We start from the raw sequence: 132,567 nt of genomic DNA, 5'->3' as shown, positions 1-132,567 counted from the left end.
AATACACATACTTCTGTTATAGCAACCATTATTAAGTTCTCGAAGAACTTTCACCATATATATGGGATAGAGTCATATCTTGATGAAATTAAAAATTGCCAGTCATAGTACACGCTTCTAGGGTACGATTCCCAGTGGATCCACCATACATCTGTTGATAAAATGCACGGGTGAACTTTACAAATGTGTATGTCTGATTGTGAGGTGTGTATGTGGGGAATACAATTACCAGCTGAGGGGGGAGGGGGGAGGGGAGGGGGAGGGAATTCAAATGTATTTGTGTATGGGGAAAGGAGGGGCCCCTGGTATATCAGAAGAATTGGAAAAAAAATATATAGGCCTTGGCGTATGTATTTAAGCATCATACAGTATATGTCTGTGATTGCGAAGTGTTTGGTGCAGAACTGTTGGGAATTCCAGGTCGATGATGAGTGAGAGGGTATCAGGATAATTCAATTTTTCTGAGGTGGTGGGTGGGGGGGGGGTACAAGTTTGCAGACTTTCCACTGAGTTGCTCTAAATATAATCTTTTATATAGATTATTGTGATTCTGAATTCAGTGAGTTATATTCAAAATATTTATTATAAATTTTATTATTTTTTTATCAATCTATTCATTTCTTTCTTGTATTTATTCATTTATTATTTATTATTTTTCTATTTTTAAAAATATTTTTCATGTTTTATTAATTTTATTATTATTATGTTGTTTTATTATTATTATTTTTTTTTTGGGGGGGGGTGTGTGAGTGTTTCCATAATTGTATTCATGGAAGCATGGATAGGACTGGTGTAAGGAAACACAAGAGTTAGGATGAAGGAGTGATGGAGATGATGAAATAGATAATAAATATTCAGGTAAGAAGGAAAAAATAAAGAGTGTAGTATTAAAAGAAAGAAAGAGAGAGAGAGGAATACTCGCAAAGACAGAAATGTCATTAATATTTTCATCACCTGTAGAAAGTTTCATGTCACTGTGGAAATGTTTCTTTCTGTTCCCCTCCTAAGTCACAAGACCCAATTCCATAAGCAACAACAAAAAATAAAAAAGTGAAGGAGGATATTATATAAGGGCTAGATGATGAAAAACTTTCGCAACATCACTAAATAAAACCCCCATGCATGCTACTGCTCTTCAGTCAGCCGTTACCCCGTCCCGCTTCCTTGAACCCCTCCCTCTTCCTCCGGGGGGCGAGTTCACCCTCGAACCGTGACATTAGAGGAACATTTTTAGCCGGCTTCTTCCCCCATTCGCCGGTGAATCATTTCCCCCTTGCGAGCCCATTGGTCTGATTGGCAATTACACAAAGTTGGTTGAATTTCGGTGGGCGATGTGCGCTGAAGAAATTTACCTTTCACCTATTGATGCAGACCCGGGGAGTGTTCCATGAAACAACTATAGTCAGTGATATTGATTTGCTCTGAGCCAATCAGATGCAGGGATTCGGTAGCTTGTAACAATAATTGAAGATCACTCCTTGCTCGTGAAAAATGCTCCCTAGGTTTTTTATGATGGTTTTGAAGTCAACCCATGAAAACATGAAAGTTATGAGAAACAAGTGATTCTATTTGTATCTTTTTTTATTTGCGGTGCCATCACAGATTTGGAGTTTTTTTCTTCAATTGATTATTAGCGTTTTCTATCATTCATTTCCCCCTCATTTTACACTTATTTGTGGTCATATCATGTCCATGGTCATATTCACCAAGGTAATGATTGTCTACTTTATTGTTCAAAAAGTTCACTGTTGTACTAATTATTCCTGGGGGGGGGTAGACAAAAAGAAAAATGCCCACATACCCCTGGGTCGTGTGGTCCAGTGGTTAGATCATTGGACTCATTATAATCGCAAGGTTGTGAGTTCGAATCCCAACTCTGCCATTGTCTCCACTTTGATAAAAGGCCCAAGAGTGATATCTGTCGTCTATTATGTCAGCCACTATAGGTGGTTTCAAACCGCCTCGATCACAAGAATCCCCGTTAAATTATGAGAACTTTTTAAGGCTAAAAAATACCCGTTAATTATTCCTGCATTCACACCGCCCCGAAACACATCCTTCGGGATAAGTTCCCGAAGTTACGAGCATGCGCAGTGTGGTCTGATAAGCAGACAAGGCGGGAGATTCAAAATCACTAGCCCAGCAGCCACCCACGCTGCCGTGCCCAACGACACGCTGGGATAAAAGTTCCCGTAATTTGCTTTCACATCGCCAAAATACCTGCGACCTTGGAAAAATCCCCACGAAAGTTCTCGTAATTTCGCCAAGTACCTACTATTTAGCGGGTATTTTCTTTCGGGGAAATTACGCGTAGTTTGCTTTCACATTACCAAAATACCTGGTATTTTCTGATTGGGGTAAATTTCCCGATCAGAGAATACCTGGAACTGGCGAACTTCGAGGCGGTCTGAAACCACCTTATGACTGATTAACCTAGATGTAAAATGTTTCCAAGGTAATTGATTATATACCAGCTTGGCGTTTACCAGCAGAAAATGCTGTCCTGCCGAGTTCCTACGGGAGTTACCACAAACAGAAACAAACCGAAGCATACACATAAAAAAGAGAAATCTATGATTAATAATAAGGCTACCCAATAAATGAAATAAAACAAATGAATAAATAGTCTTAATATTCTATTATGGATATTACAGTAGCTGAGAATGAGATCAATGGTTGCTTGCTTTACCTTTGCACAAATACAAGTCTATGGACTTTTTAATAAACATTAACCTTTTATAGATATCCTTCTTTTTAGGGGGCAGTGAGGGGTCATTCATCTTTCAATCAAATATTTTTAATGCCTTTTGATCATCTCTCAATTAGACTAGCCCCTTTGAAACATTCTTGCTCTATCATCATTGATCAATGCATTGGTAGATGTCTTTTTATGCTTCTTGTATAAAACAAAGTATTTTGATGGGTCGGTGCAAAGAGTAAGTAAAATCATCCAGCATTGAACTCGGGTAACCTGGCCAAATTACCGACCAGACAATCTAGAAACTCATATAAACAGATTGCCTGTGATAGTAATGGGCCAGGGGCAGTTGAAATTAAATTAGCAAAGGACCATTGGGAATTTATAGTTATGAATAGTAGTTGTCATATTTAGCTTTAATACGGCATAGGCTGTTGAGAGTCGTAAGGTCATAAGTTCCTGAAATTTTGAAATGAATGAAAATCCATCTAGAACTCAAGAATGGTGTATGACCAGGAAAAGGGTGAGAAAGAAATGTTGGGAAGAGAGGATGATATGTTTTTTTTTTTGGGGGGGGGGGTGGGGGAGCAGAGGGGAGGGGGTGGGGGAAGAGGTGGGAGGTAGATGGTGTAGGGGCAAAGAGAGGGGGTTGAAGGATGGGAGGGGGAGAGCTCCCACGGTGGGGAGTGGAATTGGATAGTGGGCAGGGGAGTGAGTAGAGGTGTGTAGGGAAAGGAAAAGTATTAAGGTAGGTTCAGTCATATAAGAGAGGATAGGGGAGGTGGGAAGGGTGGGGGAGGGCAAAGGGAGATGGGAGGTTGAGTGGGGAGGGGAGGAGGTATAGGAGTGGAGGGAAATAAAAATATAAAAGTAAGTTATTTCCTAAGGTCATATGGGAGGGTAGGACTATCCCGCCATTAAAAAAGAGAGAGAGAAAAAAATGATTAAAATATTGAGATAGAGAAATGATGAAAATGGGAATAGTCCCTCCCCCCTCCCACTGCCCTTTATTGAGTCTTCTATGGAAAGCTAATGGAGGAGTACTTATGGTTTATGAAACGAAGGGTCTGTGTTGAACTAGTCTGCTGGCACAGACCCTGAAACTTTGATTAACAAGTGGGTCTTCGTACAAGACTAGCACAGAGTGAGACCACTGAAGGTGTCACGTGTAAAACATTCCCCATAGTCAATAGACTTGCGTGTTAAATTGGCACTTGAGAAGAAAAATTCATTAAAAAATTAATTAGAGGATCGAATGTTTACTACCTTTGGATAGGATATATATGACATCTGACATTCCATATCTGACCAGAGAAGGGTATCGTTGCCAGCTCATTTTAAAAATAAATCGCCATTTATGAAGATAACTATGATGGGATCAAATTCATCAACTAAACAGTAAAATATCCCAAATTCATCCGCCAGTCAAAAAATAGTTCCAAATCATTGATATATCTTCCCAATTTGGGCAAAGGAAGTTCAGTAGTTACCATTTCTAGAATCAGTGTAAGATTTTGAATCATATTCATACACTTTCGTCAATCAGCAATATCAAATCGAAAAAATTTGAATGGGTTGGTTGGCACGAATATCTTTAGCTTTCCTGATGTAATTAGGCTCGTGGCACCTGAATTGAAGCGTTGACCTACTAGGTCCATGATTGAAGTGAAGGGCTTGTACAGCAGACTCATCTTGAACAGAATGGGAAGCTAATAAATTGTTGCTGTAAATGTGAGGAAAAGAGAGGATGAAGGGGAGGGGATGCAGAGCATAAAATATGTATATATGTGTGGGTTTTGTATGAGTGGGGAGCCCTATATTTTTCTGTTCACTGCGGCTAATAAACAGTCTCAAGATAGTAGTACGGCATCATGAAACATTTAGAGATCTAAGGAGGATATTTGTAGTGAGAGGTTCAAAACCACAGTCATTATCATTAAAATAAGTACTCAGAATTCAAACAGCAACTTCTGTCTGTGCTATATAGTCTTTGCACTAAGACCCACCTGCTGATCAAAGTTTCATTCAGGTTCAGTGCATGCAAACTTCATTTATGCAGTATATTTAGGCCTATCCAAAACTCAGATATCTTCTGTTACATGTATTTAAACTTCTATTATCATTGTCATAAATCATGTGCAGTTTATCATTGAATGCACATGTATTTCTGTGAAATAGTAATTAAATATAAAGTCACATAAAAAATATGATTCATGAATGTAGGTAGTAGGCTTATATAGTTCTAACAAATTCTTTTGACCAGAGCACCTTCCTTTGCCCTGTAATGTAAAAGATAATTTAGTTGTAAAATTGAATGTAACTGGCATTCTATGGCAAAGCTTGATCAAATATAAAATCTGTATTAAGAAAATGTAATATTGCATATATAAATACAATACTACTTTACTTTGCCATTTTTGATGGTACCGTATGAGTGTATGCCTCTGTTTAAGTGCCAAAAAACACAACATCATGCAGTAATGGACTTTTGTGGCAGCTATTGAATCAATACACTGTAATTTGGGATCCCATTTGACCTGAAATGGATTTCAGATCAATAAGAAATCTGTTTTGTTATGTACAAATGAGGGGTTTAGCTGTAGCCTTGGAATGTGTTTGAGAAAGTTCAGAGCGGAGTTCACTGATTATTGCTCTTCCTGCAAAGTGAGAGAAACTGTTTGTAGGTACATGTATGTCCATCATATAATCTGATCTGCATACATGTCTGTCTGCCTATTTGTCTGTGTCTGTCCATCTTTCTGTATCGTTATGAACCATATTTTCTCTTCTCTTCATTATCTCTCTTCCTCTCTCCCTCTCTTCTCATGCATCCCCTTTTATGTCCATCCTTCTCATCTTCTTCACGTTCTCCCTTCTAGACGGGCCCAATTCGATAACAAGCATGATAGTTTCAAAATGGCAATAAGTTAAAGATAAATTCCAGTTTTGTTAACGATCTCAAAATGACTTTTTACAGAATGTAATATAATGACCACCCAAGTGTCTGTTTGTATGAATGAAAAATATGGGCCAAAGGATTCTGGGAGAAACTGTGTAATTGCTGAGAAATAAGCAAAATAAGCGCGGATTCGGTCACCTCTGTCTGGTCTTTATTCCAGCAATAATAATACACTGTCCCACGTGTGCCTATCTGTGTTGGTGATCTTCAGTGTGAACGTTTTTCAGCGTAGATTTCAAGATTTCACAAAGTTCAGTTTATGTAACTGTACCAGATCTTCATCCTCGATGATATACTGACAATTACGCCTGGTTTTACAGACTTTCTCATGAAATCAGTGTTTACTGCAACTACTGGAATTTCTCTTTAAGGTAAGAGCCGTATAGTTTGTTGTTCACTACAAAGAAAAACAAGAAAATAGAGAAAGTATCATTATTTGCCTTCTTTCTTCTCCAGCCCATCTTTCTTTTGTGTGTGTCTTACTCAGTGTTGCCCTCTTTGGAATCTCTCTCCCTCTAAATGCTGATTTCTCTCCCATCCACTCTCTCTGCCCCTTCATTCATCCTACCACGCTAATAGCCAGAAGACCGCGGTAGCGTATTGATTATCCTCGGCCTCTGTTTTCACAAACAGAGCACATGTTTTTGCTTGTTGGGCGAAACTTGTCCCGAAGAGCCTATTGCAAAAAAGGACTATTCATTTTGTCATGCCCATTGTTGCAAGAAATTCAATTGGCAGAGTTCCCCTGCTGAATGATGTCCCTCTGACCAGCCGTGAGATGTAATTTGGCAATGCGAGAAGCGCAAGTGGGTTCATTTTCTGCCTGACGGAAGATGCATTCCTTGTTTCTAAATCTCTTATGCATGTTCAGGGATCTTATTGGCATCTGTTCAAGGTATTATGGTCAAGTGGCCTTTCATTGAGGATGTGCTTGTGAAAGGATGAAGGTTCAACACATTTTTAAAGGTTTTGTCTGTCAAGAGTGCACCAAACATCCTGATCATCCACTGATTGCCTGTCTTACAAAATGTGAGCTACCGTACGCGGCAAGTATACCGTATACTACCGAAATTGTTTTAGGCTTATTTGATATTCATTACCTTTGGCTTTGAAGTGCAGTGTGTAGAGTAGGTGGTGAAGTCTCTTTATCTGTTATAAAGCGATCCTACATTGCATTATGGGAAGGTTTTTATTGGCCTTGAGAAGAAGGTGAGGGGGTAATGAAGTGGACCATGATGAACATAAAAGGCAGCGTCCCTTTCTGGATCAGCACAGAACCTTTCATCTGTTTTGGCACAATTGGGTTCTTGTGTAGTGTGTCTTGAGACCGCTGAGGTGATGGATTTATGCACTTGACCGACCAGGAGAAAGAGAGCGAGACAGGAGAAAAGGAAGAGAGAGAGAGAGAGAGAGAGAGAGGTAGAGAGACAGACAGAGAGGGTGAGGGTGAGGGGAAGACCTTTAAGATGTGATAGTAGAAATAAAACAAAGATTGTGATGCACAAAATCTTTGTTTTTATAACTGCTTGTTTTAATCAGAGGTTACCTGCCATGACTGAAAGACACCATATAAATAGCAAGCACCTTTGCATAAGAATTTTAAGTATGTTCAGATCTACCTTAGATTTCATTAGCCTTTTATACACACACTGCATAGTCTGCTACGACACGATTTTCATTCAATGCTTTATAGTCCAAGAAGTAATATTTTAATTTTGAAGTAATACTCAAAATACTAAAATCAGCAGTATTTGCTGCTGCATGTTTGTGTTCAGAGTAAATTTGCTTCAAGTCACCGGAAATGAGGACATCATTACAATGTGGAATTGAATTTGCCTTTGTTCTCATAAAATACCCATTGCCATCTGGAATTTGAATGTCTGTATCCATACCACTATTGAGAACTTTGATTGTTAACATTTTATGACAGTAGGAATGTTTAAATCACATGTTATTACAGTATCTTTTGAAATCAGTATGCGGCATGTGGAAAGACCATTTTCAAACCTAAATTGTGCCAGGAATGAAATTTTCTTTAATTTATATCAACAAAATATAATAGGAAATATTGACTTTTTGACATCACGGGGGGTTGGGTGTCATTAGCATTTGTAACCGGGACGTGCATATAATTGTTTTGTAAGATTAAGCAAAACTTTTGAAAATGTCATGAGTTTCTTGTTTAAACAAGAAAACTCATGATTTTGATGGAATTTCCGCGTTTGATTTTGATCCTTCCAGTTCGATTAATTTTTGTTGGGATGGACCTTTCAAAGAAATACATGAAAATTTTTTGTTTTCTAGATTTGCTCTTTATTTGAATGTTAACTTTCTTGTACATATACGAGCTCTTCCTTCAATAAATGCCTCACCATGACATATACTGCAATTGATATTACAGCAATATTTTCAACTGTATTTTCACCACAAAGAACAATTTAAATACTGCCATTGAATATCCCCCCTCCGAGTAATCCTGAACATACTTGGCTGAAAAGCCACTCGTAGACATCCACCCTTTTCATTTGGGAAATTAAGTTGTCATCCTTTATCTATGTCCTATCTTAACAAGCCACTTATCAACATTCTGATCACTGAACGGTCAAAACACTTATGCCAAGTCTTTCTTGAAGCATGTCATGTTATGGTGGCAATGATGGAGTCAAGGCAGTGAAGGAACCAGGATTTTGGAATAGAGGGGTTGCAAATAACAAACTTGAAAATAAACTGGTGCAAGTAACCCTTTCCTTAAATCTATTTGAGCTGTAATGATCGTTGGAAAATTCTGTATTCTGGGACCGATTGCACGAAAGGGTCTTTACAAGGACCGTCTTTGTGTCGCCAATCTTTTATGATGCGCCATGTGAAACTCATTTTAAATAAATCATCTGCAAACATATTTCATTCGTCCGCTAAAATAAACAAAATAATGTGTTTATAAAAAGATGTGATATATCATGAAATTGTATAAAATTTGATTTAAAAGCAAGCTAACGAATCTTATTCTTTATCATAAATTTAAAAAACACCCCGCTTATAGCATATGATAAAAGATGGGTGACACGAAAGACTGTCCTTGGAAAGACCCTTTCGTGCAATCGGCCCCTGGATCCACCATGGTTTTGGCACATCAATCATTGTTTTTGCATCTTTACTGGGAATGTATATTTTGTGTGCAGGAATGAAACAAATTTTCATGATTTTCACTGACTATTGTTATAAGCTACCCAAATCCTAGCATCCGATTGGCTTAAAGCAAATTTGACCATGAAAATCACTGATGATTTGAATTTTATGAAACTCTCCCCTGCTCTCTGAATCCTGTAGATTGAAAGTCAGTCTATATTGTGGTCAGGGAACAATCAATTTTTATTGAAGTAGCATTTATTATATCAGTTCAAAATCATACATACAATAGTATATTAACAAAACACTGTTCACAAAGTCAAATAAATAATTATTCATAATACAAAAAAGAATTGTACATACAAAAAATACAGAATATAACATTCAAGTCATCAAGAACACAATAGATATAACAACAAAAGAATTTATAGCGACGCAATTGGAACTGAATGAGTAAACGAAGTAAAAAAAGCCCTCCCATCCCAACTGCCCCCACATCCCATTCAAGCCCATGAAGCGCGGCCTGATTCCCTCCCCTCAACCCTAGCTAACCTCCATTTCAGTCTACATTCTGAGCCACAAGCATGATCTAACTTGTGCAACTTAATCTTCACTCCAAATGCAAAAGAGCCACCCCGTCCCCCAAACACACCCCTCCCAGAGGATAAGAGATCGAAATTGGATCGAATGTTTCAATCGATTAAGATTGAATTCTAAATATAAAGTAATTGAAAATTTCAATCGTACTTTGGATTTGTTCCTGATCGCAATCTATTTCAATCCAAGGAATTTAGAGAGTAGTTATTTTTTGTGAAAACCGAGGCTGATGTGAACAGGGCCATTTTGCATCAGTTACTTTGAGTGCATGTGTGAACCGAGTTTGAATAGGTTACCCCCTTTTATGCTCCATGAATCATCCTTCAATTGGCTCCAAATTACTCTTAATGAGCACTAAATTCATAAATTCCTTGTTCCATGGACAATTGCCAGCGTTTTCATTAGGACTTAACCTTCGTGTTTATAAAGCAAAATCCTCACAGCTTGTAGACATTTTCCCTCAATCTCTTTTTATGGATGAAATCTCGGTGCTTAATTCCCATAAATCTATGAAATGACAATTATGGTTTTGGTTATTTTGGAAGCAGTGAGTGCGATGAATTTTTATGGAGAGGATTACATCATTTGAGAGGTTTGAGGTACATTAGGGATGTGTTTGTTTAAAGGTATGGAAATGTAGAGAAAGTAAAACAAAAATGAGTCAAAAGAAAATGGTGGGGGGGGGGGGGGAAGTGAAGACTGTAAGGAAGTATAGAGGATAGGCCTACATGTAATGTAATGATGTACTCAAATTTGAATAGACACATCAAAGGGGCACCTACTCTACTATTGAAAATTATTAAACACAATATTAATTTTTACCAGAATTTGAGGTCCATTTTATAAATGCATTTATATAAATACAACAGCGATGACTTTGCAGTTATGACAGTTACCATGGTAACATAGCTCTTACCATGGTAACATAGCTCAGGAACCAATCCTTATCAAGATTTCTGTAAGTTACAATAAAAATGACAAAGTTACAATCATCATCAGTCTTCATGAAACTGTCCCCAGGTCAAGAAAAGAATTTGAAATGTGGTAAAACCTTGTTACTGTCTTGCCTCTTACGGAATTCAGATGCAAATGAAAGAAAAAATGTAACACCCTAATAATTTATGTATCAAATCAATTTATGTGTACATTCCAGAAAGCTCTGTTAAAGGTCAAGTCCACCTCAGAAAAATGTTGATTTGAATCAATAGAGAAAAATCAGACAAGCACAATGTTGAAGATTTCATCAAAATCGGATGAAAAATAAGAAAGTTATGACATTTCAAAGTTTCGCTTATTTTTAACAAAATAGTTATATGAACGAGCCAGTTACATCCAAATGAGAGAGTTGATGATGTCACTCACTATTTCTTTTGTTTTTTATTGTTTGAATTATACAATATTTCAATTTTTACGAATTTGACGATTAGGACCTCCTTGCCTGAAGCACAAAATGTTAAAATAATGGAATTCCACGTGTTCAGGGAGGAATGAAACTTCATTTCACATGACAATGACGAGAAAATCAAAATATTTCATATTTCAAACAATAATAAACAAAAGAAATAGTGAGTGAATGACATCATCGACTCTCTCATTTGGATGTAGCTGGCTCGTTCATATAACTGTTTTTGTGAAATGAAGCGAAATTTTGAAATGTCATAACTTTCTTATTTTACATCCGATTTTGATGAAATTTTCAGTGTTATGCTTGTTGAATTTTTCTCTTTTTATTCAAATCAAGTTTTTGTTGGGGTGGACTTGTCCTTTAATAGCTGCAAGGTATAGAGTTAGTTGCACGTTCCCTGGAAAATTGTACATTTCTGTTTTGGGCTTAGGGTAGAGACTGTTGTTATTGAGATGTAACTGGGCAGGGCTAAGAATAAAAACAGATCCCCCTCTAGATTGATTGGGGTAATCCCTGATGAAAGATGTGTCTCCAAACATGTGTGAAGTTCATCCCACAAGAGCATACAGGATGGGGATTGAGGGAGAGAGGAGATGTGGGAAGAAAAGGTGGTGGGAGAGGTAGGGGGTTAGGGGATGATAGGGGGAGATATGAGAAGGGGGATAGTAAGAGAGGGGGCAGTTTAGGGGGAGGGGGGAGGAGAAGTGAGAATGGAGGACAGTAAGAGAGGGGGCAGTTGAATAGGAGGGGGAGGAGAAGTAAGAATGGAGGATAGTAGGAGAGGGGGCAGTTGAGGGGGAGGAGGGTATTGTGGAAGGAGAAATGGGATGGAAAGATAGTCATTATAGTAGTAGCGGCGCAGTGAATGGTGGGGATGGTGAAGGAGAGGAGAGGGAAAATGATGGGGGGGGGGATAGGAAGGGAAGGTCATTGTAGAGGAAGCAGTGGGGGGGGGGGAGAGGAAAGGGGGCAATGGGGGAACAAGAAGAGGAGGTAGAAGATCGAGGGGGAGGGGACAATGTGGGAGGAGAAAATCAATGGGAAGATAGGAGTAGAGGGAAAATGCTGGGTGGGGTGGTGCAGGAGTAGAGAGGGAACGATGGTTGGAGGATGGAAAGTTGAAGGAATGGGGAAGTGAGGGGGCAGTGGGGGGATGAGGGAGGAGAAATGAGAAGTGGAGATAGAAGGGGGATGTGAAAGGAAGCTAATAGGAGAGAGAGAGTAGTGGAAGGGGGTGGGGAGGAGAAATGGCAAGGGGGATAGTGGTGTCTAGGGGTTGAGGGAAAGAAGACAATTTAAATGGAAAATGAGGGATGAAGGGCTGGGGGGGGGGTAAGGTGGAGGCGGGGTGGGCTGGAATAAGAGCAGGGGGTGACTTCGCCCTCATCATAGCCAAAATAGCCCATAAAATTCCCCAAATGGAGAAATAGGGTGCTTTGGAACAACCGCTCTGTCTAGAGATGACCCAGATGGTGCCACAAAAAATGTTCCATAAATAATAATTTAGATATTGCACTTACATCAAAATGGCTTGCTATGTATGCAAACATAGCTCAGCCCTTGAAGTGAACAAAATCAAACAAAGAATTCAGCATTTCTGAAAATATAGTCCCTGAAAATACCAATTCTTTGGCTACCCTGGGAAGGAAAGTAAAAGAAAGCAGAGATAAAGAGAGAGCGAGAGAGAGATGGTCTGAGTCGTAGATACGAATTGAAAGGGAAACAAGGTTAGGAGAGGTAGAAAATGGAAAGCACACGAGATTTGAAGTCAAACAACACCTGCTATTCTGATGGGGAAAAAAGCCTCTGAAAGAGTCCGATGACAGTTGTTAATATTTCCTCATTAATAACTTATACCGAGGATTTAGGGTAGAATTAGGGGCAAGCTATCGCACCCGTGCACGCACCCTGTATTACTCAACTATTATTTCATCAAGCAACTGTTTTTTTAGGGGGAAACATTGTACCTCGTTGGAATGTTCAGGTGACACGGTTGTTTTTTTTAAAGATATTTTGATTGAAAACACAGTTGCATTAATTTGATTTGACATATATTAAGATTGTTATTCAAATATGGAAAGAGAATCTCCTGATTTTCAAGTGATTCTGCTGAAATGGCTGTCACCATTGGTACAATAGGTGACCGCTTGTTTTAACTGTAATGGCAAGTTCAATCAGGTTTGTAAGAAACTATCACACAGCCCCTCTTTGGCAGAAATCTGTTTTTACAGTGCGCTGAATTAAGACGACCTGTATTTTATTAGGTCAAACCATCTAAGAGTATGACCCACAAAGTATGAAAAAAAAACAACGAAATTTTGCAGTAGTGATGTCGGGAATGTTGCACAAAGATTAGCCAGCAATCGCTAAATGGACTGACCAATCATAATCAATGTTACATGCGCATTTGACTCAAAATACTGACCAGGAACCAGTCAGAAGTGTTTTGTCATATTTGCTATTCATCGCAAAGTTTTGTGTTACTGGCCCTGATCAGGAAATCTGCATTGTGTTTTGTATATGTAGAAAAACACATTACTGTGAAATATTCCATGAAGCAGAATTGTTAATGGCGGCTCATATTCTGAAGTCTGAACGGTTTAATAATTCAAACTTTGATCAAATTTAGGCCTTAGCTATGGATAGCCAACTGCGACAAAAGTCCTAAACAGTTCAAGTTAATTTCACCATCTCATTCGACAATCGATCAATCATAATTGTCAGGAAATAATAACTGAAACTGTTTTCTTCACCATGAATGCATGAGAAAAGAGCAAAGTAAACATAAAAATATAAATAGTGTAAACAAACCTTTGAAATTGCAGCTTCCCATAATTTTAGCATAGAGTTAGACCATGGTCTAAGTTAAACCAGACTTCAGTTTGCAGTGAGTTTTAACTGGTTTGTCTACGTACTTTGAACCAATCAGATGTAAGGATTTCATTAGTCATAAAAATATTCAGTGATTATTGCTGCTTGTTAGTTTTATGTTGTTTACTCCCCTGATACCATGAACTATATGTTCTGCATTGAAGAATGTCTGTATTCAGTCCTTCGTTGGCTTTAAAAAAATATTTGTGTGAACTTGCCCATTTTCTGTACACAAACTCCTGAATATTGGTGACTTTTGGTGTCGATGTCTGTGTTCCAACCTTCCTCGGCCTAATCTTTGTGCGAACTCACCCATTTTCTGTACACAAACTCCTACCCTAAATATTGATGTTGACGTTTTTGTTCCAACTTTCCTTGGCTATTAAAAATTTTGTGTGAACTCCCCCCATATTTTGTGCGGAAAAGTACCCAACTCCTTGAAAAAAATGTTTGCGGAAGTGAGGAGCTCAGCAAAGAGGTGTGAAGATGCTCCAGGAGCTGGGTGTGGATTAACTTGTTGATTGGGTCATAGGATTAAATGGGGTTGCCTCTTATCCCCAAAGTTACAGATTATCATATTTTCTCTCATTCTCGGGTGAAATGAAAATATGATTTTTCAAACAGAAATATCTAATCCAGTAATCAGGTAGTAAAACCCGGAGGAAATTTTCAGTGTGATGTATTCTGATTATGTGGGATATCTTTTGGTATATTGTGTTACGGATGTTGTTTCCCAAACATAGGGGATGATTATTATGATGAAAGAAGTGGGGAGAGGAAGCAAGTGGGTGTATTTTAGGGTGGATCAAGTGAATGAAAGTCAAGGTTAATTTGAAAGTGAGGAAAAAACAGGATTTCAAAGAGATTTAACGAGAATATGAAGTAGTGAGAATACTGTTTTAAACAAAACATCATCTATGACAAGAATGTGTTTTGGAACTTGTGTGCAGATAACTCTGCCTCTGTTGATTCCTTTTTGAGTACGGAAATCTCTTCAACTTTGAAGAAATTTTTATTACAGAAGCTTTGGAAGCCTGTATAATTTGGCCTGAAAAACTTTAACTTGCATGTATTTTACTCAAAGAAGGTTGACTTATAATGCATGTTTGGCTGTATTTCAAAAGTGCTATTAAATAGGAATGAGCAATCAAGCATTCAATGAAAACAACACATTCATGTTGTTTGTAATAGAGGTAAAAGACTTTTCCACACCCCACACACACATTTGCCCCCCCCCCCTCTGCTATTTAATATTTCTCATATTCCTTTTTACCATCCCTTCTTTTACGAATGATTTCATATTGAATATTTACCATAAATTGCTTTAACCAAGTTTCTGCCTCGTAATTCTAATCTTCCTCTTTCCAATTTTCTCAAACTCAAGCGCTCCTTCCAGCAACGGACGTATTAAACCAGATTCTTTGAAATATTTCTGTGAATCATGGACTGAAACAATAGGTTGTGAATTTTAGCTCCAGACAAGGAGGTAGACAGATATTTCATTATCCAATTGTATTTTCTTTTTCTACCAGACTCTACAAGAAGGACACTCAGTGTTCGTCACATGATGTGGCCAGGGCTCTGTAACACAAAGGTTTGCAATCAATCGCTAAATACCAATGACCAATCAACTTCATCCTTGCATGCACACTCTGTTTATAATACTGATCGTGAACCAATCAGAGCGGTTCTTTCATATATTCAATTCATCGCAAACCTTTTTATTACAGAGCCCTGGTGTGGATCTAGGGTGAGCGAAGGTAGCATATACCCCCCTTCCCCATTTTCTTGACTTGGAGAATTCTTTTTATAAGGAAAGTGATTCTGAAATGAGCGGTGATCTTTGGACTCCTTTTCTTGTTATTGCTTGTCTACAAATCTTTGTATTCATTTCATTTCTATAATTTTATTTGTATTGGAAAACAATCATGAAAAATCACAATATTTACGAGTAATTGTTGTGCAATTAGAGTACATAATCATGGACACAAAGATGAAAAATGTATTCTATTTTTGGCTAATAGGAAGGTAATGAAATAAAAAAAAATAATGAGTTAGCATAAAAAGATGCATAAATCAACAAGGAAGGAAGGTTTATGAGTCAATCAAGAGGATTATAGGATAAGAGGAATTGATAAACACAATATTAAATGTTCATGTTGTGTCAATCCAAATTTACAAAAATAAGCAATAAAAGTCATCAAGTAATCATTGCAAACAAGGAATTTCAGGACAAAAAAAATCAAGAAATCCTGTCACTGGCAATTTATCAGTGGTTGTTGTGTTCATAAGAACTTTTTGAGAAAACAAAGTGCATTTTTTATGATGTTGTTGATGATAATCATTGGCGACGTGGGTTTTCAGTCGTCTGCTCTCTACATGTAGTGTTTAAAGATAAATTCTAGTTTTGGTAAACGATCTCAAAATGACTTTTTACAGAATCTAATATGATGACCACACAAGTGTCTGTTTGTATGAATAAAAAATATGTGCCAAAGGATTCTGGGAGAAATTGTGTAATTGCTGAGAAATAAGCAAAATAAGCGCGGATTCGGTCACTTCCGTCGGGTCTTTATTCCAGCAATAATAATACACTGTCCCACGTGTGCCTATCTGTGTTGGTGATCTTCAGTGTGAACGTTTTTCAGCGTTGATTTCAAGATTTCACAAAGTTCAGTTTATGTAAATGTACCAGATCTAGATCTTCTACATGTATGATATTCTGACAATTAAGCCTGGTTTTACAGACTTTCTCATGAAATCAGCGTTTACTGCAACTACTGGAATTTCTCTTTAACATAATGAAATGAAACCAAAACTTGGTATTCGAAAGATCTGCGCCACATTGTGCTATAAATACTTAGCAAGGAAATGTATGGTTGTTCATAAGCCTGGTTTCAGTGGAGAGGAGAACATCAATGAGAACTTTCACATGATGCATACATTATGTGGAGTATATTGTAAAGATTCTACACTCATTATACATGTATGATGTACATGGTGGTAATATAAGGAAGCCATTCTTAAACAACAAAACCTGTTTAAACGCTGTTTAAAATTTTATACAATGCCATTTACTATATGAACCTTGTAGTATTTCAGCAGTAACGTTTAAGCTACCATGCTTTATTTATGGAAAATTGAATATTAAAAGTGAGACTTTGTTGTTTAAGATAAATGCTTGTTTAAAGTGCTTAACAAACTACTGTAAGAGTCATACGGTGAACAGAGTTTTTGCACGAATGTGTGGTTTTATGGGCGCGCTTGCACTGACCAGGCCCATGCAGGGTCTCCCTCTCACGTCACTGTACTGATGCAGCAAAATCAAAATTAAGATATCTGTATGGCTGAAGATGAAGGGCCTTTTCACACGTGAATCTTGAATCATCAAATGATGATTGCTATTGTAATCGTGACTGTGATTAGCGTTTGTGATTCTAATCATGTTGTATTTTGGTTTTACACGTGCTAAATATTCGTCATTAGCCTTATTTTTCAATGGAATCATCATTCAGTTCACAATTTTTTTTTCACCGTGTGAAAGGACGGGTAGATGTCATGTGACAAATCATATTGGATGGCTCAGAATGGAATACCAGAAATATTCCAAGAGTTTGAACATTATTGGAATATTGATCTCATATTCAACGGTAATTTTTGAAAAGGAGCCTATGGGATATCTGTCGGATTTCGATACCTTTTAGGGATACGCTGTGATACTGCACGGGCAATTGGTACAGACCAAAGTAGGCATTTTTAATGTATCGCTAAAACAATATAGATGATTATATTGGATATTACATAATGCAGATGAATGCGGCATGGAAAACAATACGAAACAGAAAAATAAATAGGAAAACACACAATGAAAACAATGTTCCAGAAGGTTTTCCATAATTAAAACTAATAAATAAATTTTATACAAGTGTTTCACTGTATGAACCTATATTTGTTTAAATTACCATGCTGAATTTATTGAGCATTAAATGTTAACAAATCAAACTTTGTTGATTAAGAGTTCAAATATTTTTAGTTTTTTTTTATTTTAAACTATTTACATAACTACTGTAAAGTCTATATAGTAAACAGCATAGTATGAAAAATCAAAGAGCATTTTACTGTGCACATCAAGGTAATTTTGTTAATTATTATTATTTCATTTTGGGATATTTGTTGACCCTACATACATGAGCAGGATGTGGAAGTGCTATGGGAAGCACATTTGGGTTGAATTACCATTACATTTTCATGATCACCTGCACATATGTGTACCGTCGAAGGTGTCACCGCTTCGGTGCAACCGGACTTCCTTTTCAAGCAGAGATAGTAGTAGTTAATAATAGCTATCAGAGAAAAGTAAAAGAAAGGTCAAAGTCATTTACAGTAAAATTTGAAACACTTCATAATAGTTTATATTAAAGGATAAGTCCACCCCAACCAAAAATGATTTGAATAAAAGGAGAAAAGTCAACAAATTTAACACTGAAAATTTCTTAAAAATTTGCTGTAAAAAAAGTTTCACTTAAGTTCACAAAACAGATAAAATGCACATCCTGGTCGATATGTAAATGAGGGGACTAATGACATCCACTCCCAATTTCTTATGTTTTTCATTATATGAAATGTGAAATATTTCAATTTCGACTCATTGCCACATGAATCAAAGTTTTATTCCTCCATGAACATATGGTATTACAATTATTTTAACATTTTATGGTTCAATCAAGTTGGTCCTTTTTGTTATATATGTGAAAATAGGTGGTTTCAGACCGCCTCGAAGTTCGCCAGTTCCAGGTATTCTCTGATCGGGAAATTTACCCCGATCAGAAAATACCAGGTATTTTGGTAATGTGAAAGCAAACTACGCGTAATATCCCCGAAAGAAAATACCCGCTAAATAGTAGGTACTTGGTGAAATTACGAGAACTTTCGTGGGGATTTTTCCAAGGTCACAGGTATTTTGGCGATGTGAAAGCAAATTACGGGAACTTTTAGCCCAGCGTGTCGTTGGGCGCGGCGGCGTGGGTGGCTGCTGGGCTAGTGATTTTGAATCTCGCGCCTTGCCTGCTTATCAGACCATACTGCGCATGCTCGTAACTTCGGGAACTTATCCCGAAGGATGTGTTTCGAGGCGGTGTGAATGCAGGAATAATGAACGGGTATTTTTTAGCCTTAAAAAGTTCTCGTAATTTAACGGGGATTCTTGTGATCGAGGCGGTTTGAAACCGCCTAATGAAATATTGTATAATTGAAACCATAAAAAAAGGAATATTGAATGAGGGACATTGTTTTCTCTCTCATTTGCCTATCACTGAGTTGTGCATACTGTTTGCAAAAAATTAAGCAAAACTAAAAAATGTCTTAACTTTCTCATTTTAAATCCAAATTGATGACATTTTCAGTGTACATGTAAATTCATGTTGGATTTTTCTCCTTTTTTAAGTTTACTTTTTGTTGGGGTGGACTTGCCCTTTAAAGGAAGGAAACCCTCAAAATGCAAGCCAACTAAATTGAAGGTTTAAAAGATAGTGGATGGACCCCCCCTTGAAACATAATTATGTTGCCATTGGGCAAGAGTGAGAAAGAAGAAAAGAAATAAAATGATTTAAAGAGATACATAGAGATAGGGAGAATGAAATGGAGAGAGAAAGATAGAGACAGAAAGTCAAAGGTAGAGAAAAACAGAGAGAAAAAAAAGACAACAGGGTGGATATTGGTTATCTAAGTTAGATGTGGCCATACTGAAACTTTGATTTTATCCAAAGAGTAATGCTGCCCTCTCTTGTTTATATCCAGTACAGTGACAAAAGTAAAACTCTAAGTAGAGCTTGTTGTTGGAGTTCATACATGTATTTCCACTCTTTAACTCATTGAGTGCTTCGTGCACGCTACGTATCCTACTATAACATGCCACACTCGTGCTCGCACGCCCACTATTGATTGCTTTGTGCTTGCATTGTTTCCTACCCTCGCCTGCTTCGTGCATGACTGCGCACATTCGGAATTACAATCATTGTTACGCCGTTTTGCATTGTATTGCGCATCGCATGCACACCGTAATTAGCACTATTGTGTGAGGTGCGAACTCTGCTTTCTGACAGATCAACTTACTCACGCGGTTTACATTCGACTTTTTCGAGTATTTCTAAATTTTTAAAAAGATATGGCTCCGCCTCTGAGAGGGAAGAGACCTAGGTTTTTTGATCCATACAAAACACTCCACAAAATGGAACTACTTGATACAACTCATATTTTAGCGGTGAAGATAATAACCAATCCATATAATGAGGACACCATTATAAGGAGTATGAAATTTCCTACAACTTTACTACACAATATTTTGTGGATAAACTAATCGTTAGAGAGTTACAAGCAATTGTAATCATGACTATTGAAAGGAGTGAATACGACTTGCGATCCCAAAATCAATGTGGCACAGGGGGGTTTTGTGGCTGGCACAGGGGATTAGCATCGGATTAGCACTGTGGCATTGGGTAGGTAGTGTGCGTGGCATGTTAAGAGTTAATATTCATCATCTTCAGGAACTGTGTACGCACAAGAAATCAGTTGTATAAGATAACAATATTTTTATGTTATTAAATGTAGGACTTGATTGATGCGTCAATAATTTTTTTTAACCCCTTCAAACTTGAAGAATGATATGAACAACTTGCAAATGCAATCGTATTTGATAACTTAATTACCCCCCACCCTTGAATTCATTATCCCAAGATTACCAATCATCATTGTACGTTATTATACATGTTTGCGATACATATTTTTAACTAATAACCAGTGTTTTTCCCTCTTATTTTGTTTCTTGCTGTAACACAGCATTTGGAGTTTTGATGATCAGTATGTGATCCCATTGAAGTGAGTTGATTTGCCTGCCGAGCATGATTGAAATTTGTTTGTTTACTGGGGCCCTGGTTTCATAAAGAGTTTCAGCTACGGTGACTTTGCCATTATAGCAACTACCATGGTAACAGAGTTCAGCAGCCAATCACAATCAAGGTCTCTGTGGTAGTTACGATAGTGGCAAGGTAACCGTAGTTGGTAAGTTTTTATGAAAGTGGTTCCCTGGTCTAAATGCATGACCCCCCACCCGCCCCCGATTGCCTCTTGCCTTTATTGTCAATTTCAAGCTGGAGGAATGTTCATAGAGAAGATGACCAGAATAACGGGGGGGGGGGGGGGGGGGGGGTTATTTAGGGTGCGTTCATACTTTAGGCTTTTTTGCAAATCCTCTATATTTTTTCCTGCTTCAAACTTTTCCTGTGTATGTATTGCTATTATCTATAGATCATGTAATACTCCTGCATACAATAATTTGGCATCTTTACACCTTGTTCAAATACGGTGAGGTCGGCAATTTTGTTCACACTGCTCAGATAAATCGCTTTACTCTAAATGTGATAATGCATTAATTGCTTCAAGTCTCTAAGTTGTGTGGGCAGAGCCCCTGACATCACAATGACTTTGGCATGAAACCATGGTGCAACTTTGCAGAATTTCTTTTTTTTTTCTTCAATATTCGGTTTGAACAACAGCTTATGTGTAGGCCAATATTTTCTTTTTTTAATGGGGGAAGGGGGGAGGGTATGCCTTCATTGCCTATTTGCACAAAATAGATGCCGAGTTTTGTTGCTAGTGGTTGCCTAGCTGTATCGGAACAGGGTTTTACTGTGATGCTGTACATGTATGTAACCGAAAGTACCCTTTCGCTCTCCAGTTATTGCATCGTGGATATGTTTGAATGTCAATGATATAGATAGCATGCCCCCGTCATAAAAGAAATATTGATTGTGTAAATAAGTTGTGAGATGCATGCTTTTAAATACGAGACATGTCATTGAACTCAGAAAGTTTAAATAGAAGTATACATCATCGTGTCGGTGCAAGAATGCCCTTAACGTACACCACACATTCGCTCATCGCATGCATGCAAAACAGCCCTTGGCTCCACGCATAAGTGCATCGCTTGTTGGTGTTTCTATGTTTTGCTAAGTGCGGTGATTGGATCAATCATAACTCTTTGTAAGACGGGGTCCTGATAAAACTCCTTGTTGCAAGAAGCACAATAGCAGTCAGTTGCAAATTTGTGATTAAGATATATCATTTATCTTGTACCCCTTTCATAAACCCAATTATGCGGCTAATAGCAGCATAATTTGGTCGTAAAATTGGAGGAGGACCAGAGTTATCCGCATTATTTTGATGCTGCTATTATCCGCATAATAACAGCATCGGGACAGGATTTTGAGTATATGAACGCATTTCCAAATAATGCGGATAATTGCCATGGTGCGGTCACAAGGTCACCCTTTTCCAACACAACCGCATCGGAGGGGGCGTGTCCAGTTGTCATGACGATTATCCGCCTTTTTCAGGACGGGCGCTCGTAAAAATAATGCGGCTTATTTTCGGAGTTTGTGAATGCAATTTTTATTGAATTATCCGCATTACTCTTAGGCTGGGTTTATGAAAAGGGTATTGGAAACACAAATAGGTTTGCAATTGATTATAAATGTTTCTGCAATGCCCCATTAGATCGTGCCCAAGAGCACCATGAAAGCAATCCACTGGTCAAACTTCGGAGTGGAAGTCATCAATAGGTGGTTTCAGACCGCCTCGAAGTTCGTCAGTTCCAGGTATTCTCTGATCGGGAAATTTACCCCGATCAGAAAATAACCAGGTATTTTGGTAATGTGAAAGCAAACTACGCGTAATTTCCCCGAAAGAAAATACCCGCTAAATAGTAGGTATTTGGCGAAAATTACGAGAACTTTCGCGGGGATTTTTCCAAGGTCGCAGGTATTTTGGGGATGTGAAAGCAAATTACGGGAACTTTAAGCCCACTGTGTCGTTGGGCGCGGCGCCTTGGGTGGCTGCTGGGCTAGTGATTTTGAATCTTGCGCCTTGCCTGCTTATCAGACCATACTGCGCATGCTCGTAACTTCAGGAACTTATCCCGAAGGGTATGTTTCAGGGCGGTGTGAATGCAGGAATAATTAATGGGTATTTTTCAGCCTAAAAAAGTTCTCGTAATTTAACAGTGATTCTTGTGATCGAGGCGGTTTGAAACCACCTAATTTGATTGCTTCACAATACGGTGTGCCATCTATCTGTTTCAGAGAACAGGCCACATTCCTACATGTACCTTCGACGACGTCGACATCACTCGCAGACTCTGGCTGCGCACAATGCTTTATGTGCTTGTAAATGTGAATAATAATGATAATATAGGGTATTTATATTGCGCACATATCCACCTTATTAGGTGCTCAAGGCGCTCCTATATTACCCGGCTAAGCTAGGCGTTCATAGCGCACACAGCTTTTTAAGGAATTACTTCCTACCGGTACCCATTTACCTCACCTGGGTTGAGTGCAGCACACTGTGGATAAGTTTCTTGCTGAAGGAAATTACGCCATGGCTGGGATTCGAACCCACGACCCTCTGTTTCAAAGTCCGAAGACTAATCCACTGGGCCACAACTAGTGCTGTTGTTGATAGGCCTCATATCGACATTGATATCGACATGCGAAGGATTTTCAATGTTTCCGACATGCACGCACCCACATCGACATGCAAACATAAAATAAAAAGGGGTCTTGCCTAAAGTCACGAGTATAAAGCTTAGCTGAAAAGTTGGAAGCTTTTATCCACAGTAAGTGGCGCGATTAAAAGGTTTATTCAGCTATAAAGCGGCACATTAAATGAAAAAAGAATACCTGCGAGCTGCGCGGCAGCAGAAATACGTCAGTGCCTGAGTGTGGGCCGGCCTGCCCGATCGAGCTGCCCCTCGACGATCGCTCTAGATCGTAGCGTAGCGTAGTAGCATTCACCGTACCCATCCATATGTACCCATCGCTATTCACCGTGCTTGATAATACGTTGCTCCTCAATGCATTACTTTTCACATAAACGTTTTTGTCAAAGTTGTGACCGCCGCAATTGAGCGCTTAATTCAAATCACGAAGTCACAGAAAACTTCCCTTCCTTCGTTTGGAGATCGTTGCACGGATCGCCGCGGAAGTGATACTGAAATTATCGGTCGATTTTCATTATTTTTTACTGTCAATTTGAGGAGCTTGCGTTTGCAGCACATGTGTACCAGCGTATAATACGCAATGATCACTATTGTAATTGGTGATTCTCAAATTGGCTCTGAGTGTTATTGCGCAATGCTTTCGAGACCGGATCGTGGTACAAAACTTGATTCTCCAGAAAAAGATGTGGATTAAATCGGTGATTTTGAAAGTGAATTCACTCTAGCTTAGTGAAAATATGTTTTCCCGAACTGAGCCTGTATTATATACATGTAGATCTAGTGTGGGGATATCACTCGTGTCAAGGTGAATACGTTTGATTGAGAGTGTTATGTTCCACGATCCACGATCGAATGATTTTTTTTGTTAGGGAGCCTAGGCTAAATTACGGTCCCTTTTTCATGTCGACATTGTCGATGTCGGGATTAATTTTTAAGCGACATGTCGACATGGATTTTTGTTCCCGACAACAGCACTAGCCACAACGCTCCACTTTGATGCTTCAGAAACAAAAACCATGCGCCAAATAGCGGAGGAAAGAAATTCACGGAAAGCGGTCTAATTTTCTTTTCAAAAAGGTGGCGAATTTCTCCCCCACCTCTTGGACCCTGGTAATTAGCATAATTTAACGCATGCCAGCTGAGCTACATCGGCCAGCACAGCATAATCGTATCTGCCGCATGCACTATAGCGTGTGCAAGAGGACGTCAACTTTTTCCCATGAGGCATTGCGAATTTCGGCCTGTTAGCTGCAACCGCTAGGTGGAGCATCGTATTGTGATTCCACCCAAATGGCCAGCTAAGTTTGGTTTTTGGCTCCAACCTTCAGACCACAATCTTGATGGAGAAGGGGAAGTTTTGCTGATATTCCTCTCATATAATCTTGACTTCATGCCAGAAGGGAAATTTCCAGGCATAACAAATTGATCACCACTATCCGGGGTGTAAATTTGGCCACTTCAGGTTTGGTGGTGCCTGCCCCTACAGAAATTTAAGTGTGCCGCTTGCTAGTAACTAGCATGCGACTAGCAGGGCGCTCACTTAATAAGCGAGTGCATGCTAGAGAACAGTCCCTGCTTGCTAAAAGATGGCTTAACTATTACTCTGCACGCATATTACACGCTTATTAAGCTAGCCGCATGCTAGTTACTAGCATGCCGCAAGCTTGCGCAAGCTTGAAAATTTCTGTAGGGGTGTATCTTCAGAATATTTTCTCTAAGTTTAACCCTCCTGTAAAAAAGTTCTGTGGATACCTATTCTATCTTGAGAAAAAGGACGCCTCAATTAAACAAATAAAAGATCAATAACACTAGGTAGTACATGTACTTGGGTTGAGTGCAGCGGAGTGTGGGTAATTTTTTTGCTGAAGGAAAGCACACCATGTTTTGGATTTGAACCCAAGTCCCTCTGAATGAAAGAGGAGAGTCGTAACCACAAGACCACAACACCATGGATGCCCATTCATATGGTGCAGCACATGCAAATTCCAGATTTGTTTAAAGCTTATGTATAGTTTTGGTAAATCCACCAAAATGCACCTATCACTATTCCAATTCATTGCTAGCTAATATGAATGGATATGCCCTATAACAGTTATGATGTGGAGGATATGAAATGAAAATGTGTTTTACAGGATAAATTTTGCGATTTTACATGGAAGTTTAACTTGATCGGGTCACCCGATCAAATTAAAATATCTGTGTGTTTTTGTCTTTCAATTAAATCCTATTCCAAATCATGGAATGGGCTGAAACTTTCAAGATATGTTCTTTGTCTGTAACTTTTGGATAACTAATCACTAAATTTATGAGATAAGTGCTTGAATGCCCATTTTTTAATTTAAAACAAGCATCGCCGAGAGAGGGCGCTATATATCCAAGATTTGAATATTTGAAATTTTCTCAGAGAAGTGCAGTTGGAAAAATATCTAACGGTCTCTACGCTTCAGTAAGACGGTCATATTAGATAATATTCGATTATCAATCACATTATTGACCCTTTACCAAAGCTATACACAGGCTTTAAGTTACAGGACAATCTATGATAGGACTTGATATCTTGTTCTAATTGCATTAGAAATCTATCTTTATTAGTTAAAAAAAACAGAATTGACTTGAGATTTATTTTTCAACAAAACAACTGTCGAGGTGCCTTTTTATCACACATACATTTCACTTTTTACGTTGTACAGTAAAGCTTTGAAGCATACATGTACCATTGCATCTTTCATTTAGAAAAGCCCATTTTTAAACAAAGTCAATTATGGTCATTTCCACTTCATATAAAATAAGAAAAGGTGCTATATTCATATGGTAGAGGATATTTTTAAGCATTTCCCGAAAGAGACAGGTCAAATAGCTGGCCAAATCTATTTTTAGCACCTTACTCGCTGTGAACTTAGCTTCAGACTTGGACAGTGGATGCTTGCCAGTTCTCGGTGCTTGCCATTGCCAAAATCATATAATCTCTTGTTTATGAAAGTAGGATTTTTTAACGATTATGGTTTGTTTTTTCCCTCCTGAAAATGAAACATGCCAGATCCGGCCATAGTTATGGTTTCCATTCTGTTTGTACTGTAATTATTCAATTTACAGAGTATTTATTAGAATTAGGGGCTCTGGAGGAGGAGGGGGGGGGGGGGGGGGGTGTCCCTAGTATGCATGTTTGAATGCTAATTCCATGAAGGATTTTTACACTATATATTTTTTTTAAACGTCGACTTTGCATTTTGATCTCCAGTGTGTAAATGTAGGTCATTTATTACCTTCACTAATGGAAGTAGACTTCCAAACCTCTCAAACCGAGTTTCTTCTGTTTTTTTTTGTTCAAACAACAATTTCACTCCTGCAATACAATTTATGGGCATTTTGCGCATTGAGGTACAAATATGTTGTGGGGTTATATTTTAATTCTATATTAAAGGTGTAGTGAAAATGAATTACATGTATGCCTTATGAAGTTCTGTAATATATATTTTTTTCACTGGTGTGAGGTGATGTAATATAGAGGTTGTGTGCTTAAAATTTAAATTTTAGTTTACTTCGTTCCCCATAAACTTTCAATTACTGGTATTTGAGCATTAATAAGCAAAATTCTTACCTAAAATTTGGAAAAGGGAATGTTTTCTGGTGACTCTCTTTTCTAAAGTTGACCCAAGATCTTCCATAAACAATATTCAAGGACATTTAGAAAAAAATATACTGCATACTGTATGTACAGCAGAATAATGGGTCGTTGGGTATTCAAGTAGCCCTTGAAATGAAAGAAATAATCCATGATATTAAGTAATCATCCAAATATTGCAAAAACTACCCCCCCCAAAAAAAAATGACATCTTTCCCTACCATAATTACAGGGCATAGAATGCATGGATTGAATGGTTTGAAACATTTCAGTTATAGATTTGGGAATGAAATCCGAAATCAGTTGCATTTTATTTTGCACCACCCTCTTTTAATGAGATTGTCTTCAGTAGATGTGAATTCAGAGTTGATTTGAAATAAATGAAGACAAGTATGTTCCTTGTGAAAACACCTACAAAGAATTCTCTTGGTGGTTCTCTCGGAAAACTAAAGGTTACTTTAAACTTAAAGGGGAATCCAGCCTCGGCCATAAAAGTTGTGTTGGGAAGGAGAAAAATAAATTAAACAGAATGGTGAAAGTTTGAAAGAAATCGGACAAGCAATAAGGAAGTTATAGCTGCTTTAAAATTGAGATCACTAATACTATGTAGATTTCAAATTGGCAACTGAGTAAGTAACTTATGACAAGGAGCAAGGACAACTTTCCCATAGGCCATGTACTTTATTATCAGGGATTTGTGGTTTTCTCATTAGTACCCATTCCCCTGGGGCAGTAATCTAAATATAACCCAAGGAGTATATTGTTTTATGTCCTCATGAAAGAAAAGTATAATTTGAAATAAAAATTTTGGGAAAAATGACATTTTAGCCATAATATGTATTGGAGTACATGGAAGAGTAGTCCTTGCCTTACATCACTATCACATCTCATATGCGGCCGATTTGAAGTCTCCATGGGTATAGTGATTTCCAATATTTACAACTTTTAAAATTTCATAACTTTCTTGTTGTTTGTCCAATATTGTTAAACTTTCACCAATGAACTTGTCTGATTTTTCTTTTCCTCATAAAAACAAGTTTTCATTTGGGTTGGATTCCCCTTTAAGATTTATTTTACACTTAAAAGTAATTGATTCAGGAAGTATGATTGCAAAGGCCTACACTTCCACGTTAGTTGCAATTTATTTTTCAGGTTTATCATGTTGCAATGTGTTTTTCGGATTTTTCATGAACGTTCGCATTTTGTTAGTATGAACGCAAGTCTGAAAAAGAGAAAAAAATCTGTTTATCGTGAAAAAGATGATCCGTCATCAATTAAATCCGTCTGGGTAGTAATCCCCTCAAATCGCTATCTCCCTACACATTATCCACCGAATAGCTTTGAAGTAATACGTTAACCCACCGACACAAAATTCTCCATGTGGGACACACAGTCCCATGTAATGTTTAGTGACATTGCAAGTGTATGGGTTAATCGGCAGTTCTTGCACCTGTTCATGAATGAAACCACTGAATGTAATAGAGATGCATTTTCAGTCAAACAGATTACAAATTTATTAGATCCCTGGATCCTTAATCCTTCAGCTCTCACAGTAATAATCATGTAAGATAAATAGCATGTTCTGTTGTGTGTCAGATCTTACTGGGTTAATAATTGAAGACGATTCCACCTGTTGCATGTGTAAAAATCAAAGTAGTCTGGCCTGCTGAATCGGTTGAATATGGTTACTGAATTTCAGGGGCCATTCTTAACCCTTTGACTCTTCTAATGACAAAAGTACTTATCACATCTTATGGCTTTGATGATAATGGCTGGATTCATATACACGTAGCGCTTTTTGCCAGGGGATACAAAGTGCTGTTAAAACTGTTACCCCATCTGTATATTACCTCAAGCTATACCATTTTATCAGCAGCGCTTTAATAGTGCATTCGAGGAAGTAATCCTGTCAGGTACCCATTTACCTCACCTGGGTTGAGTGCAGCATAATATGGATCAGTCATTTTCTTGCTCAAGGAAAGTATGCCGTGGCTGGGCCTCGACATAAATGCATACAAGAACAATCAATCAACATTGATTGCCAAATCATTGTTCAGATTATGACATTTGTATTTGTTACAAACCCTCAGTTTCAGCACCTTTCATGGAGTAATTTGGAGGCAACTAGTCGTACAAATTACCACTGGAGGTGACCAATCTGGGCCCTGTTTACACAAAGCTTTGTGTTTAATAAGCAATATGAAAGAACACTTCTGATTGGTTCCTGGTTCTTATTTTGAACAAACGGTGCATGTTTCATTTAAGCGATTGCTCGCATATTTTTGTGTTGCAGAGCCCCGAAATAGCTTGTAGCGAGCACTCTGTATAAAAAAGGAGAGAAGAATGACAAAATACTGAAAGGCTAGGAAGGATTGAGCATGATTTGGGTCAGCATCCAATGACTTAAATCTAGCTGTACCTGCACCTGTTTCATGTATGAAATTCAGTCGTCTGACTTCCAGAATCAAAAGACTATGTGATTACATAGCAGAGACTCTACACCTGCTGGATGGGCATACAGCACACACAACCCAGACAAGCCATTTTTCTTTTTTTTTAAATGTTAATATATCTGACCAGACAGTATGCATTATATCTTTCCCTGCTTTTGACCTAAATTTGTCATCTTCTTGCATGCTGTTGCACAGATATGAGAAAAGCAACATCATTTTGGGGATTCACCCAAATTTACGCTCTACACTGTAAAAAGTCAACACTGTTTTTAAGCATGTTCACTCTAAGAACTATTGTTTAAACTTTTTAAACTTTTGTTAACAAATTTTCGGCATTACTCCTATTTGTTTAAGATCAGTATGCTCGATCTGTAATGAAAATCATAAGATCAGTATGCTTGATCTGTAATGAAAAGCATAAGTCAGAAAAAATTGGAACCAGTGGGATTTGAACCTGCCATCTGCTGCTTTCCGGGCAGCGACTCAACCACCAGGCTATTCTGGTTCATGGCTAAGCCACGATGAACTGGAATTCAAATTCCTATCTAACTTTTTAAACTTTCTAAATGAGTTGTTTTTACAGTGTACACCAATGATATGTGAATGGGAGGATGAGGATGATGATTCCCAGCATTTATATATTACACCATCTTTTTGTTTATTAATAATAAGTCCAAAGTTGTTTAATTCAGTGAATCAGTTTTTTATGAAAATATCATTCACTGTTAGTGGTCCAAAATAGTGATCAATAAAATGCATGAAAATACGTCTTAAGATGAATATCAAACCATGAGTTTTGAGCCGGATGAGTTTGCCAATCATGCGATATAAAGATTTTTTAAATGTAGAAAATCAATTGGGTTCTACAGATTTGCCATTTTCTGATCAGGTTTTTTGAGTTTTGTTGTACATGTAGTTTTCAACTGAAGAGGCATTTTTCTGTCTCATTCAATTATTTTGAGAAGATTTTAAAAATAATACAAATTTGAATAAATTGTTTGGACTTGTGCAAGTTGTCCTTGGATTTTTTTCATATAGAACACTGGCTATTGCTTCTACTGCATCCACAGGTGCTGAAAATCAATGTTCCTTGAAAAGGCTAACATTAGGATCTACTTAATCCCAGCTTTATAGCAATCTGATAATCCCATGAAAACAATTTCTATAGAGTCTATGCACATTGGCCTAATCCATCTATTGTCTTCATTATTCCCCATGTTGGCAGTTAGAAAAGGCCATTGAATAAAATGCTTTGATGTTTAAATCAAAGAGCTATTACAGAGCTCTATGTTTGGATAGACTACTGATTTAAAACACTCTTTTATGAAGATGCATTATGTTATATAGTATAGACCATGCACATTTTTTCTTGATCGGTTGTGGTGAGCATATCAGTTCTCTCACAGGTAAGAATTTTTTTCTGAATTATCTAATTAATTTTTTGATAATGAAAGGCAATTTGATAATGATTTGATAGTGTGCAGAGCCTTGTACTTCTACCTAAGTTTATAAACATATCATTTTCTTCAAGAGTTTGAAGAACCTACATGTAGTCTATTGTGTTTTTTTATGTTGAAGCATGCCGATCCCTTTCTATGAGCAGCCTTAGTTTTAGGCTTTGTGGTATATTTAGCTTTGTTTCAGGTTTTTTTCCAATTGTGGATTGCATATGGACTATTAAAAACTGCACAGGATTTTTTTTCAGAAACTGAATTCAAAAGGTAATATACTTTTTCATGCATTAAGTGTTTTTTGCTTTAAGTTCTGAAATGAATTTATCATGTATTCATTTCATTCATTTATCATGCCTATTTCATTTCCAAGAATTGAAAAAACATTTCTATTGCTTTTAAATGTTATTTTGTTTTGTAGAAAATGTTTGCCACTTTTAGTTTTAATTGATCATATAACAATGTACAATTTTATTTTTTTCTGCCCTTGTGCACATTTTCTTTGTCTCTTTAAATTGTTTGAGTATTTTTTTTTACAGTAAAAACCTACATGTGTCTTTGATGTTTGAACAATCATTCAAGCCTTATAGTATTTTTAATTAATTTGGCCATAAGAACATACAAAAAATTGTACAATGTAAAGGGTACAACATACAATACAAGGAGCTGCGATTAGCCAATTTCAAAAAGGGGGTTGTGAATTACCCTACAATATCTCACACATATTAACCAAATAAAGAGATGCGTAATACGCCCACCTCTCAACGCCCATCTTGTTGACCTTACGAGGTAGCCAATAAGCTAGTTCCTTGTTTCAAAAATGGACCCAAAACTAGAATGACGTTATTTGTTTTTCTGTGGAAGGGCAGAACTTGGGAATCAGGAAAGCGGCATAGCTTGCAGTCAATGACAAATATTTCCTGTGGTTCATTGAAATGGTTTGGTCACAGTATCACAGAGTGTAGTGATTGATCGCTCAGTTGAGTTGTACGACTAATTGCACATCATTATTAATGCAATCAATTATAAAAGAGACTTGTGATCAATTGCAAAGTTTTGTGTATTATAGGACCTTAGGTAATAGTTTTACAAGTGATATGTGATACCAGGTTTAGATTTTACAATATTCACTTGCTGTCAACCTTTCGTACCAAGTTGATCAGTTCAAATGGTCGGGGTTGGTGAGTGTTGTTCTTGCAATTTTCTTTTTATTAATTGTCTTTCTCATAAAATATTTTGCCATATAATTATCTTCATCAATATTTAGGATGATATTTTTGTCATTATTGGAGCGTAGCATTTCACTTGAACATTGTTCTCCCTATGAAGTCTTTCCCATATTAAAAAGCAACCTTACCAAAAGTCTGGATTTTTTTGTCATATTGGGCCAGCGTAGCAATTCATTCAAGTACATGGCCTTTGTCTCAACTTAAATGCTGTTCTTCCTTCCTGCAAGAATTATTGGCTTTTAATTTTTATAGATTTAGTGTGTAAAGTGAAAACCCTGTGCATGTGAGTCGATGAACAGCATTAAGAGATGCTGATGATTTTGAAGTCTTCTACAGTTCTACCTTTCCAAATTCCAGGCTGATTTTTGGGTCATATTTTCAATGTAGCATTCCACACATTTATCCTTTTCTCCAGATTACTGGCCCAAGTGTACACTCTTTGTGTCGATGGAGATGAGCAGCACTGGGAGAAGCTGGTCGACGAGGTCGTGAGGATATCCGTCATCTGCGAGCAGGAGTCGCCGAAGTGCATCTATCGGGTGACGGCGGGTGATACAGACCTCCAGGGTATCATCGAGGCTTACATAATCATACCAGGTTAGAAGATATAAAATACTACTACTAATGATAATGATAATAATAGTAATAATGGCATAGTTACCCAGTTAGGTGCTTCAGTTCTATAAACTGTTCTTCCAGCGAGCCCTGCTATTTTTAGTAGGCTACATGTAGCCTGGCTTTAAGTTTTGCTGTCTACTGTAGGGCTCAAGAATTCAAGGAGTTTCTTCCTAACGAATACCCATTCACCGCACCTGTGTTGAGTGCGTCACAACATGGGTAAATTTTTTGTTGAAGAAAAATACAACATGGCTTGGTTTAAACCCACATCCCTGAAATAAAATATGGATGATATCATTAGATTGGATTAGGGTTTGGGTTGCACATGATCAGTTTGGCTGTTTAGAATAATAGCAGTGATTGTAGATTTTTTACATTAATGTTTAGGTATGAGTTCAGGGGATACATGTATCTTTCTTTAATACCAGTTGTTGCCAGAGCTGATATCATGAAGTAAAATTGGATGTGCACGGTTTTGTGTTAAACTGATGGATACTGCTGTAACCTCTAGGTGTTTCCCAAATCTCTGAGGAATTACAAAATTGTTCTCTTCACAAAAAAGTTGAAGATGTTGCTTTTCTAATTATTATTGTTTGTATCCCTCAAAATACTTACATGTAAGTTCCACATGGTAGGCATCCCTGCTCATTCCATTTAAACTCCATGTATGTGTGGGGGGAGAGATTTACATATACCCCCTGTATGTAAATTAAAAATACTAAATTTACTATTGGGCCTATCAATTCACAAATAGAAATCTCTCAGGTAAAAATAATAGATGAATAAAGTACACATTATATGCCTAACATGTCTTCAGTATTAACAAGAACAGCTTTCCCTTTTCTTTTGATACGCTTGTCTCTCCCTGCAACGCAACGTGTGAACGGAGTGTCGACACCATGCCAGACAGATCATGGCAGTGGTAGCTTGGTTCTGTTCACACCTCAACACCTGTAGATATATCTGTAACATCTTTCTCTCTCTAGGCGGTTTCAGACCGCCTCGAAGTTCGCCAGTTCCTGGTATTCTCTGATCGGGAAATTTACCCCGATCAGAAAATACCAGGTATTTTGGTAATGTGAAAGCAAACTACGCGTAATTTCCCCGAAAGAAAATACCCGCTAAATAGTAGGTACTTGGCGAAATTACGAGAACTTTCGTGGGGATTTTTCCAAGGTCGCAGGTATTTTGGCAATGTGAAAGCAAATTACGGGAACTTTTAGCCCAGCGTGTCGTTGGGCGCGGCGGCGTGGGTGGCTGCTGGGCTAGTGATTTTGAATCTCCCGCCTTGCCTGCTTATCAGACCACACTGCGCATGCTCGTAACTTCGGGAACTTATCCCGAAGGATGTGTTTCGGGGCGGTGTGAATGCAGGAATAATTAACGGGTATTTTTTAGCCTTAAAAAGTTCTCGTAATTTAACGGGGATTCTTGTGATCGAGGCGGTTTGAAACCACCTTCTATTGCTCTTGGCCCTGCTAACCAAATTGTTTTCCCAACCACAACATAAGTCATTGGACATCTGGGGGGTGTTTCACAAAGAATTAAGTACGACTTAGGTCGCACTTAAATGTCGACGCGTACATGATATGCAACGCGCAATCTTATTGATCAATACGCAGTAGTGCACGTCCTCTTGGCATGATCTAACCAATGCTGTCATGCCTTTTATACTGCGCGTAACTAGGCATTTAAGTGCGACTCTAAGTCATACTTAAATCTTTGTGAAACACCCCCCCTGGGCTTTGAAATGATTTCATCAATCATGCAGACCGTCAGCATCATACATTATGTGGTGGTTTATTTCATTTGGTCTACTGCCAACTCGTCCAATTGCCAACTTGTCTACTGTCATTTGGTCTACCATCAGTTTGTCCAGTATCCACATGATCTACATTCAATTGCCATATCGTCTGATAACCATTAGTTGGTCCAATAGCTATTTAGTACCATTTAGTCTAATTGGGCAAAATGAATGAAAATGAATGAAATTAAGAGGTGATCTGTCAGATACAGACTACCCAACAATACAAGCAAACTTTCAACCAAGTTAGCTCCATGTTTCAACCAATGTACATGTATTTCGTGGAAATAGCCCCTTCCCCCCTCCCCTTCCCTTTTGAGCCTGTTGTCTGATGAGGATCGCAATGTGTGTATCCTAATTACATGTAGAGAATAACTGTTAATGGTCAAGGAGACATCTTAATTATAGCAAATAATTGATTGTTTCTGTCCAATTTAGGTATGTTTGCTTTGCTCATAGTGCAAAACCCATTCTTTCTCCTTTTCTTTTGTTGGACATTTTCTGGATATGTTTTTATTCCCGTTGCTTGAATGGTCATCATGATTTCAATAAAATAAATTGAACTTGATTGCCTGTCTTCATTTAGGCTATCCGTTCATACTTTCAATCACATTGTTCATTCGTTCGTTCGTTCTTTTGCTTGTTTGTTCGTTCGTTCATTCATTCATTCTACGGATGTGCCTCTATCGATCCATTCATATATATCAAACTTATTTCATCTATCCATTCATTCTTTCTTTGTCATTCTTGCATCCATCCACCATCTTCATTTATCCCCTTGCTTACATTTTCTCCAATTCTGTCATATTTTGATAATACATGTAGAACACCTTATTTTCAAAATCCAAATTATTAACAATAAAACATTTTAACAACTTTCAAGTGTATGAACATTACGATTATCAGCACTTATTTCAGGTATAATTATACAGTGTAGCCTATGGTCATTTTCAAACGTGAGTGACACGACAATCGGAGAGGTTTAAGGGCTCATATCTTCAAACTTAAAGGTTATGAATCAATCATGACTACTATATTATATACGATGTAGGACTGGCATGGGCCACTACAAGTTTGATTTGAATTCAACAATTCGTTTAGTAGATATGATTAAAAAACGGTGCGTGAGTGACACGACAAATTTTGGACATGGGTTTCTGACCACTAACACATATGGTTGGATTCGTGCCCAAGTAGTTGTCATGGTGTACTGTGAGTACCAGTAAATGGACATAAATAGTGTACCTATCTAACACATATAGTCAAAATCAATCAAACCTTCTCTATGGAAAATGGTACCCTCCTATATACCGTGAGTGACACGACATCCAAAACGTGAGTGACACGACAAGTGCAAAAGTACAACATTTATCTCAACATTGAAAGTATTTTTTGCATGATGTAGAAGAGTAAAATACCATTAACCAAAAAACAATCTTAATTACATAATAACTGCTTTCTTTTAAGTTCATAATATGTCATCCTGATGTTTTATTCTTGGTTTATGGTCATATTTGCCCATCAACTCACATTCCCTATACCATACCACATTGTCACACTAGGGCTTCTACCACTCTCCTCTTTAGAGGAGGAGGGGGCACTTGAAGGAGGTGTTATGAGGTCTTGGCATTGACATCAACTCAAACATTCTTTTTGTGGCCTGATATCATTCAAAACTTTAACTCTTTCTCCCTATCTGTATATGAAAGTTTTATACAGGTTTATACAATTCAGCATCCACAACGGATGGAATAATTTTTCCTTGTAAGAAAGGTATTCTCAATAGTCACTCACATCATCTGGCATGGTCTGGTAGCCAATGATGTCATGTATGACTCCCTTTTCTTGAAATATTGGATTACAATATTATTCTCCTTTAATATTTTTATAGGCATTGTCCAAATAGGACATGGCAGTTTAAATGTCTTTTTTGGTACCAAACCACAATCACGTTGCTGCACACTTCTGATGGACTATCAGCAAATCGCCTTGAGAAAATTGGAAATTCAACTCAACAAGCATAGGTTTTCTCCTGAACACTGCTTGTATGTGGACCCTCCCAAGTCAGTACATGTAGGCACTGTACCAAAATTCAGAGCTATGCTTTTTGCTGGAATTTGTAAGCGCCTTTTCATTGCTAATTATTTGATCATATACCATACCATGGGAATCCAGGGAAAGCCACAAGGTGAAAGACGCAGTTTGTACCTGATTCTTGCAGTCTGCTACTATTACATAACAACTACAAGTCATTAGCTTTTCCTTTTCTAAGCCCTTGGATGTCACACTAAAATCCAATTCAGCATCCCAACCAGGCTCCCTTTATACCTCAATAGCTTTTTCCCCTGGTCCAGCTCTGTTCTTATCAGGGTTCCCCCCACCAAAGAAAAAAAAATTATCTACTGGTACATGGCAACCCATCCAAAGTTGCTGAAATCAAAATGCGGTCTCGGTTGGGACTTGTTGGGACCTACATGAACATGCATCATTTTGTTGTAATGAATATGTGTAAATGCAAATCTGCTCTGAACACACATCGGCCCACTTACGGTAGTTTGCTGTTCAGACCCTACATGTAGTTAATCACTAGCGGTATGAATGGTGGCCGAACAAATAATGATTTTGAACTTGGCATGTAGCTGCTTCAAGCAATATCCAAAATGTTTGTTTTCTTGCAAATTTGTTTATTTCATGTCCTGGAATACAAGCTTTATGGCAAATGAAAAGGTTGATTTAATCAATCAGAAGGAAAAGAAAAGTATTTTCTTTTCCGAATTTGAAAAAATGTTTGGTGTTCATGGTGATCTCTTATATCTCATGTACACTACTTTACCACTAAAATTTCTGCAAATTTCAAAAAAGGATCCGTGACTTTTCTAGCTGAGTATTGTCAAAGAAATAACATTACTCAAAAGAAAGGTGAACTTTCTGTTTATTTCTGTCAATGGAGACATAGAATGTTTGAGTAATACCTAGGTATGACTTGAACCATCACCAACCCTTTATGCATTGTAAATATGTCCATTGCTTAAGTATAGTGGTTTTTCTCTTGATACATTCATAATTTTGTGTTGACTGATTATGTTGTTATATTCTTAATCACAGTACATTCACCAAAATATGAATTAGGATCTGAGTCTTCACACCAATGGAAAATTGTCAGGATTTTTTAAACCAAGGCAACCATGGAGAGGAGAGAAAATAGATGAACTCAATGTCAAATTCAATATTTCCATAAAAAGGAGTAAAATTAGGAAAATGGAGGAAATTATTAGCCTAAAATAGGCCTAAATGATGTCAGGAACAACATTTTGACTGTATCCTTGGTGAAACGCTTCAAAAATTACTTGATGTCCTTTTTTATACACAATATAATACCGTGAGTGACACGACATTTCGTGAGTGACACGACATTGTGAGTGACACGACACAACTTTGACAGTTAATTTTAGCTTTACCTTAACATATTGGACCAAGTTACTTTATATACAATAAGGTACAGATAAACTGTATTTGCTCCAGTACTGGGACAAATTAATTTTCAGAATACACAGCTCTAGAAAACTTTTTGCATTTAAAACGTGAGTGACACGACAACCAGTTTTGAAAACTTCGAAACCCAATTTTTTTCAGAAAAACACTTCACAGAATATTTTTTTGCTTTTTATGAGTTAGATACAATACACAGCTTGTATCTTGCCAACAAATGTGCTTCTAATACAAATTTTATATTGTGATAGGCAATATGTGAATTTTAATGCAAAAATCAACATTTTGTAACATTTAATTTCCCTTGCATTAAATTCACTGTATCTCAAGACATAATTAATAATTTTATGTAAATGAAATGGAAAAATATACTTTAAGATGTCTAGTTTCAAAAAACATTGAAGCCTAATGATTTCTAGCAAGTTTTAATTTTCACCCCCATGTCCACTTTTGTTTGAAAATGACCCTATGTGATTAAACTTCGTTGAATTAAGCTCCAATAGGTAAACATCACGAGCTATATGAACTTATCTTTAGTGAGCTATAGAAGGAATCTGGAATTTAGAGGGGTGTCTATTTAGTATTTTTGAAAGGAAAAGGACTTGATTGCCACAATCAGGACAAGGTTACAGGTTACACATTTGGAACAAGGCCAGACTTGAGAGGAAACCTGTGTGTAGTTGAATGAATCCTCTAGAGTGTGTCTTTAAAGGTGAAAGACAGTAGTTGCAGCAAACAATTATTTCATGAAAAAGTCTTCTAAATCAAGGTTAATTGTCAAAATATCATCATACATCTAGATCCGGTACGTTAATGTAACCTTATCTATGTAGAATCATGAAATCTTAGCTCAAAATCGAGAAAAGCATATCAACGTTTGATGGAATTCCGCGCTTATTTGGTTAATTTCTCAGCAATGACGTATTTTCTTCCAGAGTTATGTGGCACATATTTTTTTTTAGACATACAAATAATTTGGTGGTAATTTAATTGGATTCTGTCGTTACCACGACTGGTATTTATCTTTTTAGTGTTATCAGGAAATGCAATCCATTGTGAACAGGGGATACATGTAGCTGCTGCAGAAAGAAATGACAATTTACTCTCTATTCATGCATAATGTAGGCTACTTCTTTGTAATGGGACCATCAAAATGGTTCCATGACATTTACTCCGGCGACAATTGCTGCTCTGCTATAAATTCCACACACAAAACCTTCAACCCTGGATTTAACACTATGTACCAGGTGCGTAGCCAGGGGGGGCGGTGGGGGCGGTCGCCCCCCCCCCAAACTCCTACAAAAAGAAAAAAGAAGGGAAAAAAGAGAGGAGAAAAGGAAAAGGGAAGGGAGGAAAGGGAAAAAAGGTAGCTTTGTTTTTTTTTTCTTTTTATTTATTTTTTCTCAAAAGAGAAACTCCTTCACTCTTCTTGATCTAAATTTATATATGAATTTTGCTTCCGCGCTGCGCGCGGTTAAATGACAATATTGAAGTTCGCCATTGTTTCCCCCACCTTTTCTCTAACCCTGTTTTTCCACCTCAGCTATGTGCTTCTTGCCAGTTAGAGTTAAAATTGTATACATTAGGGCATGAATTTGAGTAAGGTTAGGCCGAAGTAAATACATGTATATGAAGTTATTTTTTTTTCAATTGATCGCGCAACTTCTGGTCTGGTCGGCTCCGAGCGGGTAAAATCTTTATATCAGTTTCTGCCGTCACCTCCATAAAGTCAACTTCTCCCGCTTTTCAGCTCATTACTAAACAATCATAATTTTGGAGCAATTAGGTTCCTAATATAAAAAGAGGAAGGTATGAAATTCGTGTCGTATTGAATAAAAAAGTACAATATTTTTTATCAAATTGTATTAAACTTCATGTCATTTCCCTGTATACATTTATCTCCTGTCCTGTTTTGTGCCCTCAGTTTGAAATTTTGAATGACACTTAAGTTTCTTTATATTCAAAATGAAGCGCTTCAGGATAAGTCAAAGAAATTAGGCATCCTTTTTTTATATAGAAAGATAATTTCAATAAATCACAGAAGTTTCAACTTTTTGCGCACTATTTTCCTTGTAATTAAGTTCAATAATCTTAGAAAATCAATTGAATTAGAGCCGATTGGGTATTAGAGATATTTAGAGACATTTGATGAAACGTCCGCCCTTTGAAATTTCAGAGTTTCATTGCTCTGCGCGGGGAGGAATATCTTCCTCTACACTTCTCCTCTGTTTTGCGAGTTAAAAATATGCACTGTTGCTAAATTGGTTGTAATCAAATCTGATCTTTCCAAGGAAAGTATTCAATATATCTTTGAGAATACCCTTTTCTCGGGACCCTTTTTATGGCAAGAAAAATTGATAAAACGCTTTAGCTTCCGCGCTTCGCGCGGAGTTATTATCATTTTAATTTCCTCCATTGTATACCTCTTTTGTGCGTTCACAATCACTTTTGAAAACAAGGTTCAAAATCGCAATATAGTCAACCGAATTGGAGGTACTAGAGACAAGAGAAACGGCTCCTTTTCATTTCAATTTATGAAATACTAAAAGCTTCGCGCTTCGCGCGGGAGGGGGAAACTCCCCCTCCCTGCACCCACCCCCTAGGGAGCGCGCTTTGCGCACTCTGTAAGTGTTAGCACGCTTTGCGTGCATTTACCGCCCCCTCCAAAATGAAATCCTGGCTACGCGGTTGCTATGTACACTATCATAAACCTAACACTAAACCAAACATAACACCATATTGCAACCCCTGATTCTATATCCAGGGCTCGACACTAGCGGCGGTCCGACGGTCCCAGACCGGTAAAAATCGCTGTCGGGCCAGTAGATTTTCAGAAATAGGAAGATTTACTGGTCCGACATGACCAGTAAAAAATATCATTGTCGGGCCAGTAATTTTTCAAAATAGCAAGATTTAAGGGTCCGACATGACCAGTAATAAAAAACCATTGTTGGGCCAATAACTTTTCCAGAAATGGTCAAATTCACAGCAAACCATATCCCCCCGTTAAATTCTGCCATTCACACACAGAATACTCACAGAATGAATCACACGCAAGTGTTACTAGAGTACCATACAGCATGCATAGTGTACATGTTATCAGCCACACAAACCACATGGTAAATTCTCTACTGGCCGCACGAACGAAGCCTGGCTAAACTCTGGCAGAAATCTCTCACAGAACTGTCAAAATTCACGGTTCATACTCATGAAAGGCTCTTATAATGTCCATATTTCCTAAAAATTGGAGTAACTGTCATTTGTAAGCAGTAAAAGGAGAAATTTTCACTTCTGTTTTGGTTCAAACAGATCGGGTTTCGGGTGATATCGTCTGAATACATAATAGCCCCACATATGCATTTATGTGTGTGTTGATACACTTGGTATCTGACTTTCTTTCGTAGCTATTTTAATTGAGCCAAAAAGAAACTGATAAATTATTTATGATGATAGTTTTAGCTTTCTTCCTCTGTTTTCTTCCTATCTTTCTTTGTTTGTTCCCTCGATTTTTTTGTTACTGTCTTTCTTTGTTAATTTCCCTTTTTTTTCTTTAATTCATTCTTTCTTTCAATCCTTTTCTAAAATATTTTCTTTATTTCTTTTTTCTCTTTCTTTCTTTCTGATATTTTCTTTCTTTAGTTCGAGTCCATCCATCCTATATTCATCTCTTCTCTTCTTCCTTTCTTTCCTTCCTTCTTTTAACCCCTTTCTTTCCTTCATTCTTTGTACTTTCTTTGTTTCTTTCTTCCATCCATCATTTATTTACCCTTTCTTGTTTTTTATTTTTTTCTCAGCCCTTTCTTTCTTATATTCATTCCTTCCTTTCTTTTATCTATCTTGTTCTTTCCTTTTTCCCTTTGTTAATTCTATCCTTTTACCTTTTCTTTTTTTTTATAATTGCTTGCTTCTTTCCTTCCCTTCCTTCCTTTATTTCTTTCCTTCTATCTATCATTTTACCTTTCCTTTATTTCTTCCTTAATTCCTTTCTTCCTTCTTTCAATCCTTCCTTCCTTCTTTCAATCCTTCCTTCCTTCTTTCAATCATTCCTTCCTTCTTTCAATCCTTCCTTCCTTCCTTTCTTTCTTTCTTTCTTTCTTTTGTCCGTCTTTCCATCTCCCCTTTTAACCTTTCTTTTTTATTGCTTCTTTCTTTCCTTTACTACTTTCTGGATTTGTTCTTTCTTTCTGTATTGCTTGCTTCATTTCTTTCCTTCATTTCTTTCCTTCATTTCTTTTTTTCTTTTCTTTCTTTCTTATATTTGTTCCTTCTTTATTCCTTCCTTTCCTTCTTTAGTTCTTTTTTTCTTCCTTCACATCTATCCTTTCTTTACCTTTTTTTATTCCTTTCTTTTATTCTTTCTCTTCCTTCCTTCCTTCCTTCTTTCCTTCCTTCCTTTCTTTCTTCGTTTCGGTCTTGCTTTCTTTTTGTTCTTCATTTCCTTCCTTCCTTTCTTTCTTTCTTTCTTTCTTTCTTTCTTTCTTTTGTCCGTCTTTCCATCTCTCCTTTTAACCTTTCCTTTTTATTGCTTCTTCTTTCTTTCCTTTACTACTTTCTGGATTTGTTCTTTCTTTCTGTATTGCTTGCTTCATTTCTTTTTTTCTTTTCTTTCTTTCTTATATTTGTTCCTTCTTTATTCCTTCCTTCCTTTCCTTCTTTAGTTCTTTCTTTTTTTTCTTCCTTCACATCTATCCTTTCTTTACCTTTTTTTTATTCCTTTCTTTTATTCTTTCTTTTCCTTCCTTCCTTCCTTCCTTCCTTCCTTTCTTTCTTCGTTTCGGTCTTGCTTTCTTTTTGTTCTTCATTTCCTTCATTTTTTTTGGGGGGGGGATCGCAAGGCTAGAAAAATAAACTTGACCCTTTTTTAATGTTTTCTTTATTTTTTGGGACCAGTAGATTTTAGGTTCGGACCAGTAAAAATTTGAAAAACTGGGTATCTACTGGTCCGACATGAATAGGTTGGACCAGTAGAAAAAATGGGTTAGTGTGTATCTTAGACACAAAAAAGCCCGGAGCAGTTTATCGTTGGAGCAAATGTCGTGTCACCATCAAAATAGACAGCCTACATGTATGCTGGAGGACATGTATTTTGGGTATTTTTATTTTTTTTGTGCAATCTTTTTCTGTCAAATAGATTTGATTCAATGAGAAAACTGCTCGCCATACAGTGTTTGTACATGTACTTCAGTTTAATATGCTGGCTAAAATGCCCAGGTAGGTGTTTCATATTAAGCTGTTTGTACATGTAAGTTACATGTAAGAGCGACTTTGAGAACGACTGGTGATCACTTCTTTTAGTAAATGGTATACACCAAAATGTTCATTGGCGATGGTTAGCACGTAAATAGAAAGTTTTACTAGTTGTTCTTAAAGTCACTCGAACAGCTTTATGAAACACCCCAAATGTAATGTAACAACCCCTTTAATGGTTAACAAAGGCCTAATTGTCTCAAAGTAGCAGTACTAGCATAGAAAAGGGAAACTTTATCATTATTTTTGCTTTAACCATATTAAATGAGAAATGGTTGAAACTCACTAGGGATAATTCACCCCCTTAAAAGATTTATAGTATGGTAATCTGCAGGTATAGGCCTAAAAAAACCTGTGCATTCGCTGCCAAACACAGGCAAAAAGTTTGCAATTTCGTTTATTTCCCTTGGTCTTTCTGCGTATTGTTATTTCACTTTTAATTGTGATCCAATTACATTTTTTAAGCTTTACATTCTTAAGTAATATCCCAGGGTTGTTTTCTTTCCTTTTCTGGGAATTTTTACTTGAAAGTCACAACTTTTCCTCTACACATGTGTGTCTTCCGGTACTAGTACATCACAGCTTTTGGAAACCTGTTGTGGCTTTAAAGGAGAATGAAACCTTTGGAACAAGATAGCTTGTGTGAAAACAGAAAAAGAAAAGTAACAGATCAACGAAAGTTTGACAAAAATCAGACAAATAATGAGAAATTTAAAAGCATTTGAATATTGCGATCACTAATGCTATGGAGATCCTAAAATTGGCAATGTGACAAAGATGTGTGATGTCACTTGTGAACAACTCTCCCCATTTACTTTATTATATATTTCAGTTAAATGCCTCTTATCACATCTATCGGTAGATAATATGTTCTTTCTAAAGGAGGGCATGTAATACAGATTTTTAAAGAATACATCATGGATAAAGAGTTTGTATCACCATCAGAAAAAGCAAATAGAGTCATTTTGAGGGTATTTTATAATCCATCAAAGGGAAAGTTGTTCACATGTGACATCACACATCCTTGTCGCATTGCCAATGGGAGGATCTCCATATCATAATAGTGATTGCAATATTCCAATGCTCATAACTTTCTCATTGTTTATCCAATTTTTCTCAAACTTTCTTTGTTCTTATTCTTTTATTTTTCTGTTTCGACACAAGCCTACTTGTTTCAAAGTTTTCATTCCCCTTTAAACTTTTACATTCCCCTTTAAACTTTTACAAGCTACATTTCTGTTGTAAGTGATGTAAGGAATTTTTTTTTCCTTCTACAGTTTTGTGTCAATAAACAAGAATACCATACTAGGTGGTTTTAAACAGCCTCGATCATAAGAATCCCCGTTAAATTACAATATTTTTTTTAGGCTAAAAAATACCCATTATACCTGCATTCACACCGCCCCGAAACATACCCTTCGTGATAAGTTCCTGAAGTTATGAGCATGCACAGTATGGTCTGATAAGCAGGCAAAGCGCGAGATCCAAAATCACTATACTAGCCCAGCAGCCACCCACTGCGCCCGTGCCCAACGACACGCTGGGGTAAAAGTTTCCGTAAATTGCTTTCACATTGCCAAAATACCTGCGGCCTTGGAAAAATCCCCGCGAAAGTTCTTGTGATTTCGCCAAGTACCTACTATCTAGCGGGTATTTTCTTTCGGGAAAATTACGCGTAGTTTGCTTTCACATTACCAAAATACCCGGTATTTTCTGATCGGGGTAAATTTCCCGATCAGAGAATACCTGGAACTGCCAGACTTCGAGGCGGTCTGACACCACCTACAGTCAAACTTTCTATAATTATGACCTTTCTCGGTCATAAGTTTTGTTTTCAATTTAATTACAGTCCCACATTAAATAGGGGGACGAATAACTTTTACACACCATTTGGAATACTTGTCTGAGTTCTTGAAAGTGCTATGACAAGAAATATTGCAGATGTCTTGTGGAAGTATATTCCATTCCTCGACACCCAATGGAAGGTACATAAACGTTAAGAGGAAATTGCCCGGCAGTGGCATTTCTCTGTCCATTACCCGAGAACAAGGCGCATGCCTGAGATATCCTGACCTAGTAATCACATATTCCATAATTAGAATGATCGGAAGTGGCTGGTTTGTGAGTGACAGTCCTCCGCCCGGTGACGGGCAAAATACAGGAAAACTTTACGCATCCCGCCGTTTCCAACTCCCATTGACGCACATATTACTCGGTGTCTGCCAAAACATTGCCTTGCCAAATAAAGAATTTCACAAGATTAAAGGTAAATGCTAGTTTTGGTAACGATATCAAAGTGAGTACAGAATCCAATGAAATAACCCCCAAAGTGTCTGTATAAATAAAACGTATGTGCCAAAGGATTCTGGAAGAAATTGTGTAATTGCTTAGAAATCAGCAAATAAGCACAGGATTCAGGTAGAGCGTCGGCCTGACGCTATAAGCAATAATTATACATTGTCCCACGTGCGCTTATCTGTGTTGGGGATCTTCGGCGTGAACATTTTTCAGCGTAGATTTCAAGATTCACAAAGTTCAGTTAATGTAATTGTACCAGATCTAGATCCTCGATGATATACTGCCAATTAAGCCTTGTTTACAGACTTTCTCATGAAATCAGTGTTTACTGCAACTACTAGAATTTCTCTTTAAAGAGAAAAGTTGATCTAGGTAGATGCAAAGTTCAACAAAGTTGTAAGGTCTGAAGGTTTGCATAGTGAAAAATATAGATTGTAGTGGTTATCGGTACACCATGTAATTTTGTGGGCATTTTTTTTTCCTGAAAAGGACCACTCAAGCTTAACGTTTATAACAAGCGTGTTTTTGCCATTGTCAAGAGAATGTTGTTTTTCATGTTTTTTTTGTACTGTCAGTTATAAATAATATTTCTCCTTACAATCATGTCCCACTATCCTCTGGTACAAGCTGAAATGGTTAGGAGCTTTAATTGATAGCTTCTGTCTCCAGATTCTTCATCAACAAAAAAAAAATTGCATTTTGCTGTCTGAATTCTAGAGGAAAATTAGACAGGAAATCGTAGCATTTGTTAATGATTTTTATTCATCAAATTATGCCGCCGGACACTTCAAAATTTGTCAAACCCTGGTGGTACTTGTATTCAGCTCAATGCAGGAAATAGTCCAGGTATTAAGGGCATTTTTAGATGAGCAAGGTAGGATGTTGTGTGTCATCCAGTCCTGAGCTTCCTCATTGTTGCCAAATGACACCGAGGAAAAGGAAGTGTCGGTCTAGTCTGTGGGCACAGACCCATGGGTTTTTGCTATTCACACAATGGAGAGTCTGAAGTAGTGAGACTAGATTCACTATGTACTGTGGCTGCCTTTACCAAAGACACAGTTTGGAGTCTTCGCTCCAGACATCGTTTTGGTTTAAGTGTCAAATTTTAGTCTGTGCTTGTAGTGTCAGTCTGATGTCCTGGGTCCTGCATAACACAAGGCTTTTTTTAGCCATTGTTCCATAGTCTTGCTACTTTAGATGTATTCCTTGCATTTCGAGCAGTCTTTGCCTAGATTATGGGCAGAGAAAAACAATTGCATGGGGGCTCAGGGCTATTTCACCCCCGAAATGCTCAAAAGATCACTGGAAACTATGTTTTAAAAAAGAAGGATTCTGGAAAATCCCCATTCATCGCAATATCTAATGTCTAATATCAAAAGTAAGTTGAAAAAGTACTTGTACAAAAATAGTCCCCTAAACTAAGATATTAATTTTTTACTTGATTACAGGCTAGGGTTCGTTCAGACTACTTGATGGCATATTGGAGGGGGTGGGGGCAATTAGGCAAAATGTCCTGCCACTACTCTCACAGAGCTGTGGTACAGTCAAAGTATAAACTATTATTTTGCAGTTAAAATGTAGTTGAATTTGCTGAAAAGTAAAGGGAACTACTAAAATTGCATGAAGCACCATCAGTTGGAAAGGGAATGATTGCAGCCCTTGCACCTTGTGTGTGTTTTATGTGATGCACGCTTCTGCATTGGTTGTTTTTTATGTTTTATTGACCAGCGAAAAATATGGCATCTATATCCAGCAGGATGCTACATCTGTTTTTAGCCATGGGGGTTGCATGCAGTGTAGTCCTTGACATAACTGTCACCTTCGAAATTCATTTGTGCTGCCAATTTCCATGATCCGTCAAAAGTTCAGATGCAAACCATGGGAAAATGTGAAGCCATCCTGGGAAATGAACCCTTGATTCCGATGGACATCAAGCACTTCAGAGTGGACCCTGAAGCTTTTCAGTCGTTGATGCAATAAAAGTGGTGGCATTTGAATGAATTATGATGGTGCATTGTGGCCCAATGGAGTAGTCTCCTATGACTTTGAATTACGGCTGGGATTCGAATTCTAGCCGTAGTGTCAATTGTTCGGCAAGAAATTGATGCACATTGTGCTGCTCTTGACCCAGATGAGGTAAATACCTGGTGATGAATTTCTTCCTAGAAATGCTTCAATGCTGTAAAAAGGCTGTGAGTCTGAAGCCAGGGTAATAATATTCATGTCATTAGGAAGAGTATAGGGACATTATATAAAAATTGTGAACAAGCGAAAACAAAAAAAAAGGTTATTGCTCATTCAACATGATGCGTAATTAATGATTTATTAGATTTTCAGCACTTTTACTCAGGTGGGCCTGCACAGCACCCCCTCCTCCCTCGGATCCATGCCAGGTGATCATGCCTTCCGTGCTCCAAATTTATTCATGGGGCCTTTTCCATAAAAGAATCTATTTTGGTAACTTCCATGGAATCCTTTGTTCAATTGGGTGTCGAGTAATGATCAGCAGTGCCATATGATAGCTAGTTACCATTGGATGGTAAAGTTACCATGATACATGTAATAGTAAGTTATGCGACAGGGCTCGCAGTCACTTTTGTTAATTGTGAATGGGCCGGGGATTGAAAGTTTTCACAGTCAGAATCGGTGAGTTTCCTTGTTGTCTTTGAGCATTTCCTCAGTGGTTCATCCTGAAGAATTTGTGTTTCCAGGGTAGTGGGAGTTTTTGAGAATCTTTCCACATGCAGTCAATCCCTAATCATAGACATGTTGGTTGTACTTCAAAGTTTGAGTAGCCCTGGATGGGGGGGGGGGCAGTTTCATGACGAGTTTATAACTATGATAACTTTGGTATTGTATTGCTAGCCTGGAAAATTTTGATTATGATACGTTGCTGAGCCTGTTTTTATGGCTAGTTGCCATAATTGCAAGCTTATCCTTATAGTTGTCTGTATGGAATGAATCACAGTACGTTGCCATACTTCACTAAACATCAGAAAAGTATTTTTCCCCCAATAGGCGGTGCTGCACCATTCCGAGTTTGCTCAATCTTGAGATTTTAGCCCGATCTGCCCTCGGGATTAATCTCAAGATTCAAGAAACCCCATTTCCACCATCGCAAGAAGAGCGATTCTTGCCCGAGCGAGGCATCAATGCATTATGGTCTGACGCCGTGAATTTAATAATCCCGAATGCGACTGCACCTACGAATTAGCGCACTATTTTGCAAATAATCACAAGTTGACTTGGGATTGCAATCTCGAGATTAATCCAACGAACTTGGGCGATAATTGCATCTCCATTGCAAATAATCTCGAGATTGTTCAGATCGGGATAATTTGCCAGATCAGAAATAGCGCGCTAATTTGAAAACTCGGGATGGTGCAGACAGCCCTAATGTGATCTGTCCCAGAATGGGAGAAACTTCCTATTTTAAATCAAATAGGTTTTTTAATCTATTTTTTTATTCAAAGAATCAAACATATTTACATAGAGAAAAAAAATAATGGTATTACCATTTCTAAGTAAAAAACATAAAACGAAAAAGGACAACACAAGACGACACAACACACCACAATATATACAAAACTGGATTATTGTCTCCCTTTTGCAAATAGACTTCCCCAAATAGTTAATGCCCTTTCGGTTGACACCTTCCAAAATCTCTTGTGAAACTACTTTGAAAATACCCTTCACCCCTCCTCATTAAGGGGATCCAAGTTTTTTTTCTTTGAGGTACGCTTGCAGCTCAGCCAGCTCTCCCTTTAAAGTTGAAGGAATTTCAGCACTAGTGCAAAAACCATGAAAATATCTGTATTCGAAAATAAAACTTTGTTCCAGTGGACTCTAGTTCATGTGGCTTTACATGCATACTCAGATTCAGTATTCTATCAGAAAAATTTTCACTGAAAAAATATATCATTGAATATAAAATTGAAGGATCCCCCCAGGTCAGCATTTAATTATGTAAAAGAGAAAGTTCATTGAAATGAATAATTCATCACCATCACTGTCATGTGTGCTAAGTTTTAAAACCCTGCTTAATTCAGTGGTACAATCCTCTGGATTTGACACATTTTTTTAAAATTCATACATTCAAGGCCTCGTTGGCAGTCTGCTATTAAGAAAAAGATTAATTTGTTATATAAAGTGTTTATAACATTTGATAACAGCTGTCCTGAAAGCTTCAAGACATGTTCATGTTTTGTTGACTTTTGTTCATTAATTCTAAAATCTCAACTTCTCTGCTGTTGCTAAAATTTGTTTGATCCAACAAAGATTTAGCTCTAATTCTGTTCAAATTCGTACGGGTTCTCCACAGATAAATACTTGATGACTAATGCAGCATTTTTCCAAGCTTTTATTTTAATGTCAGCATTACTGAAGTTTGGGATGGAATTTTTTACCTTCATCGTTTTCATGGTAAAATATTGAAATACATGATTCCTTTTTGTTCTTGTTTTATTGCAGACTGTTTCTTTGTGACATTAAAGAAAGACTCCCTTAATTCTTCTCAATAATTTCATTTTACAACATTCAGACTGGACATTTCCGTGTACTTGAAACAAAACAAAACCCTTTAACAAAACAAGCTCTCTAAGCAAAACAATAACTTCATTAATATTCATACATCAAACAAAAATCAGGTAACATTAGCAATATTGGTATTTCGTATGAAACTATAACAAGTAGTTATAGTCTGGTGACATGCAAGGTGAGTTGGTGACAAAATTCAAGTTGCCTACCTAGGTAATAATAAGAAATTTGTCATAGGATTTTAGATTTTATATAAAGCCTCTGTTTATTACTGACATTAATCTTTGTAACTTGATAACTCTACTAGTGCACAGACACTGGGCTATCTCAAAATATGACCCCCCCCCAGCAATGAGTCTGCATTTCATTTGTCTTTTATCATCCATTTTTCTGGTTAGTGATTCAGTAAATTTGATTATGACAAGCTCTTTTATTGCCACCAAAAGTCCTCCAGGGTCGAATGGGAGTATGCAGAGTGAGATGTAATACATTTTGACAGGCAAATTAAGGTGTATGTACTAATTTAGCTGGACCATGATGCGATTTGGAAGTTCTTTGTCAAAGCCAGAGCGGCCCAGGAAAGAGCTCCACCTTAATATTTGAAACCATGCCTGGTTCACGATGGTTGGTTTTAATTATACGCATTGGAGCATTCGGATTTTGGGATTTACAATCAAGCGGAATTAAAGGATAGGGACCAGAGGAACACGTGGAAACCCTTGTCTGGGGGGGTGCAAAGATTTTCTGACCACAGATCACCAGTGGTGGTGCCTTGGCCAAGTGGTCTAATGGGACGGTAACTAAGGATCTGGAAGCAACCATCAAGTTGTTTTTCTTACGCCAACCTTCCAAATTGGGCATCAAAATTTGGTTGGGGGTTGGCACCCTCCACCCCCCCCCCCATGGACTCTACTAGAAGTAGGGCCTGATGGGTCAGGACAAAGATGAAAAGAGCCTTTATGAACTACATATATGTCCATCTTCACAATTACCTTTACTTCAAAATGATTGACAGATGAAAAGGAGGGAAAGTGAAGGGGGAAGGGGGGATAATAAGGGAAAAGTAGTTTCAAAGGCTAAAGTTTGTTATACATATAATATAAGGAATGATGGAGCATGTGACAGTCTGAGAGCCATGTAGGCATGCAGACTTTTCATAATTCCAGGCATGATTCGACAAATATTTCTCCAATCTGGGATTAATTAATATATCTGGGTGGAGTATAAGTGAAATTCCCCTGGATCCTGTATAGGGATATATACTTGTATGATTGAGATGTATAGGATTGGAATCATGGAATTTTTCTCACAACAAATGACTCTGTGAAGTGAGATTTGCGCCTAATATTGACAGGCTCAGACTTTTTCTCCCAAATTCCCCAGTGAATTCAGATCTACTTTACGATTACATGTGATACAGTCCTGCAGGACTGTTTTGTTTTCCCTCTTCAAAGCACCTATACTTAACTTTTAAGTTTAAGTTTTATGTCCATATTGGTTGTGTGGTGAAAGTGGGAGGGGGGGGGCATTTATTGTCTGAATACTGTCTGCTTTAAACCTAATGGAAAAGTTCAGCTAGGCCAAAAGTAGTTGCATACGCTATACAGTCTTACATTTCCATAAGCACTGAAATATATTGATGCCAGTGTCTGCATCAACGAAACCGTCCTGAAAACGATTTCGTAATTTGCATAAAGGCACTGCGGAGTGCGGTCATTGCCGTAATTTGCATTTGGTGGTGTGGAGTTCAGTCATTGCTGTGATGACTACTCGATTTAAACATTCATTGATAAATTTTAATGATGCTTGAAAAGAAGTGGGTGACACCGTAGGGATTTTCCCTTCTGTCACCACATCCAAAATGCCTTTAACTTAGAATTACCCAGAAATACTACCCTTGTATCTATCGCCTTTCTCAAATAATCATGATTATTATTTGTTTGGCGTCACCTGTGCCTGGGAGGCGAAAAGCGAACTGAATCACTATGACCCGCACGTCTTTCCTCCCAATATAACTGATTGGGGGAGTGCAGGTGGAGCACTACATATGTACATCGGGGTTTCCCCCCTATGTACACGATTTAATAGTGCAGTGGGTTCTTAACTTGCAAAGGTGGTGACCCTCCTCTACATGGGGCCTCCACTTAACGTCGTATCCAAGGGATGGAGTGGTTTCCACTGTAACGTAGCCTGCATCTACGGAACAGGGGAGAGGCGTTTACCAGTGCACATGCAGCGCACCGGATTCGGTCATCCGCCCGGGGTGGACTCGTTGATAATTATTCAGCTCTGTACTATTATAGCACCTTTCCCCAGAGGATGCAAAGACAACATGTATTACCCTGGCCATCAGTTTCCCATCCAGTGACATGACATTTACTCTGGTCTTGATATCCCAGAGGGAATGGGGTTAGAGTTAGGATTGTAATATAGTTTTTGACTCAGGACTTCAGAATAATGTAATGATAAATACCCTTTTTAGACAGGCTAAAATTTCCTTAACCCCGTACTATTGGTGGGGCTAAATGGCAATTTAGCCCCACCTATAGTACGGGGTTAAGCTTAGCCCACTTTCGTTTTACACAGCGTTTTTGCAAAGTGGGCTAACCCCACCTATAGTACGGGATTATTTGGCCCTGCAAAAAAGCAGGGTTATCCCACCAATTGCGGTGCTAGGAGCAATAGTACGGGGTTAAGATCGCATGTGTAGAACGAAAGTGGGCTAAGCGCTCCCATTCACAGAGCCGGCCCTGTTGTCCAATCAGAGGTAAGTATAATGAATATTCATGAACAGCGATCACGGCGATGAAAAAAAAAGCGCGCGCCAGAAGTCAGCGATTTTGGATATGACCCGAATGACCCCTCAGTGCGCTCGTGAATATTCATGAGCTACCAATAGTCCGGGGTTAGCGACTTTCGTGTGTAAAAAGCAAGCATTCCTTATCCGGGGTTAGCAAAAACAATTTGGCATGTGTGAAAAGGAAAATAAATAGTACGGGGTTAAGGATAGTACGGGGTTAGCGATAGTCCGGGGTTAAGAAAATCCTGTGTAAAAAGCCTAATAGATACAGGTTTAGTTTTGGAGGTTAGATGTTATGTTTGGCTTATTAAGGTGCATTTGTCGTCGGGCAAATGCCATGGAACCCCTGTGCCCTGGCCTTAAGAGCTCAAGGTGGCACTTCTTCAGCAGCACTCGGTCTCAGATGACAGTTCATTTCAAGAATTAATCCTGTCATGCAGGACTGGTACTCGATCTGCATTAACCTGCAAATTAATCTTCAAGTACCTACCATATTATTCTGTTTGGAAACCGAGTGTGAACACACCTATCGCCTGAACGCACTGGCACACATCGGGTAGTGCCCCTTTCTTACAATTGGAGGAAATTATACCGAAGAAATGAGACATCAAGGCATGCATGCTCTTGCATGGAGATCTCCTAATGTTTGGCTCCACCGCAAACCCTGAAAATCTCCAGGCCGTCCACAGTATTTAGGGCAGACCACTCAACATTGACAGAGCCCTCCCCAGGCTTGAGATGTATTCAACGAGTTGGGGGCTAATGACAAGAAGAAGTCGGCGATTAAACCGTAATTGAGCTAATAACGGGTCAGCAGCGAGTTGCGTTTGAGGACGAATCATTCCCTCTATGGTTAATTTAGATGGATATCTGCAAGTAATTACTTATTGTCTTGGAGAAACTTTATGAAGCGGTAAGGCTTCTGATTATGTGGTTTCTCGTGAATCAAGACCCTGTGGTGTTGAGCACATGTTTTTGGGTTTTTTTTTTTTGGGGGGGGGTTCAGGTATTCACAGGACATAATATATATATAAAACTTGGAGGCCTATGTTTCCAAAAGCATGTGCCCTGTTCCCTGTATGTTGTACAGTGTGTATTGGTGTAACTTTCAAACAATTTTGATGAAGCACCCACCACTCCTCAACAATATTCAGTTTATTCATGATATATTATTACTTTGAATGTTCTATATTTGAGAAAATATTGGTCACCTATTATTGAAGAAAGGGAGTATATTATTCTGATAGTTTGATTATCTCTAAACTTTTTTTTCCATTTAGGAACCCAGTTGACCCGTTGCACCCCTACGTTCATACAGTGGAAGGATCCAGAACTGGGTGGGGCGTGGGGTCTTAACTTTGTCTTGGAGGATGAGGCTGAGAAGTTCATTAACCTCTGTAAGGTAAGGTCAGATGTCATGTTTACCACATCCTGTGTCACATCTTTCTGACCTTGAAATGATATGGATGAATTCAATGGTAATTTAGTAATAATGAATCCAGGGCTTGTATTTACCATTTGACCATTTGTTTGGCCTCATTGACCGTCGCATTTGCTTTGTTTGTTTATTTGTTTAAATGTGTTCTTTATTTTTTTTTCAATTCGTGTGGATTATAGGGCAAGTGGGCACGTCCTAATATTGTTGAAATACAGGAATTATGGAAAATACATGCTCATTTCATGGATACAAACTTGCAAAGATGAAAAATATGAAATTTCAGTAACCTTTTTTTTGTAATTTTTGTCCCCCTACATTCGAATGGTTGTCAACATAGGAAAACACATGCTTTTAACCATCGTTTGAACAGAGTGTATGCGTTTTGAATCGGCCCTTAGTATGTACACCAAACATCTTGTGGTTCATTTAAGTTGGACAAAAAATCTGTTGTCTCATTTTGCTGATCAGAAAATCAGCCTCTTGGAATTAGGAAATATGATTTCAATCTTTTAGTGGCCCGGAAATGTTTGAGTTAGTTTTAGCAGCTATGTAGGATGTATGGTCAGGAACTTGAAATGAATGCTTTCCCCCCTGTTAGTTTAAAGTTATATTAACGATTGATTTACCAGATGTGTACTATATATTTATTATTTTTGTGCCAAAATATCGCCAAAGAATTCTTTGAAAAGTATGAGAGAAGTTTGTTCAATTGATTATTGAAATGTAATAAAAAAAGAAAATAGAATTTCCAAAAGCTACACACAGTTGTGGTTTTTCTGGGTATTACACCAAAATGGGGTGCAAATTTTGTCCAAAAAAATGTCCTCTTCGAATTCAGTTTTTATTTCAGCATAGGCATGTCTTGATACGGTAATAAAAGTTTTTGTCTATAAGAATTATGAACATTAAACAAACTTAAAATGCTAATTTTTCCCTTGGTCATCCATTTATTTTTCAGATAGTTCACATTCCAATGTTGTCGAATCAATATCTGTCAAAAAGGGTCCTCTGTGAAAAAAAATCAAGCAATTGACAGAACATGTGTACCAGGTCATCGACTTCAACCTTGAACCTACATAAAAAATATTATAGGTGACCTAAGTCTTAAAACTTCTAAGAAATATATTTTTTCACTTGTTTACAACACTCACAGTAGAAAATTTAGGAAAACAAAACAAGTGATGAATCTCAGTGACCCTGATTCTAAAATATCCACATACACAATTCATAAAAACAACAAACAAACAAAACTAAAAACAAAATAAGGAACGCCAGATTGAAAGTAAAAGATATACAATTTCAGTTGTTTACAACATCCAACTGAAATGAAATATGTTTATCTGTGTATATTTTTGTATTTCCTTTTTGTGTTTGTATCAATATCAAATCATACCTCCAGGACTTAGGTATGCACCATTCCTACTCTGTAATTGGTAAATTACAAATTAAGATACTAGCTTCCTCTAAAAATTAGAATTGACCCCCCTTCCAAATGACTAAGGACTTCTGAATGACCCATTAACCTGATTGGTCACTGGCCGTAACCAATCAGGAACCACCTACTATGTCATGAACCGTCTTGTCATGGGAACGATTTCTCAGACGTATTTACTCTGTGGGATTTTCCTTTGACCTCATTAGCTGTAATTATGGGCTTTGATAATCATTTTTATCTCGCAATTATTGATACCTCCTTACCTGGTTATATAGCTATTTATGAAAAATATTTTTTTTTCTTGACCCATGCAGTGGATATAATGCAATTATCATTACATAACCATCATTTTTGCACAATGTACAAATAATATAAGGATAATTGATGGGGTATCATTGATCAGCTGTTTCATTGTAACACAGCTATTAAGGTAATTGATTGTATGGTTTATTTGTGCAATTGATTTTGCATAATGATCAATGCAATCAACCACCCAAGATAGCTGTATGATTGATCACTATAATAAAGCTTGGTTTGACTGCCCGTGGTAATGTGTTCACATTGTATTTGAAGAAAATTAAACCTTTGGAACAAGATAGCTTGTGTGAAAACAGTGCATTCACAGTTTGTTCACAGTGTTCAGTATTCACAGTTTGTTCACTGTGTATTCAGTTTGATCACAGTGTATTCACAGTTTGTTCGCTGTGTATTCACAGTTTGATCACAGTGTATTCACAGTTTGTTCACAGTGTATTTACGTTGTATTCGCAGTTTGTTCACTGTGTATTCACAGTTTGTTCACAGTGTATTCACAGTTTGATCACTGTGTATTTACATTGTATTCGCAGTTCACTGTGTATTCACAGTTTGTTCACAGTTTGTTCACAGTGTATTTCCATTGTATTCGCAGTTTGTTCACTGTGTATTCACAGTTTGTTCACAGTGTATTCACAGTTTGATCACTGTGTATTCACAGTTTGTTCACAGTGTATTCAGTTTGTTCACAGTGTATTCACAGTTTGATCACTGTGTATTCACAGTGTGTACACTGTGTGTTCACAGTGTAATTACATTGTATTCGCAGTTTGTTCACTGTGTGTTCACAGTGTATTTACAGTGTGGTCACAGTGTGTTCACAGTTTGTTCACAGTGTATTCACAGTTCACTGTGTAGTCACAGATTGTTCACAGTGTATTCACAGTGTGTACACTGTGTGTTCACAGTGTAATTACATTCGCAGTTTGTTCACTGTGTGTTCACAGTGTATTCACAGTTTGTTCACAGTTTGTTCAGTGTATTTACAGTGTGTTCACAGTGTATTCACAGTTTGTTCACTGTGTATTCGCAGTTTGTTCACTGTGTGTTCGCAGTTTGTTCACTGTGTATTCACAGTTTGTTCACAGTGTATTCACAGTGTATTCACAGTTCACTGTGTAGTCACAGATTGTTCAGACTGTATTTACAGTTTGTTCACTTTGTATTCACAGTGTTAATTGTTTTCAAAGTTAATTGTATTTACAGTTTGTTCACAGTGTGTGATCAATTCTCTGATTATGTAGTTGTCTCAAAAGGTACATTACATTTAAAGACTATATATAGCGGACAATCATTGAGAGATCAATGACAGTGTTGGTCAGTTTGCCCCCCCCCCCCCCCTTAATCTAACTGGTGCCAGAGTATAAGACAAAAGCTATTATTAGGTGCGGCTAACCTGAAATAGGCCAGACGGCATCTTCACACTCCCTGCCTTTCATGCCTTCTAATTAGTCGCAGACATAGACCCTTAATTGTAATGTTTATCAAGTCCAGTGGGCTGTTTCATAAAGCTGTTTGTAAGCTAAGAGTGACTTTAAGAACAACTGGTGATCCTGTCTTGTGGTAAATGATATTCACCATTAAAAAATGTTCTTTGCTGATTATTCAGCTCGTAAGAAATATTCCTCAATTGTTCTTAAAGTCGCTTGTAACTTATGAACAGCTTTATGAAACACCTACTAGAAGTCTTGATACATATTGCACGTCCATCACTTTAAGCTCAGTGGATATTCACATTTTCAAATCAATTTCTGAAAAAAGCAGCTGAAAAATAATTTGAAAATTGAGTTTTCAGACACATAAATGGAAGCCATGTGACATTTCCAATCATTTTTGAATGGTGTTTCATGAAATATTCGAGGATAGGTAATATAATCTAATTTGATCATGAAAATCAATAAAAAGTACAAATTTTAAAAAAGTGTACTTACCTTTCAATTTATTTGAACCTTTTTCATGGCTTTGAGTCCATTAGACATTCATTTGCATGAATAACCATGTGCTGCAAAGATTACGCTGCTTTTACACTTTTTGTTCGCCAAGGAAGTTCAGACTTTAGGGCAATGAGCAGGCTAAAAAAAATTTGTTTTTTTTTTCATTGGCTACTTTTTACAACTCCATGCCTAATTCTGCAGCATAGGATAAGCTTTCACAATGCACAGAAGGAGGGGTTTTCTAGGGCTTGCTTTTAAGATCCCGGGGCTCCCTTGAGCATTTCAGGGGCAACAAGCCCCCATATACCCCCCCCCCCTCCGTGGGCAACAAGAGTCTTTGGTATTAGACTATGCTTGCTATAAACTGCACTCTGTAAATTGTTAATCACAGCACATTAAAGTAAGGAGACAGCCTTTCTCTCCTGCTGGTCTTGATTGCATTATGTTTTGCCGAGGTACAGATTAATCACACATGTTAACAAGCCAATTAATGACAGGGTAGATCCATTCTTCTTTCAAAATGGCCTCGATGTTGTTTTATTTTCTCCCATTTTGTGACATTAATGCCCATGTAGCTTATGTCTGCATTTGAAAAATAACTTTCTACCTGGAAGTAAAGCAGTACGGAATAGATTTTATCCCTCACATTTTATGTGCTCACAAATGTAAGTATGAAGAATTATAGGAAAATCAGTTGAGAGTGTGAGATTACCATGTGGCTATTTTTTATTGCTTCTCTCTGTTTGTTTTATGTTATTCATATCTGCATGTGTGTATGGATTCTATAATCTACATGCAATTGTGTAATTGTACATGTGTGTGTGTGTGTATTGTGTAAGCGACATTGTGTGTGTGTGTCTAAGAAAATGAGCGACTCCTGCTTGATGAGTAATACCAACGGTGAAGCATTGTAAATTAAAAAAATAAGAGCAGCTTCAGCAATAAGTACATTATAATGCCCGAGGATACATCCACACTTTTTTGCCAAATACCACGGTAACCCATCTCACTTTCATACTAATGCCACACAAACTTTGATCCTATGCTGGTGCATTTTATACTACTACTAATCGGACACATCCGAGAATGAATCAACAATGCTACGCCAGGCTTTGCTTTGCATTTTATGTCTATCAGACCAAAAACTACCTGCTTGGCATCAGGCGTTCAAGTGCCACTCGCCAACAGTCATTACACCCGCTATGGAGTGACAGGGTGCAACCGGTGCACCCCTTTCAGGATTCTCGCACCCCTATTAGGATTCTTTAACCCTCCTCAGAAGGTCAGTGGATGAGTAATGGGACGAGTCTCGTTAGCGGTAGAGTTGTCTGAGGGAAGGTTCATTTCTCTGTCTTGCGAGCGAGTGGAGAGCCAGGTCTTCTTAAATGACTGCTGTCTAATTGACGGACATCGCAAATCAAAGCGATATTGTCAAATAACCTCTTGGAGAAGTTCCTCTTTTTGCTTTGATTTTCAAAATAGAGCCAGATCTCCTTGCATGACTTCTATCCTTCGGACGGACATCACAATTGAATGCAATATCGTCGACCACCTGGAGTTGTTCTCTTTCCTTAGATTACTGTTCGCTGTATTTATCTCAGACCTTCTCCAATAGCATAAGCATACTGTCTGTCTCACCATTCGCAAATCATACCCTTTTGAGTCTTGGCAACTTGGAACCTGACTTTTTCTAACAAGGCAAGCGGCAAGATTTCAACATGAATCACTCATTGTTGTACTTATATCATTGCAAATGAGATCGATATCTTGCAGTTTTGGATATCAGTAACCCAATACATTGGATTCTTAGAATTCTCTGATCGAACATACCAGGCTTCTCTTTTCCATGTTATTTGCTTTATTGTGGATATTTATCTTTTACAAGGATTTCACTGCCTCCTCCTTCAAATTGGTAAGTTTTGATTTCTGCTTGATTGCTGTTCCAACGGGAGTATCACCCCACCTTGTTGTGTTTTTATTTGATAATTACTGGTATATTTCATAAAGGGATGCCTGTGTATGTATAGCAATACAGTGTAATTGGAAAGGAATTCTCTGCACCAAGTTCCAACTGTGACATCCATGGTGTACCTGAGGTTAGGCTTAAAAGTGGAAGGAAACATGGAAGGAAATTTTTCAGGTGTATGAAAACTGTTTTATCTCATCTTCTTAATTTTAAATAAACTTGAATAAATCAAATTTCTTTGAAGATTTCTTTGAAAGCAACACTAGAATATGTGATGTGTATGGTGTTTATTTTGAAATGGAGGGGGGGGGTAAACTTTTCATGTTAATTTTCTCTAATATTTGACAAGAGTTAATTTACCAAAATGTATCATGCATTTTCCTGGGAAGGAATGGCACCAAAGCAAGCTGCATGAAGAGTTAGTGCTTGATCTTGGTGTGATATTTAATAAGCTTGATGACATGCAATCAATCATATACCGGGTACAAGTACACCAATCAATCAAGAAGTTTTGGTTTTCAGGCCCATTTGACTCATCCTCCATTCATTGAATTTGTTAGGTATCAAATTAATGAAGCAAGAAGTTGTCAAAATGCAGCATATTGAAAAACAGAGAAAGCATTTTGACATTTACTAAAAGACATAAGATCCAAATCACTGCCATGTTCTGCCTCTAGACATTAATTTTGGCTCATTAAAATGGAAGTGACAAAGAGAAACATTTAATAAAAAGATGGGGGAAATATGTCCACTTCACGGGGAATCTGGTATATTTGTCAGAGGAAACCGACTAGGAATTAGATTCGATATATACCAAATACACACTTCCTCTATTGAGTATATACATGAACAAAAGAGGGGAGAGGAGGAGGAAATCTGCGATTTTAAGGCACAGGAAATCCCAATCCCGCTCGTCTGATTTTCTGTGCGATTGTTCCTTCAAGAAATTACGGGACATGGGGGAAGTGCTACATGAGGTATCTTGTCAGGGATTTATCACTGATAAAATTGCTCTGAGCCAATCGGATGCAAGGATTTCACTAGCTTATAACAATTGTCATTTTGAATCGCTGATTGTTAAGTTTCGTGAAATGCTCCCATGGTGTAAAGGTGTTGTATATCGAGGCATTTCAAAGCTGTCATTGCGTGACTGTTTTAAGCGTTTGAAAGCACTTGAGATATAATCACCTTTTCCTGATGGTATAATGCACAGTTTTAATTGACCTACATGTGCCTGGATTTCCTTTGGTTTTTGTCTGGATAAACAATTAGAAATGTAGTAATTTGACATGTTTAACTCATTACCATGATAATGTTTCTCTCAAGGTGAATTTGAGCTGTGTATTTTCTTTTGTACTTTTTATCCAATCACAACAAGTTGAACATGAACGGTTTACTCGATCTGCTCATAACAGCGTCTGTCAGTAGTTATTTTGTCCTTCTACAGGGGTCTTTTTTACCAATAGCCCCCCCCCCCCCACACACACACACAATCATAATTATGATAATGATGAATAAATATATATTGAAATGATGATAACTGAAAAAAAGAAACCAATTAGAAAAGTGAAATAAACTGAAATAAAGAGAAAAAGAATTGTTTAGGGTCGATATAAACTTTTTTTTAAATTTAGTCCTTCAATTTTTTTTTATTGACTAGAATCATGAAAAACAAATTTGGTGAATATTTCACTGTAGGAACACATTGATGGTTCGTTGGTTTAACTGTTAAAAGATGTAATATTCCTCTATGATATGTACCTACCTGACTCACCATACTTGTTCTAGATAATATGAACTTAAAGGGATGGTCCAGGCTGGAGATATCTATATCTCAATAAATAGAGAGTAAAATTGACAAAGCAAAATGCTGAAAATTTGATCAAAATCGGATGACAAAAAACAAAGTTATTAAATTTTAAAGATTTTCATTATTCTGGTGAAACAATTCTAGACATGTCTTCATGAATATTCATAAGGTGGGCTGATGATGTCACATCCCCACTTGTTCTTTTGTATTTTATTATATGAAATGACTTTTTTTTCAAAATTTTTCTACCAAGAACTACAAAAATTGGATTAATGAACTCAATGACGTGCAATGAGTTATACAATGATGTCCATCGTTCACTATTTCCTTTGTTTTTTTAATTATTTGAATTATACGCTATTGCAATAAGGATCGACCAACACGACTGAACCATAAATTGTTAACACAATGTTGGATTTTTTATTTTTATTCAAATCAAATCTTCATTGGGGTGGACTTGTCCTTTGAGCCTACTACAAACCTCACTATTAAAAAATGAAGTATGAAAGTTCAAACACGTAAAATCACTTCATTTGAATTATTGTAATGTTAGGAATTATGAAATTAAAAAAAAATCTGCTTTAATGCTAGCCTTGTTGATGGAGTGACTTTCAAACGTGCTTCAAAATCTGAGCTAGTGCCGAGACTGCTACATGTATTACTTCTCTGGAATTGAATTTGTTTTTTTATTATTTGCTTTTCCTTTTTGAGCTCTGTATTATTATGATGATACTTGTTTCTAGGGACAGCAATGTCGCTCATGCAGCTTGTTTGCTATTATTTTATTATTTTTAGAGTGACTGTCCCAATCACTCTCGCTCTCAAAACTTTCCCTTTATTGTAATTTAAGCAAACATCCTTCGCACATCATTGTCAATGTAGTAGGGTATTACTTAAAATATATGTCCCTGAGAAAATAATTACTAAGCATCCAATTTCTCCCCTTAGGTTTTTACATGAAGGCTAACTGGGTCAGCAATGTCAGTTTATTTTGGTAAATCTCTCCGTAAAAGTATGTTTGTAACGCTCTGCTTTAACGTCTTGTGCCAAATGAGATTCCCCAAATTTTGGCAAATGGTACTATTGCATTGGGATGTTACTTAATAGCAACAATATATTTATTTCGTATATTAATGTTAGCAACATAAATATTGATATACTGGTATAAAATTTCATTTTAGTTGATGGGGGAAAATGATCATTGCGAATCTGCATAGTACCTGAAAAAAAGAAATGTTTCAGTCACTTGATAAGGCATGCCTAATTAACCCAGCAGCAAATCAAAGTCTACATGTAACTAATTAATGATGTACATTGTAAAAAGCAATAACAATAACATTGATTTTTAGGTTGTATTTCATGTGCGTGTCCACAAACTATTAGCTTTCACCCACTCCTTTCATTAAGATAGAGGTACACTGTGTGTGCACGTACCTTTGAAGAGATATTAGCATTCATAAATTCATGTAGTTTGGGAAATGCCCTAATTTTCTCAGTCCTCCCGACGACTCTCCCATGATTCAACCCTCATTCAGCCCAACAATTCGTATAATAAATAGCAAGTCACTGGGCCAATTGTTTCCCGTTGTACATCAATGTCGGCAACAGTTGCACTGGTGATCGTTGAATTGTCTGCCCTCATCTAAGGTGGTGCGTTCAGATCGAATATATTGCTGTACACACGCGTGACCAAAAAAACGCGTTGAAAGGGGTGTTTTTTTTTCAGTTTTCGACGCGGGTCCGCGCATGTACTCGTTAAAGGTATAAAAAACACCGATTTTCAAGAAAAAGGGTGGTTTTGGAAGACTGGTCAAGGGTCAATCGCGGGGTCAAACATATTTAGGGTATGTTTTTTCCCCGAAGCTTTTTTTTTAAGACTACCCAAACGCGTGTTTAGAGTATGTTTTTTTACCAAGCTTTTTCCCCCGAGGTCATGTTTTGGCGACAACTTGTTTAAGGGCGAAAAATGTGTAGATAATCCCGCAAAAAGCTTGTTTAGGGGGTTATTTCGCACACAGAGAAAAACTTGTTTAGGGGGTGTTTGGAAATTCCTTGGTCACGCGTGTGTACAGCAATATATTTGACCGGCTCCCCCGGGCTCAGACCATATTGCACACATCTTCAAGTCTTGACTTCGGGAACGAAAGGGGCCGATTTCTGGTTGATTAAGGAATCTATGAATACAGAAAATTTTAGGGTTTGACCTGTAAATTCAATGGTATTTTGTTGATTGAGATGGTGTGAAAGCCCCTCCCCCCCCCCCCCACCCCCCCGAATGAATCACCACAGAATGACTAGTCATAGTCGTCCCTTCCTTATAGAAAGATCTTCATTTTCTTATCCATTGCTGGATCCTTTTCGTTTCCTCTGGCAAGCCACCCAGTCTTAACATGTCACTAACCTTGCTTATACCTCCTTTATTTTTGCAATTTTATGGATATCAAATTGCTGATTTCTGAATCTGAGCATGGACTTAGTGATGAATTTAATGATTTGAACATATTCTTTGATACAAAATCAGTCTATGCAGGGCCTGCTGGTAGAGCCGTCTTTAACTGAAGTGGTTACACAGGGTATATAAAACGTTATTAATTGATTTTCAGTTTATCATTCATCTTAATTCCAATCAGCTTGAGTGGAAATGTAATCATTGTAGTTTACAATTCTTATAGTTAAAGCATGATAAAGCATGAAATAAGACACAAGAGCCCCCTGGGACACTATTCACTATATCTATTACATAATAGGCCTTCTAAGTATCGGATAGACCTTGATGGGTCATGTATTCTTTTCAATTTTATTCGAATTTATTCAACACTCATTCTAAACAACATATTACAAAATTTATACAAATATTAATAAAGGATAAATATAAGAATTGTAATATGATGACAAAACACAAGGTGTAAGCATAATGAGAGTGTCAGGGGTAGCAGTAGTAGAAGGGAGGAGATTCCTTTTATAATTGCTACCCCAACAAATCTAAAAATTGAAAGTTTTAGATACACATACAAAACAAAGAAAATACTGTAAATATAAGACAACAAAACAATTATAAACATTATCATAATGCCTAGATTCTTTATTTTTGTATTTATATTTAAAATAAAAACTTCAAGAGATTTGCTCACCCTATATCAGGGGGTATATTTTGCCATATTTGTGGTCCTTTGAAAAACGATGAATGTAGTTTTATTTTCGGATACTGTATTATGAATATGAAAATAAGTGCATTACTAAGAGAATACCGAATAAAATTTCAAGTAATTTTGACAAAGAATTACCAATGAAAAGGGTATTGTAAAACAAGAGTAGATACATGTATATTTTAAAGGCAGGGATAGTTAGTTTATGAGGATTAATATTGATACTTATGAAATAGAAATAATACAATTTTTTTGGTAGAATGGCAGGTATAGTTAATAATGTGCAATACGAGTTTTATTACTGGGAAGCTCAACCTGCTGGAGGCTTGGATCAGGCGATGAACTGAGGCTAACGAACGGAAGAGACTGTTATTTCACGTTCCACCGGACACTCCACATGTCATCCCTAATTCCATCGGCAGGACACGCCTATGATTTGTTTTGACCCGCGGCGCTCCAATCACTAATGAAACAAAGGCCTTGATTTACTTCAATAACTCCATACATCTACTTGATTTGCTAGTTCAGCCCTCTGGACTGCCATACCCGAATAGAACTCCCAAGGATTTAAAAAGCGCGAGCGCGCCCTCTCCCGTTCAGGCTTACTACCCATGATCACCGCGCAACTAGCGTCCATCTTCCTCTTTTGCTTTCGGCAAGCCACCTGTCAAGACGTGCTCAGATAAGTCTCCTAAGAGCTCAAATCTTTTTGAGCTTTGGTATATTATTTTCGCTTATCTGTGGTGCATTCTCCCTTTTAATTTCAATCTTTCCATTTGTGTGTAAGATTGTGTTCAGAATTTACACTTGGCGTGACTTTTTAGACGTGTTTTTGGTGACACTTAAATTGTTTTTCTAACGTTTGAGTTCTCGTCGCGCCGCATCGCTAGCGCGTTCGCGAGGCACCGGGCTTGGCCTGCCTACGTGGCAGCAAGCCTTCACCACCTGTCATGGTTATTGTTCTTCACGTTCAAAGCGTGGTGGCTTTTGGTGCCGTTTTTGAATTAAATTCTAGACAGCCTCTACACTTTGTTGTCGAGGGTGTTATTGTTATTTCTTTTTGCAGGTTGGGATCTTCAACTCTGTTCCTTCCTTGCTTTCTGGAATTGATTTATTAAGATTTTCGATTGATTATTGATTGATTAATTCTTCAATTCTCTTTCCTTTCTGTTCTGAATAAATTTCTTAATTGATATTTTATTCACAGGCGGATCTTAAAGCTCAATTCCTTTTTCCTTCTGTTCTGAATAAATTTCTTGATTGATATTTTATTCACAGGCGGATCTTAAAGCTCAATTCCTTTTCCTTCTGTTCTGAATAAATTTCTTGATTGATATTTTATTCACAGGCGGATCCTAAAGCTCATTTCCTTTTCCTTTCTGTTCTGAATAAAATTCTTGATTAATATTTTATTCACAGACGCTTCGGGGATTGTTTAATTCGGCTTACGCAATTATACCTGATGATTGTTTGGTTATTCAATCCCCCCTAAAAAAAAAAAAAAAAAAATTTTGTTCTTTACAGGTGGGGTCTCCTTCCTGTTAGAAATTTTTTTGACCTGTCCCGGAATTGTTTTCTTCGTTCAATTCCCTCTTCCCTCCTAGTCTTATATATTTTTTTATTTCGACAGGCGGGCTCTACGATTCCCTTTGAGGATTTACTGTGTCGTTCTTCCTCTTGGAATCGTTACTAGAGACGTTCCTCCTTCCTCCTGTTCTGAATTTCTTTACCTTTCCACAGGAGGTTACCTTTTTTTTTCCTCTTGGAAATTATCGTAAAATTTCTCTTATCTAGGAATTATTTGTCTCTCAATCCCTTTTCTTCCTGCTCTGAAATGCTTGTTTTTGTGTTTCTTCGCAGGTGGAAACTTCGTTCTCTTCTGAACTTGCATTCATTTTTGAATTTTTGTTTCGAATTTTTCCTTCGGGCAAAAAAAAAAAAAAAAAAAAGAGAATATAGAAGGGGAACCTTGTAGGAGTTTCTTTTTTCAAAGTCTCCGACCTCCTTTTTATTTTCTTACAGGCAGATACCTAAACTATTCTTAGGTTCTTCGTCCTCCCTACCCCTCCCCTCTTGTTTTGTTCTGTTTGCTCAAACAAACTCCTTTTAGGAGGAGGGAAAGACCACTCCGGTCTCCACTTTTAATCTAAGCGAGATCTTTGTAAAAAAAAAAAGAAAAAGAAAAATTCTTGTTTTTCCTTTTTCAGGGTAGAGAGAGGTATCTTTGAATGGGACTAACACAGCCCCAGAGGACCTGGTGCCCTCCACGGGGACCGTCCCGATTGCAAGTTACAGAAGTCGGCCGCCTCCAGGCGAGCAGGAGGGACGCCGCGGTGAGCGCCCAGCGGCGGTGAGTATGAGGGTGCGTCGATCAGCATTCCGAATTTGCGGTCGGATGCTAAGAGAAGGAAGGCCGAGACTGTGGTGCCACGGTCTCGGACAAAGGAAAAAGTGGTAGCCAAGGCTTCCAAGCCTAAACTAGGTCCTGCCGCCGCAGCACCCATAGGGCTATGCGACCCACCGGCTACCGGGTCACCAGAAGTCCGGAGGGAGAGTGCGGTTCTCTCCCCCCGGCACAGGTCAGGATCTCTGCCGTATAAGTCGTCCTCCGTTGACAGCATCGGGAGAGATCGCCCAGCCCCTGACCGCGAGAGGCGTCACACAGACTGTAACCACAATCTGATCGTGACCACAATCTGACCCCGTCAGATTCGGGTGAAGTTTCGTTGTTGGCGGCCGCCCTGCCAGGGGCGGCAAATCGTAAGAGATCACCCGTGCCTCTTGTGCCTTCTTCTGCTCCGGCCACGCCGGCGGAGCCCGCAAAATAAGAAGAAGAAGAAGAGGTCGAAGGAGAGGTCGGCCAGCCCTGTTGCCATGGGCATTCCTCCTTCAGACCCTCTTATCGGTGGCCAGATGTTACAGTCATACATGTTATGCTGCTATATTCTGCTACCGCGAGAGGCGTCACACATCGGGCTGTGACCACAATCTGACCCCGTCAGATTCGGGTGAAGTTTCATTGTCGGCGGCCGCCCTGCCAGGGGCGGCAAATCGTAAGAAATCACCCGTGCCTCTCATGCCTTCTTCTGCCCCGGCCACGCCGGCGGAGCCCGCAGAAAGAGAAGAAGAAGAAGAGGTCGAAGGAGAGGTTGGCCAGCCCTGCTGCCATGGGCGTTTCCTCCTTCAGACCCTTGTGTCGGTGGTCAGATGTTACAGCTATTCATGCTGCTACATTCTGCTACCGCGAGAGGCGTCACACATCAGACTGTGACCACAATCTGACCCCGTCAGATTCGGGTGAAGTTTCGTTGTTGACGGCCGCCCTGCCAGGGGCGGCAAATCGTAAGAAATCACCCGTGCCTCTTGTGCCTTCTTCTGCCCCGGCCACACCGGCGGAGGCCGCGAAGAAGAAGAGGTCGAAGGTGAGGTCGGCCAGCCCTGTTGCCATGGGCGTCCCTCCTTCAGACCCTTGTGTCGGTGGTCAGATGTCACAGCTATTCATGCTGCTACATTCTGCTTTCGAGTAGTGCGGGTTCACCCCACCCTCGACGTCTACTCACCCCGCTGATGCCCCTGAGCATCAAGCGAGACAAGTGGGCAATAACCACCAGACACCCGGGAAATCCTCGAGCGATTCTGTTAAATCGCCAGCCAGTGCACCGACTAACCGGGTGCCCCAAGATCGCGTGTGCTTTCCAGCATTTTCGTCGATCTCAGAGCACGTGTCCCAGCCGACACGCGGGGCCACCCCGGCGCTTACTGGACAACCTCCCGGTTCAGTCCATAGAGCGAGACTCCCTTTACGAGGACAACCCCTATCCCGCGGGCGACTTTTCAGTAAGCGCTCAGGCGCTGCTTGACAAGTATCTACCTCACATCTACCCTCCGAGCGGGGGTATTGATGAAGCAAGGGAGTCCATATTTTCTCGCCCCGCCTCTTCAGGCGCTCCGAGCTCAATCGGCCGAATTGGGGGTCTCGGAGAGTGACGGGGTCGCTCTAGACGAGGCGGCTCCTACGACGAGGAAGCCGCCAGCTCCGTGGGTGTAAACCCACCCCCGCTCTGCTGCTGCCCGGAAGCGCCAGGCTCCGGCGCCGCCGTCTCGAAATTTTCAAGCCTCTCGAGGCTAGCGAGAAGGCAGAGGCAGGGGGGGGGGGGCGATTATTATGCAGGTACTCCCGAATTCGCCCTCTACGTCAAGCTCACATACGGCGACGACTCCTTCAGCGGTAACTCTCTCCATTCTTCCCCCTAAGCGGGCCCGTAGATTGGAGGTATGAATCTCTTACATACCGCATGCCGCACTTCTCTCGTGAGAATGTTTGGCTGCTTTGAGAGGACAACCTATCACGTCCGCCCAGGCGACGGGACCGTCGCTTTTCTGGCCTGAACCTCACTTTCTATTCGAAAGTAAGGGTGCCCTGTCTTACTTAGCTCCTACCCTTGCAACGCCAGAGTCAGGGCTATAGTACAGACACCCGTTCTCCAGCGATCGCCGCTGAAGAGAGGGCGACTCTGATATGAGCACCATCACCGCTCAGCGGTATGTCTCACTATCTCATAGCTCTCCGAGCTTATGAGTATGTATATCGGATCTGAATGTCACGGCGATTAAAAGTTCTCCTGTGCTTAATAATCGCTATGCCTCCACCGCCCGGTGCATTATGGTTATGTTAACCTATTTGTCTCGTATTCGGGCGGCTCGTACGAACCCTGCCCGAGCTGCCATCACCGGTCGTCCCCCCGGACACCGCCGGCAGCACCCGCACCGAATACGTGGAAGGAATCAGCTTTTCATATGCTAGATATCCCTCCTGTTGACATTCACAGCTGTTCCCCGAGTCTTTCCCGGTTGGGTAAACATCATTTCGGAGGAAAGTAACCGCCGTACATCTCATGAGATTGTTGGCTATGTACGTGCGTTCAAACTTGTTTAAAGCCCCAGGATTCTCTGTCGGCATTCTATGCCTACTTTCTGGGCACACCCACCGTACCGGGTCGGCGAGTTCACACCAAACTGTACACCGCCAGACCATCGGTCGAGCTCTAACTGTCTATCTTATAGACTGCCCTCTATGTGGGTCAATCTTGCGGGCGTCTCCGCCGCTCCCTCCTTGTGCGGAGTGGTCTACGGTGGATGTCTTTACCGTGCCCGTTAGTCGAATCGGCTTCTTTCTTCGAAATTTTTTCACGGCACACTCGAGTCGCCCTGCATGCTGCTTTCATCCTCCTTCCATGCAAGGCATGTGGCCAGGGTCACCGCTCGACCGAGGATGATGTAACAGTGGATGGATGTATGCTTATGCCTTCCTAACCACGATCACTACGACCCGCCTTCTCTCGGGCCGACTGTGGATGAGCCTCTCCATGTAAGTGATTTACTTCACTGGAGTTCTTCTTTTAGAAATTTAGATTCTCATCCCCCGCTGCTTAGGGCGTCATTTTTGCCGCCCCCCGCAGCTTTTTGGAGCTCCTTATCTTACCGATATCGGACTGTTCCACGCTGCCGCAACCGGCGCCGGCGGTGCTCGCTCTTACGATCACCTGAGAAACAGGCCTTGTGACTGTTTTCATAAACAACTGGTTCTCACCGCAGACTGATGGAAATTTTGTGATTACTTCCTCAAGTCTCCCTCGCTTGTTTCTTCAAGCGAGGACTTCGACACTCTTAGCCAGTTTCCGTCCCTAACTTGATAGGACAGGGCCGTTGCTACCTCATTCGATTCCGTTGGGAATGTAACGGTTGAGGTATCATATCTGGCGATGTCTGTTCGTTTAGAGCATCTCTTGATGGTCGTTTACACGTAATATCGTGACAGATTTTTTTTCGCCAGCTCCCTCTGGCGTACACTTGCTGCTGCTAGGGATTCCCCCGCCCAGCGGACAGCCATCGCAGCCTAGCCTCACGGGCTCTCTCGGCGATGGTGGCTTGAGCCAAGCCACCTCTTCCACCGCGGGCACTGCACCCTCAGATGGGTGCTTCAATCAGTATGGGAGAAAGGGGATCCTGAGTTCTCTCTCGATCACTCGGTCTAACACACTTTTGTCGTGATGTGTACCGCGCTGTATCCCTGACACGCCCGGTTGAGCTGTTTTGACCAGACTGCTCTATTCTACATAGGCAACATGTCCGCGGCATTCCTTATTAACAGGATGGCACTCAGTCGCTTTCTCGACCCTTGTCTGCCTTACGAGTGGTTTTCTTCCTAAATCCCTACTCTCCGTCGTTCCTGGTCCCCTTCGGACCGCTAGTAACTTTTTACCACAGCTCTCTATCAGAATTCTGCAGATTTCTGCCCTCACGCATTTGAGACAGATATCGAATTCTGGGCGCTTTCTCCCACGCGGAGGCTTCCCCTACAGAAATTTCCAAGCTTGCGGGAAGCGTGCGACTAGCTTGCGCAAGCTTGCGACATGCTAGTAACTAGCATGCGGTTAGCTTAATAAGCGTGTGATATGCGTGCAGAGTAATAGTTAAGCGATCTTTTAGCGAGCAGGGACTGTTCGCTAGCATGCACTCGCTTATTAAGCGAGTGCCCTGCTAGTCGCATGCTAGTTACTAGCAAGCGGCACGCTTAAATTTCGGTAGGGGTTCTGAGATATCTCGCCTTCTCAGATTGGTCGATTGATCACTTACTGAGCCTTAAAAGCTTCAGTTTTCCGATCACGATTCTTGTTGAAATTTTCAACAAATTTCGATTCTTACGCTCTAGTCAGCAGGTGATGTTGTTCTCCTGACACTAGGCCGAGGGCCCATGATACTTAGTATTCCTGAGTATACAGGGCATTCCCCTCGAGGACATTTTTGAGGGCCGCCTTTTGGCGCTCAACTAACTCCTTCACTTCTTTCTACTTGAAGGACATTCCGTCCAGCGAGGCGAGATTTGCTGCTTCGGCGCTTAAAGCAGCTGCGGTTTTTCCCCCTCTCCCTAAATTTCGTTGTTTTTGTTTTTTCTTTTAAATTTTCTTAGGCTTACAATTGAAAACATGCCTCCCTACGGTTTGAGTCCGTGCTGGTCTAGCAAATCAAGTAGATGTATGGAGTTATTGAAGTAAATTATGAAAATACTTACCTGATTTTCTTATTTACGAGATAACTCATACATCTACTTGATACCCTCCCACCGACCCTCCGCCTTGCGTAGCAACATGTTTCAACGTATGGGCTTGCGAAAGGTGAGGAAGATGGACGCTAGTTGCGCGGTGATCATGGGTAGTAAGCCTGAACGGGAGAGGGCGCGCTCGCGCTTTTTAAATCCTTGGGAGTTCTATTCGGGTATGGCAGTCCAGAGGGCTGAACTAGCAAATCAAGTAGATGTATGAGTTATCTCGTAAATAAGAAAATCAGGTAAGTATTTTCATAATCTAGGGAACAGATTGCAGAGAAAATTATCAAATTTTGGAAATTATAGGAGAATGATTATCCAATTAAGCTTTGTGTTCCGTAAATATTGTGCCCTGTGTGCGTTCATGTGTTGCGTAGAGGATTGACAAATTGCTGCACTGCTTGCCTCAGATATTGGCATATCTTCTTTTTATCCCATGCAGTCTTTTCTTATTATTAAGGCATTTTTAAAGACAGTTATATATATCACTTTAATAGACAGGGCAATAATGGAGTACATCGTTATCTGCCTCAATAAACTCCTCTTTGATGGATTTGTGTAATACATGTATATTTATATATTCAATTTCTCTTTTTTTTTCATTTGCTTTGTTCTTCTTTATCATCTTTTTTTCTTCTGGTGCTCATCCAGCTTCTCAACCTATTCTTCCATTATTTTTATCAAATTACAATGATATTCTTATTCCTTCATCTTTTTGTTGTATTATTACTGTTTGTTTCCTCTGTAAGCAATTGTATTTTCTTATGTATTCATTTAATATGCAATTTATTGTCAATGGAAATATTAACTTTATTTGATTCAATATACATGAAAATATTGTAAATACAATGTATTCTTAAGGGGTCTATGTCAAGCTCCTGTTTGTAAGAGGACGTCTCCAGCTAAACAAATAGTTAACAATTCTTTTATTGCGATTTTCAGTAGCGTAATTTTAGTTTCTAATCTATAATTCATGTAAAAGTTTGAGATTGCATACATCCTTTTTATATACTGGTTTGGATATCTTAAATTTTTGTTGGGAGTGAGAAAAAGTAAAAACTGAAATGGTTTGGTTGTTGTAAAAGGATCTGACCCAAGAATTGCACTTTAATGGTGCACTCTAAAGGAAGTTCTTGGTTTTTGCAGTGTTTCCTGCATATGTGTAATTATATGCATCACTGAATATTGCTCACTGTATTCTAAGAAAAAGCAGGATGGTCTCAGATCTGCTTACTTATTCTCCTGAAAAAAATGGGAATGAAATAGATTTTAAAATATCAAATAAGAGGTTGAATATATTAATGATTTTATTTTTACTTATTGATAAAGGAGACATTGTAGACAAAAGTATGAAGGCCTCCCGCTCCCCCCAAAAGAAATGAATGAAAAATAATAATGATATAGGATAGTGATGATGATAATAAATAAGAAAGGATATCATATGAAAACAGATAAATGGATAGAAGAAAAAAAATGAATAAGTTGAATAAATCTAAGGGCGCTTTATTTTATTAAACAATGAGAGCACATAAATCCCCCATAGGTCTATAAAAGAACACAACATTCTGAAGGAGAGCGATGTGCTAGGCTAACAATATCAAACTCAGTATGGGATTGATATACCTTCCTTTATTCTTTAGGAAGCAAGGCTAAAACTAAATATAGTAATGAAAGGCAGTAATCAGCTGTGAGACCTATCTCTATTTCCTTGTCCAATGGAATGTTCATTTGTTACTGACAGTACTGGTAACCATGCAATTGCTATGACACCAAAATATTAGTGCTTGTCAGAGGTGGTCAGTTTAACTGTAGGAAAGAGAATAAGGACTCGTTATTGCCCTGCGACATACGGAAGAATCAAGAACATAAATGTATTGCAAATGCCCATCAAACTACAAAGAACAGCTGGAAGAAGGTCTTTGTCGAAAATTGGGGAATTGGAGCAGCAGTTTCGTCCTAAGTTTCGGAGTAGGCAAAACAAAACTGAAAATTGAAAATGCGTTGTTTGTACCGTGTCGAGGACTTAAAGATACATTCCAGTTTTGGTAACGATCTCAAAAATGACTTTTTACAGAATCTAATATAATGACCACCCAAGTGTCTGTTTTGTATGAATAAAAACTATGTGCCAAAGGATTCTGGGAGAAATTGTGTAATTGCTGAGAAATAAGCAAAATAAGCGCGGATTCGGTCACTTCCGTTGGGTCTTTTTCCAGCAATGATAATACACTGTCCCACGTGCGCCTATCTGTGTTGGTGATCTTCAGCGTGAACGTTTTTCAGCGTAGATTTCAAGATTTCACAAAGTTCAGTTTATATAACTGTACCAGATCTAGATCCTCGATGATATACTGACAATTAAGCCTGGTTTTACAGACTTTATCATGAAATCAGTGTTTACTGCAACTACTGGAATTTCTCTTTGAAGGTCAAGTCCACCTCAGAAAAATGTTGATTTAAATCAATAGAGAAAAATCAGAGAAGCACAATGCTGAAAATTTCATCAAAATCGGATGTAAAATAAGAAAGTTATGACATTTCAAAGTTTCACTTTTTTTCAACAAAATAGTTATATGAACGAGCCAGTTACATCCAAATGAGAGAGTCGATGATGTCACTCACTCACTATTTCTTTTGTTTTTTATTGTTTGAATTATACAATATTTCAATTTTTATGAATTTGATGATTAGGACCTCATTGCCTGAAGCACAAATTGTTAAAATAATGGAATTCCACGAGTTCAGGGAGGAATGAAACTTCATTTCACATGACAATGACGAGAAAATCAAAATATTTCATATAATAAAATACAAAAGAAATAGTGAGTGAGTGATGTCATCAACTCTCGCATTTGGATGTAACTGGCTCGTTCATATAACTATTTTGTTGAAAATAAGCGAAACTGTAAAATGCCATAACTTTCTTATTTTACATCCGATTTTGATGAAATTTTCAGTGTTATGCTTGTTGATTTTTTCTCTTTTTATTTAAAAATCAGGTTTTTGTTGGGGTGGACTTGTCCTTTAACTTCTGTTTTGATTCATCAATTTTCGACAAAGGTTTCTTGGTTGATCTTTGTCATGAAGGGCATTCGACAATACATTATCTATGTTCTTGATTCCTCTGTACGTTGCTGTGCAAAACTCACTTATAAAGAGAAAGAGGAAAGAGAATGAACGAGAAGGGGGGGGGGGGGGGGGGGTTGGGTTAGAATGAAGGAGAGATGTGCAGTATCGCTGGAATTACAATAGAACTGAATAAAAGAAAAAATTCAGGGAATTTTCAATATGAGGGATGGGTAAATTAGAAGATGAAAGGTTCAGAATATGGAATGCAAAAGAAAAGAGTACAGTAAGAAAAGAGAAGAGGGTTTAGCCTCGGAGAAAGGTAAGCCAGGGGCAGCATATAAAATACATGAGGAAAAGGGTCCCCCCCCCCCCCCCCGAGAGCCCAGATTGTTTCTAAAATTTCCCAAATTGCCCCTAAAATTCCTCAAATTGCTTTCTTATGGGGACAGTCTTTCTTAAAGTCGACCCAAGATCTGCCATAACAATATTCCAAAAAGTTAAGAAGTTGAGAAATTAAATTTTCTCTTCAATACAGCAGGATAACTTTCACAGCATTATTGCTTGTTTTTTTGAAAACCGGTAGCCCTTGAACCGAAAGAAATAGCCCTGCAAAATTCAGTAGTCCCCCCATGTTGAAAAAATAGCCCCTAAACATAAAATAAATAAAGTATTTTTTACACTGGTGGGGGAGGTGGCTATTGGGGGAATGGTGGAATGAAATGAGAGAAGTTGTTTTAGAAGAAAGGTTAGCATTTATAATAAGATATAAGAGGAGGAGGAGGAGAAGGAGGGTGATGAGGTGTGCGAGGAGGAAAAAAAAATTCATAGAACGTAAAACACCACCTTGAGGCAACAATCACTTCTAGAGCTGACGGAATGAAAACAAGATTTGCGCCTGCGATGCCAGCAACTGTGATCAGTTGAAGTGGTATTCCAAGGATCTGGCGGACCCTAACGAGCAGTGACAATGATCAAAATGAAATAGTTGGGAGACGGAGCACATTGATGATGAGAGGAGCATATATTTCATTGCAGAGACAGAGAGAGAGATGGGGGGGGGGGAGAAATAAGAATAAAGAATGGTTGTGAGGAGAGGGAAGATATATTGGGGATATGAGAAGGAAGTAATGGTAGGTCCATATGAGAGGGAGGGCGGGAGGGAAAGAGAAATAGAGATGGAGAATGGGAATGAGAAGGCATGAAAGAGAGGGATTGAGAGTTGGGCCATAGAGAGGAGAGAGAAAAGGGAGGAGGATGAAAAGAGATAAAGAAGAGAGAAAAATGTAAGAGAGAAAGATAGAGAGGATGAAGAGAATGGAGAGATAGATAGAGAGAAGGAGGGGGGGGGGTTGCCAAGGAGAGAGGGAGAGAGGAAGTGGATGAAGATTGGAAGAAGGGGGCAGAGGAGGAGCGTATATCAAAGATGGGGAATGCTACCCCCCCCCCTCCCTCTTGCACAGGGGCGAAGAGAGAGTAGGAGTAGAGCACCATTACGAGATGTACAGGATTGAAAATAAGGAAAAAGAACTATGGGAATGGAATGAGGAAATAGATGACCTAAGGGGGGCCACACATCGACCAAGAAAATCAGATTTATATTGCGCTATCCCACGACAACCCTCCATCACTATCTATGCAACGTGACAGTTTTTAGTAATGCATTTTGGATCTGCAGTGGATTTTCAGCCTGTCTCAGGCCTTCTCTCTTGGGAAGCATTTGCTACTTGAAGAATTTGACTTGGATTTTTTTGTATCATACTCCCGGGAGTTGGTTAAAACCATCTTTCTGCATGCATAGCTATGCAGAGTTAATACAGCCACAACTTGGCTTTCATCAGAGCTTGCTTTGTTTGGATAAGATTTTGGAACTCTGAAGAAGATGGGTAACTCTAAATCGTCGTCGTATTCGATGACCCGACTCGGCCGCAGTAAGTCGGAATGGAGGCCCAAGAAGGTATTTAGACACCAATGATTAGCTTATTTAATGTTTATTTAATTGTCACTCTTTGTCTGGAAGCTTTGTGTACATGGCTGATTAATAGATAAAAACAAGGGTCTGCTAATTGCCAGATTCTTTGCATTCTCCACCCTTGACATCATTGTTCAACATCGACTTGTACAAACACATCTTTAGTGTGTTTGTATACCAGGTTGTTTCCTTGTCATAAAATGTCAAATACGGCAATTTTAACCAACAAGTGTCTGTGGAATCCAATCAATGGTAACGTTTTCTTTCATCCATCTTAAATTGATATACTCCATGCCCTCTGCTCTTAGATGTTCTGTACGTCATAAAGTATGACACATTCTCGTGAATCCTTTATTACTTCAGCATTTCTTTGTGGCTGTCTCCAGTATCAAACAAATTGGGAGGTCGGAACTGATTGACTTGTATGCCTATACATTGGATTATTTTTTTTTACATTTTTATTATTGGATGAATCATAAATATATTGCTGAACAAGAGACCAGGAGGGTTTCAAGTTGTGAAAGATGACTCTGTTTTAACCCAAATTTAGTTGTCAGTTTACTTGTCACTTTCTCGCTAAATTGGGATATATTGAACCTTGGGAGTGTAGCCAGGATGTATCATTGATCATCTTTAACCCTTCGTTATGCAGATAAATTGCATACATGTAGAATGTAAGACTATAAATCTTGTATTTGCAGCATTTGCAAAATTATTTCATTTTCTTCATTGTATGTGTATAATAATCTTTTGCATTTTGAATTTTCGTTCTCACATATTCTTCATCTGGGATACATGTATTTATTTTTCAATGCACTTCTTTTAATTCTACATGTAATCTACTTCTAAGGACATTTCATGAAGCATATTGTCAATTAGTTATAGAAATCCTTACATCTGACAATAGTAGAGACAAAAGCAGCCAATGAAAATATAGTCATGGAATGTTTTCCATGAACACAAGCTGCAATTGAAAGAAGAAAGGGCTATGGCAAACAGACAGTTTTTTTCCTTCTTCATTATCAACATAATGTGTGTAATAGTTTTGTAGTGAAGCAGAAATGTGATTCCTGACTAACTCGGTGTGCTAAAGTTACTTTATTTCTTTTGTTTTTAAAATAATTTTCTATATCGTCAGCCTTGTTTTTTTCAATTTGGTCTCTGTCTTTCTATCTGCAGCCAAAGGACGAGGGTACACTGAAGCGCTCCAACTCACAAGTCGATCTGAACTCTGCTGAGATACCCCAAGACCTGACAGCAGAACCCATATGCCTTCCGGATTCCAGGTCTTCTGAGGAGAAAGCAAAGCACACCGAGGAACCTGTAAATGAAGAGCTGCACGTAAGAGTGTCAACCAGTGACTTTGAGGACGACATGGAGGGGAAATTTGGTCGCAAGAACAAGGATGCAGTGTCGGAGAAGCGGCAGGCAGCTCTCCCGATCAGTGGAGGGGTGCGGAGACTCCTGCAATCGAGGAAAAATCAAAGGCAGATAAAGTACGCCACGTATTCTCCAAAGCGGAGCGGAAGCACACTCTCCAGGAATTCTTACTATGACAATGTGGATGATAATGATTACCCAAAGCGAAATGGTGAACGCTCGTTACAAGGAAATGATTTGGCATATTCCCAGGATGGGTACATACAAGACTCTGATATTGTGAACAACCAGAATAGAAAGATAAGTTCATCAGAGATTTGCGTGGAAGGTTTGTCCACTCCCGGTAGTATCGACAACCCAGTGATATCAGCCACAACAAATGGTAGCAGGACATCATCACCTAGGCGGTTTGTAGGACCTGGTAGCAATAGCACTAGTCCAAGGAATGCATCCTCAGTTGATTCACATTCACCCAGTCTTCCGTTAGGACCGGGCGTCCTGAAGAGTGCAAAGTTCATCGAGGACAATGCCGCCAACTTTGAGTTGGCCAACACCATCAGAATAGCTGGGAACCACCATGAGACCATGAACGGGAATTTCATCAGCCCAAACAGGGCCATGACTCTGAAGTATGGCAACAGTGCAGGTGGGCGATTGGAAAATGGAGCTGGTAATGCTCCCAAGACAAAACGCTCGCACAGTTTCAACACAAGAACTACAAACTCCCTGTCCAACGATAACAACGTGGACAGATTGGAGAGATATAATGAGGAGGATAACACACTTGTGCAGGATTACGAAGCACATCTCAGGAACATAACAGACAACTCTGACAGCGGATTCGATGGGACGCTGCCCGAAAGCGAATCCTGCACCAATCACTCGGCATCCATGGGGCAGGGACCGCTCCTGCCCAAGTGGAGAAAGCGTAAGACCTTTGGAAGCGATAGCGGTAGCAGTTCAGGGGTGAGGGGGGATAATGGGACAATGACCTCGAGTGAAGGAAGGCACTCGCAGCACGATGTGGACTTCTTGGATTCCACTGATGGCAAAGATTTTTACATCAGAGATGAGGTGAGTCTTTTCCAACCTTGCTATTAGAAGCTACAAAATACATATATGTACATTTCCCTTTCCCACATTTCTCCATGTTAAGATTTCCTTTGAACACTTCTTCCATCTTTTGTCTATACATCGCAGCTTTGTTGTGTTGTAGAACAGATGAAAGATAATTGGTCTTTGAGCTCTCTTCATACCCATAAAGGTACTCATTTTATCACAGCAGTATTCCGTGTAGCATATTGTAAATGATGATAGACATCTCTAACCCAAGATTCCTTATTCCATCTGGTGTCAATTCTTAAACTTTATTAATATTCTTTTCTTCTGCATGCCACAGTGATATCTCAGTCCTGGTTTGGAGTTGAACCTGTGTTTCTCAAAATTTTAACCTTTTTTAGGACAGCCGAGGAAAAGTTCATTCTTATATTTATAACATAAGTGGAAACCATTGTTTCTTCCTCAAAAGACTTCTCTACATTAATAAGGAGATTGCAATATGAGGTTGTTATAGATCCTCCAGAGTTATCATTAAATTCTTAATATAGCAGATTTTCACTATCTACTGATGATAATGTACTGCTCCCACCGTTTGAAGGTGTCTTCGACATCTCCTTGATAGCTTTGTCCAAATGAAGGTGAAGTGGAAGGGAAGGTCAGGTCTAGGCCCCTTTGGATTAAAGTTGCTATTAAGGTAACTTTGCCATCCAATGGTATCTACCATGGTAATGATGATCAGAAGCCAATCAAAATCAAGGATTCAAGTCACCATAATGGTAACTGTTATGCAATGGGGCCCCTGGAGATTGGAGTAAGACAGGACGGATAGATACTACCCAGAATTGGACAGTGGATGAAACGGCCATAGCAAAAGAAATGCACGCATGAAAACGTGTGCGGAGGCTTCTTTCTTTGAAGAATATGGCAACACAGTAGTGATAATAATACATTGTAGTAGTCCTTGATATATTGAACTCTTCTGTCAATCAAGAATTGGATGGTGGGTGGAATGGCCATAGTAAAAGAAAATGCATTTATCAAAATACCAAAGGATCGATCTTTGATGACTATGGCAACACAGTAGCGGTGGTAGTAGTATATTGTAGTAGTCCTTGATATTCAACTCTTTTGTCTATCGCAGGATGATCACGTGGAAGAGGAAGAAGAGGAGAGTCAGTCCCTGAGCTCGCTTCACAGCCAGACCTCTTGTTACCAGCAGGGCGGGGCAACCAGGAAGGCCGGGTGGCTCAACGTGAAGAGCATGCTGGTGCAGAGGAAACGCAAGTTAGAGAGGGCCACTAAGAGATCTTGGAAGGAGTACTGGGGTAAGGGTGAACCACTCGTCAAGGTCTTGGGAGATCTTTGGGGGGAAACCATCAGTTGGATTGACATTCCTGCTCATTTTCTATTTAAATCAGAGTTGCCAGATATAACTGATTCTCATTATATAGTCCTGAAAAATGAGAATGCTGATGGTTTTATGTAAAATATCAAAGTCACAAAATCTGTTTTATCTGTTGTTCTCTATGAAGTTACTGATTTTTTTCACCCAACTAACTGATTTTCACATTTTAATTAGTGAAATATTCTTGTTTAGGTTAGCAGCTCAAATTTAAGCTACAGGTACATGTAATATGTGAGGCTTTGCCTTTTCATTCTTGTTTTTCATTTCATTTAAAATTAAGAAAATGCAGTCAATATGATGAACTCATTATTAGGGCTACAAGTGTGTGTGATCAGTGAATTTGAAATTAATTTATCAATATAGAGCTCATGAATGTAGGAAAATAACATTTTGAAAAAAAGTAAGAGGTTCATGTGTGAACGAGCTGGGAGGCTTATGATAAGCAAGGTTGATACTTCTTTTTTCATATTCATCATATAGAAAGAATTTTGATTTTCAAAGCTGGAATCTAATCTGGGACCCTTCTTACAAAGAGTTGCGATTGATCCTTGATATGAATGTATATCCATAAGTTAATTGATTTCTTGACAATTTGGTGTGATCTCCTTTGTTTACAAAGGACATTTGCAAATTTCGTGTAGAAAAAATTATGACACTAGTGGATTTCCATAGAGTTACGATTGATTGGATCGATCGTAACTCATTATAAGACAAGGCCCAGTATTGGAATCTTACTGATAGAGAATGTGATTTCCCTTCCTAAAACAAACCACAAATCGTTTATAAAGTTGTGCATAACCTTTAAACGGTCTGGTGGAACACCACCCATGTGGTCTCCGGTTCCCAACACTTAATTTCTTCCATAAATTGAATTTGTCATCTTTGTTGGTTTGGTTTACAGTTTGTCTAAAGGGCACGATGCTGCTGTTTTACACTTGCTCCGAGAAGACCGCTCCCGATGAGAACAGCGAGCCGCGACACATACTCGGTAAATAATCACCTTCCCCTGGCTTGTTTAATCACAGCAAATAGCTTAGATTAGCGAGATAACATGTGCAAATATGACAAGGGCTGGATATTGAAAACTGACAAATTTTTGCTCTCGTCCTGCTCCCTCTCCTTGTTTTATTTGAGATGCCAGATATCTTCAGGCCATCGATGGTGGTCTCCTATCCCCTCCCCCCAAAAAATAAAAATAAATATAATAAAAGATAGTAATAATCATCATAATCACAAATCGTCATAATAAAAATGATGATGATGATAAGAAGGAGGAGGAGAATTAGAAGAAGAAGGAGGAGGGGCAGGAAGAGCGAGAGAAGAAGAAGAAGCAGAAGAAGAAGAAGGAGAAGAGGAGGAGGAGGGGCAGGAGAAGCGAGAGAAGAACCAGACGAAGAAGAAAAAGGAGGAGGAGGAGGAAGAAGAATTAACAAGAGAATAAAGGAATAATAGGAAGAAGAAGAGAGATATCTTATTTTTAAATCTCCTGAGGAGATTAATACACATGTTAATGGAAACATGTTATACTGCAGGAATGAAATTATTTAAAATGATGTTTCAGTCCCTTCATACTTCACTTTTTGAAGCACTAAATATTGATTTTTGGCATATTTTTTTCTCTCTGGGCTTCATATTTTTAACATATATCACAGACAAAGAAGACAAGTGGGACCTTGCAGCATAGATTTTTAAAAGTCAACTTAATGTTTACCTGTGCCTTTAACTATATATATTCTGTATTATATTATTTGCTGCCCTCAGTGGTGGAAGACGGTCTAGCCCAGGCGGTCCCGGAACATCCAAAGAGGGACAACATCTTTTGCCTCAGCACGGCGTTTGGCGATGCCTACCTCCTACAAGCAAACAATCAGATAGAGCTGGAGAATTGGGTGACGGCCATTCATTCGGGTAAGGCATTAAAGAAACATTTGCCGCTCTCCACCCAGGTGGGTGTTTCATAAAGCTGATCGTAAGTTAAGAGCAACTTCAAGAACGACTGGTGATCCCTTCGTGTGGTAAATGGTATATTCACTGGCGATGGTTTAGCGCGTACCAAAGGTTCATTAGTTGTTCTTAAAGTCGTTCTTAACTTACAAACAGCTCTATGAAACGGCCCCCAGGTGGAGTAAATGTATGTTTGCTCCGCTTAGGGGTTGATGCAGAAAGAGTGCAACTTACAATAGCGACTGCAAGTCTTAAATTGGTTGAAAATCAGTCTATGATTGTTAACAGGTTTGGTGCCCCCTCTTACAAAGTGTTATGTTATGATAGCATCAAGCACAAGGTGCAATTGATCTAAAATTTCCATCTCTGAATTACACAATTCTAGATCGATCGCAATTTGAGTTTGATCTGAATTGCAAATCTTTGTAAGACAGGGCCTGGGTATTTCTGACACCTTTGAGGCTTAGCCTGAATGTGAATATTCCAGGTGCTGTGTCATAAAGTTGTTCGTAAGTTAAAGGGATGCTCCGGGCTGAAAATGATATGTTTTAAACAGATAAAGAAAAATCAGACAAACAAAACACTGAAAATTTGATCAAAATCTGACAAGTAATAGCAAAGTTATGGCATTTTGAAGATTTACATTAACTGAAAATATTGGATGGACATCTCATTAGTGCATTTGATATTAGTTGCTGCAAAATATTTCATTAAAGAGGAGACACATTGTTCACACCTGTATGAAAAAATAAAAATAATTATGATTTCATTTAATATCACAAGAAAAAGGAAAGTGGGGATGTGACATCATCAGCCCACCTAATGAATATTCATGATGATGTGCATATAACTATTGTCACAAAATAATGCTAACTTTAAAATTCAATAACTTCGTCATTTATTATCCGATTTTGATGAAATTTTCAGCACTTTGCTCTTTGAATTTTACTCTATTTATTAAAATGTTAATATTTTCAGCCCAAAGTAAAAGAACGACTTTAAGAATGACTGGTGAACCTTTCCTGCTCTCTAAATAATCACCAATGAACATTTAAAGGTGAATATCATTTATCACAAGAAAGGATCACCACTTGTTCTTTCAGTCACTTTTAACGTACGAACAGCCACGTACTGCACAGCAAAAGACCGGCAAATTGTAATACAGGGAGTGGTTAACACAGACTGTTCTTTGTTTGTTTTTGTAAGAATGCCAGTAGAGTGTCTCATGAAACATCTCGTCGCTGATTTTCAGTGACATATTAGTCCTGAGCCAATCAGATGCAAGGATTTCAGTAGCTTATGACAGTTGTCAGTTTAAATCACCGACTGTTTGCTTTGTGAAACACCCCCCTGATGACTGATGTGGTCTGAATATGAGAGGATGTGATTAATTTAGTTTGTTACTATCCAAAATGAGTCCAGTCCTTTTGCAGTGAATAGGGATGTCTGTGCTTATCGCAGTACTACCTTTCTTTAAAGAGCAATGAAACCTTTTGAACAAATAGGCTTGTGTAGAAACAGAAAAATCAAAGAATAAGAATAAAAATAGTTTGAGAAAAATCGGACAAATAGTGAGAAAGTTATGAGCATTTGAATATTGCAATCACTAATGCTATGGAGATCCTCACATTGGCTATGGAAATCTATCAGTGTCATAATTATTTCCATGAAAATTTTGCACATTGTCCTTTTTATGCAAAGAGAAGCGCAGGGAATTTTTAAGAAAACAATGAATGCATGAATATACATCACAGCTAGAAAAAATTTTAACAAACATACAAACATAACAGATGTTGACCTTGCTGGCTGTCCCTATAGAGAGTTACGATTGATCCAATCGATAGTAACTCTATGGAAATCCATTAGTGCCATAATTTTCTCTACGGAAAATTTGCAAAATGTCCTTTTTAAACGAAGAGAACACACCAAATTGTCAAGAAATCAATTAATTTATGGATACATTCATACCTAGAATTCGTTTAAAACAAACATACATTCTATATGGTGACTTTGTTGGCTTTCCATAGTTGTGATTGATTGGATCAATTGCAACTCTTCGTCAGTTGGGGCCCAGATTTTCAGAATGTCTTATCTTATCTTCACTCCCTTGTATTTAATTTGAAATTTGTTTCGTGCCACCCCCCCCACACTTTTCCTTTGTCTTTTTAACAGAGATTGTTTATAACTGACAGCAATTTAAGTTTGAAAGGAAGTTTGTAATTGCCACATGATATCGATATTCAAACTGTTGTGAATGCCTTGTTTTAGAAGGGATATGTGCACCTGTTTTTTGTTTGTTTGATTATTTTTTTTCTGAATGTGTAATGATTATCTTTGTTTCATGAAGTGATGGAATAATTTCTGTTTGAAAACACAGGATAGTGATGGGGTTGATTTAAAGCTTTGAATTTACTTGAATGCATCTGATTTTTAATTGCATTGTCTATAATCTTATGCCGAGGAGGAATGGGGTAAACTATTTGTATACAAAGCCTGTTTAAAAAGAGTTGTTATTATTCTTCTCAAACAATGTAGAAAAAGTTCCATTGTCTTTCTTGCTCTCTTCCCCAAATCCTTCTGCTTAACCCCCCCCCCCACCCCTCCCCTTCCCTCAGTCCTAGTTGTATAACACATTATAATCACTTTATTGGAAGAGTCGTGTAATCTTAATGATGTATCCATGCATGTATGTGACATGCATTAGCGTTTCAAAAGTGGCCCACTCCCCAATCCCTGGTTCTAATGCAACGTGACAGACCGTTGCAAGACACCTGGCGTGAAGAAAAGAATTAAGCTTGCATTAGAGAGAGGAAAATCAATTAGCCGTCTCGTAATCAATGAAGGGTTTCCAGGCTTTGTGTATGCGGACACCAGTGTGCCATACTGATCCCTATAGGATGTTACGGTTTTGAGACTCCATGACCGGTGTCTCCAACGGTGCTATGTCAGGAAAATATGGTGCCATTTTAGCCAAAGATGGACATACATTTAACCTGAACTGAGTGTTTAGAGGAATTTAATCCACTAATTTACATGTATACCAGGCTTTAACTCAACTTTAATGTTAAGTGAAGAAAAGGAAATTATGATAACTTGATATTTTGTGAACATACAGTACATGTACATAGACTTCATACTTCTACAGTTTTATGCTGACAGTCAAATACAGTAATTGTATAATTTGACAATTTAATTCCATGTGATTTATACTCTGGATTGTTTTTTTTTTTTTAGATTTATTTATTCGTGGTTAAAAATGTGGTGCTATGGAATATTTTTGTAATGATAGTGATGAGCTGCTTTTTCTGTGAAGAATTGGTTGAATATCAATTACAAAAATATTGAAAATGGCAGGAGAATATACCAATTTACAAACAAATTATGGTGACAATACATGAATGTACAAGAGTTATCAATGAAAGAAAATTATTGTAATTTACATAGGAGCACACTAGTTAAACGAGAAAGTAGGCAGAGGAAAGCAAAATAGATGACAAATAATTATATTCTAACATAAAGTTTAACTGATTACACTATAAACCAACCCTAATCCTCATGCCTATCCTGACAATATACGTGTATCGAATGAAAAATGCAATCACAAACTTAATCTTCGGAGTATCTTTTGAGAGAGCTAGAGGCTTGCATAATTTTGCCATAGCAAATACATGTATTGGGCCAATTACATGTATATAAAACATGATGATTTCAATTTTTTAAAAAGCCTATATTGCATATCAATAAACTACAATCTCACAAAATGTCTTCCAACTCATTCTATGCTGTAACATGCAGATTCAAAGTTAGGAACTAATCTGAACAGAGAGGATAGGGAAAAATCATGGAAATTGGCTTAATTGGAACGGCTTGCTTTGGTCGAAAACAGGTCACTGGCGGATAACCTGGGGATGAGAATGGATTATATCAAGGGATTATATCAAAAGGATTTTATCGGTGGTCCCAATTTTTAAAGATTATTTCATCATCCATGCCCGCCTGGAAGTAACAATTAAGTCTGTGCACCTTGCATCCCCCCTCCCCCCCAAAAAAAATGAAATAGTTCAAGAAAAATTAATTGATGGGGTTTGTGACAGATTTAAGGAGGGGGGGGGGGTCATGGGAGGGAGTCATTGATCAGGATTCCCCCCCCCCTCTATCTCTGTCTTTCTACTTTATTAATTGATATTCTTTTTTATTAACATAGTATTTTTGTTTGCAGTCTTCTTCCTTGCCTCAAGCTTTTTTTTCTCTTCTGTGTTTCCTTATTTTCTTCTTGTTATTATTGTTTTTTTTTCTGCGCCCCCCCCCCTTCTATGATTTCCTTCCCAAGATAGGATATCCACATAATGAAAGCTTGCAGGAAAGCTCGAGGAAGTTGGTCACTTTATTCACTTTATGATCATTGCTTCGTCTTCTATATGACCTACAATTAACAATGGAATTTTAAAAACACAAGTGAATCAATTTACAATTACTAAATGATGCAAACTAGTAAAAGTTTACATTTTCAGCAAATATTATGAAAACATGCCCCGAATTTTCAAATCTTCAGAAAGGAAATGTGTACCATGAAAATTCATGTATATGAAAAGTAAGTGACTGGTTATTGATAATATTTATGTCTTAAAATTAAATATAGACCGCCCAGATTTTTTAAAATTTCTCCTGCACACCATATATGTTTCATATTTTGAGGATCTGTCATAGTGTCTAAATAAGAAACAGGGAAACTGCAATTTGTTTCAAATTAAGATTCCTCCCCTGTTATTGATTCGTCTGCGGGTCCAATTTCCTTCTTCGCTACCTACTGATAGATACCTGGTACTGGGGGGCTTGGTTCATTTGACATTCACCCGTCGGTGACAGGGAATTATTGGATCCTTATGATCAGTTTTGGCTTCTTCAAATTGGCAATACACCTAGTTTTCTTCCATTGCTGCATTTTAGTTTGATGAAAATTTTGTATGTTTTTGAAAAGAAAGTTATTTTGACAAAAGTTCATTTTTTGAAGATAAGAATTTGCTAATTTGCATAGAGAGATGGTTACATGGAAGAGGTCTTTGCATTGCCAATTTGATCGTTTACACCCAAGTGTATGTATATGTACATATGTAGCATCAATCCAACAAGTGATGCATCTGCTTTTGAAATGGGCATCAAAAGTATTAAAGGACAAGTCCACCCCAACAAAAACTTGATTTGAATAAAAAGAGAAAAATTCAAAAAGCATAACACTGAAAATTTCATCAAAATCGGATGTAAAATAAGAAAGTTATGACATTTTAAAATTTCGCTTCATTTCACAAAACAGTTATATGCACATCTCGGTCGGTATGCAAATGAGGGAACTGATGACATCACTCACTATTTCTTTTGTATTTTATTACATGAAATATGAAATATTTTTATTTTCTCGTCATTGTCATGTGAAATGAAGAACTTTTCATTCCTCCCTGAACACGTGGAATTCCATTATTTTAACATTTTGTGCTTCAGGCATGGGTGTCCTAATCATCAAATTCGTAAAAATTGAAATATTGTATTATTCAAACAATAAAAAAACAAAAGAAATAGTGAGTGACATCATCGACTCTCTCATTTGGATGTAACTGGCTCGTTCATATAACTATTTTGTTAAAAATAAGCGAAACTTTGATATGTCATAACTTTCTTATTTTACATCCGATTTTGATGAAATTTTCAGCATTGTGCTTGTCTGATTTTTCTCTGTTGATTCAAATGAACATTTTTCTGAGGTGGACTTGACCTTTAAACGCACAAATGTCAGAGAGATAAACATGTACCTCTGTGTGTATCCATAAAATCAAATCAAATCTCTATTTCCTCCAATCAATGGAAAGCACAATCAAATTGTTCACACCATGAAAGGAACATTTAATATACATATTTGGATTCATTTGATAGTCCATTTATAGAAGTTTAGATGTGGGCAACTGGGTTATGGGCAATGTGCATTCCAGTGTGAAAGAACCCACTTCACTCACTTGTACAATTGATGGACACGTTCAGACCTCTGTTTTATTTGCGATCTGGTTCTTCTTGAAATAGCATAACAAAAGTTCGTAATACAAAATGACCAATGGTTTAATGCTCAGTGTGAACAGGGTTCCCTTGACTGACCACTCATCATCACAATCCTTGGACATCCCCAGGGGTCATTTACACCCAAATCAAATTGGATTAGATATTTTTAACTCTTATTACAAAGTTCCAATATGTTCTAGGTCCCCTGAGACTCTGTAGTCTTTGCAGTGAAACTTTTATTTTGCAACATTGATCTGTGATCCTTACAAAATGTGCATATGGTCATTTTCAAACAAAAGTGGACATGGGGGTGAAAATTAAAACTTGCTAGAAATCATTAGGCTTCAATGTTTTTTGAAACTAGACATCTTAAAGTATATTTTTCCATTTCATTTACATAAAATTATTAATTATGTCTTGAGATACAGTGAATTTTATGCAAGGGAAATTAAATGTTACAAAATGTTGATTTTTGCATTAAAATTCACATATTGCCTATCACAATATAAAATTTGTATTAGAAGCACATTTGTTGGCAAGATACAAGCTGTGTATTGTATCTAACTCCTAAAAAGCAAAAAAAAATTATGTGAAGTGTTTTTCTGAAAAAAATTGGGTTTCAAAGTTTTCAAAACTGGTTGTCGTGTCACTCACGTTTTAAATGCAAAAAGTTTTCTAGAGCTTTGTATTCTGAAAATTAATTTATCCCAGTACTGGAGCAAATACAGTTTATCTGTACCTTATTGTATATAAAGTAACTTGGTCCAATGTGTTAAGGTAAAGCTAAAATTAACTGACAAAGTTGTGTCGTGTCACTCACAATGTCGTGTCACTCACGAAATGTCGTGTCACTCACGGTATTATATTGTGTATAAAAAAGGACATCCAGTAATTTTTGAAGCGTTTTACCAGGGATACAGTCAAAATGTTGTTCCTGACATCATTTAGGCCTATTTTAGGCTAATAATTTCCTCCATCTTCCTAATTTTACTCCTTTTTATGGAAATATTGAATTTGATATTGAGTTCATCTATTTTCTCTCTCCATGGTTGCCTTGGTTTAAAAAATCCTGACAATTTTCCATTGGTGTGAAGACTCGGATCCTAATTCATATTTTGGTGAATGTACTGTGATTAAGAATATAACAACATAATCAACACAAAATTATGAATGTATCAAGAGAAAAACCACTATACATGTACTTTAAGCAATGGACATATTTACAATGCATAAAGGGTTGGTGATGGTGAAAGTCATACCTACATGTAGGTATTACTCGAACATTCTCTGTCTCCATTTACAGAAATAAGCAGAAAGTTCACCTTTCTTTTGAGTAATGTTATTTCTTTGTTATACTCAGCTAGAAAAGTCAGATCCTTTTTTTGAAATTTGCAGAAATTTTAGTGGTAAAGTAGTGTACATGAGATATAAGAGATCACCATGAACACCAAACATTTTTTTTCAAATTCGGAAAAGAAAATATTTTTCTTTTCCTTCTGATTGATTAAATCAACCTTTTCATTTGCCATAAAGCTTGTATTCCAGGACATGAAATAAACAAATTTGCAAGAAAACAAACATTTCAGGTGAGAATGTACTGAGATTTGATAGAACATTTTGGATATTGCTTGAAGCAGCTACATGCCAAGAAGTGATTAACTACATGTAGGGTCTGAACAGCAAACTACCGTAAGTTGGCCGATGTGTGTTTAGAGCAGATTTGCATTTACACATATTCATTACAACAAAATGATGCATGTTCATGTAGGTCCCAACAAGTCCCAACCGAGACCGCATTTTGATTTGAGCAACTTTGGATGGGTTGCCATGTACCAGTAGATCAATTTTTTTTTTTTTGGGGGGGGTACCCTGATAAGAACAGAGCTGGACCTCGAGGGGAAAAAGCTATTGAGGTGTAAAGGGAGCCTGGTTGGGATGTTGAATTGGATTTTAGTGTGACATCCAAGGGCTTAGAAAAGGAAAGGCTAATGACTTGTACATGTAGTTGTTATGTAATAGTAGCAGACTGCAAGAATCAGGTACTGACTGCGTCTTTCACCTTGTGGCTTTCCCTGGATTCCCGTGGTATGGTATATGATCAATTAGCCATGAAAAGGCGCTTACAAATTTGGTACAGTGCCTACATGTACTGCCTTGGGAGGGTCCACATACAAGCAGTGTTCAGGAGAAAACCTATGCTTGTTGAGTTGAATTTCCAATTTTCTCAAGGCGATTTGCTGATAGTCCATCTGAAGTGTGCAGCAACGTGATTGTGGTTTGGTACCAAAAAAGACATTTAAACTGCCATGTCCTATTTGGACAATGCCTATAAAAATATTATTGTAATCCAATATTTCAAGAAAAGGGAGTCATACATGACATCATAGGCTACCAGACCATGCCAGATGATGTGAGTGACTATTGAGAATACCTTTCTTACAAGGAAAAATTATTCCATCCGTTGTGGATGCTGAATTGTATAAACCTGTAAACTTTCATTTACAGATAGGGAGAAAGAGTTAAAGTTTTGAATGATATCAGGCGACCAAAAGAATGTTTGAGTTGATGTCAAATTGTCAATGCCAAGACCTCATAACACCTCCTTCAAGTGCCCCCTCCTCCTCTAAAGAGGAGAGTGGTAGAAGCCCTAGTGTGACAATGTGGTATGGTATAGGGAATGTGAGTTGATGGGCAAATATGACCATAAACCAAGAATAAAACATCAGGATGACATATTATGAACTTAAAAGAAAGCAGTTATTATGTAATTAAGCACGTTTTTTGGTTAATGGTATTTTACTCTTCTACATCATGCAAAAAATACTTTCAATGTTGAGATAAATGTTGTATTTTTGCACTTGTCGTGTCACTCACGTTTTGGATGTCGTGTCACTCACGGTATATAGGAGGGTACCATTTTCCATAGAGAAGGTTTGATTGATTTTGACTATATGTGTTAGATAGGTACACTATTTATGTCCATTTACTGGTACTCACAGTACTCCATGACAACTACTTGGGCACGAATCCAACCATATGTGTTAGTGGTCAGAAACCCATGTCCAAAATTTGTCGTGTCACTCACGCACCGTTTTTTAATCATATCTACTAAACGAATTGTTGAATTCAAATCAAACTCGTAGTGGCCCATGCCAGTCCTACATTGTAAATAATATAGTAGTCATGATTGATTCATAACCTTTAAGTTTGAAGATATGAGCCCTTAAACCTCTCCGATTGTCGTGTCACTCACGTTTGAAAATGACCATATGTTATCAGGAGCATTTTGGACTTCAGATTAAATCCATACAATTAAAGCACTATAAAATATAAAAGGAGTAAAACTTATAGGCTAATCCATTTTGTGAATACCCTTTACATAACTTTCAATCTTTATAGCACACTACCCTGACTGTTGCATCGTCTATAGATGTGAAAATGATAGTATACCATGAATTATTTCGAGCTGAATTAAATTGAAGACATGTCATAGGGTGCATTATGCTTCCCTTTTCAGATCAAAATCAGGCTTTTGTTACTCGTTAATTTCAAAACACATTTGCATCCTTCTGACCTTGCCTCGTTTTCATTTAAACACTTACCTTACTACAAACAAGTGCTTGTTAGATTTGCATATATTCCTCCAAACAGAGAATCAAAACGTGATATTTTGAATAAACTGTGATTGGTATTGAGACTATTCTGCAGGGCTAACCAAGTCACTATACACTTAGTCATATGTCATGCGCAATTAGCGCAACAGTATCAACGTAAAGCCTAGGTCTTAAGGGCCGAACTATTCCTAGACGATGTTTCCTGCTTGTTTTATTGCCGAAGATGGAGAAGCGGGCGGGAATGGAGAAGCGCCTGTGCTGCGCGAGCGAGGTCAAAGAGATAAAGAAGAGGGTCGTTCATGGAGAATCATGGAAACCACAGTCTGAGACAAACTAAGCATTGATAACTCATTGCCATGGTAATAGAGTAAGCACCTTGTTCTGTCGATGTCTAAATAAAGTTTGTTTCCTCGAAAAAGACAACTTCCATTGGCCGCGTCACTCTTGTGGTTGCGCAAAATATTTTGTGACGCGAATGACGTAAATGCAGAGAACAGAAAATTGTGTAAATAGAACACGTAATGTCCAGGTTGAGTGGCTATTTATGTTCAATCTAAAGTCAAATCTTATTGCTTGCATGGTCACAGTAATCTGTTCGACTTAGAAAAGATTTGACACTTAACTGCAAGTTTACCTTTGTGTCTATTGTAATCTATGATCTTGGGGGGCGTCGTGGTCTAGTGGTTAAGACTCTCATCTTTCAATCTGAGGGACGTGGGTTCCATTCCCAGCCATGGCTTTCTTTTCCTTCAGCAAGAAATTTACACACATTGTGCTGCACCCAACCCAGGTGAGGTGAATGAGTAGGAAGAAATTCATTGAATGCTTGAGTTCCCGATCAAGGTAGCCTTGCTAAAGCAGGGGTAATAATAACATTATCATGTTTAAGCAGGGCCTGCTGGGAGAACAGTTTTTGGATTTGAAGTGGCTTCCCTGGGTAAAATATGACATTATTACTATTTTTTTAAATTAATTTTCTTCATTTACCCTTCTATCATCCTTACAGCTTGTTCCTCGGCATTTGCAAGGCAGCATGGGAAGGATGACACCCTCCGACTCCTCAAATCTCAAAACCAAAAGCTGGAAGACCAAATTGATCAAGTATGTGAAAAAGAGATTTTCTCATTGATTCATAAACAACAATGCACATGTTTGTGTGGTATAGTTAAATACTATTTTATGATTTCAGGGGCAATAGTAAAAACTATTGCCCTGAGCTGAAATGATCTCAGAGCTTTTTATGATAACAAGACCAAATAAATTTCAGTCAATTGTTTCAGACAACACTAATCTGTGTCTTATAAAAAGAGAGAGATACATTTAACCAAAAATATATATAAAGTTTAAAGATTTGAAAAAAAAAGAATATTATTTTCATTCTTGTAATTCCCAGTCATTTTTATCTTCATTGGCAGAAACTTTGGTAGACACTTTGCCCTTTGATAGTCTTAGAGACATGCTTCTACAGTCATGTCACTTTGTTAATAACCTCATAGATGCCTAGATTTTTGTTGGTGATTATGACATAATGAAAGTGAAATTATTAGAAAACTTCAGTCTACATGTATATAACTGTATGGAATGTTCCCACTAAATTATACTGTGTGTGGGTGATGCGCTTGCATGAAGGCTGCAAGCATTAATCTTTTATACAGGAAGTATATTAAGACCTCAGTATCCTTGTAGTCCCTTTATTTGGTTTTAAGAAGCCTTTTAGAGATGTTTTCACATGTAGAAGTAGAAGGAGGGTGAACGAGGAAATAAAAGCCATGATGAGAAAATCTCTCTTACGATGGGTCTCCCTCTCTGAAGGTCCCTGTATTATAAAGAAAATCAAGTGACATTGAAAACAGTTGAATGTGTGAATATGCATGTAGATCAACCCAAGTCCAACTCTTGGTCAAATAAAGTTGAACGTGACGAGCTGATGCTTTAAGTGCTGTACATGAACCCATCTTCTGGGAAGTTCCTATTCCAGAATTCCACCTAGGAGAGCCAAAAGTGATTGATAAATTTAATAAAATCGTTACAGAACATACAAGAAAGTATCTATCTTTTCTTGATACACTCATAATGGACTGGACGGGGGGGGGGGGTCGTTCTTATGTTCACATTCACAGTTGTGTGCATGCAGCTCTTCATTGAATACGGAGTGTATTCGTCACTGGACTCAAAGTTATTCTCCTTCTCATCTCTCTACTAACTTCATCGCTATTCATTTTCCACATCATGCTCTGCCCCTTATCCGACTCGTTTTCATCCGTTTATTTCATCTATCTTACCATCATTCTCATGCCAACATATTCATGGAGTAGGTTATTTAATGTATTAGATGTTGTAATTCTTCATTATTGTCTTTTTTGCAGGAGAATAAAACCAAGAAAATGGCTGAACTTCAGCTGATGACGGTATCTGATGCCAAAAATAGACTTGCCATCGTTAACCAGGTATTCTATATATTTGTTTTACAGGTCTTGCCTACAAGTAAATGGAAATTTGATTTTAAAAAAATGATGTTAACTAATTCCATGCACCCCAATTAAAAGTTTGTTTGAATAATTTACTCACTTTTTGTCCCCCAAGATATTTCTTTAAAAATATGCATGTGATAAACTTAAAAATTCCAGTAATCTTTCATCACATGGGGAATGATATGATGCAAATCTTGGAATTTCATGCATTTTTGAAACAGTGAAAATATAACATTAATGCATATTACATGGATGTAAAAAAATAGATCATTTTTTCAATAGGTTTTATCTTATTCTAGCAGGGGGCCGTTTTATAAAGCTGTTCGTAAGTTAAGAGCGACTTTAAGAACGATTGGTGATCCTTTCTCACACGCTAAACCATCGCCAATGAATTTATCATTTACCACACAAAAGGATCACCAGTCGTTCTTAAAGTTGATCTTAACTTACGAACAGCTTTATGAAAAGGACCCCAGGTATGATTTTACTTGTGAATGGGAAAAGTGAAGATTTTTTTAAAATGATTTTTGCCCTTTTCCTCTTACAGATCTCTCAGTGGGAGCAGAACCTGGAGAAGCTCCACCTGGAGCTGTACCGGCTCCGCTGTTACTCCACCTCCCTCCAAGGCACCGAGCTTCCCAACCCCAAGACCCTCCTGGCCTGTGTCGGCAAGCAGACCAAGGCCCACCTGGGGCGGCTGGGCTTCTTCTCCGTCTCCTCTTTCCATGCCCTGGTCAGCGCCAGGAACCCGGCCGGCATCCAGGGACGCTTCACCAAACCAAAGTCCAAGAAGCAGAAATCATTCGTGAGTCCAGAATTAGACACCCTTTATTTTTCCTACACCTGTTATACGTACAAGGGTGGATACAGATTTGCCAGAAAGAGGGTAGCCATTAGTTTCAGGAGCAGTTCATACTTTTACTGCGGTAACAATTACTCCGCTGTAAAGTCCAGACACCTATATAATGACCGACTTGGTTTAACACTATACCCTATCATAAACCTAACCCTAAACATAACAAAAAATACCCCTCTATCTTAGACAAAATAATGCTGGGAGAAAATGTTGCTGGAGCAAATGTTGTGTCACCACAAACACACCCTAACAAAAAAAAAACCTTGAGGTCCTCAAAAAGTGGGCACTTTATTTGCCACAACACCTCCTATTGCTGCCATGTCACTATCAAATAATAGTTGTCAGAATTGTATATGTCACTTGTAACTAAGTGTCTGTGCCTTCATACATGTATAATGGAATATTTGAAATGCAGAAAGTGAACAGAAAATAATGTTATAAGGTTGAGCTCATTTTACTAGGTTGTATTTGTATGGGATAGCAGTATTTCCATATTTAATTTTAAATTGTCTGTTTTCATCTTTGCAGTTTGGAACACTGAAGAAGCACAAAGACAAGTCTTCAAGTCAACACTGTGACACATCATCAACGTGAGTACTGTATAATGATAGTAATATAGTATTACATGGAGGGTAATTGGTAGTTAAGACAGTATTACACAGAGGGCAATAGTTACTAATAATGCCCATCATTGAAGGCATTAGTCAGAATTATATGCGCAAGGTGTCCTTTGGAACAGTTCGTCGTGTTGTTGCTGTAACACCATACTTTCGCGCATGGACACAGAAATGCCCTTAAAGGGCATTGCATAACGGCGTTTCTGCACTGGTAAATTTCTCTCCAACCTCCAAGGCCCTGGTCGACGGCATATGCAAGCTGGCTGAGCCATGCCGGCTAGTGCAACATAATCGCATGCCTGCATGCACCACGCGCCACAAAGATTATTTCAATGTCAGCTTTTTCCAATGAGGCATTGTGACTTTGGGCCTGCTCGCTGCAACCGACTGGTGGCCCACCATATTGTAAATCCACTGAATTGGCATTTATCTCTAATCGCCCTTGCACCTTTTTTTATCATCACCAGGTCGACGCCCGTCGCTGGGGAGCACGAGGATGTGGAACCAGACTTTGAAGATGAAGAAGAGGCGTTGGAATTTGAGGATACTGGACAGGTTAGCTTTCATCCATCTCTCTCTCTCCCTCTCTCCCTTTCTTTCTCCATCTTATTAACTATTCTAGACTACAAACCACAGACTCATACTTGACACTTTACCATTTTTTAATGTCTGGAGTGAAGACTAGACGCTAAACTCTCCGCCTTTGTCACATAAGAGGCCACCACAGTGCATAGTCTACATTATCTAGTCTCACTACTTGAGACTTTCCATTATGCACCATGTGCATAGCAAAAACAAAAACCAAAGGTCTGTTCCTGTAGACTACTTACAATCTGTCTGTCTGCCTTTGTTGCATTGATTGCCGTCTTTATCTTTCTCTCTCTCACTTTGTCTGTCTGTCTGTCTCTCTCTCGACCTGTCTGTCTCTAAATCTGTATGTGCGCCCTTATCTGTAGACTATGGTGGTATCCTGAAACCCATGGTTAAGTTAACTATAACTTAGACAACACTTTTACGTGATGCCAAATGTCATCTCATTTAATAAAAATCATTTTTATCCTGCTGCAAAAAAAGTTGTCAAAAAAATTTGAGTCCTGAAATGGGAAAGAATAGGAAAAAAGAAAAACATAATACATTTTAAAGAAATAATTGATACACTAGATTTGCCACCAATATGGAAAAAATATTATGAAGCTCAGCATTTTATAGATATGTGGTTTGAAATTCTAGTTTCGTCTCTTGGTCTTCCCTTCCTTTTGCTTCCCATCTCATCTCATAAGTTCTCTGTCTTTCCTGTTCATTTTTCTCCCAATCATATCCTCTTCCTTTTGCTCTATCTCCTCCACTCTCTGCTACAGCTGATTCGCTCTTTACCTTTCTCTTTTATTGCATATTATCATTCCTGATAATGTCTTTGTCTGTTAATGCATTCATTATTGTTTTTTTTATAATTATACCGTGTTTTTCATTGATCAAATCAAAAGAATCATATACACAATCATGACAAATCGAAATACATGTACCCTTAAAAATAATAATTACAGTACATTAATTCTTGTAGCATCTCTGTAAATTTATCTTTCTCTCTTTGTCTGTCTGTTTCTCTCTCTCCCTTGTAGTCATTTGATGAGGACACACTGGTCAGTCACAACGAGTCGACCACCTCTGACCAGCTCAGCGAGGGCTCCCTGGTCAAGGTGCTCCTTCCCGATGACCAGAGCTCCATGGTAACGGTCAGACCGGGAATGACCGTTCATGATCTTCTCATTAGCAGCTGTACGGTAAGGCATTTTTTCAAGATAGAAACAGCTACTGTGATTAATCTATTTTTGATCCTCAATTTGGCAACAAACTTTGATTCATTTTCAGAATTAATCTCTTTTTCTTCAAATTGGCATCAAACAGGAATTCACTTCAGAATTAATCTGTATTTTGTTCTTCAATTCGTCCAAAAAATTTGATCCATTTTCAGAAGTAATCTGTTCTTCAATTCAGCAACAAATTTTAATCCATTTTAGAAATTAATTTGTTTTAGTTTTTCAAATTGGCAGCAAACTTTGATTTTGAATTCATATTCGGAAGAAAAAAAATTTATTATATCACAGAAGTCACTCAAAATAGTTGGCAACTGGAATTTGTAACTGTGATTTTGCCGTTTTCATCTCATCCACAACACGTAATGATTCCCAATGTTTGTGATGATTACCGTTGGTTGAACAGCTTTAATTTGATTCATTCATTTATTGAACCATCAAAAAGATCAACAAAACAAGATAAAAGGTTGTCTCAGCAACAAAAAAATAAAAATTGCAAAGATGACCATGGAGACCCGGAGAAGCATTGCTTATAAACATGGTAGGGATACCGCAATTGAAATCAACACAACTTCCTATCTTTCTATAGAATCGGAAGATGGACTATCACAACTACTATGTGAGATTCAAAGTGGCGATGAGGTACGGAGCAAACTACAACATTCCAGATAAAACGGCCATTCTATCTGATGAGGTAGGAACTCGTACGATATTAAGATGGCTATAAACCATTACAAAAAAATCATAAAAATCCAAAGGGAATCACGATGACTTTTCAAGAGAATTATGAAATGTATGAATACATGTATACATCATACTTGTATCCGGAAGGTTATTTGAACAAACTCACATTTTTTAAATGTTGATATTTCTGGCGGTCCATAGTTGTGGGTGATTGGATCAAACGCAACTCCTTGTAAGATGGGGCACTGTGGGCCGTTTCAGAAAGCTGTTCTTAAGACAAGAGCGACTTTAAGAAAGACCGGTGAACCTTTCTTACGCACTAAACCATCGCCAATGAATATTCCATTTACCATAAGAAAGGATCACCGGTCGTTCTTAAAGTCGCTCTTAACTTATGAACAGCTTTATGAAACACCCACCAGATCATTGAACTAGGTCTCTGACATTATCACCTGTGATTGGTTGATTTTCTTCCCTCCAGAAATATGACGAGATTGAGATCTGCACCAAGAGTATCCACCAGGTTGAACTGTACAAGGTTGACGAGAGCGGAACGTTTGGTATGTATGAACACCTACATCTAGGTTTACTTCTATGTGGTCCCTGGTGTTTTAGATTTGATCAATACTTTTGATGTTGCTGTGAGATGGGACTAGTCAAATGTCAAAAAGCTATACGTGTATGCACACTGCATTTGCTCTCACTACCTACTATTTTCAATACATATGTACATGCATTGGAAGATGATAAGTATAATGATGCTGTAATGATAATGATGGTGGAGGAGGATGATGATGGTGATGATGATGTTGACGATGTTGATGATGATGATGATGGTGATGGTGTTGATGATGATAGTGATGTTGATGATAGTGATGATGATGGTGATGATGATGATGATGATGATGGTGATGATGATGATGATGATGATGGTGATGATGATGTTGACAATGTTGATGATGATGGTGATGATGATGATGATGATGAGGAGGAGGAGGATGATGATGATGGTGTTGATGATGATAGTGATGTTGATGATAGTGATGATGATGGTGATGATGATGATGATGATGATGGTGATGATGATGTTGATGATGATGATGATGACGGTGATGATGATGGTGATGATGATGGTGATGTTGAGATGATAGTGTTGATGATGATGATGATGATATTGATGATGATGATGATGATGATGATGGTGATTTTGATGATGATGATGATGATGATGATGGTGATTTTGATGATGATGATGATGATGTTGATGATGATGATGATGATGATGATAGTGATGGTAATGATGATGAGGATGATGATAGTGATGATAATGATGATGATGAGGAGGAGGATGATGTTGATGATAGTGTTGATGATGATGATGATGTTGATGATGATGTTGATGATAGTGTAGTCGATGATGATGATGACGATGTTGATGACAGTGTTGTTGATGATGATGATTTCAGTAGCTCACAATTTGTATTTCTAGTCTTTCCCACAGCTTTTGTTCATCTATAAATATGGTTATATTGTGTGATTATTATGATAATGATATATATACAATACCACCTGTTTTCTAGGTTTATCCCTAGAGGCTGAGCTTGGAGATGACATAGAACAAGAAGATCAACTATGTGTTTTCATCAGTTCATTAGAGTCTGGAGGACTAGCCTATCATCAGGGTATGTCAATAATTCTTTTTGTAATAATCTTGATTAAATCATGTTATTGTATTAGAAAATGTGTGTTTTGATCAGTTCATTAGAGTCTCAAGGACTGGTTTATTTGATATGTATGCAGCTAAAAGTTATGCTTAGATTTCATTATTATGTACAGGTAGTGTTTAAAAGGAAAAGTTCAAGTGAATTCTTTACTCTCTGTTTTTAGATCTCCAAGTCGGGGATGAGATCCTGGTCTTCAACGGCCGGGTGGTCTGCGACCTCGACATGCTTTACATCGAGAACCTGCTGCAGACGAGCACCTCCCTGACGCTGACGGTGCGTTCCTGCCGCTCGGTGTTCGCCCAGACGCAGGCCATGCAGGACACCAACCGCTATATCGATCAGCTGACGTGCCCCCCGCCTCCGCTCCAGACCCGGCTGACGGACGAGATGATCGACACCCTCATCGTCCCCTCCCCTGCAGGTGCGTGTCATGTCCTTTGCAGGGCTCCCTTGTGGCCCAGTGGATTAGTCTCCAGACTCTGAAACAGAGTTCCGTGGGTTCAAATCCCAGCCATGGCGTATTTTCCTTCAGCAAGAAATTGTGCTGCCCTCAACCAAGGTGGGGTAAATGGGTACCTGACAGGAATGCTTGGGTGCTATATGGCTGCCAAGTTTAAGCTGGGGTAATAATATGCAAGTCCTTTGGAAGCACATAGGGACATTTATAATCATATTATTGCTATTACTTGTTATGATAGCAAATTTACAGTAACTGTTAAAAGCTACTGAATTCCTTCAATCTGATTGGCTGATGATAAACTTGTCATAGAAATTGTGCATTTATTATTGTGACAAGTCTTTGTGAAACCGGATCCAGACCTCAGTCCAAAGTCACAGAGGAGCTTCTGAATCTTTGATCTTAATCTAAGGTAATTGTTTGTTTTATCTCCTTGCAGGCCAAAATCACCAAAAATGGTTTTGGATCTGCGATCTGGAGCTATGGTTGATGTAAATTTCATGCATTATTTATGCTGTATAATATACATGTAGCAGGCATATGAAGAAAGAGCCAGTTATTAAATTCACACTGTTGTCACTAGGTGCTTCATTTTCTGTACATATGACACAATGTAATAAACAATTGAAAGAATTGTGCTGAATTGAGTAAATGTTTTTAACCATGTAGTGCTGCAGTCTGCTGCTTTAAAGATGAAAAACACAGACAATATTTCAAAACAATGCAAAGGGCCCTTCAATGGGTGCTGACAGATTCTGCCCCAGTAAGGAAACCGAAGCAGCCCATTTGTAGTTTTGTATGTATGTAATTTATGTCAGGTAATGTTTCCCATTTTTAAAAAAGAAGTAACAAATAAAATAAGCAAAGTAAACAAATTAACCACCATGTGTCAAGAAGTGTTTGCCATTAGAAACCAAAATATGAAGAAAAAAAAATCAAACACTTTGAATAAAAGAATGAAAGCAAAAAAGTAAATACACAAGCCCATCTGTGTATGTGTCAGCAAATGTTTGTAGTTAAAAAAAAGTAAATAAAGTAATCCACCATGTGTCAAGAAGTGTTTGCCATTAGAACCAAAAATGGAAAAAAAAGAAGGAAAACAAGAATATGCGCCCTACCCAGTGTTTAATGTGTTAAGCAGCATCAAAGTTTGAACAAAAGAGTGGAAGCAAAGTAAATAAACAAGCTCTTTTGTACATGTTTGTCAGCAAACGTTTGTATTAAAAGAAAAAACAAAAATTAAACAAATTGACCCACCATGTGCTATTAATTGTTTGCTTTTAGAAAACAAAACATGGAAAAAATTAAACATATACCTCCCAATAGGAAAGCAAAGTATGTAAACAATCCCATCTGTATGTGTCAACAAATGTTTGCAGTTTTAAGAACACAACAAATAAAACATAAGAAATAAAAATAAATCCAAAATATGTCAATAACTTAAAAGAAATTAAATGCATAAAACATAAAAACAAATCCCGTCCTCCCTCCCCACCCCATTGTTTTTAATGAGGGTTGCCAAATCATACACTTCCTTATTTACCATTGAGACACAGTATGTGAGTTCTTTGTGGTTATTTGATTTCTTTTGTCCTATCTGTTTATACTTTCTTTTGTAAAGCCCCTTTTTCCTCACTGAACTGCACCCACCTTTCCCAAGCACTTTAACAAACCATTCAGAATTCTTTTGTTTCCTTCACATTCCGGTGGAGCATTACCTCCAAATGTAAACTTCCTTTTCAATTGTTCCCGCCTTTAACCCTTAGCTTGCCAGATGAGTTGAATATCTGTGAGCTTAATGCAGATTACACCTTTTTGGTGGAGATATACAGTTTAACCCTGCACATAAAGAGTTAATTGTTAAATTGCAGAGTTGACAAATAATCAATTGACCCACTGATCCAAAAGTGCCCAGCCCGTAACATCTGCAGAGACAACTCCTATTTTCGTTCTTTCATTCTGGTACCAAATCAATGTGGTGAGGCATGTAGATCTATCAGGTTTGTTCAGGAATTCATTTGTTTTTCAGAAGTATATCAGTCTGACCGTATTCAGAGAGGAACCTATTTGTGTAGTGTCAGTTACAATCAAAGGTTGATACTGGAATGCACTGTATATTTTATGCAACATTTTTGTCAGTTTTGTGTCAGGATGGGAATTTTACAAAAGTTAATCGTGTGATGATATTGTGTATTCAGTTGATGATGTTGCCTGTTGCTTGTGAAGACGACCACAACTTCACACAGTTTTGAGGATTCTATTAAAGATGGCTGGGTCGACCAATCTTCACCTGAACAAAAATCTGATGCAGTGTGGGCAAGAAAAAACATATCCTGGCTGAAACATCCAGTGGACCATAACAGAAAGCTAAGCAATCATTGTAGAACTATACAGTTTTTAGAATTGATTGCATTGACTACAGTTTACAATTAATCGTGGAAATCAAGCTTACCATTTATCGCTAACCTTTGTTTTACCGCACTCAGGTGTGGCAGACCCTTTAGCAGCTACGGCAACATTGGATATTGATGTGGATTTATTAACACATTTTTTCTTCTCCCTTTTTTAGCTTATGAAGATCAAGAAGACGAAGATCAGTCTTCGGAATCAAGCACCAACCCATCGATTCCTGGCAGAGACGGCACACCTCTCCCACCGGCATCCTTCGATACTGTCACCGACAGCATCAGCAACGGCAAGGAAAAGCCGCCCCTGGACAACAAGCAGATCGAGCAGTTGATGAAAAACGCCGAGCAGGTCACCGAGTTCTGCCGCACCCTCGAGTTCCGTCAGAGCGTCCGTCGCAACAATTTCACCAGGTCGGTCGGGGCCCGGGAGAGCCAGTTGATCGACATGCCGCCTCTGGAGGTTCTCCAGGCAGCTCAGAAGCTGCGGAAGGTCATCACTGAGCTTCTAGACACGGAGAGGGCGTACGTCAGGGATCTGAACTGCCTGGTGTCCAGGTACTTGGAACCTTTGCAGAATGAGGCATTCTTATCTGCAGATGAGGTATGTGTACTGGGGGCGGTTTCACAAAGCTGTTCGTAAGATAAGAGCGACTTTAAGAACGACTGGTGAACCTTTCTTACGCGCTTAACCATCGCCAATGTATATACCATTTACCACAAGAAAGGATCACCAGTCGTTCTTAAAGTCGCTCTTAACTTACGAACAGCTTTATGAAACACCCACCAGGTTCAGTACTCATCACTTCATACAGATGTCACCCTGGCATACTTTAGTCCTTGCAAAACAAAATATGTGCTCTTCTTACAGGTGGCAGTGTTAAGTGAATTTTGAATTGTGCAGAGAGGGTGTTGGGGTTGCCTATACTACTCTATACTATTCGACATCTTAATGTGCAGTCCTTGTTTCACCTTGTTTTTCAGATTGATGCTCTATTTGGTAATATCAAGGAAATTATCAAGTTCCAGACTACATTCCTGAAATCCCTGGAAGATCCCATCTCAAAGCAACAAAATTTTTCCACCCTCGATAATCCAGATGATTTCAAGGTATGCCATTCTTTATTCCACAATCACGAATATTTACCTTTTTTGCTAAGCGTTTGGTTGCGAGGCTGCAAGCTTCGTCAGACCTTTGTTGTAGCCGGCACTACGAAACAAGGTAAATTTTCAAGATTGTGGAAGAACGTTTTCTGATATCTACACGCCAATCAGATGATTCTTCTCAGCAACTTTGAATTTCTCAAAGCTTATCTTTAGTTTTTGTTAATCCCTTAAGGTGCATATCACTATTGCTATTCATTGCTAGATTATATGAATATGTTTGCCTTAAAGTGGTTACAATTTGAAGAACATGAAACTAAAATCTATTCATTGGATAAATCTGTTGATTTCACCTCAAAATTCATTTCCATCACACAGTACACAATTTAAATAATGTGTATTTTTGTCTCACCTGCGAAGCAAAGTGAGACTATAGGCGCCGCTTTTCCGACAGCGGCGGCGGCGGCGTCAACATCAAATCTTAACCTGAGGTTAAGTTTTTGAAATGACATCATAACTTAGAAAGTGTATGGACCTAGTTCATGAAACTTGGCCATAAGGTTAATCAAGTATTACTGAACATCCTATTAGAGTTTCATGTCACATGACCAAGGTCAAAGGTCATTTAGGGTCAATGAACTTAGACCATGTTGGAGGAATCAACATCGAAATCTTAACCTGTGGTTAAGTTTTTGAAATGTCATCATAACTTAGAAAATATATGGACCTAGTTCATGAAACTTGGACATAAGGTTAATCAAGTATCACTGAACATCCTGCATGAGTTTCACGTCACATGACCAAGGTCAAAGGTCATTTAGGGTCAATGAACTTTGGCCGAATTGGGGATATCTGTTGAATTCCCATCATAACTTTGAAAGTTTATGGATCTGATTCATGAAACTTGGACATAATAGTAATCAAGCATCACTGAAAATTTTGTGCAAGTTTCAGGTCTCATGATTAAGGTCAAAGGTCATTTAGGGTCAATGAACTTTGGCCGAATCGGGGGTATCTGTTGAATTACCATCATAACTTTGATAGTTTATTGGTCTAGTTCATTAAACTTGGACATTAGAGTAATCAAGTATCACTGAACATCCTGTGCACGTTTCAGGTCACATGACCAAGGTCAAAGGTCAATGAACTTTGGCCGAATTGGGTGTATCTGTTGAATTACCATCATAACTTTGAAAGTTTATGGATCTGATTCATGAAACTTGTACATAAGAGTAATCAAGTATCACTGAATATCCTGTTTGAGTTTTAGGTCACATGATCAAGGTCAAAGGTCATGTAAGGTCAATGAACTTTGGCCATGTTGGGTTTTTTGGTGAATAACCATCATATCTCTGTAAGTTTATTGGTCTAGTTCATAAAAAGTGGACATAAGAGTAACCATGTATCACTGAACATCTTGTGCGAGTTAGAGTAGTATTCAAAGTCAGCACTGCTGCTATATTGAACCGCGTGATGCAGGTGAGACGGCCAGAGGCATTCCACTTGTTGTTTAATATAAAACTCGCTCAAGAGTAAAATATGATATAATGTCTGTAACTTTCCAATATCATGTTAATTTATTAATTGCTATTTATAGTCCTCAAAGGCTTATTATTAGATCATTAAATAAACTGTTCTCCCAGCAGGCCCTGCTATTATTATTACTCTACTTTAGCTGGGCTACCTAAATGCTCAAGCATTCAAGGAATTTCTTCCGACTGGGTACCCATTCACCTCATTTGGGTTGAGTGCAGCACATTGTCAGAAAATTTCTTGCTGAAGGAAAAACGCCATGGCTTAGAATCGAACCCACGTCCCTCAGATTGAAAGACAAGAGTCATAACCTCCAGACCATGATGCCCCACATGTTTTAATAAGATTTTACATGTATGTGGAAAAGTGGTAGTTGAGCTACATGTAATGCTGTGGCAATTTAGAAAAAATTATTCAATTCAATGTCGGTTTATGAATATAAATACAATGCTGTAGTCTGAAGACTAATTTTGCAATTACATGCAAATGTAAATTACTTTCATAGATTTTATATGCATTTAAAATAGTCTACATTTGTAAGAAAAACAGTTGATTGGTGGAGGCAAACAATTTTATGTTATAAAATTAGCCAGAGAATGGAATTAGAGATTCTGTATTGCCAAAAATATATGGAGTTTAATTGCTTTTTACAAATCAAGTTATTTCGATCAATTTTGCTCTCCCTGCAGAGGATTTTATTTTCCCTTGGAGGATCTTTCCTCTACTACATGGAGCACTTCAAGCTCTACAGTGCCTTCTGTGCTTGCCACTCCCGCTCCCAGAAGATCCTGGACCCTGCCAAGGGAAACAGCGCCCTCATGCAGTTCCTGGAGGCCAGGAATCCCAAGCAGCAACATTCCGCGTCTTTGGCCTCCTACCTGATCAAGCCCATACAGGTGAGGGGTCACTCGCGGGAGGGCTATCGTCATTTTTTGATTGATTTTATTTGATGTTTGGTGGAGGTTAAGTCCCAATTATGAAAGTCACCTGTGTTTGTTTGTGGGATGTGGGAGTTTCAAATCTATAAGAATTAGGGGATGTTGCAAGAAACTAATTGCAATCAATCGTAAATATTCTGTTGCAAATTTACAGTTGATTGATCACTTTTAACTTTAGCAGAGCAGATTACACTCCTTGTTTCATGGAGCAGAGTAGCAATCGATCGAAAATATGCAATTAATTGCAAGGCATACATGTATGCTTGCTTTCAGGAACGAAAATAGACTTGCAATTGATCGCAAGTTCTTGCAACGCCCCATTAGACTTAGAGTTTCCAAAAATAAAAGAAATTACAAAATAATTAAAATGCTGATAAATAAAGAGATAGTAGTTATGCCAGTATTGTTTATATTTCTAATGCAATGATTGCAATGCTATTTAAAGTTCTAAATCATCTAATGAATACTTATGTTGAAATCTTTGACATAATGCCACATACATGTACCATCCATATTAGAAATAAAAACCAATTGAACATCTAGGCATAATGACGCCATACCAACCGTACGATTGAGTAAGATTTGAAACCAATTTGGACTTTACTAAAAAGAAAAAAAAGGCCTGCAATCCTCCAAAATCATTACTCTTAGAGTTAATTTGAACCTCAAATAGAAGTTTACTTTTCATTCACATTTTCAGATTGAAAAAAGAACAATTTTTTTTTCCAAAATCGGATTGTGGACCAGTCGTAAGTTGCGGGGAGGTATAATAATAATAATAATTAAGACTTATATCGCGCCAAATCCACTCTGTAGAGTGCTCAAGGCGCTTTTTAGGAAATTATAAAAGAAATTAAGAAGAATTGAACAGAAATGTTTTGAGGTAATTTTTGAAAGTTTCAGAAGTCAAGCACTGTTTGATGTTATGAGGGAGGCTGTTCCATAGTTTCGAGGATGAGTAAACAAATGATCTTTCACCCCAAGTTTTGGAAACTTTGGGGGTAACAAGAGAATTGGAAAGGGAGGAACGTAAGGATCTTGAAGGGGTATAACTTTTGATCAGTGAAATAAGGTACTGGGGAGATGAGCCATGAACACAATGGAAAGTTAACAACAAAATTTTGAACATAATACGCTGTTTTACAGGGAGCCAATGTAAGGATCTTAAAATAGGAGTAATGTGAGTGCGCCTGGTGGATAGAGAAACGATGCGAGCGGCAGCATTTTGAAGTTTCTGAACTTTCACTAACTGATTCTGTATAAAGGCAGTAGACATGAGAGATGAATACAAATACAGAATGTTCACAATCGACTTCTTTACTTCTAATAGAGAGTGCTTAAGTAACCCTCCTCTCTGAGATGTGCAACCACCTTGACCGCGATAGCTACGAGCACTACCATGAGGTCCAGTTTAGCTTTAGCTGTTGGAAACATTGGGTTACAGCCAGATATTTGATTTAGACGATGTACACTAATGAAAAACAATACAAATACAGAATACTCACGATCCATTTCTTACTTCACCTTCACCAGAGGGTGCTCAAGTACCCCCTCCTCCTCTCTGAGATGCGTACCCACCTAGACCGCGACAGCTACGAGCACTACCACCTGTCCGAAGCCCTCAAGGGCATGAACAAGGTCGCCGAGCATATCAACGATATGATGCGGGTCCACGAGGAGTACGGGGCCGTCTTCGATACCCTGGTCGCCGAGCAGTTTCATATCAAGAAGGAGGTATGTACCGTGAAAGGATTCTATTCATACGGCGAGTGCTGAGACTAGATGGTTTTCTCATGCTGTGTTGAGAATTGATATGCCTCTTGCTAAGTATACATCTTTGGAACGCTTTGAATACCTCTCTAAACCTACTACTCAGCGTAGGAAATACATGTACCCGAGGGCGATGGTGATTTTGCCCTTATGACATCCCAAATAGCCCCTAAAATTCCTCAAAAATGCTTGCTTTGAGGTGACCATTCGAGTTGCCCCAATATCTGTCCCTTCCAAAAAATTCAAGATTATTAAAAATCAACGTTCTAACTTCATGGCAGAATAATGATATTTGCTTTTACTGCATAAGTGCTTGTTACCCCTACAATTTAGCCCTCAAAATGATAGACATACCAAAAAAAAAAAATTGCAATTGCCCCATGTGAGAATCCCCCCCCCAAAAAAAAATAAAATCATATCCTACCCTGCTACTTCTTAAATGCTATTGTTCTACCCAAAAGTATAAGCCTCGTCGTAAAATTATGAAATTAATAAAAACTTCAAAAAAAGGAATAAGAAAATAAATAAGCCTTCAAGAAAAAACCTTTTGATTCTTTTTTCTCCTGTGCCAGATAAAACAAAGTTTTAGATTGAAATCGCAACTTTTTTTGTGATAACGTGCTCTCTTCGAAACTTTCTGAGCAGTTATTCCTGTTCTAAGATTTCTGGTTTCGTTCTTCTTTCCTTTCTGTGGTAGCCTTTTTATCAATTTTGATAAAATTTGAGACATTTTTCCCATGCTTTTTCCTTAAAACTATATTTTCTACAATAACCTAAGTGTTTCATTCATATTAGAAAAGAAAACAAAAGTGAACTGACGTTCCCCCTTCTTTTTGGTCAAAGCATTTTTAGATCTGTCTGCATTGGCTTCTACATGACATTGTAATATTGTATATATCAATGAAGCTTTCTGTAATAACTTTTCTTGCCCTGATATTAGCCACTTAGAAAGGATTTTTATTAATCCAATGATATATGTTATTCATAATATCGTCTCAGCCTTTTCTATAGTCTTATATTCTATAGCGTTCCGATTTTTCCTATCGTATGAATTTTCAATGAAAAAGTCTATACTTCTAAATAATATATGTATCCGTTAATGATCAGTTTAGATTTCTAATTGCAATTATCATTTATCTTCTACTTTTCCTCCCTCCCTTTTTCTACATTGTGCTTTCGACTTTGGATTTTTTTTTCATTTTCTCATCTCTCCACCATCCCTTAATCCTTTCCCTTCTTTCTGTTTTCATCTTGTCATTTGTTTGTCCATCCATCCATCCATGCATCTGTCTCTTCATCCATCTGTCTGTCTGTCTGTATGTGTGTCTTTCCGTTCATACGCTCTACCAGATTGCGGGATCGAAGGTAAATATGAGAGCCAAATTTCCTTTATAGAAGTTTCAGCTCTGTGCTCTAGCTATATTCAACGCTCTCGTCATTCCATCTCATTTTCAATTTCTCACCACAATCTATTTAATAGTTTCTGACACTCAAATGAAAAACAGATGTACACATTTCAATATAGTTGGAGTACTTCACATCATCTTTTCATATTAAACTGATTTTAATTCTATTTCTCTGATTTCTTTCTGCAATTTAGATTTTTTTTGTAACAATGCATTCTATTATCACGCCATTTGATTTCTGAACAAGTGCAATTAATATTGTTAAACTGATTGCTAACTCATTTGTCATGAAGGAAGACTAATTAACTTATAGACAACCATTCATAAAATTTTCATTTATTCTTCCTTGATATCACTGCATTGTTTCCTTTTATTTTCTTCTGTTTGATTGTATTCTTGCTTTAGTATTGTATTAGAGATCAAAGGGCGACACCACCCCAATGAAAAAATTGAATTAAAAAGAAAAGTCAAGCAGGCATAATCCACAAACTATCATGAAAATCAGATTTGAAATAATTTTGCAAAACACATTATGCACATTCTGATTAGTACGGGGTGAAGGAACAAACAATAATACCAACTCCTTAATATTTTCTTATTTTATTATATGAAATCTGAGTTATTTTTATCTTTTCCTCAGAATATAAAACAATTTTGATTCTTTTGATTTTAGTATCATGCTTGATTTTTCATTTTTTTTTATCCAATCAACTCTTTGTTGGGATGGAATGGACCTTTATAATGATACTTTCGTGAAAGAAGAAAAAAAGTTTACGTAACGTTGTCATCTTCCGCTTCCAAGTACATGTTTTCTCTCTTTCTGCTGTCCATTTTCACATTTTGGAATAATTCGTTAGAAACATTGCATTTTGCTTGTTCTTACAATCTATTTGAACCTTATGGATGTTTCCTCAGTCAATGATAACTTAATGTTAGATTAAGAAGTGATACAGTAGGTGTATCACTTGCATGTACATGTATATGGAATACATGTATGATGAATAATATTACTGTGATGATTAGGCCTTGCATCTGAAAAAAATGGGGGGGGGGGGGTGGGGTTTGTCTCTTTTAATCGCAAGATGATCTAATCATGTCTCTATTCTCTCTGATATTGAACTTCTACTCCATGGCCCGTATTCTGAAGTCTGTTTTAACTTAAACTCAGGTTTAAAGTTGTGGTTTAAGTATGGACAGCCAATCGTTACATAAATCACTGACAGTAGAAATATCATACTTTCAGCTCATTCAGCTCTCAAATCATTCATAATTGTCTAGGAAGTATGAATAGATGATTTTCTTCACCATCGATAAATCAGGAAAGAGCACAGTAAACATTAGAAACATACAACTTAATAAAAATGTTGATACTTTTGGATTCCCATACTTAGACCACAATTTTAAACCTGAGTTTAAGTTAAACCCGACTTCAGAATACGGGCCCATGTTTACATAAATGTATCATGAGAGAGTGTGTCATAGTAACCATTTTATTTCATTCTACTGAAATTTTAGATTTTTTTTCTTAATTTAGATAAAAAGGTTTTGTCTGCTTTGCAGCAATGTGTTTTCTGATTAATGTAACCAAGTATTAGCTAACTATCATTCTCTTTCTTTGTGTACTGATCATTTTGTTTTTGTTGTTTCTTGTCCTGTTTTAATCTCTACCGCCAACACTACCACCACCACCACCACCACAATTGTTACCGACATGACCCCTTCATTCACTACCACCACTATTCTCCAACACCATCATTATCATCACCACTCCCATGACGTATTACTGCCACTACCACCATCACTACCACCAATTCTCCGTCATCACCATCATCATCACCACAACATATTACTGCCACTACCACCACTATCACAACCACGAATTCACCTGCACCGTCTTCATATCCACTCCTACCATATTCTAATACCACTACCACCATCGCTACCACCAATTCTTTGACACCATCACCACCACCACTCCTACTGCACCCTATTGTCAATACAACTATCATCACCATACCACCACCACCACCATTTCTCCTGTACCCTGATCACCACACCTACTACATATTGCTACCACTACCATGCCACCACTACCACCACTGTCACCACCACTACTACCACTACCACCACCACCTCAATAACAACCACTATCTTGATCTACATGTACATGTATGCTATCACTATCACAATTGATGACCACTAACACCACAATAACCATCCTTACCCCACTTTCTTTCCACTCATACCCCATTACCCATATTCGTACCCCTTCTACGCCCCTTTCCAATCCATCCATTACCCCTCAAAGACCCCAACCAACCCCCTCCTAGCCTTCTTCCAACCCAAGGATCCCATCAGCCCACCTAACACCCCCACTTCGCCCCTCAACAGTCCTCCCCTACGGAAAGAAGATGTACCGGTAATTAAATGTTCATACGCTATTACGTGTTTTTCTATATGGAGCGGGTATAAGGAAAGGATTTCATTTTCAGTACCCCCCCCCCATTTTATTAAATCAGTATCACTCAAAATAGCATGTTGGTGTACTGTAGACAAATGATGGCATGCTATTCAAGAGGGGGTGGGACTACACCATAGAATGTCCTACTGCTGTAATGAATTACTAGAATTCTGATTTAAATTCAGATTATTTTTTTTTTCATTTTGAATCCAACCCCCCATCATTCACATGTTTCCTGCTTAAACCTAAGCCATTGCCTCAGTGTAGCCATCTTACTTTTAGTCAATACAAACTATTGCAAAAACTTAAATTTGCTTTTTAACATGAAGATAAAGGTGGCTGGACATTGTAAGTTATTGACTACTAAATAATTTCAAAAAGTCAAACCAAAGCATAGTTGCTTTCCAATTTTGCTCAAAGGCTTGGAATTTTCTGGGAAGGAAATAATCGCTCTCTAGCGTTGGTGGATGGCTTTTACTTTGACGGGAATTACCCCCTTTTATGATTTATTCAACTCTCCCCCCTTCATAAAAGTAAATCCTATTGAACAAAATGAATTGAAATGATCTACACCCTTGTATTATGTTATATGTGAATGATTGTTGATATCGATCTCAGTGTTTGAGTGTGTATGTTTTCCTTTCATTTTATTTCTTATCCAACTTCTTGCGAGCATCCTCTTCATGTTCGCACTTGTACATATGCATATCTATCTTTCTACTGCACCTTATTATCCTTGGTAGCTTAATGTTTGTCATTGCTGTCAATTCTAGCACATCCATTTGTGGGGTTGTCTGGGCATCACCATATTTACATTTATAATTTGTTTGAATTTCATGTCAATATATCAGCAATTGCATTAAGTACGTCCATCTGACTCCGATAAGCGGGACCTTTCTGAAATGATTTTTTATTTGTTTGTTTCGTTTTTTTTGCTTCATATGTGTAATGCTTTTAAGTTATGATGCTTTGAGTAGATATTTTATGAGGTGATGTATAACTTGGAAAATAAATGAATGTCAGACCTACCAAAATATAGATTTCTCTTTTGGAATTACCCTTCATCTCGTAATATTTTGTAAAATAGAAAGTTCACCAAATATTCATAATTTCATTATATATGCTCTTATTTCATTTGTGCAAATTGGATTAATATCATTTTTTTCCATGTAATGTGCTTCACCTGTTTCGCAATACTATACCATATTGAATTATTTTGTACAGACTGGAATTTCATTTGTCAAGCTTTGTGGAATGGAGTCACGATTCGAAAATGAATTATAGCTCTCTCATCTTTATTGCATGTTCAATTATTTAATGATTTGATCAAAAACTTAGCTCTCATTTACTTCATTTGCCATTTGTACACATTTGCAAAATCTATATGCATGAACGACAGCAGTACAGAGTATATTTTTTATTATTGTATTGAATTTGATTTGTATTTAGTATTTCTTTCCTTTTGTACAATTTTTTCAGGATATTTCAGACCCATAATGCAAACCATGAGATCCATGTTTCCATGAGAGATGAAATCATTTCAAATAATGGGATTTTATTAATGAATAGTGGGGTCATTTTAATGATTGATGAAGAAATATTTGATAGGAAAACTTGCACAAAATGGGGTTGTTCCCATCTACTCAATTCTAAGTTATGTATAAAGCTACGTGTAGAATGGGTTACTTTGTTCAGTTTTCAAGATATGATGTTAGACTCAAGAATTTGGATATATCAAGTTTAAAAGTTATACAAACATTCACAAGTGCAGGAGTAAAGTTCATCATTATGCCAAGTTCCTCTCCTGTATTTGGTAATTTCCATCAGAAAAATATATATTGGGATTATAGTTCTAAAATTTCCATCAGAAAAATACATATTGGGATTATAGTTATAAAATGATATTACACAGGTTTCTTAAACACATAAGGATCTTTTGTCAAATAATAGGTTTCTTACTTGTATGTCAACATGATTCTTTTGTCATATTGATTTCTTAAATCAGCACTTAATTCAATGTTCTTTTGTCATATATGTTTCTTTTAATCATATCTTTTTATATACAGTAAGTTTCTTATATCAACATATGTAGGTTTCTTAATCTTATCATATGTTTGCTTTTTATATAGGTTTAATTTGTAATATGTAATACTTACATCAAAACACCATTCAATCTTCCTTTGTCATATCAGTTTCTTATATCAACATTTGTTCTTTTTTCATATTGGCTTCCTATATCAACACTCAATTCCATGTGCTTTTGTCACATAGGTTTCTTATATCAATATACAATTTGATCTACCATTGTCATATTGGCATCTTACTGTATATCAACACTGAATTCCATGTGCTTTTGTCACATAGGTTTCTTATATCAATATACAATTTGATCTACCATTGTCATATTGGCATCTTACTGTATATCAACACTGAATTCCATGTGCTTTTGTCACATAGGTTTCTTATATCAATATACAATTTGATCTACCATTGTCATATTGGCATCTTACTGTATATCAACACTGAATTCCATGTGCTGTTGTCACATAGGTTTCTTATATCAATATGCAATTTGATTTTCTATTGTCATATAGGTACACGAGCTTGCCATGGATGATCTAGTGAAGTACGAGAATATGACCTGGCTCAACTGTCACGATGACCTTCCAAAGTACAAGAAAGGTCGTGAACCCGAGGTCACTGTCTTTGGTGAGTACAAGAGCTCCACAGCCTTATCGCTCCAGTATTTTACATGTACATGTAGGTGCTGTCATTAAAGCATTCACAAATTTCCTTACATTGTGCTTCTAGTAATTAATTTATTCCTTGAAACATCAAAGCATGTATTTAAAACTCTGGTTTAACGGAGACCATGGTCTAAGTCCGTGCTGAAATGATGGGATACCAAAAAATGTCAAAATTAGAGATTTATGTCACAATATGATGTCCATAGTTAAACCCCAACTTAAGACCAGAGTTTATATTAACCCTATCTAGGCTGGTGTATTTTGGAAGTTCTTGGCCATTGGCCACGCGATCGCACCGAATATTGGCACGCAGGTTGTCTGAGAAATAATCTTCAAAATTTCATAGTAATTTATTTCATACTAATTGCTACATGTATTAGGTGATTATGCTAATGTATGCATAATTAGTTTATTCATCAGTGCATGCCTATAAACAAATTCTATGCATATTGGTGCTCACTCATTCATCAAGTTTTTCATGATGGCTTTGTTCTCTTTGCCGGATGCAGTCTTCCGACCAGCGGTGGTCATCATATGCAAGGAAAGGAGCCGCAAGAAGAGCATGGTCAAGCTCTCTGGAACTGGAACACTGAAAGGAAACCCAGAGGACCTGATCAAGTTCAAGTGGATGGTTCCGATATCAGCCATGCAAGTCAAGGAGACGTGTTTATCTGGTGAGAGAAGGATGGTAACTGTGGTGGTGGTGGTAGTGATTGTTGTGGTGGTGGTGGTGTTGGTGCTGGTGTTAGTGATAGTGATGGTGGTAGTTGTGTTGGTAGAGGGGGTGGTGGTGATGGAGATGGGGTAGTTGTGTTGGTAGTGTTGGTGGTGGTGATGATGATGGTGGTAGTTGTGTTGGTAGTGGTGGTGGTGGTGATGATGATGGTGGTAGTTGTGTTGGTAGTGGTGGTGGTGGTGATGATGATGGTGGTAGTTGTGTTGGTAGTGGTGGTGGTGGTGATGATGATGGTGGTAGTTGTGTTGTAGTGGTGGTGGGGGTGATAGTGATGATGGTAGTTGTGTTGGTAGAGGGGGTGGTGGTGATGAAGATGGTGGTAGTTGTGTTTTAGTGGTGGTGGGGGTGATGATGATGGTGGTAGTTGTGTTTTAGTGGTGGTGGGGGTGATGATGATGGTGGTAGTTGTGTTGGTAGTGGTGGTGGGGGTGATGATGATGGTGGTAGTTGTGTTTTAGTGGTGGTGGGGGTGATGATGATGGTGGTAGTTGTGTTGGTAGTGGTGGTGGGGGTGATGATGATGGTGGTAGTTGTGTTGGTAGTGGTGGTGGTGGTGATGATGATGGTGGTAGTTGTGTTGGTAGTGGTGGTGGGGGTGATGATGATGGTGGTAGTTGTGTTTTAGTGGTGGTGGGGGTGATGATGATGGTGGTAGTTGTGTTGGTAGTGGTGGTGGGGGTGATGATGATGGTGGTAGTTGTGTTGGTAGTGGTGGTGGTGGTGATGATGATGGTGGTAGTTGTGTTTTAGTGGTGGTGGGGGTGATGATGATGGTGGTAGTTGTGTTGGTAGTGGTGGTGGTGGTGATGATGATGGTGGTAGTTGTGTTGGTAGTGGTGGTGGGGGTGATGATGATGGTGGTAGTTGTGTTGGTAGTGGTGGTGGTGGGGGTGATGATGATGGTGGTAGTTGTGTTGGTAGTGGTGGTGGGGGTGATGATGATGGTGGTAGTTGTGTTGGTAGTGGTGGTGGTGGGGGTGATGATGATGGTGGTAGTTGTGTTAGTAGTGGTCATGGTGGGGGTGATGATGATGGTGGTAGTTGTGTTGGTAGTGGTGGTGGGGGTGATGATGATGGTGGTAGTTGTGTTTTAGTGGTGGTGGGGGTGATGATGATGGTGGTAGTTGTGTTTTAGTGGTGGTGGTGGGGATGATGATGGTGGTAGTTGTGTTGGTAGTGGTGGTGGTGGTGATGATGATGGTGGTAGTTGTGTTGGTAGTGGTGGTGGTGGTGATGATGGTGGTAGTTGTGTTAGTAGTGGTCATGGTGGGGGTGATGATGATGGTGGTAGTTGTGTTGGTAGTGGTGGTGGTGGTGGTGATGATGATGGAGGTAGTTGTGTTGGTAGTGGTGGTGGGGGTGATGATGATGGTGGTAGTTGTGTTGGTAGTGGTGGTGGTGGGGGTGATGATGATGGTGGTAGTTGTGTTGGTAGTGGTGGTGGTGGTGGTGATGATGATGATGGTGGTAGTTGTGTTGGTAGTGGTGGTGGTGGTGATGATGGTGGTAGTTGTGTTGGTAGTGGTGGTGGTGATGTTGGTTATGATAGTGATGATGGAGGGGGAGTTGGTATTGATAGGGGTGGTAGTGATGATGATGTTCGCGATGGTGGTGATGTTGTCGTTGGTGGTGATGTGTTAGTGGTTGTGACGTTGTTAGTGATGCGTTGGTGGTGGTGGTGATGTTGGTGGTGGTAGTGGTGATGGTAGTGGTAGTAGCGGTGGTGGGTGGTGATGGTGGCAGACATAGTGATAATAACGTTGTGATGTTCAGGTTGCAGGTGGTTTGTTGATAATGATGATGTTGATGGTGTTGATTAAAATGATGGTGGCGTTATCTATTATGAAACTGTGTGTTGAAAATATAATGTATAACATAGAGATAAGAGTACTACATGTATATAGATTACTCAGAATAAACATGCTTGTGATCGTATTAATGGAAATGATATTGCTGTAGCTTGATGGTAATGGAATAGACATGATGATGATGACAACTATCAACTGATACAGTTAATAAGATAGCATTGTTCATATACATGTACGCTTTTGCAGAATGAAAAACCTCAAATTCGTTATTGTAGCATGTTTAATGAGCCCTTCCTCTGATAATGTTTTCCTTCTAATTCACAGAAACTGACTACTTGAGTCTATGGGAGCTGGTGCACCTCAAAGGGGAGGGAAAAACAGAAAAGGTCTTCCAGTTTTCATTCTGGTGAGTTGAAGTATTCGATCCAAATCCTTGAAGCCAATTTAATTGCATTAAACAAGAAAACTTGATAGCAAAAATCAATAAAAGTTTGAGAAAAAAAAGAAATAATGAGACGTTGTGAGCATTTTAATGTTGCGATTGTTTTGGAGATTGTCATGTTGGCAATGCGAAGTGGATTTAAAGACATGGAATGCTCAAACAAATTTTGTTCCTTTTTATTCACATAGCTCTTCCGACTTGAGGAACTCATTTCTGAAGGTGCTTCGGCAGACCCTGAGGGATTACCATCGTTCAAAGACTACCCCAGGAGGAGGCTCAAAGTTTAACATCAAGAAGAACTACACACCTTACGGTGGCAAGCGCTTTGAGAATTTAGGGCGCAACAAACGAACTCTGCGTAAAACGATGGCAAAGTCCGATGGGGGCTCGTCGGCAGGACAGAGCGAAGCGGGATCGTTGGGTAGCGAGGAGAGGTCCAGCGAAAGCGGGTCCCACCGCTCGGACCCGAACTATGACGATACGGACTCGACGGGCACGGGGCGGGGGTCTTTCGACCATGACCGTCGGGAGCCGAGCTCCATCATCATCACAAGCCTCCAACGTCAGGAGAGTGAGGGTTCCCTGAATTGCAATGGGAACAACAGTCTGCAAAGGGGAACAAGTTGTGACTCCAGCATTCCCAACTCTCCGGCATCTCCTGGCGTGCCACCTTTCACCCCAACGTCCCATGCATCTCATCCCAACACCCGCCATTCTGAAGACCCACTCAGAACTCTGACACCCGAGTCCAGTGCTGTTACCCAGGGTAGCAAAGGACCGCACAGACCATTAACTCTGGACCTGTCTTTAGTCCACGCCCAGCAACAGGCGAGTACTCCGAGCGAGCCCTACACCCCAAACCTGGAGGACATAAGAGCTAGATTGGCTGAAATAGAAATGGCTGTCGAAGACCACCATTGATAACAGTATTGCCGGAGCTTCCATTCTTGGCTAATCCATTTTTTAAACAACATTGGAGTTTTTTTTAATCAGACTCGTGGATAGGGGCCTACAACAAGTATTTGCCTTTTTTAATACCACTTTTTTATTGATATTACCAATTTTTGTTTAATGTGATGCTACCGATGCTGTGGATTTTTTTTCCTTAATCCAAGATAAAGTGCATAAAATACTCAGGATAAATGGTGGTATGTGTTTGTTTTTTTCAACCGTCTACATGTACCTTTGCCTACCGATCGATTCACAACGAAGAAAAAGCATCGCAATATAGCAATGAATGCTGCATTTTTTGTAGGCTTGGATGAACTTATGTATGTGTATCCTCCATCAGAATTAAATTCTGTGTGTTTCCACCTAAACAACAGAATTCATATTATGAAAAATAGCAGACACCCAAAGAATAGAAGAGACACCTGAGCCCCGTCTTACAAAGAGTTATGATTGATCCAATAAATCGTAACTCGATGGAAATCCGTCAGTGCCGTAATTTTTTCTACAGGAAATTTGCAAAATGTCCTTTGTAAACAAAGGAGAACACACCAAGAAAATTTATGGATATGGATATACATTCATGTCTATGGATGGAAGCGCCGTGCTGTAGCGGTTCTGACTCTCGCCTTTGTGTGTTCAAATCCCACCATAGCCTAGCTCCCTTTGGCAAGGCGTCAATCCACACTTTGCCACTCTCACCCATGTGTTAAGTGGGTACTGGTAGGAAACAACTGTCATTATGGTTGGCTTAGTAAGTTTGCGCCTAACAGGCGCAAACTTTGAATGCTATGAATCCAGTGATCGGGTAATAATAATTGTGAAGCGCTTTGAACAGTCGTAGATTGATAAAGCACTATATAAATGCCAATTATTATTATTATCTATGAAATTTTTTTAACAAACTTGCATTTTATTGTTGACTTTGCTGGCTTTCCATAGTTGCGAGTGATTGGATCAATCGCAACTCTTTGTAATACGGGCTTGTGATATAACTATCATAGTTTATATATAGTCCTTCGGAATCCCTTTTGTCTCCAAGCCATATTCCTTGAGATTATAGCAAGAAGGCATTGTCAAGTTCAACAAATCCCTTTCTCAATCACTTGTGCTACCGTTAGTGGTCATTTGGTTACGATATACAGTATTTTGCACATGTTTATATACAAATGGTTGTGAAACTAATTGTGTTAGCCCGTTGATGCAGCGTGGAAGTTGCGTCTTGTAAGTAGTAATAATCTTATTTAATGTAAAGATAGTGCCAATATTTTTGTACAGTATTAGAGGATAAAGGATCTTGGAGATTAGATTTGCTGATTTTGAGAATGGGTTGTGCAGTGGTATGCAACATGTGGAAAGCGGTTCGCAATGTGTAATAGAAAGTTGTACGAAGTTTAAAGCCCAAAAGGCTATCAGTGACGCAAAGAACCTTAGAGAACTGGGGCCGATTGCACGAAAGGGTCTTTGCAAGGACCGTCTTTCGTGTCGCCCATCTTTTATGATGCGCCATGTGAAACGCATTTTAAATAAATCATCTGCAAACATGTTTGATTTGTCTATTGAATTAAGCAAAATATTTGTTTATAAAATGATGCGATTTATCATGAAATTGTATAAAATTTTATTTAAAAGCAAACTAACGAATCTTATTCTTAATCATGAATTTCAGAAACACCCTGCCTACAGCGTATCATAAAAGATGGGCGACACGAAAGACGGTCCTTGGAAAGACTATTTCGTGCAATCGGCCCCAGAACTCTCCGATGGGGCTGATGCGAGAAATATTTGGAAGTCATCGCACATGTTCTGTTGCAATTTTACAATTTAGAGATCAATATTAGCTGCTGCATATCAGATTTCACTCCTTTGTTGAAGAAGCAAATCAATGAATGTCTATATTGGAGCAGTTTATTTATCAGTGCTCTTTCGATTGCATTTCCAATTTTCTCTACAAAATCTAAGTACATGTAGGCCCGATCAAGGCCACGGCACACCTTCCGTTTGGTCTGCGACCTGATTTTGGAATGAAATGTAGTGACATAGAATTTCTTGTAGTGGAAAGTTCTAAATCGTCATGGAAATTCTTATGAATTATTCGAAAATGTGGCTATGCTACCATCTTTATTAGAATAAAAGTGAATTTAGTATCTAGCCGTAATGACTTTATCATAACTATTCTACGATTGGCTACAATTTGAAACAATTTTTGCCTTACCTCCGGAGGCTTGCAATCCAAAATAATGTATTCTTACAGCTTATTTGATTCTCAAATACAAAGTTTAATACTTTTCATTCACTCTCTAAGAAAATTCACAAAATTTTGATTTTTTTTTCCAAAATCGGATCGTGGACCAGTCGTAAGGTGTGTGGAGGGCTATAGCAAACAAAAATGTACTTTCAATGAAACTGTCACGTCTCTGGCCTAGACTAAAGACCCCAGCTCATTTGTGAGTTGACCGCTATATGATCAGTGGAAGGAGGTTGTAGTGTATATGATGAAGATTTTTTTTTACAAAAGTAATGAAAGTTGGTTATTGGTGCGATGTTCTTACACGTGCTATGGCATTTTGAAGTGCAATACGTCTATGTGTTCTCAAGGCTGTTTCTCTTTTAGTGTACATATATTATTGATGCTCTCTCAGAAATTATTTGATATGTTTGATTTCATTTTCTTTTGTCAAGAGCAGTATTCTTTTTTTTAATTTTGTTTGCTAATAAACACACGAGAGCATTGAATGAAATCGTAGAATGATTTATCTGTGGGTTAGAATTGATGCAATTCATTGGTTTGAGATATAGGGTGATTTCAAGTCCGGTGTTGGCCTCGGTGTTGGTGTTAGTGTTGAAATTTGGATTGCTTTCCCTGGCTCTAAAACTTATTTCAGAGTTTGCAAAACTGATCCAGTTCACATTATTAACACCTCAACAACTAGTGGCTTACCTTTCAGGAGCATCTTCGTTTTATGTTTGGTGTTATAATCGTGTAAAAATTGACCTAACACCAACACCAAAAGGTCAACACCGTACTTGAAATCACCCATAGTCTTTGCTAGGAAGGTAATATTCTTGTCTTTTGATTGAATGGTGCCTTCTCAATGTAGAAAAAAAATATTCTTAGAAGAATGACGAATTGAATATTCTGTGCCAAGTGGATATCATTTAGTAATAAAAAAGCAAGGTAACGTTACATCATTACTTTGAAAGTTGACTTTTGTTTCTTTCAAACCGTAGGCACTGACTTTTTAATCCATAATACTGTCCTATAAGCTTTTTTTCCAACATGCAGTGCTCCTTGTTTTGTTCCTCAGTAATATATGTTTTTTATATAATATCATGAATTAAAGGTTTGTCTTCCTGTACCTTAACACAGGAATAACAGAAAATGGAATTGTTACTTGATCAGGTATCAATATTGATGAAAAATAAACCTTGTTTATCGAATAGATATCTTTTCAATTTGCACCTATTCTTATCAAGTTAAATGGAAATGAAAACTTTAGTGAATGTTATTGAGCAGCTATTTTTTTCATGAGAATAATGCAGTTGTATAGGCTATCTTCTTACATGTTCTAATTTGCCTGACTTGTATAGTGTCTGGAAGAAGAAAAAATATATGCCTTCATATCCCCCGTAATATTGAAAACTTTTTTTTCTTGTAATAGCTTTTGCAGATCTTAGACAAAATGTGGTGGAAGACTTCATCACACTGTTAGCAGGGAAAGAAAGCATCAAAGTTTTGAAAATGTTTGATGTACTGTCAAGTTTGTCTGATTGCAAAGCAGAAAAGGAATACAAAAAATCTAAACGTTATTTGTTGAAAATGACACAGAATCATATCTACAATGTCAGAAATGTGGTCAGGGATAGATTCTCTAGCTACTGGCGATGATTGAAATGAGAAAATATATATGTATTTATTCCAGATTTTATCACATTTAGATTTGAATGATATTGCACATATCAAAGAAATCTTTAATTGTGATTTATCATGAGCACAGATACTACTCTAAACTGCTGGGCAGTGTTTCATTTGGAGTCTATAGTATGTGAAATTAAATATATTTAGAAGTTTTATGCTGCAGTCACAATTCACCTACGGCCACCGTACGGCGATTAAAAAACAGCAGTTTTATCGAATTTTATTCGAACCACCCATACATTTATGTTGCTGGTACAATAAATGTTAAAATGGCTGTTTTTGACTCGCAGTACAGCGACCGTAGGGGAAATGTGACCGCGCCATTATTCTCACTGGAATGTAAATTTTCACTGAAACAATATACTGATATTTCACTTGTACCATGTCAGCACTGAATGAATTAAAGAGATTTTATGTATAATGATCATTGAAACAACATTTTATTTAATTTCTTGGATCTTGGAATCTGTAGTTTGCGGTTTTAATGGGAGATTCATTAAAATCTCAGTTTCAGAATAAAAAAAAATCACTTAATAGCTAGTGAATATCCTGTCATTCCTGAATTGTCCACATCATGGGATGTTCTTTGCTTGGTCTTTGCCCAGCATAACATCCATTCTTATGCACTCTGCTAACGTAATATTTACTCAACATTTGCTATTGGGAATGACACTGAAAGATGAGTTTAAACAACTAAAATTGCTTGAGAAAAATATGAAAATAAATCACTTTAAACTCTTTATATTCAGCAAGTATCGTGAAGTATGATGCATTGAAATTGTGGAAACATTTAATAGATGTTTGGTAAATTGAGAACATCACTGCTCTGAATCACTAATGCTCTGATCCACACTGTTTTAGAAGGGTCTTTTTAGTCACTTGATTTTCAGTTTGAGACAAGTTAAAATTATCACTTACACAACCAACATTTGCAACGGACTTGTATGCTTTCTATCAATATTTAATAGAAAATTAATTACTTGATTTTTATGAATATGAAACGAAGAAAATAATTTATAAACAACATGGTATTCCATAGAAATGTGGACTGAATCTGTATAAACAATTTTAAAGGTTCTCGAAATGTCACAATGCAAGAATATTGATTTACAGTTTATGGTTTCATTTCTTTATCTACATGTAGATGGTTTCGTTCTATTGTACTTAAAAAAGTAACAGCAAACGGCATTACGAGAGAGATTTCTACAGTATTACTATCTAATGCATTAGAGGTATAAGACCTAGGCTGAGTTTATGTAAGTGGCGACTTCAGTGTATTGGTTTGAATGTCCATATTGTTGTCTTCCCGATGGTAATGTTTTTGCCATGCTTCCATGTAACAATGATTATGATGATGGTAATAACACTGTTATACATATATGTAGGGTATGTCTATAGCACATTATGTCCACCTTGTTGGGTGCTCAAGGTGCTCCTACGTTACTCCAGCTAAACTAGGCTAGTAATTCTAGTGTTCACAGGTTTTTGAGGAATTACTACAAAGAAAAAGGTCTGCTTATGGCCTTCTGCAAAACATATTTTTGGCTGTATCATTAACTCCCTTTCTCTCCTTTTTTGTGAATTGCTTTTGTTGAACTTCCCATTTCTTCTTCATTTCTATGCAATGAATTTTCATCTAGATAAACCACATATGATTTTGATTTTCTTTGTCATTGCACTTGTTTTTCATAGTTTTTTCTTCTGAGTGATGTATATGAATATGACTGAATTTATTTTGAAAGATGCTATATTGATAATATATGACATTTCGATATGGAAAGAAGGTAGTACAGTATTATAATTTATGTCCTATTTAGAAAAAAGCAAATTATGCCATGATCTTTCTGAGTTTATTTTCTTTTCTTCACTTTTTGTTTGTTCTCGAGCTCTCTTATTTTACTGTCCCGCTTTCAGACATTGCCGCTTATCGAGCTATTAATGGTGATATCTGGATCCATTAACGTTGATTAAAATCAGATTGCCACTGGCTACTGGTAGCACTGTCTTGTGAGTTGCGATGATGTCTGAGACGGCTCGATACCTCAATCTCTCATCCTCTTTCTCTCTTGTCTCTCTCTTTCTCTCTTTATGTACACATTACTCTCCGGTCTGTCTTTCCCAGATATTTTATGGACAAAATCTATCAAAAATTTCTCACATTTTATCAGCATTTTGAAATTCTACTTTACGAAATAGAAGATTCTATTTATCGTTTGTTTCTTTCTGTGGGTGTGCACATTTTGTCAATCAAAGATTTGGTATATACTGTTGATTAGTATTATCTTATTATCTATCTTCATAGTGATGTAGGCCTATGCGTTATGTCGCCTTACTCTGTAGAAGGCATCACCTAGCCTCTAAATTGATCATTAAACCTCTCCCAAGATACCGCTCTTTATGTATCATTGTTTAAGACTCACAGTTGTACATAGATATTATTATTATTATGAAGATTGAACATGTGGCAATTTTTTCTTAGTTGTCATGGAATAAATTTATATAATTATGAACAGTACCATTCCACCTTATGATACATGTGTGTTTTTTGTTTGTTTGCTTTAAAGATTTATTGCCGAGTGAAAAAAATAATATATAAAATGTGTTAACATATAAGCAATCTACAAAATTAATAATATACATGTAAACAATATGATCATAATACATAATGAATACTGTATGATGATATGAGCATAAACTTAATTTATAATAATAATGATAAAAAAAACTTTACTTAGTGAAAGCAGGAGACCGCCATTGTGAGTGGTTAAGCTTGAAAACGATGGCGACCTCATAAAAAGGGTTTTTGTTTTGTACATTACTGTCAAGATTCAAGATGTGTGTTTATTCATTTCATGGTTGACACCATGCCCGTCCATGGATTTTCAATAAGGACCCTAAACAAGATTTACTTCGCTAATCTTTCAACAATTAAGTTTATTTTGTCACATTTCCCCCACCCTATACATAATGTCTCAAATATTGCATTTTCATTATAGGGGATACAATTTCCAAGCATCACGCTCATGAGGCTCTTGAAAAATATATCCTTTCCCCTGGATTTTGGCAATTGGGGATTAAAAAAATAAAAAGATGTGGAGATGGTTTTATCCAACGACGGTAGAGGGCAGCAACACAAACGGTGTTGCTGTTGCTGCCCTCTACGTTTGTTGGTTTCATCATACAAAGAAGAGACACAGTTTTACAATTATAGATAAAAGAGAAAGGGGGGTTAAGACACAGTCATGGCCAGAAATCTGTCCCAAAAGGGAAGGGGGACCAGGACCTGCAAAATTTGACCCCAAAAAAGAGTTATCACCAAAAATGTAAGGTCATTTATTCCAAAATACATGTATTATTTCGATTGTGAAATGATGTATTTTTCTCCATCATATACCAAAAATGGTAGGGAAACATTGATATTGTGTCCCCTTCTATTTTTTGGTATCCCCTCTGGGATTTCCGCCCATGAATAAAGTGACATGACATTTTGCTCCTATGACATTTACTAAAGTCTTAATATCTCAGAGAGCATATATAGGGTTAGAGTTTGATAGTTATTGGTTCAGAATAATGCAAAGATATAAGGATTAGGGTTTGTTTAGTTTTGGAGGTAAGGTTTCATGTTTGGCATAACTAAAATACACCCATTTACTTAAAGGGAACAAACCAGAAGCACCCTCCCCCCCCCCCCTTCCCCTAGATAAAATGAAGAAAAAATTGACCCTTTTTGTTACTTCTACACCACCGTAATAAAATTGGGGGAGAGAGCGCACGCCTGTCTTTCCAGAACCAAATACCGTCGTAAAAGTCCTTTTCGCGTGGTACAGTGAAAGGTTTAGAATCGTTAAGAAAGACGCATCCTGCTTGGGAATCCTGCTAAAAGTGAAAAGGTGGAAATCAAGGATAATTGGCGTCATGCTATTCAGGGGGGGGGGGACACTAGATCACCCCCCCCCCCCTCCTAAACAAAAGGTTCAGTTTTATGCCCGCGCAGTGGAATGGCGTGACTTTGGATAATTGCTGGAGATGGTTTAAAAATAAACCTTAAACCCCTTTTTTCAAGTTTGTGGATTCCCATTTGGCCTAAAAGGACGAGCGAAAAATAAAAAATTGCTTAATTTCATCTTTAAGGGGCTGTGATGTCACAATATAACGTTTTGGCCACTTCTGCCGACGAAATGTACGCGTGGTAAGGATTTTCACGTTAAATCGCATTTCTTGATATCACTGGCCTACAGCTTGGCCGGGGTCATTAATTTCTTTCGCTTCCTTTAAATTTATTTCCTGCTTGCAAAAATGGAGCCCATATGGTCCCCACCCTCAACTTTAACGGCTAAGAAAATGGAGCAGAAAGAAAAGGAAAGAAGAGAGGGTGAAAATGGTTGTTTCTGAATATTAATAAAATCTATCACTGAATTAGAATTTGGTATAAAAACTTTCAAAGTCTTTGCTCGCTTTGTTCGCTCGCAACTTTTTTTAAAAAGTATTCTTGTCTCTTACATGTTTGCCACATCTGCCCTCCCTCAAATCATTTGGCTCCCACGTTACTTCTTGATATCAACATTCCATTCCTGACATCAACTGCATTCTGTTAACAACACAAAATATTACGAATTCAGATGCTTTATGAAAATGAATTTGTGTTGTTAACAAAAGGCAGTCATTATCAATCAAGATAAAGAATAAAGGCTTGCCAATTTTGTCATAGCCTAGTGGTGATCATTTTTCATGACGAAATTCTACATACACATGAAACCACGGACAAGAAAAACTCACATAATTATTATTCCCAAACTTTATTTACACAATACACATTATTTTATAAAATATCTCTTCGATGTTATATACATTGTATTAATCAGCCTAATGTCGTTATGAATATAGTATTCAAACAGTAGAAAAAAATAAAGAAATTAAATTCGCAGCCTACCATGAATTGCGAATTGAAACAAAGGCGGTAAATTTTGATGGAAGTTGATTGCGCATGCTCATATTTTAATGATCAAAGAAAATGATCAAGAGCAGTTTGCTTTTTTACTGTTTCTAGCTGACATGTATTCTTTTTCTTCTGTTGCATTGAAATACAGAGGGCAACGCCAACGCCCCCTCCCCCCTCTTTATGATGGACGCCGGGCACCATTTAACACTCGTGCCGTTTGATCATAATACTTTCGTTTCAACATAGACCCTGCTAGGATTAGATTGCGAAGGAATGAAAGTGGCCGGCAAGGGTAGTTTGCCCACGTCAACCGATTTTACTTTATCCTACACATAGTCAGCTCCCCCCCCCCCATTTCCACATTCCCAATGTTAACACAACAAAAACGAATGCCCTATGTAATCATTAAATTCCCTCCATCTCCGCCGCTGCTCCTGCTCAGCAGCCATCTTCGAAACAGAACGAGGTAGTTTAACCCCAGCAGACGGGGGGGGGGGGGGGTGGAAGCCAAATGAGCAACGTATTCTCAAAATACTTTGCAATTTTGACTTTCAATCGGATCTGCGTTCTTTGAAGGTCCAATATTCATGACATACTTCTTCACGCTTTTTAAAGAGGTGAAAATGTGATATATTTGGTTTATATTTTGATGTATCATCATTTCAATCGGATCTGCGTTCTTTGAAGGTCCAATATTCATGACATACTTCTTCACGCTTTTTAAAGAGGTGAAAATGTGATATATTTGGTTTATATTTTGATGTATCATAATTCTGCAGTAATTTTTCAAATTTGTGATATTGATTTTGAAACCATGAGTGAAAGTGAGCACTACACCTTTTGAAAGTGTGTGTGTGTGTGGTACATCACTGTCAAGATTCAAGATGTGTGTTTATTCATTTCATGGTTGACACCATGCCCGTCCATGGATTTTCAAAAAGGACCCTAAACAAGATTTACTGCGCTAATCTTTAAACAATTAATTTTATTTTGTCACATTTCCCCCACCCTATACATAATGTCTCAAATATTGCATTTTCATTATAGGGGATACAATTTCCAAGCATCACGCTCATGAGGCTCTTGAAAAATATATCCTTTCCCCTGGATTTTGGCAATTGGGGATTAAAAAAATAAAAAGATGTGGAGGATGGTTTTATCCAACGACGGTAGAGGGCAGCAACACAAACGGTGTTGCTGTTGCTGCCCTCTACGTTCGTTGGTTTCATCATACAAAGAAGAGACACAGTTTTACAATTATAGATAAAAGAGAAAGGGGGTTAAGACACAGTCATGGCCAGAAATCTGTCCCAAAAGGGAAGGGGGACCAGGACCTGCAAAATTTGACCCCAAAAAAGAGTTATCACCAAAAATGTAAGGTCATTTATTCCAAAATACATGTATTATTTCGATTGTGAAATGATGTATTTTTCTCCATCATATACCAAAAATGGTAGGGAAACATTGATATTGTGTCCCCTTCTATTTTTTGGTATCCCCTCTGGGATTTCCGCCCATGAATAAAGTGACATGACATTTTGCTCCTATGACATTTACTAAAGTCTTAATATCTCAGAGAGCATATATAGGGTTAGAGTTTGATAGTTATTGGTTCAGAATAATGCAAAGATATAAGGATTAGGGTTTGTTTAGTTTTGGAGGTAAGGTTTCATGTTTGGCATAACTAAAATACACCCATTTACTTAAAGGGAACAAACCAGAAGCACCCCCCCCCTTCCCCTAGATAAAATGAAGAAAAAATTGACCCTTTTTGTTACTTCTACACCACCGTAATAAAATGGGGGAGAGAGCGCACGCCTGTCTTTCCAGAACCAAATACCGTCGTAAAAGTCCTTTCGCGTGGTACAGTGAAAGGTTTAGAATCGTTAAGAAAGACGCATCCTGCTTGGGAATCCTGCTAAAAGTGAAAAGGTGGAAATCAAGGATAATTGGCGTCATGCTATTCAGGGGGGGGGGACACTAGATCACCCCCCCCCCCCTCCTAAACAAAAGGTTCAGTTTTATGCCCGCGCAGTGGAATGGCGTGACTTTGGATAATTGCTGGAGATGGTTTAAAAATAAACCTTAAACCCCTTTTTTCAAGTTTGTGGATTCCCATTTGGCCTAAAAGGACGAGCGAAAAATAAAAAATTGCTTAATTTCATCTTTAAGGGGCTGTGATGTCACAATATAACGTTTTGGCCACTTCTGCCGACGAAATGTACGCGTGGTAAGGATTTTCACGTTAAATCGCATTTCTTGATATCACTGGCCTACAGTTAGGCCGGCCGGGGTCATTAATTTCTTTCGCTTCCTTTAAATGTATTTCCTGCTTGCAAAAATGGAGCCCATATGGTCCCCACCCTCAACTTTAACGGCTAAGAAAATATCAGAAAAGGGAGGAGAAAGAAAAGGAAAGAAGAGAGGGTGAAAATGGTTGTTTCTGAATATTGAATAAAAATCTATCACTGAATTAGAATTTGGTATAAAAACTTTCGGTCTTTGCTCGCTTTGTTCGCTCGCAACTTTTTTTTTTAAAAGTATTCTTGCCTCCTACATGTATGCCACATCTGCCCTCCCTCAAATCATTTGGCTCCCACGTTACTTCTTGATATGAACATTCCATTCCTGACATCAACTGCATTCTGTTAACAACACAAAATATTACGAATTCAGATGCTTTATGAAAATGAATTTGTGTTGTTAACAAAAGGCAGTCATTATCAATCAAGATAAAGAATAAAGGCTTGCCAATTCTGTCATAGCCTAGTGGTGATCATTTTTCATGACGAAATTCTACATACACATGAAACCACGGACAAGAAAAACTCACATAATTATTATTCCCAAACTTTATTTACACAATACACATTATTTTATAAAATATCTCTTCGATGTTATATACATTGTATTAATCAGCCTAATGTCGTTATCAATAAAATATTCAAACAGAAGAAAAAAATAAAGAAATGAAATTCGCAGCCTACCATGAATTGCGAATTGAAACAAAGGCGGTAAATTTTGATGGAAGTTGATTGCGCATGCTCATATTTTAATGATCAAAGAAAATGATCAAGAGCAGTTTGCTTTTTTACTGAATCTACCTGACATGCATTCTTTTTTCTTCTGTTAATTGCATTGAAATACAGAGGGCAACGCCCCCCCCCCCTTATGACAGACGCCTGGCACCATTCACACTCGTGCCGTTTGATCATAATACGTTCGTTTCAACATAGATCCTACTACGATTAGACTGCGAAGGAAAGAATGAAAGTGGGCGGCAAAGGTAGTTTTACTTTACCCTACACACGGTCACCCTCCCCTTCGCCCCCCCCCCCACCATTTCCACATTCCCAATGTTAACACAACAAAAACGAATGCCCTATGTAATCATTAAATTCCCTCCATCTCCGCCGCTGCTCCTGCTCAGCAGCCATCTTCGAAACAGAACGAGGTAGTTTAACCCCAGCAGACGGGGGGGGGGGGGGGGGGGTGGAAGCCAAATGAGCAACGTCTTCTCAAAATATTTTGCAATTTTGACTTTCAATCGGATCTGCGTTCTTTGAAGGTCCAATTTTCATGATATACTTCTCGTTTTTTTAAGAGGTGAAAATGTGATATATTTGGTTTGTATTTTGAAGTATCATAATTCCGCAGTTATTTTTCAAATTTGTGATATTGATTTTGAAACCATGAGTGAAAATTAGCACTACACGTTTTGAAAGTGTGTGTGTGGGAGGTGGGGGGGGGGGGGGTGGCTGGCCATGCGAAATATCAAAATCAAATGGTAATATTTTTGGTTTTGGAAAGAAGTGGGGGGGGGCTGAAGCCAACCTAGTCCCCCCACCCCATTCAATTTCCCCTGATAAAGGCATGGTTTCAATGAGATAATGCTTGGTCGCTTCTGAAGATTTTAACCATATTTTGAAAGTGTGGTAGTCTTTTCAATGTCCATTCAATATTAATTGAGTTGTACCGTCATTCTTTCATTTCGATTTCGATAAGCACGCGGAAATTACGTGAATATGAATCATGAAATGTCTAGATAAAGAGTCGATTATGTTGGGCTATGAAAGAAAAACATCTATCGTTTCATTCACACAATAATGCGATTCAAGTAATTATCAAGACTTCAAAGTCAACCAGCTCTCCTAGCTTTTATTGGATAGGGAAAATGTTATAATACTTTAGAAACATACATATAGTTCCAACAAGTTCGTGTCAGAATAAGTCATAAGTGTTGGGTTCTGTCAAGTAGGCTGTCCCTGCCAAAGTAGTGCAGGTATTTTGATAATTACCGAATATAAAAAAACATCATACCTTCCAATGGCATAATATACAACATATGCTGTAAATACACTTATTGAATACAGAGTCATAAAATAAAAGCTTTACAAC

The 132,567-nt window shown here is 38.1% G+C and overlaps 1 protein-coding gene across 4 annotated transcripts; it reads left to right on the top strand.

The window, feature by feature from the left end:
- Positions 1 to 20,496: 20,496 nt before the first annotated feature.
- On the top strand, positions 20,497 to 120,141 carry LOC121414227 (protein still life, isoforms C/SIF type 2-like). Of its 4 annotated transcripts, XM_041607337.1 has the most exons (26): positions 20,497 to 20,529; positions 32,380 to 32,561; positions 54,037 to 54,158; positions 78,123 to 79,397; positions 80,524 to 80,707; positions 81,689 to 81,775; positions 82,549 to 82,695; positions 93,397 to 93,491; positions 94,757 to 94,837; positions 95,409 to 95,666; positions 96,246 to 96,307; positions 96,802 to 96,889; positions 97,954 to 98,115; positions 98,738 to 98,842; positions 99,314 to 99,392; positions 100,413 to 100,514; positions 100,720 to 100,977; positions 103,583 to 104,022; positions 104,403 to 104,528; positions 106,745 to 106,951; positions 108,527 to 108,727; positions 110,114 to 110,128; positions 115,225 to 115,339; positions 115,887 to 116,051; positions 118,246 to 118,327; positions 118,552 to 120,141. In XM_041607337.1, the coding sequence occupies exons 4-26, from the start codon at positions 78,318 to 78,320 to the stop codon at positions 119,282 to 119,284; spliced, it is 4,872 nt and encodes a 1,623-aa protein (XP_041463271.1). In that variant the 5' UTR covers positions 20,497 to 20,529; positions 32,380 to 32,561; positions 54,037 to 54,158; positions 78,123 to 78,317; the 3' UTR covers positions 119,285 to 120,141. The 4 variants fall into 4 exon arrangements, with proteins under 4 accessions (XP_041463271.1, XP_041463268.1, XP_041463269.1 ...); XM_041607334.1 differs by lacking the exons at positions 20,497 to 20,529; positions 32,380 to 32,561; positions 54,037 to 54,158 and adding an exon at positions 58,848 to 59,790; XM_041607333.1 differs by lacking the exons at positions 20,497 to 20,529; positions 32,380 to 32,561; positions 54,037 to 54,158 and adding an exon at positions 76,651 to 76,928.
- Positions 120,142 to 132,567: the final 12,426 nt, after the last annotated feature.

This window comes from Lytechinus variegatus, chromosome 4 (assembly GCF_018143015.1).
Source record: "Lytechinus variegatus isolate NC3 chromosome 4, Lvar_3.0, whole genome shotgun sequence".
Lineage (NCBI taxonomy): Eukaryota > Metazoa > Echinodermata > Echinoidea > Temnopleuroida > Toxopneustidae > Lytechinus > Lytechinus variegatus.
The sequence above is the reverse complement of the archived record's forward strand: the minus strand, read 5'-3'. Positions and strand labels throughout refer to the sequence as shown.

Bases quoted from the DNA above. Each gene is read 5' to 3' on its own strand.
- LOC121414227 (XM_041607333.1), top strand. From the start codon at position 76,854: ATGGGTAACTCTAAATCGTCGTCGTATTCGATGACCCGACTCGGCCGC. The intron at 100,515-100,719 runs GTATGTCAATAA...CTCTGTTTTTAG, and splicing joins AGGACTAGCCTATCATCAGG to ATCTCCAAGTCGGGGATGAG. The intron at 106,952-108,526 runs GTGAGGGGTCAC...CACCTTCACCAG, and splicing joins ACCTGATCAAGCCCATACAG to AGGGTGCTCAAGTACCCCCT.